We start from the raw sequence: 121,896 nt of genomic DNA, 5'->3' as shown, positions 1-121,896 counted from the left end.
AGGTTTTTGAATATGTGCAAAACTTCAGCTTTTTTTTGTTTTAGAATACAATTACAATCTGAACTAGAACATCTGCAGCTGCATAGCTTTTGTTTTTCTAGTTTATTGTCTAAAGTTTTCCTGTTATTGTAAATTATTTGGTCATTTATGCTTAGAATTCAACCAAAATTTTGTCTAATATTTATAGAAAACTAAAAATTTGCTAAATTTGATAAAAAAATAGTTAGTTTTTTTAAACTTATTGCTTCATTTAAATTACAAGCGAATAAAAAACAAAACGATTTACAATAGTTCAATTCTATATCTTGAGCCTAAATAAAGATTTAGGTCTAAACTTTTTACTAGTGACATGATAGTTTCTGTGCAGAATTTACAAGAGAGATGAAATAAAATAAACTTTTGTACATCACTTTTATTGACTTGTTTTAGTTTTTTAATTTGGTTAGAAGAGAATGACTGTTTGCCGTACGGTTGAGGACTGGATACCCTTTAAATCTCTTTAATGATGAATTTTTTTTTTTTACTTTAGTTATAAAAAATTTTTTTTTTTACTTTTTAGTGCAGCTAATATTTTTTAAAGAATTTTTTTTTGCTTTAACTAAAACTGTACGTACAATGTACGTACGTATATGCAATAAACGAAACAATAGTCTATTAGAAATCGTTTTAAAACAATAACAAAAATATTTGCACATTTTATCTAGGTTTAGCATGCAAAGTCATGCGGCTAATTGTTTGTTGTTTAAAAAAATGATCTGTAACTACGTTTATGACAACAAAATATTTTTTTTTTAATAGTCATTTTTTTAAACTGTAACCGAAATTAAACATATTGTTTTAAAGTAAAACAAATAAACATGCCACTACATTTTTTATAAAAAAGATTAAGTCTTATTTTTGAGCTTTTAAGGTTCACAAACTTAAGATAACTTAACAAATCAGATACTCTAAAAGTATTTGATGGTTAAATTTTTAGTATGAAAAAAACAGTCCAATTCAAAAAATTTACTTACTGAAACTAAACTTTTTTTAGTTTTTAAACTATAATACCAACTAGTATTTAGTTAGTTTAAAAGATAGAACATTTGGTTTTCATAAAATGTGTGTTTTTGAATTGTTTTTTGGTACTAGATAAAGCAATTATAAACATGTTACATTATTCAAAACACTTGCTTACTTTAAGCAATTAAAAAAGGCTAGAAGTGAAAACAAAAAATATAATTTTTAAACGCTATTTCGCTAATGAAGTTAACTTGATATTGTTATATTGCTCAATGTTACAGCTATTAAACTAGCTAAGCTTTGTATTAGTTGAATCATCAGTTAGAAGGAAAAAAATATTTTTTAATTTTTCTAATTGATTTTTAAATGTAAGTTTTTGTTTAGTATTGTTACCATTAATCTTCTAAAAGTCTTTGTTGTAAGATGCTAATCGAAACATTGTAAACTTCGTAGATGGCAATTTATAGTTATCTGGAATTGTTATTAAAGAAAGATACTATGTTATAAATGTTATTTTCTATTTATTTTATAGTTTTAGTACTATGTGCATAAGTTTATAAAAAAAAAGCACTACATTTAAACTTTTTTTAGATTTTCATAGATCAAAACATAATTTGTACATTTATTTTAAATATTTACAACAAAATATTAATGACTATATTTAAACAACTAAAACAAGTATTTTACATCTTAACTATCATACACAGATAAGCAAAAACTTTTAAGGTAAGGCACATAAAAAATATTAACTAATTTTTTACAGTATACATTTTTGATAAAGAAAAACCTTTCAGGACTACTGTTTTCAAGTACAAAAAAATGAACTTTTTTTCAGCTTCAAGTTTATTTACTACTTTTTTTAGATGCTTTTGAATCATCTTCAGTTTTATTTTCAACCGATTTTTTATTTTTGAACGGCTCATCGCCACAACCCACGCGTTTTAGGTACTCAATTAAGTTTACTCTGTCCTGAGACTTTCTGAGACCTTTAAAGCACATCGTTGTTCCAGGTAAAAAGCTTTTAGGGTTTTTCAGAAACTTGTAAAGAGACTTTTCGCTCCAAGTTGAGTGAGGACTGCAACCTAAACAGTATACATTCATTATGCTTAGTTCATTTTCTTCATTATGATAAACAATAATTATGACAAAATATATTCGTTTGATAATATTTTGAATTACTTAAATGTAAAATATGTTGTCCTACAAACTTGATTATAAAAACCAATATTGATTATTAAAAGAACATGTGTTCAAGAAAATAAAGGATAATATAAAATTTTGGAGGTTATCTTTTATGTTAATTTAGACTACAAAAACACAAAAACAGAACTGTTGTGTATGGTTGCTTTTTTAATGAACGTTATGAGTCATAATATATAACTGCAATGAACTAATAAACTATAGTAAAAAGTTATACATTTTTTTTTACAAATACAGTATAGTTTAATTATTTTTCTGTAGAAGTAGAATTATCTTACTTATACTAATTTTATTAGCGTAAAGTTTGTTAAAAAAATAGAAAGGATATATTTATTTTAGTTATATTCAGGCAAAATTAACAGTGACGGTCATCTTACAAAACATTTTTTTTATTATGTAGAAACTTTTGAATATGCAACTTTTATACAATTACTATATACTAAAATTTTACTGATATTTATTAGGAGTAAGATTGAACAAGTTCTGCTTTAAGTGTTCTAAATTTTCCATGCTTAAGTCGTTTTATTTAAATTAATAACTAATTTTATTAAAAAAATTTACCTTCTCCAAGTGATTTGCAAGCATCGCTGTACTCATACCCTTTTTTCGAACCGGCCTTGCTGCCGACAATTCCAAACAAGTTAGGACCGTCTTCATGATGTTTCTCGTTTCTCTGGATTGTATGGCACTCAGCGCATTGCTCCACAAATATTTTCTTTCCCATTGGAGCGCATGGTGGGTCTGTCCAAAATGGCGGATAGTTCATTATGATGGAACCTTCTTAAAGTTGTAGTTTACATAAAACAACAGTTTATAAATGTTATTTTTTGCAAAATTACATCATAATAAGACAAATTTTGAAATGTATTCGCTAAGTGATAAATCAATTCTACTGAAATTTCTACTAATAACTTACTTCTTACTTGGTTATTTTTTATCATCTTTTTGTATGATATAAAATACCAATTTTTGATTTAAACACTACTAAAGTTTTTGTATAATGTTTGGTTTACTACAATAAAAAGCACTTGTTATCGAATTAGCACAAACTTGCGTACAACGTGTTTGTAAAATTAAAAGCTATACAGTTTCAAAAGTTTAAATACATCATTTATGATTAAACTCTTTAAATTGTTTTTTATCGTACATGTCATTAAAAAAAAACTGACAGTTTGTATTTCATATTATTTAGTTCAAAAGCTTTTTTTTGTCTTAAAATTTATCAAAATAAGACAATGTAATGGATAATTCTGATTGTTTTTTTTTAGTCTTTGAATTTAACGCAAGGTCACAACACAATGCAATAATTTTTTGTAAAACGTAGCTTTCACCTTAGAAAACTAGTTTAGTAAATACTCATGCAAGTAACATTTTTCTTTTGTTGTATACTCGGAAGAGTATCACCTTTTTATACTTAAAGGTTAACAATCATAAATTAATGGACGTTTACATGTACAATTAAAACGGAAAACAAAATATATTTATTTCTTTATGGTAGCTAAACTTTTTAATATTTTTTTCATAAATCTCACCATCAAATAGTAGCTATAAATTTTAGAAATTTATGTTTTGTATATGAGTCAATTAAAGTACCATCATCCAAAATTTTCATTATTAGGTCGGTGCGAACTTCTGTAACACTTGAAAGATTAACTTCTATTATTAATTATCATAAATATTAGTTTTGGATTGAATGTTGTCAAGTCTAGATGATTTATCAATCTTTGAATAATTAAAAGATATAGTTTTTTCTTTGAGTTGTTTCTAAACAAAAAAATAGATTTTATACCAAACGGTTAGGAAAAAGTTGCGAAAAAAAGATAAGTTTTTTAATCATGAAACAAACTCGATGTGTTTTTATTTGACTGTAAAGTTGAAGGTATATAGTTTAAAATTTTGAATAGCATTTTCTATACATGCTTATAAATTTAACTAAACTAAAATTTAATTTTTTTCTTAAGTTTTGCAAACCAATTATTAAAAAAGCATTTTAGTATGATATTTTTTAAAACAAATACTCATTTAAGTGGTTTACTATCGTTTCTAACTCGCTATCATTTCTAACCCGATCATTTCTAACTCGATCACTTCTAACCCGATCATTTCTAACCCGATCACTTCTAACCCGATCACTTCTAACCCGATCACTTCTAACACGATCATTTCTAACCCGATCATTTCTAACCCGATCATTTCTAACCCGATCACTTCTAACCCGATCACTTCTAACCCGATCACTTCTAACTCGATCACTTCTAACTCGATCGCTTCTAACCCGATCACTTCTAACCCGATCAATTCTAACCCAATCGTTTCTAACCCGATCACTTCTAACCCAATCTAACCCGATCATTTCTAACCCAATCTAACCCGACAATTTATTAACCCGATCTGTATCAATATATTTATTTGTTATTTTTTTAAAATAAGGGTTTGTTTTAAAAACAAATTAATCTCAACAAAGTTGTTTTTTTAATGAAATTTAGTTAGTTTTGTTTAAAATAGAACTTAATTTTCAGATAGCTTTTGTTAAAATTTTATTTTGATATTCTTTGCTATTGGAAGTTTGTTATCCTACGGTAGACCCAGACATCAAAATCAAGGCCACTTAAACTGAATATCACTTAACAAAGAGACGTAAATTTATACACCTTAAAATCAAAAACTATAGTTTAATGTAATATTTATAGATTAACAGCGAAAGAATTTAACACTTTAATATAATACTAATTGACTTATTTATGATTTGAAGGAGAAGGTTTTTAACAAATTTGGTTTTAACTTCATAATAAGCAAGTTTAACATCAATTCTTTCATCGATCAGTGAGTTCCAATAAAACCAATCACAGTTGCATAATCTTAGAACTAATTTCTGATTTCTTTTCAACAAAAGAAATATTGTATTAAAGTTTTAGCAACACATATTGAGACGATATAGTAAACTATTTCAATGATTTTAGTGCAGCAATCAGCAAAATAGTCTGAATTACGCACTTCTTCATTAAAAGAAGGTTCATGGTTACTTTTATAAAGTTCTTTTAGAACATACTAGAATGTCATAATTCAAACAAACTACAAAAGTTCATGATTATAATTTTTTCTTTTTCAAAAACCAACCGGATATACACATCCTGACTTTTAGATTAAGTTCTATACATTTGTGCAACCGTTTGATATTTCATTTTTTTTTTATCAATTATTTTTGTCGCTTTGCCAAAGCATAATCGATACAATTAAAATAAACATTATTGGAATTAAGGTACAGACAATTGTTAAAAAAAAAATTAAGTGCATTGATTAACCACTAAATTTAAAGTCTAAATCACATTAGCAATACAGGTTAAATAAATATCTATCGAAAATATTTAAAAATCTTATACTATTTACAGAGGAAAGGCACTGCTAATAAAATCAAACTATAGAGTTACCCAAACTCTACATATTATATCAATGGTTTATTTTCGTTAGGTTCACAAATCAATGGTTTATTTTCGTGGTAATTAATTATTTAAATAAAGTTAAAAATGGATTATTTATAAACTGTAGTTAATTAGTTTTAAATAGCATTAGGAAAATTATAAGTTATCTGTACTCTAAAGATTAAGTATTAAGTTTTGATAGTCGTCAATGAAAGAAATATAATGAGCTTTGCAGAGGTTAAAGACTACTTCGTACTTTTTCTTTGAAGAGATTCTGTATGAGATAACAACATTTTTTAAGTATGGAGACCAGATAGGCAAGTTGCGTTCAAATTTAAGGCAAATTTATCGAAAATACGACTTTTTAAGAATATTATTATCAGTATATATGAAACTCGAAATAATACAGTTAATAAAATTCAGTTATCGTAATTAGTATGGTGGTTTCATTTAAAATTATTATTATTAAATTCTAAGTTCTTAAAACGAAAGTGTATACTGTTTAAAAAGTCAAAAGTAGAGGTAGACGTTTTTTCAATTTTTAGAACCCGCAATTACTAGAACTTAAATTTAATTTTCTTTCTTTTAGCCAATGGTAAATTATATTTAAAGATTAGATAACATACATTACATAATAAACTTAACTATAAAAGTTAAGTGTCGAAAACTTATTATTTTGTTTTTTTTATTTTTCAAAATATGATGTTTATAGAGAAAAACAAATTTACATTTATCATGAAAATTTAAAAGATTTAAAAATTTAAAATTGCAAAAACAGTTTCTCACGATTAATAATAGAATCTTATTTAAAAATTTCTTGATATCTTTTAAAAGTTGTTGTTTCACAGGTTTCCAAAAACACAAGAACTTAAGATTATTTAGCGATAATTAAACATGAAGTATAAGTTACTTGATTAATTTATACATTTTGAAAACTTATAATAAAATAATAAAATTTGTTTGTATTGTGAAATTCTAATATAGGTATCTAGAAAATTAGAGGTGCAAAAATCGTTTTTCGAAATTTAAATGTGCAAAAAAACACCGAGAATAAAGTCAATAGACTTAAAGCTGGCTTTACTGTAATGAATAAAAAGTAAATATGTTTCGTGTAATGGTCGTCTGAAAAAATAGTTTATTAAAGGAAACAAAAAACTGGATGTAGTTTTTATAAACTTCTACTTCTAGTAATACTTAATTTAACTATAATTAATTTATTTCTCTATTTCAAAATATTTTTCAGTACTTATTTCGTTTATACTTACGTTATTTCGACTGTTATAATAAAGTAAATTTTAAAGAATTTTTTGTCTATTAAATTACTAGTTTAAGTCGTATTTAAAACATTTTGTATATATGTAGATTTAAGTAAATGTTTAAAGAAGATTACCTGGGCGAGATTTGATTAACCTCGGACTTCTTATACAAATAAACGGGAGCCGATCATTTCTAACCCGCTATCATTTCTAACCCGATCATTTCTAACCCGATCACTTCTAACCCAATCACTTCTAACCCGATCACTTCTAACCCAATCACTTCTAACCCGATCACTTCTAACCCGACACTTCTAACCCGATCACTTCTAACCCGACACTTCTAACCCGACACTTCTAACCCGATCACTTCTAACCCGATCACTTCTAACCCGATCACTTCTAACCTGATCACTTCTAACACGATCATTTCTAACCCGATCATTTCTAACACAATCATTTCTAACACAATCATTTCTAACCCGATCATTTCTAACCCGATCACTTCTAACCCGATCACTTCTAACAAGATCACTTCTAACCCGATCATTTCTAACCCAGCTTAGCCCGATGACTTCTAACCCGATCACTTCTAACCCGATCACTTCTAACTTGATCACTTCTAGCCTGATCACTTCTAGCCTGATCGTTTATAGCCCGATCGTTTCTAACCTATTTTACTTGTTTACTTACGTTTATTTTTTTAAGGATTTTATGCAAAAACCAAACAATCTTAATAAAGTAATTAAAATAATAGGAAAAATTTCAATTTTTAATATTAATAAAACATAATGAGTTACGTAAAAAATATTTTTTGTATGATTTTTTATTTTAGTATCAACTTAACATGATATTATTTTACTATTTTTACCTAATTTTTTGAGTTGTAAAAACTAATGTAGTAACTTATATCTATAATTCATTTATAATGATCGCTAAATAATCTAAAGTTTTTTTGTTCTTAGAAATCTGTAAAATAATAACTTTTTAAAAATATCAAGAAAAATATTTAAAAAGTTTTTACTATTTATCGTGTAAAATTGTTTTTGCAATTTTTAATTTTTTTAACTTTTAAATTTTTATTAAAAATGTAAATTTATTTTGCTCTATATACAACCTATTTTAAAAGAAATATTAAAAAATCAAAATAGTAAGTTTTCGACACTTAACTTTTATATTTAAGTTTAATTTATAATATTTCTTATTTAATCTTATTTAATAATAATTAAGAAAATATAATTTAAGTTCTAGTAAATGACAGGGTCTATTTATAAAAAAAAATAAACGTTTACCTCTACTTTTTACTTTTTGTTAAACAGTATAAACTTTCGTTTTAAGAACTTATAATTTAATGATTATAATTTCAAATGAAATAACCTTACTAATTAAGATTACTAAATTTTATTAACTGTATTACTTTAAATTTTATAAATACTCATACTAATACTCTTGAAAAATGGTATTTCATATAGATTTGCCCTAAATTTGAATGTACTTGCCAATCTGGTCTCCAAACTTAAAGTTTATACTAACCATATAGAATCTCTTTAAAGAAAAGTAAAGAATAGTCTTTAACCGCGGCAATGCTCATTATATTTCTTACATTGACGACTATCAAAACTTAATATTTAATCTTTAGAATACAGAAGACTTATACTTTTCCTAATGCTTTTAAAATTTAAAACTACAGTTAATTCCTAATCAATTTTTGAACCCTATTAAAATAATTAATTATCACGAAAATAAATCGAAAAATGAATGCAGTCATAAATATCTTTCAGTTTAAATGTGGAGTTAGCTTTTAAATAAAACTAATCTTTTCATAAAATTGAACAAGTTTGATTAAAGCTTACTTGATTAAAATAAGATACTTTATATTAGAAACTATCAGTAATTTAACAAATTTTACACTTATGAACCATTGATTTGTTATGTAGGATGTTGTAAATTCTATAGTTTGATTTTATTAGAATTGCCTTTCTTATGTAAATAATAAACCAATTTTAAATGTTTCCGATAAATGTTTATTTGACCTGTATTATTAATAAGCTTTGGACTTAAGGTTTCAAACTTAGTGGTCAGACAATGTATTTAAATTTTTGATTTTTTTTTTCAGCTGTATGTACTTTAATTTTAATAATGTTTATTTTAATTTTTCGATTATGCTTTGGCAAAGCTACAAAAAAGATGATAAAAAAAATATGAAATACCAAACGGTTGCACAAATGTGCAGAACCTAACTCTAAAAGTTAGGATGTGTAAACCTGGTAGATGTATAAACAAGAAGAAGTTTTATTCATAAATTTTTATAGTTTGTTTGAATCCTGACACTGTAGTATATTCTAAATGAATTTTATAAAATAATACTGAACCTTATTTTAATGTAGAAGTGTGTAATTCAGACTATTTTGCTGATTTCTGAACTAAAATCATAGAAAAAATTTACTAAGTTGTCTCAATATGTATTGCTTAATTTTGCAGAGAAGGTTGTTTACTGAAAAGAAATTTGAAGTTATTTCTTAAATGAAAGATTGTGCAGCTGTGTTTTGTTTTATTGGAACTAACTGATCGTTGAAAGAGTTGATATTTGAGTTGCTTATTATTAAATTAAAACCAAGTTTGTTAAAGATTTTCTCCTTCGAATCATAAATAAGTTAATTATTCTTATAATAAGTGTTGATTTTATTTGCTGTTAATCTAAAAATAAGACAAAACAGTAGTTTTTGATTTTAAGATATATAAATTTTTGTCTCTTCGTTATGTGCTATTTAGTTTAAGCGGCCCAGATTTTTATGTGTAGGTCTAGCGTAGGAATAAAAACAACTCCCAACAAAAATAAACATCAAAAATCGAATTTTATTAAAGCTATCTAAACATTAAGTTTTACTTTAAACAAAATAAACTAAATTTCGATAAAAAAAACAACTTTGTTGACATCATTTTGTTTTTAAAACAAATCTTTACTTTAACAAAATAGTACATAAAAATATTAATACAGATCGAATTAATAATAGTCGGGTTAGAAACGATCGAGTTAGAAATGATCGGGTTAGAAATGATAGGGTTAAATTGAGTTAAAACTGATCGGGTTAGAAGTAATCGGGTTGGAAATAATCGGGTTAGAAGTGATCGGGTTAGAAATGATCGGGTTAGAAGTGATCGGGTTAGAAGTTATCGGGTTAGAAGTGATCGGGTTAGAAATGATAGGGATAGAATTGATCAGGTTAGAAGTGATCGGGTTAGAAATGATCGGGTTAGAAGTGATCAGGTTAGAAATGATCGGGTTAGAAATGATCGGGTAAGAAATGATAGCGAGTTAGAAATGATAGTAAACCAAATAAACATGTCTGTTTGATTGTTAGTGACTTTCTTTTGCCTTAGGACTAAGTAGGAATCTATTAATGATGTGAAATCAAGACGCTCAATCGACGTAATATACTTTTTGTAGTTTGTTATACGACATAACTGTTTTAATATCTAGGTTATACCTTTAAATCAGGCTTTTTCACTAAATATAACAAAAGTATATTGAAAGAACAAAAAAAAAAATTATGAAAAAAAACTGAAATTATGTGTAGAATGAAATATCAAAAAATAAGGTGATAAAAATAAATTAAACTTTATTAAGTCAATACTAAAGTTAAAGTTTATACTAACAATGTTTTTGACGTAACACATTAAAACCATAATTTTTTAAATAAACAAAAAAAAAAAAACTTCAATAATTTTATTATGACTAGTTAGTTTATGAATGAAATCTAGATTAAAACTAAGAAAAAAAATGGGTTAGAAATGATCAGGTAAGAAGTGATCGGGTTAGAAGTGATCGGGTTAGAAATGATCGGGTTAGAAATGATCGGGTTAGAAATGATCGGGTTAGAAATGATCGGGTTAAATCGGGTTAGAAATAATCGGGTTAGAAGTGATCGGGTCAGATATGATCGTGTTAGAAATGATCGGGTTAGAAGTGATCGGGTTAGAAGTGATTGGGTTAGAAGTGATCGGGTTAGAAACGATCGGGTTAGAGTTGATCGGGTTAGAAATGATCGGGTTAGAAGTGATCGGGTTAGAAATGATCGGGTTAGAAGTGAACGGGTTAGAAATGATAGCGGGTTAAAAATGATCGGCTCCCCATTTAAGTAAAAACTAAAATTGATAAGAAGAGATTTTAATTATATTATAACAATCATACTTACAAATATAGTTAAAGTTTTTTGTTTTGACAAAATTAAGAAAAGTCATTATGCGTTTTGCGCAAAGTAAGTCTTATATAACTTATTTTAAAATGTTAGTTTTACTTATCAAAAGTATCAAACGTATCTTACCTAATCAAAAAACACAAGTATTTAATTGTTTAACAATTATAAAGAGTATATTTTAAAAAATATAAAGTAGTCTATAAAAAAGTCCTATCTACACTTCAACTTTTATAGCTCGTTAAGGTTTAAAACAAAATATAGACTTAAATCATACTTCCTTTAATTAAGTTTAGTTAGCCTACCTATTTCTAGAAACTTCACTGTAATTAAAAATACAACTAATACCGTTTTTTTAGTTCATATTGATATATTAAATTTAAACAAAAATTATGTATATCTATGACGTTTAATTATATTTTATTAGAGCATTTGTACCAACTATAAGTAAGTAAGTTTTATTGAACACGATAAAGAAATTGAAGCTCAAAAATATGGTCAAATGGTCTGGGTGTAAAAAAAGACCTAAACATCGAGCTACACTACCTTTGTTTGGGTTTATTACACTTAAAATAAATAATATGGGGAAGCATTTTTAGTAAATTGAAGTTGTTAAGAACATAAATGTTAAGAAATCAAAAACTTGATGAAGCACATATTATGTTTAATTTAATCCATCTCAAAATTAACTTGTCAAAATTACATTAATTATTATTTAAGATGCCTGTTATAATTACGTAACAATAAGTACTTAATTTAAATATTGATACAAAAACTGAACAAGGTGCTATTCAGAGTTTTTTAACTTTCATTAACACAAAATGGAATCAAACTGGTTTTTTCCTCGACCTTGGGCAAAGGAAGGGTGTGCAGGAAATGGAAAGAAAATATATAAGCAGCAATGTGCGAATTGCCATACCATTGAAAAGGATGAAGGCCATCACGCTGATGGCCCCAACTTAAACGAACTAATTGGCCGTAAAGCTGGTTCTGTTCCTGGTTACGAATTCAGCACTGCTAATAAAGAACTTGGCGAAGGTTGTGGTAATAAAACAATATGGACCAGCAAAAACTTTTTTGACTACATTAAAAATCCCCGGCATTATGTTCCGGGCACCAAAATGTGCTTTAAAGGCATAAGACCAGCGCAAGATAGAATGGATTTATTGGAGTATTTAAAAACAAAAACAGGTAAAAATTGGGCAACTGAAGAAAAAGCTACTCATAGTAAGTCAGGAAAAACTACAAACGATACAAAATAAGCAATATTAACAATTTAATAAAACTGGAGTAAATTTAAAAATCCGATAAGAGTTTGCAATTTTTTTTTAATAATCTTTAAGTAGGTGCACAAGTCTATAAATATTTTTTAAATGTTTGGTTATAAAAAAAGTTAAATTTATTCACTGCTTTCAAATATAAACATAAAACTTCTCCAAAAAACAAATGAAATGTAAACTTTATTTACTGTAAAGTATCATATACTTGACAGATTTTGTTGTTATATTACTTATTTTATTACTTATTCAATTTATGCTTATCAGCTAGCTTACGTTTGGTTTAGTATTGGAAAAAACTATACTTGAGTACTGTTATATTTAAAAAAAAATCTGGGTATCACCACATAGAAATTAATACAAACTATAATTTCAACTATTATAAAAACATTACTCGTTATAACAATAAAACTAATTTGTCTACAGGACCAAAATTATAGACTTATAAACTATTTCAGAAGATTATGTACACTTACTACACTTTTAATATTAGTATTTTGCAAATAATTTGACCTCAACTATAATGATCCAGACGACAAAGAAACTATATTTAGTATTTTGTACCGACAAAACCTGCATTATTATAATTTGTTGTGTTAGAGTAGGGGTGGAAAACGTTTTCAATCGACGGGCCGGATCCGGAATAATTTAGTCTTTGGCGGGCCGGAGCTTTTCGAATTAGTCATTTACCGGATCTAGTTTCCGGATCCAGCCTGATAATGCCTTTTTAGATTCGGATCCGGCCGGATCCTGTTTCAAAAAAATTATCAGGATCCGACCGGATACTAATTTTAAATCGAGAACCGGATCCAGTAAGATTCTAATAAAATAGAAGTGTTGGATCCGGCCGAAATCTAATTTTATGGATACGTTTGATCACTTTTTGAATCCTTCTAATTCACAAAAGTTTTTTATGTCTGACAACTTGAGTTGTAGATTGAAACATGTCAGATGTTTGTTTTTGTCTATAAATAAAATTGACATGGTAATTGACAAAGGTAGCTATGTAAAACATCAGGCTTGAATAAACACTTTGATTGGGGTAATTTGACAAAAGGATATTCCAACTAAGTTTGAACAACACAAAATATTAGGACAAAATTGTGTATTTATTAGTACATATGAGATTAAAAAGCTATTTTTAAACATGTTTTTCAAGTTATACTCTTACAGTTTTGTTTTGTAAAAATATGATACAAAACTATACAAATATTTTGTACTATTGACCCTTTGCGGGCCGAACACTTCTATCGCAGGCCGGTCATTTTCATCTGCGGGCCGGATTCCATTAAAATTTAAAAAACGGTCGGGGGCTGGTTATTTTAGCTCTGCGGGCCGAATCCGGCCCGCGGGCCGTTTGTTGCCCACCCTTATGTTAAAGTGATTAACTTAGAAGCGCGCATGTTAACTTTTTAATTTAAAGTTTTCAATACCTAAAAACTTAAAATATGAAATGTTTTAAAATCAATGAAGATTATAAGCATGAAACCTGAAATATGTGATACTTTTTATAGCAATAAAAACAAAATTTTTCTAATATATTGGTAAGTTAATTTTTTACTAAAAGAGACAATAAGGTATTCTTCTTATTTATCAACGTTTGAAATACCAAACAACTTGTACTTTTCAATGAGTTTTAATACATATTGAATTGCTCAAATCAAAATTTTATAAAAAGAATTTTAGTAACTACCTTGTACTTACACCATATTCTAGTATACTTTTTTAGTTCAAGCACAAAAATCACCCAAAAAACAAAATAATTGAAATTTAAAGCAATGTAACCGACTGAAAAATTCTAAAGGGAATAAGTAATAAAATACTTAACTTCTAAAACTGGTTAAGTAGTTTTTTAAAATACTTTATTTTTATTACGTTTCATTAAAAAAGAAAACTGATCTACTTAAAACTTGATATAGATTTTTTTACAGTTTTATCGAACTTTTTTGTTTAAGTTAAACATATATGTTTCTATAGCTCGTTTGTAAACTTTAATCGACTAAAAAGATGTCTTGACATATCTAGAAAATGTTTTTAGAAAAAGTTTTGTAATGGGAAAAAAATAATTAAACAAACTAGTATATAACAAAATATGAGAGTACTAAATATATAAAAAATTTTGAGGAAAACTTTTCATAAAAATGTTTATAATAATGTACTTTATTGTTATGTTTTAGGTTTTAGTTTTAGAAAGAACTCACATCAAAAGTTTTATTATCAGCATACTTTTTAGTTTTTTAAATGTTAAAATAAACATCTTTGGAAATCATCCATAGTAAGCAAATAGGAACACGCTAACACACAGCATTAACAAGCAACTTGTATCAACTAGTATAGTTGATTTTGGATCTTCCACAACAGATGTCATCTGCATCTCCATTTCCGGCATATCTTCATGACCTGCTGACTTTTCCTTGAGACCACAAAACAGCAAAAGTGCTTTCTTAAAACATGAGCTTTCGTTTGAGTCAACTACAGAAAAAGTTATTATATATTTACTCGCAAACAAGCAGCTATTTTTAATTTTCAAATACTTAAGAAGTGATTTAACTGAAGTTAGATCTTAAAGTTTTCAGACACAAACATTTTATTAAAAAAAATATAATAAACCTTTTTTTTTTAGATAAAAAGTATACTAAAAGGTAGAAAATATATCTAACTAAGACAAACGCGTTCTTCTTACAAATAACTTTAAATAGTTTTACAAAATTTTAAAGTGTAGTAAATCAACTCAGCCGTTTTATATACAAACGTATTTTAAAGTAAAATATAACGACATAAATGAACGTTATACAATATTCTGTTTTTGACTTTTAAAACTTTTTAGAATCTGTAAAGATACGAGGTTTATTGAGCTGCAAATCAAGTCAGTCACCTTAAGTTTGACATGCCAAAATACGTTTATGACTGATTAAAAAAATCTAAGGATAAAATTTAAGTGTAACTTTTATTATTTAACTTCAAACTAATTATTTCTTCTATTGTGAAAAATAATTTTGGACTAACTGAAAAACTATCAATTTAAAAAACAAAAAACATATATAAAACGGGTAGGTGGCACGATGGGTCTTTTTTGCACGAAGACACTTTTGCACAGCGTCTGTTTTGCACGAGGAGTCACTATTGCATATCACTTTTGCATGAAGGGGAACTTTTGCACAAAGACATTTTTGCACGGTTTGAATAATTTTTTAATTTATTTTATTTTTTTATTAGTTTTAATTTTTTTATAACTACTGTTACCTCTAACCCTTACCCTGGGTCGGTAACTTCTTTTTCTTACTTTTTATGTTATTAATTAATTTAATTTTTATTAATTATTATATAAGTTTATTTTTACTATCACTGTTACCCCTAACCCTCGGTCGGTAACTTTTTTTTCTTACATTATTTTTCTATTATTTTTATTTCCTAATTTTTTATTAATTATCTTATAATTTTTTTTTTATTATCACTGTTACCCCTAACCCTTACCCTCGGTCGGTAACTTATTTTATTTGTTTAGTTTTTTAAAATTTATTTACTCTCGTGTTGCTAAAGAATATTTTTACAAAATTTAATAGCTAAATGATTAAGCTAAAATAAGTTATGTTTTTTTTTGTGAGTTCGGGTTTATTGTGTCGGTGCTATGCTAAAGCCCATAGAAAAAGTGGAATTTATTGGCTTTTTTTTAGTCCTCGCAGATTATCTCAAGATTATTTTTTTTTTACAATTTTTATTGTTTTCATCTTTTTTTAACGAACTTTATTAGTCTTTACTTTTTATATAAACTTAATATTTTTTAAGATGTATGCCTTTTTTTACAGTTTTTGTTTTTAATTTGGGTCTATTGCTTAATCAAAAAAAAAATTTAATCTGGACTTACTGTGTAATAAAAATATTTATGTTTAATATTTCAAATAAAAAAAAGCTTATTTTAACCTCTTTTTTAATTTTGGTGCGACAACTAAGAAATGTTTATAGACCCTTTTGTGGTTTCTTAGTTTACGCACCATATTTAAAAAAAAGTTAGAACAAGCATTTTTTAAATTTAAAAACATTTTTTTACAGAGTAAATTTAGATTTTCTTTAAAAATATTTTTTTACTATGCAAGAAGACCCTAATTAGAGACAAAAACTGCAAATAAAGCAAAATTAACATATAACTATCAAAATAATTAGGTTTATAGAAAAAACAGAGACACTGACTAATAAAGTAACTTCACTAAAAAGTTGAAAATTATGTAAAAAATCAAATTTACTTTTAGAGATGTACTAATGAGGACTTATAATAAAAGTCTTATTTTTCTATGGACTCTAGTCCGCAAAAAAATAACTTAAACTTTCCCTTATTTTAGAATGATTGTCATTCCAAAATTAACATTAAGTTTTCATTTTTTGGCTTATGGTTATTTGAAGCAACGGACATTTTTTGGACATCTTTTTTCCCCACTAATCAAAATTATTTAAAATTTTAAGCAATGTATACGATTCAATAATGTAATATGCTAAAACTAGTTTTATTAAGTCGGTTAGTTTATTATCCATTCTAAATAAAATTTTCGTAATTTTTTTTTAGGTTTATGTGTACTAATTTAAAATATTTTGACTAAAAGTAAATATAAAAATTAGTACTTTTATGATTAAAACATATATGATTTGTCTTCAAGCAAGAAAATTTTTGGTTATCTTTTATTGTTTTGATATTTTCTGTTCAAAGTTACTTAATACAGTCAAAAAAAAAATTTGAGTTCCATTTAGCTTACATAATATAGTCTTTTATGCTAAAATCTAAAAAGTAGTGTTTAAAAAAATTAAAGTAAATGGCAAACAACATTTTCTAAGTGTTTAACAATTTTTTAAACTTATTTTAAGTGAAAACTCAACAAAAAATAAACAAAGATAAATCTTACGAAGTATTTTTATAAAGTACTTACGATTAACTTTAAACTATTTTAATTACTAAAATTTAACAACCTTCACTAAAGACTTTTCCTTCATCGTTTTTTTCAAAAGACCTGATTTCTTTCTGATTGATAAAATTATTAAGATGCAATTGTTGTTTTTTTTGGTTTTTACATAGAATTAACAAATAAAAACAATTTTGTTCAAATTTCATCATACATTAAAATTATTCTTTTTAAATGTTTTTTACATGGTTAGTTTATAAATTATTTTTATGTCGATGAGTAGAGTATAGATGTAATTTTTAGAGATATTATCCAAGACGTTTGATGAAAATAAAAAACTCATACGGTAAAAATCCATACGTTTACAATAAAAAAAAAATAACACTCATAAATTTAAAGGCATGATATTTCAATGTTTTAATTTAATAATATGTGAGGAGTTTTGTTTACTATCCAAGAAAATTAAAATAAAGTTTTTAATTAACACTAATTAACTAGTTAAGTTTTGTACACTATATTTATAAAAAATCATTCAGACTTAATATGTTTTAAGTCATATAATATCTAAGTACGAGTTTTGATATTCAAAAACTTACGAAAACTTTAAAGCTTTTAAACTAATAATTCTTTTTCTACTAACTTTTTTTAAGTATCCGTCAATATCTTCCCGTGGTTTTGTCAAAAACCTTGTATACCAAGTGAGTCTGTACTGCTACAAAAAATCATATTTTAATTAGATTTTTTTTTCTCTAAAGAATACGCTATCTATATAAAATAAAAAGATTTTTTTGTAAAACTCACTGTGTTTTTATTGATTGGTGGAGTTATAAGTGATATAAAGACAGCACTGAATACTGTGATTATAGCTACTAAAATCGCAAAATAAAGATAATGAACCTGAAAATTTATATTTTTTTTTAATTGAGTAAGCAGGGGTAGCACAACTTTTGTTTAAGTTTTAATTAAACATAGATATTTTTAAATACTTTATTTTTACATTTGTTAAGTGTTCTTTTATTATTTCTGTTTTAATCATCTAAAAGCCTATAAAATAATCTAATTTTTAGTTAAGTAAAGTTACTACATATTAGCTTTCTCTACTAACTTCAAAACTACTATAAAAAAAATTCTAACTTTTTGGTACTAGTAATGCACAAAAACTATTTAAAGTTAAACCATAAGATGTATACCTTTAAGTACGACACGTATGAAAAGTGCTTAAGTACTTAGTTTAAATTTATAACAAATTAATATTTTACTCTTTTTCTATTTGAATAAAATAAAATAACTACAAAAAATAGAAAAAAAAAAGACTAAAAAAAACTATAAGTTACAACTTAAAAATATGTAATGATCAAAATCAGATTACAAAAATATAAAATTTTAGTCATATTTATAAAATAAATTCATTTATAGCTGTGAAATTATATTTTTTTTTATAAGTAGACTTTATTAAATTTCAGTAACGTTTAATTAATTTTCTTATATGTTACTAATTTATTTTAACACTTTTACTAGATGATATCTTTACAGTAATCAAAAAAGTTGCATGAAGCTGCATTAAAAACTATATATAATACGTAAATTTATTTTTCTTTTTTTAATGGCATTCAAAACCAAAACTAAGCTTAGGGTTAAAATTCGAGTAAAAATGGTCAAAATTTTTAAAGATACTACTTAAGGCATACACTTTTTTTCGATTAGTAAATTTTAATAAACCATGTATAAAGTAATTAAAAGCGTTTGTTTATAACTATAAACAATATATAATAGATATTAGTAAATTAAACATTAAACAGCGTTTATTACATCTTAAAAAGTTTGAAATTCCAAATAGTTAAACTTTTTCTATACAAATTTAATTGTTATTGAATGGAATATATTGTGTTAGTTATTAGCACTTAATAAATACCTTAAAGTAAAACAAACAAACAAACCTTACTTGTCAAATATGGACGATACTCTGGTTCGGAACAAAGCGGAGAGCCTAGTATAAAGTCAATGACCATCCGTACACATCCAATTACTAAACCGATCATGAGTGACCAAAACGCTCCCTTTGAATTGTTTTTGTTTTACAAAATATCACAATATCGTTTACCACTTTAAAGCTTACCGGCTCATTTAATCTTGGCCAAAACAAAGCCATTGTGAAAATAACTATGATTGGAGGAGATAGGTAACTGGTAATAGATTGGATGTAATCGAAAAGCTGCCCGGAAGCAGATGATTGAACGAGAGGCACCCAAGCGATGCTTACTCCGACCATGAATAGCATGAACACTCTAAAATTAATAAAGTATTGAAATACAACACGTTTATAGCTTTCATTTATTGAAAAAGTGTAAAGATTAAACTGTTAACTTTTTCTTGAAACTTTTTAATAACTCTATAGTATTTTTTTTTCTATTTTATATTCGAACTAGCAATAATATTTCCAAACAAGTTAATTTTTATTTACCGTCCAACAACCATAAGCTCTCTTTCGGTAGCGTCTTTTCGGAATCTTTGCCACAAATCGCAAGTGAAGAGAGTAGATGCAGAATTGAACACCGAAGTCAAAGATGACATGAGAGCCGCGATCATCGCTGCAAGCAATAAACCTGTTCATTTTGTTACTTGATAGAATATACTGTTTTGTATGAGTTTTTATTTGAAAAATTTAACTTATTGAAATTGACCTTAAACATTTATTAATTTATCTAGTTGTTTAAAATAATTGCTGCCAAATTTTTATACATTCGTAATCATCCTCAATATCACTACTAATCTGTAAATTAATGCATACACAAATATAGAAATTTTATAATATACTTTACATACTACTACATATCATAAAACAAAATTACCAAGGTTTGTGTATTCACCTTACTCTTAATAGCCTACAAAGTGCATATTGTGAAGACATTTTTTGCTAATTCTACTGCTACATATATGTAAGTAAATTAATTACAATAACTTTTAAGTGTTTAAAAAAATCTATCAAGGAAGCTAAAAAGGATTTTACCTTTTAAACCGGTCGGCATAATACCGAGAACAAGTGTCGGATAAGCGAGGTTGGAGCAGCCGACTTCACTTCCGCATGCTCTTATGCACTCTTCAGCAGTTGCACAAGCAATGTCGTCTGAAATATAAACACTTTATTTTTTAGTTATTTGTTATTTATTAATTATTTTTTCAGTCATTTTTCATGTAAAATATCAATCATTGAAATTCCGAAGATATGTAAAAGGTCACAACAATTTCTAAATTATATGTATATTATTATATAATATGTATATTATTTTCTAAATAATTTTATTCAATTCTACTGACAAACAACGTATAACTTACTAACTTGTATAAAGCACTCTGCTAATCATACCGACCATGACTGACATGTACATTGGAAGAATTTTCAGAAATCCTGCCATTACGCAACCACCTTTCGCATGGGTCAAGTTTTTTGCTGCTAGTGTTCTTTGAGCAATTACCTTTTTGTAGATATTTAAAACGAAAATAAGATTTAAAAGAATTAAATGTAATAAAATTGTTAAAGCACTAACTTACAAAGTACCTAGTACTAATTAACAAAACAATCTTAGGTTATACCCTTGTAGCAAAATTAAGTATAATAAATAAAAAACTATAATTTTTATTGTTGTTTTTACAAAATTTAAAGCTCAAAGCATCTTTTTTTATTGCTTTTTAGGTTGAATTGTACACACTGTTTAACTTTATGTAAGTAAAGTATTAATTATTTTTATAATAAAAATTTAATGAACCATAATAATTTGTATTAAAACATATATTTGAAAGATATAATTTAAATTAATAATTGGTTAAGTAGTACAAGCGATAAAATGTGGTTTTGTTGTATCTCTTATTTTTTAATTGATTAATGCAACCAGTTTTTCTTCTTTTTAGAAATTTAAGCTTTAGAACTAAAACTATTAAGACACGAGCTTGATAAGGTAACAATGCAAATTAGAACTTTTTATACTTAGTGTTTTGTATAGTAACTTTTCATTTAGTAGTAGTAGGCTTTTAAAAGTTTCTTAAAATATAACAATAAATAACTTGATCAGCACACCAATACCATGTGGCAATTATGGTTATGCCAAAAGTGATACCAGGCCAAGGCAGGTCACCGTCTATTGGGTCTCTAAAAACGTGAAAGGCGTCATCCCTTGGAATTCCACAATCAGTACCGTTCGGCCTAACATCGGGTATTGCTTCGAAATACTTGTCGTACAATCCTGAATAACCTCCTACCTCGATGAACGCTATAAAAGTAAAATATGTTTTCTTGTTAATTTACACGTTTTAATACTTTTTAAAAAATTCTAAACAACTTTCGATGAGCACAATCGCAATTTAAAATTAAGGTGTAAGTTATAGTTAACAAAATCTTAAAAATTATTAGACTACATGTTAAGTAAGTTGTTGTAAGTTCTAGTTTATCATTTAAAATTATTGACTGAAAACCAATTTTGCAGTTTTCTTAGTAGCTTTTTATAGAAAGTTTATGACTAACTTTAATTATCGTTACATATGCAACAGATTCTATAAACTTTATCAACAATGTTTTTCAATACCTCGAATTTCCTTAATAAGTGTATTAATAAGGCTTTTATTTATTTATACTTTTTACGAACTCTTTAGCTGGGTTTATAAACTAGCATGACTAAAATTTCAATTGAACCATTTAACTTAACAGTTTTATTACTGCTTAATGCTCTAGTGAAAAACTTTCAAGTAAGAATTTTTAAGGTTTATACCTACCTAATACCATCATGACAATAGCACCTCCTAACATAACGAATGTTTGGACAGTATCTGTATATATTACAGCGGCTAGTCCTCCAGTGATTGTGTATAATCCAGTAATTACCAGTAATACAACTATTGACAAGTATAAGTTCCATCCTAACGCTGTCTGGATAAATATCGCTCCAGAAAATAAATCGGACTGTTGTTTAAAAAAATTTAGATTTAGCATAAAATTATATACTAGTTAGTCTAAAATTTAACAAGATTTAAAATACCGAAATAATTAATAAAGGTCAACATTCGAGTCTTATAAAAAATATATTTTTATAATTGTAAAGTATATATTTTTATAACCACTAAAAGTCCTTCGATTAAGTAATTTTAAATTTAATTTTAAAACAAAGCCGTTATAAGTCAATTACATGTGAAATAAGTAGTCGTATGCATACAGTAGTGTTATTTTAAGTAAAAGCTTATTAAAACTTTAACAATATTTTATTAAAAATATATTTATGAAATAAAAGGAAAACTAAAATTAGAAAAAGTTTTTGTTTTAAAGTAGCAAATTAGCAAAACTTACGCTAAAAAGTTACAAAAAAAGCTTAAACTTTTCTAACAAGTTTAATAGAATAGAATCGTAAAAACTTTTTATAAGCTTTTTTTTCTAAAGTAGTTTTTTTCATGATTAACTTGAAGATATTCTCAATACTATTTAGTTAAAACGGAAATTTAAATTATTTATGTTTAAGTAGCACCAAAATAAAAAAATGTTAGCTTTCATTATTTAACTTTCATTGTTTAACTTGAAAATGTTTTACAATAATAAAAAAACAAATGAATAAATATGATTTAATTGCACTGTAATCTTTTGATACTTTTAATTAATATGCAACCTTATAGATTTGTATAGCATTACATATAATTTGTAAAACATTAAGAGTGATGAAACAAAAACTCACAGAAACTTTTGTAAATATATATAGGAAAAGGGAAAGTACCGAAATGTACATTTGTATTCTGTCTCCCCCAAACCTCTTTTTTAAATACTGGGGCATTGTGACCACCCCTGATGAAATGTATATGGGTGCAAATATCCATCCCAGAATAAACAAACAGAACATTGCCTATCAATAAAACACATGAACTCTATGTTTTCCAACAAAAACTTATACAATATTCGAAACTTTTAAATCAAATATTTTTAGCGATTTGAACAGCAATAATAACAATAGCTTAATAAAAAAATGTCTAACTTCATCCTTAAAAGTAAAAAAGTAGATCTTTTTTAAATATTTAGTCTAGTGTTCACTTAATTTAAAATGTAATATTTAATAAAAACTACATTCCACTCAAAAGCGCCAACGGCAATTCCTGCAGCAGCCCCGGTTCCTGCCAGCCCGACAAAACTTCCGCTTCCGATGTTGCTGCTGAACAGAGATGCACCGACCGGAAACCAAGTGATGTCCCTACCAGCTAGAAAAAATCCGTTCAAGTTTGATCGGTCCGTTTTGAACATTGCCTTTAAATGTTTAGTAACAATATATAGATGTTGCTAATATATACTTCGCTAAGTAGAAAAAAAGTAAGGTGATAAACGAACCCAGATGCCAACAGCCAGAATAAGTACAAAATAGACACCAATGACGACGAAATCTGCGGTTTCTAAGTTTTGTTGAGGGATCGTTTCTGACATTTCTTCCTCTGTGACTTATAACTTTAAGTATATTTGTGTAGTTCTACTACGAAATTCGTTTATGAATAGTATGTAATGTTTAACAGGTTTATGTATTAAGCAATCATGTAGGCTATGTTTTTAAATATTTATACTGGATAAAAAGTTTTAATAAGTTCTTTTGGGATAATGCTAAATATAACCAAAATTTTATAATTTAAAAGTTCATTATATGTAACATAATAATTTAAACTAAAAGATAAACTGTTATAAAATATAAAAAACAGACAAACAAAATAAATTTAGCTTCTCTTTTATTATTTTTCAAGACATAATTTGATAACATAAAATGTTACTTTCAATTAAGGTATTTGTCTAGACTTATCTTTCTGGCTGTTGAAGGATAATCTACTTCATCTATTGTACAATTTAAAAGTTACTAAAGTATTAAATGATAAATTAATAAAAAAGTTTAGGCCTATATAAACGTAATATCACTTATGTTTTAATAAATACCTATCTTTACAACTTTTTAAAGAAAACAAAACGTAGTACTGCTTTATTAAAAATTAAAGCTCTACTTATACTTATAAATATTAAAACTAAAGTACAATTCAGCTAATAGAGTAATAAAGATTATTTATTAATGTTATTTAAAAATAGAACTATAATATAAATCTGGTATTTTAAATTTAAGAGCATTAGTTTACAAAGTAAAACTTTTTACAGTAAATACTGTAAACATAATTAAACATTAACTTTTGACAGTTACATGATAAACTTTGTAAAATTGTTTACTAACAATAAAAACTAAACAAACATAAGTAAATAACTTCAAACCTTCTATACAAGCTAGTCTTATCTATGCCACAAATACATTATTTTTATTGCTGTCTATTGATTTAAGTTCAATGTAAATTAAAAATACTGACTGATGATGTTTTGACTAAAACTTTAAATTAAGTTAATAATACTAAATTACAAACAACAAACAATATTAGATAACATTTTAAACATTATATTTCAAATCTAAAACTTATAAAAAAATAAGAATCATGATGTAGTTTAGAACAAACCATAGTCTGTATATACTTTGACTTTTTGTCAATTTAATTTTACATAAACTTTTTTGCTAGGACGATTTTTATAATTAAACATATATTTGAGTACTTTATTATCGACAATCGACTATCGCTTTATACCGACTAAAATGATTTTTAGAAATAACTGTTTTTTATAACTTATTGGAAAGTAGACAGGCTCTTATTATCATTAGTTTATTGAACAACAAAAAAAGACGCTCAAAATAGTTGATCCTAGGACCTGGTGCTCAAAGAACCTTTTGGTTATCGAGTTGCACCCTTCTTGGATACCTTTTAACGTTTTGTCCAGGACAACTTAAATTATTTCGCTAATAAAAAAGTTGTAGTGTTTTAAGTTATTGTTTTATCTACTTGAATTTAACCTACTAATTAATTACTTAAAACAAATATCGGTGTAACTAAATAAGTTTTATTATCTCCCAAAAAAGCATCTGAAACGATTATAATCTATCTAACATAAAGTAGTACAGTTACTTACATCATTTTCAAGTTAAGTGCTTTTTTGATGCAAGTTATATATAAAAAGGTTAAGAAAAGTTTTAGCCAACAGTTTCACACACATACTAAAGATATTTTATGTTACAGAAAAGTACAAAAAACATAATAAAAACTTGAATTTAGTTTTTTATTTTTATAGATGGTTCAGATAATGCAGATATGCGCAAAGTTGTGGCTAATGTAGTATTTTTTAAATACGATTTTTAACTACAGTTTTAAATTATAGTATAAACACACTTTTTAATTTATATAGTTTATTGAACGACTAAAAAGTACGCTTAAAATACTTGGTTCTCGGACCTGGTGCATAAAAAAAAACCTTTCGGTTATCGAGTTGCACACCACGGATACCTTTTAACGTCTTGTCCAGGACTAAAAAGCTGCTTAATTTTAAAAATATTGTTGTTTTTGTTATTAACAACATAATGATTAATGTAAAAAATATGCTGAGTTTAGGCAATTTTTATTCTAAAAAAATTATTTATTTTTAAGTAATTTTTCGTTAAAAACTTTTAACTTTATATTTTCGATTAAAATAGTTTTTGTAATAAAAAAAGCATATGATACAAAACATGTTTTTTTAGTATATAGTAGTTTGCTTTTAATGTTTTTAAAAAAGTATATTTTACAAGTGAACTAAAATTATATATTCATTATTTAAATTACTGAAAATCAAACATATAGCATCAAGACACTTTATAGTTTGTCTTCAAGTCTTTTCTAATTCAAAAACTATGTAACTTTGTATACAGAAGTAGTATGTTTACGAATTTTATTCAAAAGAGTCTAATTTAGCATAATAACAAGTTATGTATATTAAATATAATAGTATACAAAAGTTTAGTTTATCTTTAGTTACAGCCATTTTTTGTTTTAGTCCTTAGTTGAAAACTTTTAGTATACTTGAATGCCTTATAAGCTTATATTATTTTCAATTAATCATTTTAAACGATCATTATTGGTTTTAAAGTTTTTGTGAAAATTGAAATTCTTCATCACTATGAAATAAACTTCAAATCAGTTTTAAGTAACCATACTATAAAGTTTGTAAAGCCCTTAGTTCTTACTATTGAACATGAATACTAACATTTTAAACTAATTAATTACATCTGTTGAAATATATTATAACAAGTACTTCAGCATTTGTTTAGCAACCATGTAAAATAATATCTCAAAACGTTCAGATTTGTGCTACACAACTATAATGGTATGTGTAAGCTTAATAAAATTAGTTTTACATATGACATTTTGAATACAATTACAGATGAAGTACTTTTTATAAAAAAACTTAAATCGTGAAAACTTATTTTAATATTTTCAGGCATTGAGTAGTGACCTTTTGTTTAAGGCTTTTGTTTTAGTGCTCTATTCGTTTCCATAAAAAAAATAGTTTGATTTACCATTCAGTGATAAACTGAACAGCCATGGAGTTGAAAAGTGTGTAATATCTAATAATCACAAACAAGGTTAAAAATAAAAGAGGTTTTTTTTTCATGACAAAAATATGATTTTTAGTTAAAAAGAAAAATATTTGGACTAATCTTTATTTTTTTAAGAATTAAGTAAATTCTAATTTATCATAGCTTAAAGATGAAATTGCCCGTTGTTTAACTCCGCACTAAAAAAAGGGTTTTGGGACATACTTGCTATTTTTAAATATTAAAAATTATTTCTGGCATGTTTTCTCACCCCAGCTTAGTTTGAATATCTTTTTTTAGGCAAAAACATTTTTAATGTTTTTTTATCATCAATCGATAATTAAGAGAGCCATCAATATTTCATAAAAGCAAAAGGTAGTACTACTTATAAAGGTTAAATTTAAACAAACATCATTCCTTATAAGACTGTCTGGGTTAAGTATAAAAGAAACTATTTTTGTATACGATAATTTGCATCATCAAGAGAATTAGTTAGATAAAATTTCTAATTTATCAATTTCAAATTAGTAACATTTTTTTGTTTTGCAACTTAAATGATGTATTTTTTCGGTTAATTAGTTCTTAATTAATATGCTTTTTTTCATTATGCTTATACTTAATAATAATATAATTTGCAGTTAGCCGATACTATTTATTCTAGTTCAAACTTTATTAATTAAAGCTTTACAAGTCATCTCACAACAGTCAAAGAGACAAATTTTAACACAGCATAAATTTTTTGCACTCGCCATTAATAATCACAACTCCAAAATACCAAGTTGCTGTAGTTCAACTTGGTCGTTCATTATGAAATAAACATAAGGTTTGATCATACCAATTCGATCATCAGACAACAAGCCTTCGGTAGACTGAGACCGGTTTCGTCTTCTCAGTCTACCCAAAGCTTGTGGTCTGAGGATCGAATTGGTATAGTCAACCCTTATGTTAATTTGAGCTCGTCTCAAGGCTATAAAATTCCAGGCTTAGGATCTGTAGACTTTCGCCAATGTTTTCGTTGACCTTTGTATAAGGGTAACTTTTAACAAAAAATGGCATCTTTACTGAAATTTATTTAGCCGTTGTTCAGTCTAAAGAACATATCTAGCATTGTTAATTTTATTAGCAATGAATGAACTTGTGCTAATTCTTTTAATTAGAACCATAGAAATAACGCTTAAACCTGACAAAATCGCAAATGTATTTTCATCACCAATTCTTGCTGCGTGTCGCTCCTACCAAAATGATTTAACATCAGTAAAATATGCTTATTTCTACGATATAGTTTTTATTTTTCCCTAAAAAACAACGCAAAAAAAGTTACTCTTCGATGCTTTATATTTAAGCAAAAAAAAACAAAAACTTCATACAACTTTTAAGCCTAAAAACCAACTGCTGATCTAATTTCTTACTTTTTTAATAACTAATATTTAGTTAGTGTTATATTTAAGTTCTTTTTGACTATTTCTTTTTAAGTCGTTCTATGTGAAAATTTAATAATTACAGCTATAATTAAAAATTTGAACACTAATACATTAAAAAATTGAACTACATGTTAGTATTGAGTCAATACATTGAAAAAATAAATCAAGGTTTAACTGATTTTTTTGACCTAAAATAAGTTGGAAGAGTAGCTATTGTAATAATTTCAATAAAGCAATGATTAAACAGAGATTCCACGTTTTTATGTGCAAAACGTTTTACTTTATCCCTAATTATTTACATGCAAAAAAATAGTGTTCAACTCAAACTTATATATACACTATACTTTTAGTCGAACAAAAAGTTTTTGTGAAGTAGATATGAATATTTAAAGTTTCCAAAATAATTGCTATCTTTAAAGACTTAACTGAAGACTGGAGAAATAATCATAATTTGTACTTTATTTAATCCGTCAACAAATACAAAATTTACAAGCTACTAAATTATAATCAATACATTAAAGTTACAACAGCTTATAAAAAAAATAAAGTATGTATAACATTTATATAAGGTGAGATAAAATTTAATTTTGTGTGTAAATATAAATTAAAGGGTTTTTTTTAAATCTAGTTGAAAAGAATGTTTTCTTGTGTCAGCCAATTTTAAAAACATTAAGTTATAGTTATTTTTATTTGTTCTAACCATATGTGACATAGTAATTAATATGTAATGTAATAACCACATGAGAATTTAAATTCGACTGAAAAAAAGTTTATTAAAGTATTTTTAATTTAGAAGAAAAAATAACTGTTCAATTTATAAATTTTCAAGATTTATTTAACTTTTAATTAAAAAAGTGTTTTCGCTGTTACACTGCAAATAACTTCATGTAAATTTTTAAAAAAAGATAAATCTAATACAAAAACTACTTTTTTTGAAACATACTCGAATACAATTCGCTGATTGCTTCCAAAGAATAATTTCACACAAATCGAAAATTTATCAAATCTTCAACAAATTTATTTAACATTAATAAAAAAATCAAATTTAAAAGTAAACATGAAGATACGACAAACGTAGAACTTAGAGGAAGTAATCTGGAGTGCGCCTAGTGACATGGGGCTCTCCTCTTCTGGGTGCAGGATCGAACTGAAGAAACGAATATCTCAGTGTGTCATCAAGCTCCATCAATGCAGCCTGGTTTCCACATCTGTAACAATAATTGGGCGCACTGAATATAGTGACTACGTTGCGGTCATGTGACCAATTGTAGCCTTCCATGACTAGCTGATGGGCGCGAGACACTAAAGTCAAGCTGTTGTGCTGATTGAATGTTTCAGATATGTCCTGACCAAACGTGTATCCTGCTCCTCGAGGAGAAATTCCCCAACCGCCTCTATCATCAGGGTCAGACCAAAGAAGATCACACATGGGTCCCTCATGAGGAACTTCTTGCAGCCTGTCCAAAGCGCGGATGTGATCAAGTGTGTCAATAGAAGGTGAAAGTCCCCCATGCAAACAAAATATTTGATTATCAACAAGTGCTGTCAGGGGTAGGTAGTCAAACAAGTCAGTAAAATATTTCCAAACATTTGCATTCCCATACTTGCGAAGGCATTCATCGTAAAATCCGTATACCTGAGTGATCTGTCTAGACTCATGGTTTCCACGCAAAATAGTAATCCTTTGAGGGTACCTGACCTTAAGAGCTACAAGCAAGGATACAGTTTCTACAGAATAATATCCCCTGTCTACATAATCACCCATAAAAAGATAATTGGTGTCTGGTGATTTACCACCTATCCTGAAAAGCTCCATGAGATCATGAAATTGTCCATGAACATCACCACACACAGTGACTGGACAACGAACTTCTTGCACATTAGACTCCCCTTGAAGTATTTCCCTGGCTTTGTCGCACATTTGTTTCACCTGTGCCTCACTCAGCTGCTTGCATGTGAACAGCTGCTCAATCCAAACATCTAGCTCTTTTGAAGATGTAGCTGGAGCTGCGGCTGATACTTCCATTATTTTCTATATAACAAATTCCTGTTTTTATTTTTAATTAGAAAATAAATATATAATCTTTTTAAACTACAGGGTTCCCAATAAAATATCTAAAAAAATTGAGGTTAAACTTTTTAAAATAAATTTTGTTCATTAGAAGGCAAAATAAAGTTTTATTAGAAACCCCGGACTTTTAATTAAAATTCATCAATTTACTTAGTTTTTCTTGGTAAATTTAAATCTTTTTATCAATATTAAGTTACATTAAAATAAAAATTCAGAAATGTATTTATAAAACAATCAAGTGTGAACGGGACTTATCCTTCACTTATCTAGTTGGCAAGTATTTTAAATAGCTGGGGTGATCCACCTTGTTTTGTTTTCAACTAGTTGATCTTTTTTTAAGAGTTTATCTAGGCTATCAAAGATTATTAATGGCTTTAAAAATTCAAAGTAATTTTTGAGCTACAAAAAATTAAAGTTAGTCAGCTCAAAAGGTTCCTGATGAAAGCAAGGTTGCCACTCTGTGAGTCAAAAACTATCCTGAGTCGTCCTGAGTTTTTCAAATCCTTAAAAAAAATAACTTTTCAAAAAAAAATCAAGTTCTTTAACAAAATTGGTATAGAATAACAAAATATTAAAACTAAATCAATTAATTCTCACTAATTTAATATAAGTACTAGACTGTAAGGTGTGACTATCAACAATAGCCCATGTGACAATAAGCAACCTGGTTTTGTCTTTACCAGGACTTATCAAGCAGACATCAAAATAGTTATAGCCATCAAGGTATACAACTAGCAATACTTTTAAAATTTTGTATACTTGAACTATGTTTCATCAACATTTCCTGAAAATAAAATAATATGAAACTTGAACAAATTTATGTGACTAACTTTTTTTGTACAAATTAGCACACTGATCACTCTTTTTTGTTAGTTCAAAAATATTAAAACTACTCTAATTTCTAACATTTAAAAAATTAGACTTTTAAAAGTTAAGAAAACAAAAAAACATTTAAACAGTTTGAAATTATTAAAAACACAAATTTGAATTTTATAAGAAGTTCAAACAGCCCCTACTGTTATATTTGAAGACAAACTGTTGCATATATTACTTCAATGTCTCAGAAATTTAATTATGAGCTTTTCATTAAAAAAAGACCTTAATGCAACTTTAACCAATCTAAATATTTTAAAGAGTAATTAGCTTAGGTAATAAAACTTTAAAATAACTATTTAATGCAGATTAAACAGTGTATTAAGTATTTTTTATGTATAAGTTGCATCAGAAAACTACAATTTAAATCGAGGTAGTTAAAATTAAAGCTTTGATCAAGCTAAGTTACCTAAAAACGACAAAAAAAAAACATAAAAAATTCATAACTACACAAATTCATTGAAAATATATTTATGTCATAAAATTTATCCTGAGATTTAAAAATGTATACAAACCAATCTGAGTTTTTTTCAAAGTTTAGACTGCCTTAGTTGGCTTAAGTTTTTCAAATACTTGTATGTAGCAGGACTTATTCCCAGTAGTCTATGTTTATGGCAACCTTAGTATCTACTGTGCACAGATTTCTAAAGAATTACAACAACAAAAGCCTGTTTATAAAAATCTTTCAATTTTTGATTTTATAGTACTTTTTATCATAGATTTTAAGTTTACATTAAGTATAGTTTACCTTGAAAACATCTATTTATATTCTGTTATATCACAAAGAAAAGCAATTGCTAGGATCCACTAAAACTAAGTGTAGGAGTAGCATTTAGTAGACCATTATATTAAATAAAATTTTATAGACTTATACTGCTTTTAAAGTGCATACTTTTAGTAATTTAAATATTTAATCATCATAAACAATTAGCATGGTGACCACTGGTTTTTGGTTAATTTTCACCAAGTTTTCAAAACTTCTTCCGGGGTTTTTGAAAGTATAGTGCATATTCACTTATCTGGACAGTTTCAGATGAGAAAAAAATCAATATTAAACACAAAAATGTTTGTGTAATACAAATATTTAAATTCATGCTGTAAGAAAATTTAAAGTGAATTATAAATTCTACAATTTAGTTCATTATTATGCATAATAATACTAAAAAGTTTAACATTCAAAACTTGTTCAAAACTAATTTAGTTATCAAAAGCCTTCGATGTAAAGTAAGTCAGTTTTTAAAAAATGTTATTTAATATATGAATTATAGTTTTTTATTTAAACTTTTAAAGTTTTTTTTAATAGTTGATTAAATTTCTAGTTTTTTTTTAGAAAATTAATGTATAATAGTTCATTTATGTTAGATCTTTATTTTAAACTATTTTATAAAAATTATTCATTCAAACACTTTTTGTTTAAAATTAGGTGCATGACAATTATTTTTTTTTTCAAGTTGCATAAGTTTGACAGACTCAACATACCAAGTTTTAAAAATAGACAAGACATCAAAAAAAGAAAACAAGTTGCACTAACCATTGAAAATAAACTAGAAGTTTGTAAAATTGTAAAAAAACAATGTGCCAAAGTCTTATATAATAGAGCAGGTTAGAATAGGCAGGTCAGGTCAACTTTGTGCGACATTTTGAAAAGTGAAGAAAAGTTTAAAGCAGAAAAAGAGGAGCAGAGCTTTTACTATTAATTATGCATTGTATAATATACAGCAGTTATATTATTTTATAAAAAAATATTTTTTGTAAATATCCGAAAATATACATATTTGTACATGTTTACACAAAAATCTTGCCTAACATGTTCAGGTAAGTGAATAAGTACTGTACTTGTTTTTGGTTCTATTTTTAGTTTAAAGTTAAATTTAAGGTAAAAAACTGTAATAAATAGTATAACAACATTGAAAATATACTGGAAAGCTACTCTAAATCTGTTTTTTTTTAATAAATAAATTAATGAAGACAAATATTTATATCTACATGATAAAAACAAAATGTACAGTAATCTTCCTTTATTGTACCAACATATGTTTCTGTGTGTTAACGAATCAACACACTTCAACTGAGTTCTGTAAAAAAATAGTTACTGTAATGAAAGAAAAGAAGCATATAAAAAAGTAGGTGTATACATGTTTTCATTAAAATAAAATATTTTCTACAGATAATAGTTAATAATAGGTAAAATACTTAGTATTAAATCCGACTGTTATAAAACTATATAATATATGTGATTATTAAGTCTAAAATAAGTAAAGTAAACTAAAATACACAACGAAACAACAAGTCATAATATAAACAAACAACTCATGTTAATTTTAAGTTTGTTTATGTTATGTTTTGTTGTGTATTTTAGTTGACTTTACTTATTCTAGACTTAATTATCACAAATATTATATAGTTTTATAACAGTCAGATTTAATATTAAGTATTTTACCTATTATTAACTATTTTCTGTAGAAAATATTTTATTTTAATGAAAACATGTATACACCTACTTTATTCTATGCTTCTATTCTTTCATTACAGTAATTATTTTTTTACAGAACCCAGTTGAAGTGTTTTGATTCGTTAACACACAGAAACATATGTTGGTACAATAAAGGAAGATTACTTTACAACAGGCACGTAGCTTGGTAGGTTTCTGCGAATCTACAGAAACGTAAACAATTGTGCGAAAAAACTTGCTTTTTTCCGATTATTCAGCTTTTTAGTCCTTGTTTGAATAGCTTTAAGTATTCGTTTATACTTAGTTTTGCACTCCTGAGAGATAATTTCTAAAAATTTACGTACTTACTAGCACTTTTAGTGTCATAAATATCTAACAAATTGAATACATCTAAAATTTAAACAAATAGGATAGTGTAGATTCCTGTTATTAAATAGCAAACTATTGTAAATGAATCAATTTGGAAGCTGTAGATTTGTTTTAAATGATTTGGGAAAATAAAAAAAGTAAGTGTGAGAAAGGATATTGTACTATTGAAATGTTTGTGGTGAGTCAAAGAGAACTTAACATTTTTTGAAATTTACATTTTTTTTGTGTTTCAAAAGAGCAAATACAGATAGAAGATATATAACATGATGAATTTTAAAGTAGATGATTCTCAAAATAAACTAACATGAAGAATTAACTTTTGTTTTAAATCAAATTGACTCTTAGAGTTGAATGTTTTAAGATTAAATCTCTGTGGTTGACAAATATACAAAAATTAAAAACTTTCGAATAAGTGATGACAATATCATTTCCTGAAGTTTTATCAAGAAGATTAGAAAGAATCTATTAAATCAGAAAAAATCACACAATAATACAAATAGCTTGCAAAAAGAAGACAAACTGAAAAACTCAATAATATAATATTTTTTAAAGAATATTATAAACAAATTATAGTTTATTTTTGTATTTTAGAACCATATTTTTGAATTAAAACTTGTTTTAAAGATTTTATTAATGCTTAAGTTAGTTTAAGTTTTTATTTCTTCAAGATTAATATAAACAAATTATAGTTTTATTATTGTATTTTAGAACTTTATTTTTTAATTTAAACTTGTTTTAATGATTTTATAAATGCTTAACTTAGTTAAAGTTTTTATTTAACTTTTTAGCAAAGTTGAAAGATTTAAATTGTACATTGTTGCCACACACTCAAAGTATCCTGGATAACTCTAGGATATTTAGAGTTTTTTTTGAACTCAGGCTGACAGTATAGTTTTATTTTATCTATGAAAACCTTAGGACATTTTTAGGTTTGTTAATAATGTCATAACACATGTTTTTCTAGATTTGAATGAGATTTTAGTGGCTAGTTTTAATAAATCTTTATTTTATAACCAATTTTGTAAAAAAAAACATTGATAAATTTGAAAAGTTAGTCTTAGTTCAATGGTATAGAAAAAATTAGGACTTTTCAGTCCGTTAAAGGTCACTCAGGACAGTTTTTTTTAAATTGACATGGTAGCATTGTATGTTTAGATATATCTTAATCTAAGAGCTAATTTTACAGTATCACGTTTGATAGTCAAGTTTCAAACAACACCATAATGAAATATTAAATAAATTATTTTTTTCATATTTTAGACAGATTGTATTGTAGAAAAAAGTAGGGATTTCAGTTTTACAGAACCAATGACAGTTGAAGAATTAAAGGCACTTAATTTTGACAGGTTAAGTAAGCAGGAAAAGTTGAATGTCAAGTTACAAGGGAGGCCAACACCAATGATTCAGTTAAGTAAACCTTTTTCTAGTAATGGGAAATAAATATAAAAAGTTTCAAGGAAAAATATTTTCAGGAGAAAGATTGGCTTTGTTCAAGTAGGGTGGATAATTCTTTATATTGTTTTCCATGTTTACTATTTAATAAAGATGCTAGAAGTAATTTTGTTAGGTCAGGTTTTACTAATATTGGTTGTATTGCTGTAAGGATGAGGGAGCATGAGAGTACTGAGGGCCATATAGATAGTTTGGTTAGTCTTAAGCTTTTATCCAAATCAGGTATTGAGGAAAGTTTAGGATTTGCTCAGAATAAGTCCATTTCTGATTATAATAAAAAAGTAAAGAAAAACTTAGAAGTGTTAAGGTATGTAATAAAAGTTATAGTTTTTTTAGATTCTCATGAGTTGCCATTTAGGGGAGATAACGAAGGGAATTTTTCAGTAAACAAGGGGGTATTCTTAGACATGTTAGATCTCTTGGCAGATGATAGCCCTATACTTAAAGCCCATTTAAGTAGTAGCTTAGGTTCAAATTGTAAGTTAACTTCCCCAGACATCCAAAATGAAGTTTTAGATAGTGTGCTTCAGGTATATAGGAGGAAAGTTATTTTTGAAATAAGTCAGGCTAAATATTTAGCAGTGATAGCAGATGAAAGCACTGATATTAGTGGTCAAACACAGTTAGTTATTGTTTTTAGGTATATTAAGTTATCAGGTTAGGTTGTTGAGCGTTTTTGGGGTTATTTCTGTCCAGAATCAGTAAATTCAGAAGGTATTTCTAAATGCATTTTGGAGCAGCTTAAGATTGTGCTAGAGGAAAATCAGGAAAAACTTATAACTTAGACTTTTGATGGAGCAAAGGTAATGGAAGGAAAGGAAAAAGGAGTTCAGGCTAGAATTAAGAATGTTTATAAGAGGGCCCACTACACACATTGTCATTGCCACCAAATGCAGCTGGTCATTAAGAAAGCATGTCAGCAAAATGAGGAAAGTATTGAGTTTTTTGAAAACATCAGGAAAATTTCATCTTTTTTTAATAAATCAGTTGAAAGTAAAAAAATTGAAAAGAAATTAACAGGAGGAAGTTTACCAACAGGATCTGATACCAGGTGGAGTTATTTTAGTAGAACTTTGAAGAGGTTAGTTACCTACTACAGTCAGTACAAAGCTTGTTTTCAGGAAGTATCTACCAAAAGTAAAGTAAGAAAAACTGTTTTTAAAGCTAAGAAGTTTCAGACTCTTTTTAATAGTGATTTTTTTTTAGTTTGTTAAGTTTTTTTCAACCTATTTTTTCTGAGGTAGAGTTGATTTTTCTTGAATTACAAAGTGTTAGATCTACAGCAAGTTCCGTGAAGAACAGCTTCAGAGAATTTAGAGAGTATATTAAAGATATTAAAGTTACTCAAATTTCTTTTGAAATTCAGGAAACAGCTACTGAGGTTATTAGTAAAATTTTAGTTGAGTTAGAGAAAAGATTTGAAAATGTTGAGACAGGTCATTTGGTGGCACATCAAATATTTAGAAAAGATTTTTATAAAAGTTGTTCTGAAGTGCAGTTAGGTGAGTTTTTTAGTAATATTTTTGAAATTTATCCTTCAATTAATATTAATAAACTTAAGCCACAATTTAAAATTTATTACCAAAGGGATAGCTGGTGTGAAGAATCATTGGAAAAATTATTGAAAAAGTTCAAAGAAGAAGGTCTAGATACTATTTTTAGTGAAATAATGAGTTTAGGAAAGATTATTGTTACAACCCATATGTCAACTTCAGATGCTGAGAGGAAATTTTCTTGTATGAAAAGGATAAAAAACAGGTTAAGAAGCAGGATGAGCAATACGAGGTTAAATGCACTAGGAGTACTTACTATGGAAAAGTCTATGGTTAATGAAAAGGTCCTAGCAGGAAAGGAAAGTTTTCAGGAAAAAGTTTTAGAACATTTTATTAGGCAAAAAAATTGGAAATGAACTTTTTTTACAAAGGAAAAAATACTGTCTTGTAATTTTTTTTTTTTTCTTTTTTTATTTTACTGAGCTAAGTGCTAGTTTTTATTTAAGAAAGAAAAATTCAGCAAAAAAATCCTGGAATTGGTGTTGGTCATAGGGTAGAGCTGTTGTAAATACTTATTTTACTTGTATTTTTATATAATTTGTTTACAATGAGTTTGTTTTCGATTGCATAGTGTTTTATTATATGAAGATTTTTTCAGAGTTTTTGGTTTTATTCCTAACTTTCAAAGGTTTTTCATTACCTCTGTTTTTTTCATCTTTATAAAAACAAGTTTTAAGTAGTTTACAAAATTACAAAAAAATAAATTAGTACATTTGTATTTTTTATTTAGCTTTACATTTTGAAAAATAGTTTTTGAGTTTTACTTGTAGTACTACTGTAAACTTGGTACACTATGTGTGGATTTTAACAAATTTAGTTGTTTTACAGATTTTTAAAACTAAGTTTAAAAGTTAAGTTTTCTAAGGTTAAAATTATGCAAGTATAATTTGAAAGTAAAACCACCTACTTGGTACCGTTGAAACTCAAAGCTATTAACAAAGTGAATCAATCTGAAGTTCAGTTTGTTACAAAAAGTTCCAGATAAGTACTTCAAGAAAAAGCTCTTTGAATGATGTTTTCAGACAACTATGTAAAATATAAAGTTTGTTTCAACTTGTTTTTAAATATTACTATAAATTTTATTTTTCTACAAGCATTGTTGTTTACAATATGAAGACTTTTGTATTTTATATTTTCTTTAAATGTATCAAGAATATGGATTGTACCTGTTGTTTTAAAATAAGTTTAATGTAACTTTTTCAATCTAAGATTAAAAAGAATAAGTTAATAATATTAATTTTAACAAGTGTATGGTTGTTTTATTAATTTGTAACAATTAAAAAAAAATTTTAATATATTTTATGTTTAAAAATCTTTATGTTTGCATTTATATATGTTTTACATTGTATCTGAAAACTATTTATGTTTAATATTCAAAGTTTGTGGTTTATTTTACTAAGTTGTTTTATTTAACAAGTTTGTTTTGTAAAAAAAAGGTTTGACTCTTTTTTACAGCTTTTGTTTAACAATTTTTGTTTATAGTAAGAAAATGTTTTATTCTTTTTTACAGCTTAAATCTTTTTGCTACCAAAGCTAGTAATAACATTTACATAGACGTGTACTCTTCCTTACTTTATGAATTATTTTTGACAAAATAAAGTAATTGTGCATCTGAATTTTATTTAATGTTGTGAACTTTTTAATTTTATATTCTTTTGTTTTTTATTCAACTCCTAAAATTTATGATTTTTATCTAATAAAAGCTACAATTTTTGCAAATGATTTCTGAATTGGGGAAACTGTTTTCAAGTTTATATATTTTAGGACTATTAGTAATACTATTAAAGTTAAATTCTTAATTAATATTTTTATTTTAAGTTAAAGGTTTTATAGGTTCATAAAAGTCTCAACACATAAAGAACTATAGGGGGTCAAGAGCAGTACAAATTGCCTTGTATTCAGTTACTCATTATATATCAACATTCAATTTATTTTTAAATTTTTTTATGAACTGCACACTTTCATATAAAATTAAAGGTAGTTAAAACTACTCTATTTTCGTTATGACGTCATCACACGTTATTCTTGATTTTTTTTTGCAGATTCGTAACTTTTTTGAGCTAGCTACATCCCTGCTGTACAATTTGTTTTTATTCATATTCCAGTGAAGTTATTTCACTAGGATCTTTTGTTAGCAAACGATTAAACTTATATTTTTGAACTGTTATCTACATGATAGATTTTTTGGGACGTATTGAAATTTCACTACTTAACATCTAAAAAATGTTCAAAACTTTAGGTTTTTTTGTTCCTTTTTAGCTTAAGTTTTAGTAAACCTTGAAAAAAAGAATTAAAAAAATGTAATTAGAGTTCTTAAATTTTACTAAATCTCAAAGTTTTAGATAAAAACTTTATGTGTAAAAAATTAAGTTATAGCTTATACTAAATCCTTAAAATAAGAGCAATGCTTCTTTTACTTACCTTACACTATACCTTGAATTACAACATAATTAATTATATTTTTTAAGCAATACAGTACAAATATAAGTATATAAACTAATAACTAAATACTTAAGAAGCTATATAGTTTTTGAAAACAAGTATACAAGTAACTAACTTACAAAAATTTTAGTTATTTACAGAAACTTAACTTAACAAGGAAATTATCAATTATTTGGAATAAATTTTGTTTCATTCAAAAACCTCTTAATTGTAACATAAGGCACAACATACTCTTTTTTTTTTTAATAAAGGCCACTTTAGATTTGACACCTTTTTACAAAAATAAAAATTGACCCTTATATGAAAAATAAAATTCTTTCCTTTTTTGAAATTAAAAAACTATTTTTTGAGTTTTAGTCTATTATGTAAAAAGTTTCTTATACTAACTTATGAAGGTAAAAATTTTAAATTGTACCTTAATTTTTACTAAAATTGCATCTACTCTTTCTATTTAATATTACCTAATCTCAAATTTTAAGAAAACTTTCCTTAAATTAAAATAAAAAATACACAGTAAAAATTTTTAATATTAATAAAATTAAGGAACTATGATCAAAAAAAACTTAAGAAAAAAAAATTTGCAATACAATTTTTTTTTATTAAGTTTATAACAATTTGAGAAAATTTGAGAAAGATTGCTTAGAATCTTTTAAAAAAAAATTTTTAAGGAAATAGCTTTTTTTAGGGTAGCCACTGGTTTTTTGGAAATTTATTTCATGTAGAAGTTTTATCTTATCTTTTTTGTATAAAATTTTATATAAGATTAATTTTATGTTAGATAGTACATAAATAATAAAAACATACTGTAATATTAATTAATGTGTTTAATAACAATTTAAACTGAAATTAGAATATTTTTATAATAGTTCTTTTTTATCTTATCTGAAATTAAATATTTAACATGTAGAAAATGTTCAAAATTTCAGTTTTTTTAAGTGTCAACATCCAGGTTTCTCCTGGTTATTTTTGGCTAAATTTTCAAATTTTAGGTTGTCCCATGATACATGGTAACTCTGCTTTAACTCTGGTCGTTTCATAAGGAGCTTATTGAACGCTTGAACTTAGTATCCTAATATTTGAAAAACTAATTTAAATTTTACAAAAGGGTAAAAATCAACTGCTGGCTATGTCAAAGATTTTTAAACTAAGATAAACATGTACAAAATAGCCTTAAAATTTAAGGAATATATAAAAAATAGTCTTTTTAATTAAAAAATGTTGACCTTTTTTCTTTGACATCATAATATGAAATTGCAACAAGTAAATTAAAATGTTTAAACAAACAATTGCTTTTTATTGATACCATTAAAACTAAAAAGAGGTTTTAAAAAGGCCATCAATACAACTTATACAAAAACTTGTAAAGCAACTTATAAAATATATCTAAGGTTTTGGTTTACAATAAATACCTTTCTTTTAAGGCTCAAGTTTATTCCTTACAAAATCAATTATTGAACTCTTTAACTTTTATATTTCAAAAGTTACTTCAAATTTTTCTAGGTGATAAAACTTTATTTTTAGCTTGCTACAGGTTTTCTAATCTTTGAGGAAAAAAATTCAACCTAAGTTATCAGGGTTGGTTCTCTATCAAAAAATTATCTGGAATGACCAAAAACTATCTGAGTCATAATAATATTTTAAATCCGTAAAAATGCTTTTTCCTCATGTGTAAACTACTAAAACATTTATTTTTCTTCTAAATAATAAAAAGAAAAGCCCTATATATACACTTCTCCAAATTGTGTTTAAATTAACATTTTTACACAGATTAATTAAATTAAAAAAAGAAACATAAACTATGTTTAAATCGATATAATTATATAGAATAAAAAATACTGAAACAGGATCATCTTAATCTTATTCAAGATCTAGAAAAAAAACCGTTCTGAGATTTTTTAAAAATATTATAACTATCCTGATTTCTTTTACAAAAATATAAAACTATAGCAGGAGCTTTAAAAATTTATCATTATGTCCTGGTTCAATAAAATTTTAAATGTTCTGAGCGTGTGGCAACCCTAGTCATTAAAAACTAGCCCAAGGTTATATGAAGTTAGACTGAGTTAGCTTAAATTTGTAAGAAAACTTTTAACAGGGTTGCCACTTAATTTTTTAAACTTTTCTCTAGGTTTTCAAAATTTCCTCCAGGTTTTTAAAAATACACATCTTTGGGTTGTTAATTTTAAGTTAAACTTAAGGTAACAAGCTGTGTTAAATAGCATAAAAACATTGATAAGGTACTGTAAAGCTACTTTAAATGAGTTTTTTGATAAAAATTTTTGATGATGACAAAAATTTTTGTCTACATGATGGATTTTTTATGTCAAATTAAAATTTTACAACTGAACATGTTGAAATTGTTAATTAATAATTCTAGGTTTTTCAAGTGATTTTTGTTAAAAATTTCAGGTTTTTCTAGGTTTTTTTTGGCCTAAGTTGTCAAATTCCAGGTTTTTTTCAGGTTTCCAGGTAAAGTGGCAACCCTGTTTTAAAAAACAAATCACAGCAAAAAGCTGAAAAACTTATTACCAATCAAGCTTAAGTAACTAAAAATACCAAATAAAAAGAAAGTGGATTAATAGCAATTATTTTCAAAAAAAAAATTAAGTCATAAAAACCTGCCTGAGATAACAAAATAAATTACAAAATGAGTTTTACAAAAAGAAGTATCAAACAAACTTGAGTTTGTCAAAATACTTCAAAATATATCCAAGTGATTCAACAATAATAAATATAAATTTAGCCTGAGTTATCCTTAAGGGCATAGAAGGTAGAAGGTAAATCACTTTTTTATACAATTTGATCTTGTTTTTTTGAGCTTTAGCCAAACTACAAGTTGCTTTTTACAGATTTTAAAAACTCAAAATATTTTTTAGATATAGCTGGTCTAAGTCCAAGACTAAAATAGGTACATTTTGGGAGGCACTAACTAAAAATGCAAAAAAACTATTTCACTAAAACATATCTACTCCTCTGTATTTAGAGATAATTAGGTAACCTTCAGGAAATTTTTCTTGCAATATTAAAAAATACTGTAGTCACAAGATATAGAAATATGTAAAACTATATATCTAAAATAAACAAAAATCTGTTTTTTATTAAGTTTTTTAGTCATACTTTTTTTTTTGTGACTAGAGTTTTTTACATAGCAAGGAACACTTTCTGTAAGTTTGTAGTAATTATCTCTGAAAACGTAGAAGAAGATATATTTTTAGTGATTTATAGTTGATTATTGCATTTCAGTGCATTTAAGAACCTATTTTAGTCTTTGACTTTGACCAGCTAAATAATTCTAATTTGAATTTAAAAAATCTGTATAAAGTAACTAGTAGCGTAGTTAAAATTAAACAAAATATGACCAAACCCTGAGAGAACTGATTATCAAACTGATTATTATTCTATTTGAGTAAGAATTGAAGTTTGATAATCTGTTAGCTGTGAAACTGAGTTTGTACCAGATTTTGTAAAAGATTTAGTTTTTAATATTTATTCTTTTTACTTAAACCTTCTTTGATAATTATTCATAGGCTATAAAAATAAGTATACTAATGTTATCATTTAAACAATTAAAGTGTAATATTTTATAAACAAAATGTATTTATTTTATTAACTATTATGAATAACTATTTATTATTTAGCTATCTAATATGGATAACTTTAAGCTTTGAAAACTTAGAGAATAACTGATCCAAGCAAAACAAACAGTAATTTAATTGGGCTGCAATGTTTTTTGCTCTAAAAAGTAAACAAAAACCAAATTTAGAATGAGTAAATGATAATTATAAATTTTCATATCTGATAAATTTTATGTTCTAGTTTATCTTCAAAAGCAACTTATGTATTACAGATGCTTTTCCAGGTCTTGGTTTTGTTATTAAAATTATATTAGAATAAAAGCACTAAATTTTGAATGGGGAATAACCATTTAAAAAGAGAAAAGTACTTTTTGTAACGGCTATCAAGATCCTGAGAAAGATTATTCTGTACAGAAATATTGTTTGTTCAGGTTTTTGTCTGTTCTGAACTAGTGAATACTTCAGATTAATTTTTGGCGACAACATAAGTACTGAAACCTAGTTTTTTAATTTTTTTTTTATATCTCAAAATTCATTTAAAATGGATTTTTATTATGATCGCTAAAAATGTGATTTTTCTTGCTTTCTTCTCTTTCCTTTCAAATTCATTTTACTGAATGAACTATGGTAAGTGAAGTTTTACTGGTGCTAAAATAATCTACTTAGTTTTTTGTTTTTCAAATTTAGTATACAGTTTATTTAGATAAAATAACGCTCAAAATATTTGGTCCTTGGACCTTGTGCACGAAGAACCTTTCGGTTATCGATTCGTACACCACAGATATCTTTTAATGTATTGTCCAGGATGTATTTGTTTATTTTTTAATGACCTCTTGACAATAAAAAATAGATCAAATGTCAGTTTTCTTATTTTAAGTTTTTAATTATCTCAAACAAATATATTGACATGTAAATGTAAACTATGTACAATTAAAGAAAATTACTAAATTTATTTCTTAAAATTTTTTGCGGCAATTTTCTCTGCTAAAATAAATTAATTCACTACTATGTTTTTAGGGTAAGTAAAAGTGTAAAAACGATTATTGCTTAGCGGGTCGACTTCAGTTTTAAGTTTTCGTTTTTTTTTTTCCTAATATTTTGCAAATAAGGTAAATTAATAATACAGCAATACATAAAGTTTAAACCAGGGTCTCCCAAACTTTTTTTATAAAGGCCCTCTTTAAAGAAATAAAAAAAGCTATGGCCCTTTCCAACAAGATTTTTCGAAAAACTACTATTGAAAACGCCTAAAACTTTTTTTTTTGCTTTATGTCATCAACTCAATAAAATCTAGTGCAAGTTTTAAATTAAAGTCTTGTGACTGCCCCTTTTACGGCTTGTGGCCCCTAAATTTCCAAGTTTTTTTCTTCAATAATATTTAGTGTAAGTTTTAAAACTGCCATTAAAATCGCCTATGACCTTTTTTTTTTGCTTTCCACTATCAACTCCAGAGTATCAAGAGTAAGTTTCAATTTATGACCTCATGGCCCCCTTGTGGCCTCTTTACTGCTCTTGGCACTCAGGAGGCCACTAAGCCCCTTTTGGGAAACCCTGGTCTAAACCCTTATTCGTAGCCTACTTAACGTACTTTTTTAATCTTAACACTTACTCCTAATTCTCCTTAAACAGACATATACCAAATAAAATAAAAAAGTTTTTACTAATAAAATTATATAATAGTGTCTAAGCAAAGAAACTACTATTCCTTAAGTTATAAATGTAACTTTCTTACAAATGTAACTTAGCGACACAGATGGATTATACTATTGATTACAGAAGGTAAATTTTCAAGGTTCGAGATTCTAGAAAAATTTGCTCGCGAGCCACACTTTACAAAAAAATTTCGACGGCCCGCAGCATTTCAATAATTGTAATAATTAGCAGAAAATTACTTTTCTGAACTAAGAATGTGATAAAATAAGCATTAGTCGAGTACTAGTAAATAAGTAGTTACTAAATTGTGATACTAATTGTACGCTTTTCTTATAACTTTTTTTCTTTTTACTTTTTTTTAATATATATGTTCTAAGCTGAAAAGTACTTCGCGGGCCGCAGATTTTGACTTTGGGGCCGCATTTTGCCCGAGGGCCGCAGTTTGCTGACTCCTGGTCTAGATCGTCAATTTCTTTATCATTATCTTAAACTATAATAGATCTACATACTTTTTTTATTATTATTACTTTTACTAACTTACAAGGTCCTAATTTAAAAGGCTTAAACAACTACATAAACAAGTTAAATGAAAAATATATTATAGTTAATTTCGTAAAGTGAGTTTTTCAGACTAAACAAACCAGAAAGAGCGAATAAGTACTCATTAATAAAAAAATAATGATTAATACATACGTAATTATATTACTAAAGAAATACAGTGACCTTCCACCTAGGTACACACTTATAGGCACACAGCTAGTGTGGTACGAAATTTTTAGCCTAAAAACGCTGTGCTCAAAAATTAAAACTGTTTAAGTTTGAATTATAAAATAAAACACACCTAAAAATAGTATTAAAAAAGTATTTTGTTTTAAAATAAATCATAATGTATAAATTTAAATAAGTAGAAACTAAAGGAACCAGAACATGGGTTATAAATTTATAAACTGTATATCAAATAAAAAAGTAAAAAAAAAACATAGTAACGTTTATTTATTCAACGAAAATAACGAACAATGCAATTTAAATTTGCATACCGTATGATTTTAACATAGGAATAAAAAATACTTAAAAAGTCATTATAAATTTAGTTAAACGAAAATAATGAACAACACAATTATCATTTACATACCTGAGGATTGAAACATAAATGTAAATAGCGAATATAGATCTAAAAAAAAGTTTAGGTTAACAAAACAAATTAAGGGTGCAATTTACATCTACATACCAGGGGCGTGTTTTGACTAGTTTTCTGTTTTCTGTGAACCCCCTAAAAGAAAAGAAAAAAGAAAAAAAAATCTTAGAATATCACTAAAAACGTTGTTTATTGACTTTGTTTTGGTTATTTGATAAACTTTGAATAATGGCTGTTGAATTTATAACAGTGAAAGATTAAAAAGTTGCAGTAACAAAAAATGCTCGGTTTTGCCCAGCTGAAACAGATTTTAAATAAAATTTTAAATGTGGCGTCATAATAGGTAAAAGTATTAAAGTAACATTTTTTTTTAGAAACTGTTTACTAAGATGCTCTTAGTTCCCATTACAAATTGTTAGTACTGTAAATAACTGTTGATTAAGTATTGTTTTTGAACTAGTAATTACAATTTTACTTAAAAAATATCCAATACAATCACTAAAGTTTTATTTTACTTAGTTTATTATATATAATAATGTTGTGTGAAGCTTTTGTGTTATTTTGTTATATAATAATGTTGTTTTTGTACTTAAACATTTATATTATTTGTTTATGTGTCAACCAACTGGGTTTAAACCTCAAAGAGTTTTCAAAATCATCTTTAGACAACTACACCACCTGGTAATTTATTCATTTATCATTTAATGGTATCTTAATATTTTTATTTAGTTGTTCTATTTTTGTATTTCTGTTGGCCACAAAGTTGATTCTTGATTTTTTGAAATTTTCAACTTAAAGAAATTTCAAAACCATCATTAGTATTCCTGCACCATCAGTCAAACATTTAAATAAAATTTAAAAATATTTTAATTTAATTGTATAAGTGTAAACATGTTTTTAGTAAAATTTAAAATTTTATAGATTAAAGTGCTTGAAAATATGTACTTTCATTATAAATAGATATATAAATGTAAAGAGTTTAAAATTTAAAAGAAAAAATTGTAAGAACTACATGTATACTAGGGGTGGGCAACGTTTTTCAATTAACGGGCCGGATCAAAAAAAAATTAAGTCATTTGCGGGACGGGGTATTTCGAATTAGTAATTTACCGGATCCAGTTTCTGGACCCAGCCGAAACATGACTTTTTAGATCCGAATCCGACTGGATTCTAATTTTAAGTCGAGATCTGGAACCAGTCGGATTTTAATTTTATGGATACAGTTACAGTTGATCACTTTTATGAATCCTTCAAATTCACAAAACTTTCTCAAGTCTGACAACTTAAGATGTAGATTTAGACATGTCAGATGTTTTAACAATGTCTATAAATAGAATTGACATTGTAATTGACAAAAATCGTACTTAAAAAAACAATTTACTTGGGGTAATTTGGCAGAAGAATTTCCAACTAAGTTAGAACAACACAAAATATTAGGACAAAATGGTGTATTTATTAGTACACAATAATTTATAAAGTCATCTTTTAGCATGTTTTTAAAGTCAAATTCTCACAGTTTTGTTTTGTAAAAGTATTATAAAGAGTTTTATGAAATTTTTGTAATATTGACCCTTCGCGGGCCTGTAACTTTGCTCGCGGGCTGGTCATTTTCATTTGAGGGCCGGATCCCATTAAGGTATAAAAAACGGTCGGAGGGTCGGTAATTTTTACTCTGCGAGCCGGATCCGGCCTGCGGGCCGTACGTTGCCCACCCATTATCTATACTAACATTTAAATCAAAATTGAAATTCTGTTTTAATTTTATTTAAGTGTTATGAACTTACAAATTGTGTATCAAAATTCAAATATGTTATTTAAAACAAAAGTATTACAGACATAACTAGCTTACTCTATAAAAAACTTATTTCTTTATCAAGAACAATATTAAAAAATAATTAAAACTAGAACAAATTTTTATAAAGATATTTTAATTTAATTGTATAAGTCTAAACAATCTTATTAGTGAAATTTCAGTTTTAATAGATTAAGTAACTTGAAAAAAAATATTTTTATTATAAATAGATATATAATTGTAAAGAATTTAAAACTTAAAAGAAAAATTTGTAAGAACTCCATCTATACTAACATTTAACTCAAAATTGAAATTCTCTTTATAAAAATTTATTCTAGTTTTAATTATTCTATAATTTTGTTTCCCGATAAAAAATTAATTTTTTATAGAGTAAGTTAGTTATGTCTGTAATATTCTATTTTAAATAACAGGTTTGAATTTTGATATACAATTTGTAAGTTCATAACTTTTTTATGGTTGTTTTATTTTTAATTTATCTAAATTTAAATACATTATATTATATGAAAAATAATAATATTTTTCTATCACTACTTTGATGTTTTTTTATTTATTTCTTAGCAGAAAAAAAGCATTTTAAACACAGAGCTTTTCGGTTAATATTGCATACTTAATAGGCAGTGCATACCTAAGAAATGCGTACTTAAGCGTTAAATTAAGAACAAAAAAAAAGTTGTGAACCCCCTTTGAAAAAAGTCTAGACACTACCCTGCTACATAACCCTTTATTGTAACATAAATGTAAAAAAAACGTATTAAAAAGCGATATTAAGGACAATAAAGAACTATTAAATTGACAATTATATACGTTATAATTGAAACAAAATTTAAAAAGCAATATTATTGAAAATAAAGAAGATTGCAATTAAGATTTATTTAGAACTAGATTCTTTTGAAAACATGTCAATCTGTTAGTGTAGCTTGTCGTTTGGATTTATCAGACACTTTTAATTGCTTGCTCTAGTTTTTTTTATGTTTTTAAAGTTATTAAAAGCTAGTTGTAGCATTTCATAGTTTTTACCAGCAGCTACTTGAGTTTCTGCTGAAAACAGCTCTCCTTCTAGCATGACAGACTTTGTGTAAATATTCTCAAGAATGTTGGTAGCCAGTAAACTTTGGATAATCATTCAAATCAAAAAATGTTCTTTAATAAACCTTTAATTATTAAAATTTATTAATTTGTTATATGTTCTAAGTAAATTTCAAAGGTACAAGGGAATACAAGATAAGTTGAAAAACTCTATTAGCTTAATATAAACATACATACGTAAATAATTTCTCATAAATACATAAATACTCATGACTTATTCTATACTTTCAAGAAGTATATTTTGTTTTTATGGTTAAAGTTTTAGTTTTTGGTATTTTTCTATAGTAATTTTTGAAAAATTTAGTGGCATTTAATTTGTTGGTATTAGGCTTTATGTAGGTAAGTAAATACCAAAATACCCACTGCCGTTTGGGTAGGAACTTTTGTGCTATGTTATATTGGTTGGCAGGTTACTGTATATAAAAGCGGTAATACCGCTTACGTGATTTAGGTACTAACTTCCATTTCTATTATAGTATAAACTTGCAGTTATTATTATCTTTAAATTTTAACTAGTTGGATTCATATTAGACAATCGGTATTTATTAATTTTGTTAAGACAAAAACAAAAACTGCATTATTAAAGAACTTTAGCAAGGTGATAGACATATGTTTTTGAATAAGTAAATTCTAATTCCATAGTTTTTGTTATGCAGACGTTTTTAAAAAGTAAAATTACTTAGAATCTAGATGGATTTTGATCTTAGAAAAATGTCTAATTCAGATTTATGCTAACCCAAACCATTTATAAAAAGTTCAATTATAAAATTTATAAATTACTCTGAGGTACACAAACTAAACCTTTCCTTCCAAAATGTTCCTGAATCCTGACTGTTTCATTAGTTTTTAAGTACACGTTATCTGCATATCATATTACAAACCGAAATCTAAATAAAAACTTTTAGGTTTTATTTAATGAACTAAAAACTTTTTTGTTAAAAAAATTCTATCACTACATGTTCTAATTTTTGCAATCAACAGTACGTTTATAAATCTAATCTCTACAAGTTGATATAAATTTTTTGTCGATTTTTTAATTCTATTTTTCATTTGTTTTACTTTTATTTTTTACGTATGCTTATCTTTCTTAAACTACAAATTAATTCAAAGTTATGAAACTATTAACTGTTAATCTATCTCTAATTATTTTTTGCTTAATTTCTCTCAATTTTTTTAATTGAGTATTTACTGATGAAACCTATAACTGTTTTCTTACTCAACATTTATTTTAAAACTAGTAGCTAAGAAAAGTAGTTGGTAGAGGTTAGCTGAAATATTTATTACTTTTTTCCTCTATAAAAAAATTTTTGAATGAATCTTGTCTCATTTTTTTCAAATATTACTGCACAAGTTTTTAAATATAATTTTTAGGTCACTTTAAGCTGTTACAAACTTGTTTTATATAGACTGTTTTATCTCTTTAAATAAGTATACTGATAACAAAACTGAATAAAAACTAGAGTCAATGTAAACTTTATTTAGAATAGTTAGAATTATATTATCTTAATACTATTAAAACTTTAGAATCATTTAAGTCTGAGTGCTGTACTTCTTTTTTGAAATTTAAAATTAATTTTAATTTTTTTTTGCAGTTTAATTAACGTGTTATTATAATTACTTTAGTAATATAAACAACAATAGTTTATTTGTATTTTAAATTATTTAGAAGAAAAAATTATGAATATGAAGTCATTTATAAAAAGAATAGTTTAGCATATTATTTCTAACGAATATTTTATGTTTGTTCTAGTTATACATAACTTAAAGTTGTTATCATCTTTAAACTAATATTACATGGTAAATAACCTATGGTCTTTAACTGTGGTGTTAACGATGTCCACGAAGCTTTGTTTTTTTGGTGATTAACGCTTTGTTCTGATCATTGTTTTTTAAATTATTTAGTCATTTTTATTGTTTAAATTTTCTTTAACATATATATAGCAAACACTTAACTATAAATCGAAAGAAAACGGCATAAATATTGTTGAAGCAAATACAAATAGGTGTGTTTTGTTTTAAACATTTTTTACGTTTTACTTTGATAAGACAAAATAAAACATTATTGTTTAGTTAAGTTAACTTTAGTCAATTTAGAATAATTTTTATCAAGCGCTAAAATATAACAAGCCTATATTTACAAAAACTTTTTTTTTTCTTGAAATTTTATTAAATTATAATTGTTTTTAGTTTAACCTTTTTTACTTAATTTTATTACTTTTTACTTTTCTGTAGTACTTAAATATATTTCTTCGATCAACGAATAAAAAATAACTTAAGATTTTTTTAAATTAACAAACTAATACAATATTCAAAATAATAAAACAAACATTAAAGAATTAAAGCAAGCTACTAAAAAACACAAATAATTTTAAATCAACTTGTATATCGTTGTTTTCAACTTTACAAATCGAGCTACAAAATAACAAACATTATTTTTGTTTAATATTTGTTGCAATAAATAATTTGCCGATAATTAACTATTTTTCAAGTTGTTAGACTTGAGTATTAAAACAAAATATTTTTTAAATCAAACTAAAAAACAATACATACATCTCTGTTGTATGCAAAGTTTTAAACCAACAGGCATGGTAATTAACTATTATTACTTGTAATTTAAAATTTTCAAAACGTCAAACTTATAAGGTTACTTTTGCACAAAAAGTTAACAAAAAAACTGTACTATATAGTTATAATCCTACCATCTAGACTCTAGATAGCTATTCAGTAACAATTATTCTTAGCATTTTACTCCTTTTTTTATTAGTAATACTTAAAAAATATATAATATCAAAATCCACCCGCGTTCAATTTCCACTCAATTTTTTTTTTCTTTACTTATTAATTATTTTTATTTATTTTTTGCATCTTTTATTTTATTATTCACTATCAGTGTTACCCTAGCCCTTACCCTCGATCGGTGAGCGGTTTTCGAATTTGTTCGGGTGGATTTTGAACGCGGGTGGATTTTGATCGCGGTTAGATTTTGAACGTTTCCCGAAAAAAAAAAGTTCAAAAAAAGACTAGTATATATAAAAATTAAATAGATTTAAACAGCTAGAAAAACTTAATTAAGTTTTTGACAAATAGAACAACATTCTCTGTACTTAGAGACTTATAGATAACTCTAAGCTTACAGCTTTTTATAAATTCGCGATTTTTATACTGTAAATTAATTTATTTATTTTAAACATTTTATTATAAAATAAAAAATTTAAATTGTATTTTGATAGCACAAATAAAAGCGCTAGTAATAAAAAAATTTCTTGAAGTTTAATTACTGAAAAAAAAAATTTTAAATAGGCTAATGAAAAACTAAAACAAGAAAACAAAAGTAAATTTTATTATTAAACATTTTATTGTACTACTTATTCAATATAGTAATATTTATTGAACGAAAAAAAGCGCTTAAGTATTTGGTCCTAGGACCTGGTGTACGAAAAAACCTTTCGGTTATCGGGTCATACACCAGGATACAGTTCAAAGTCATGTCCTGGACAATATAAAAACTTTAGAAACAAGACGTTCAAAAATGATTTGTTCAGGTACAAATTAAAACATATTTCGGATAACTCTTACCAATCATATTTGCTAGCAATCGAATAAAAGTAAGTTGTGACTAAAAATACAGTTGTAATTACCTTATAAATGCACATTTAAAAAGAGATTCACGAGATTTATCAAAAATCAGTTAGATTAGTCAACTAATTTAAATAAACATAAAACACAACTGAGATAAATAAATAAAACAAACAATTTTACAACAGCTTTTACAATATATTTTGTTTCATAAAACTTATGGAATGAACGTTATTTACATAGCTGTAGATTTTCCCAGCAAAACTTGTTTCCACTGATCAAAGTTTAATTCTTCTTCATTAAGAAGTCCTCCATACGCTACAGGCAAGTATTTCTCATCAACTTTTTCATGAAGCAATTTCATATCTTTACCAACTAGCACCATTCGATCCTTTGTTTTTTGATTTAAAAAAGGTTTAATGAGACTAAATACAAAATCTAATATTGTAGACTCATTTATAAAGCAAATATTTTTTAACCTTAATGGCATAGTGTCTTGAACCATACCTGCTATTTTTTTAGCTATTACAGGTCCAAGTTGTTTAACCAAACCCGTTTTGACAAAGTCCATATCTTCAAGCATTGTTACACCGTGAATCTGGTTTTCTTCTTTTTCCAAAACTTTTAGCAAGCTCAGAAAAACTCCACCAAAGACGTTTTCCAGCTTCGGTTCGTCGACCCCGAAACATGGACGTAAGAAGAGTATTGCCGAGTTGTTTTTAGCAACACCTTCAAGACAAGTGATAAATCTGGTGTCGAGAAAGTTCTTGATCAATGTTGGATGGTCGACTACTTCAAAGGCCTCAGGAAGCAACGTTTTTCTGTTGATAAAGTTGTGCATCTGCGAAGAAGCTTTTTCAACATCGAACTTCTTGGCTCTTAAAAACATCAACAAAAAAGAATCGCTGCACTCTTCTGAAGTTAGTTTTTGGTCAGGATACTTTTCTTTGTACAACTTCAACAAACTGTCTATGAACTCTAGCCGCTTTTCGTTTTCAAGAGGTTCGTTCAACTCCTCATGAGCTTTTTTCAGGACTTCGTCAGAAAGTTTGCACACGTATCTGTTACTCATTATTCAAAGGACAAAAGTTCTAAATACACTTGATTACAGTAGTCTTTAAATTTAAATAATTCTATACAGCGCAACACTTTAAGTTGATCATTAACTTTAAAAATTATTAACAAAGTCTATATTTGCGCAGTGTAGCGCTATGTAAACAAATTAAATTGTTGATGGTACATAAAACAGAAAAATAGTAAAACTATTTAAGATAAAAAAGATCAGATTTTTTGGCAATTTTATACTTTAAATCATATAAGTTTATATAATTTTAATGACCGTAGAATTAACTTAATATGAATAAAAAAAATTGATGGTTTTACAACTAAACTTAAAAACAAATATCTTTTTTTTTTAACAACAGTATTTAATCCTATTTTTTATCTTAAAAGTTATTTTAAAACAAAAAAAAAGTGTTTTAGTTTAGAGCATAAATCAATTTTTTTTTACATCGGAAGATACTGACTTATTCCTTGTCAGTTTACAATGACTGAAAAAGTAAAACTAGAATAAATTAAAAAGAAAACTATAAATTAGATAAAAGATAAAAAAAATTATTCTAGTATGTTTTAACCCACATTGTGTTTATAATTGAACGTTTATTTAGTGGAATGCATTTCGTTACTAAATTTAAGCAGTAAACTTGTTAAAGTTTATAAGTATATTAGGTATCGAAGCAACTGAAACAAACAAAATATTCGTTACAAACACATCATAAAAAAATTCTTTGTATCACAATAAACTAATTTGTTAATGAAGAAAAAAGTCAAATATTAGAAAAAAAATTCTTTGCTAAATTTAGTTTAACACACGATTCTCCTGTAGAATAATGATAGTTTTGCAACTTAATTATAACAAATAACTTTTTTAGCTTTTAAATTTTTTAAGATACCTATGAATTGTATTTTAGATAAGTTCACAACAAAAAACAAATTAACTGTCTGTTGGACAGAACTGTATGATAAATTATAAAGTACTTTATATAAATTTAGAAAAATAAAACTAACTTAGTAAAAGTTAATAGTCAGTTACTAAGCTTCAGAAACAAATTTTTAAAGCATTTAAATGTTTGAAAAGTTGTAAAAGGTTTAATATTGACAAAAAAAATTATCAAAAAAACATAGGTATCTAAAATTGTTTTAACAAGTAAATAATATGTGTTTACAACAAATCCAACCGAATTTTATTTTAATTTACGAAAATATTATAAACTTTACTTGAGCTTAAGTTAGGTTTAACTGAAAGTTCTATAAAAATGTTTTTAGAATTTTTAGACATTAATAAGTAAAGGTAAGAGTAATCGAAAAAGTAAAAAAATAATATACATTCTCAAAGCTTTTTTTTCGTACAGAATGTGTTTAGTTTCTGTTGTAAACTTTTTAAGTTATGAAAATGAAGGTAAAAGCGGTGACATACGTCCAGACTTAACATAGTTAAAACTACATATGTTAAGCAGTTGCACTACCTGTTTAGCTAATCATTAGTTACAAGAATAGATTATTGCGTATACAATAATTGAAAGAAACTAATATTTAATTTAAGTCTTCAGTTGTTTCAGTCTTTTACTATGGCTAAGCTTATCAAGGTCATTAAAACTTAGAGTATTAAGTTAATTATTGTTTTTAATTTAACTTTTTTTTTTAAATATCTAACCGTAATTTATAGTAGTTTATAAAGAACCAGTTACACAACTGACCTATTACTTATATAAATTACTTAAAATTAAAGTAAAGAACAAAGTTTAAAAACCTAGTCCACACTTTTGCACGAGGGGACACTTTTGCACACAGGGTCCATCCAGGAATGAATTTTTTGCACGGAACATCACTTTTCCATGCAGGCCGATTAAATGTTTCTAGCTAGTACCAAATCTGTAACAAAAACAAAAACTGTAAACTAAAAATTTATAACAGACTCATATCAAGACAAAAAATCAAAGATTTAAAAACTAAAATAGTATAAATTAATGTTAGAAACAACAAAAAACTAAAAGGTAAAACAAAATTGTTTTTCAAAGATTCATATCAGTGACAAAAAGTTGAAAAGTAAAATATTAATTTAATTAGAAACTAAAACAAAAGTGTTAGTATGCTGTTCTAGTTTATTTTGAATTCTTACTATTAAATTAATTAATAAATATGTTTTTTATTTATTTTTTTATTCTTTTAAACTTTAAAAATCATGATTAAGTCAATAAAAAAATAAAAGAAATCAAGAAACATAAATAGTTATTAATAGTTTAGCTAAAATTAAAACTAGTTGTTAAATTTTATTACGTTAATATTAAAACTAAAAAAGTTTATGAATATTTTTAATAAAATAGTAGTTTTTTATAAAAACATTCATAATTTTTTTAAGTTTTAATATTAACGTAATAAAATTTAAGTTAAGCAAACGCTTTCATTAAATAAGTTGTAGTTTTATTTGTGTATGTAATTATTCTACTATAAATAATATTCAATATACTTAGTCTTTTCCTAGAAACAAAAAATTAGAAGCGTGCAAACATTAGACCGATTGTTTAAAATTATCGCAGTGCATAAATATAAATATAACACCGTGCAAAAGTGACGCTTTGCAAAAATGTCTCCATGCAAATTTAACGTCGTGCAATAGGTGACGCCGTGCAAAAGTTTTGACGTACAAAATTTTGTCGTGCAAAAGTGTCCACTCAGGCAAAAGAGTCGCCGTGCAAAAGGGACGCCGTGCAAAAGTGACGCCCACCCCTTTTGTATAGGCTCTACACCAGAGTTTCCCAATTGAGCCATTACAGAAGTTTAGGGGGTCATGAGCAGTAAAAGGGCCACAGGGGGGCTTACGAGGTAATAATTTGAAACTTACACTAGATTTCCTGCAGTTGATGATGAATTATTTTTTTGAAAAATTTTGTTGAAGGGGCCCTAGCTTTTTTTGAAGAGGGCCTTTTGAAAAAAAAGGTTGGGAAACACAGCTCTACACAATACTCTAAAAATAGCAATACAAAATTTAACAAAAAAATTGTTTTGTTGTTTTCAGTAAAGGTTAGTAAAATCTAGTTAAAAATTTCGTAAGTTTTTTATAAAATACTTTTATAACATTAAGAGAGAATTTAAAAAACATATGTTTAGTTTCATATCGATACAATTTACTTTGATAATTAACTCAAAATACACACATTTTTAATTAATTTTTTTTTGAAAAACTTTTTTGAGTAGAAGTATTGATAATAAAGTATAATACAAGCTATGATTATGTATATTCATTTAAATCAAAAATAAAGCATCAGAAATGTCTTTACCGACAATTTTTTACTAGTATATCTTAAAGTCAATAATTAATAACAAATTAAACTTAAAAATTGAAAATAAACTTAAATTTACCTATTTTTTCTTTGGACTTTTTTTCTGCAAATTATACTGTAAATTTTAATACTTATTGAAAGCTTTGGCTGAGTATGTTGTACATTTTCTTCAAAATTTCAGCTAAGTTATCATTAAACAATTTGGAATATATTTAAATACGGTAGGTAATAGAAATTCACGAAGAGACACTTTTGCACGAATTGAAACTTTTTTTTTCAATACCACTGTTACCCCTAACCCTTGGACAGCAGTTTTTTTTATAACTTATTTTATTTTTTTTTCACTATCACTTTTACCTCTACCCTTGGTAGGTAGTTAATTAGTTAATTAATTTTTATTAATCTCGTGTAAATTGTCAGTCGTGAAATTTTTTTTAGGAATAAGTAACCCTTCATGCAAAAGTGACCCTTCGTACAAAAATGACCCTTCGTGCATGTTTGACGTCCCTGTGACTCAGCAAATGTTAGGGAAAACATCTTAACGATTCAACAAGACTCGTCCCCATTTAAATAAATGTTAAATTTTTATTTGCAAAATTTCTTCTTTTTATTTTTTTGTGGGATGGTACAAGTGTATAAATTTGTCGCCACTTGTTTATAATTTTTATCATTTAATATGGTAACTTTAATTTATGAAACAAATAGATAGGTAGCTAAAAAAATTTACATTTATAAAAATTTAAATTATAACCTTTTTTACAATACCAATTAAAAAAAAATTTTTTTTTTAAATAATATAATATAAATTTAAATAATTTAAATAAGGTTTTTCATTAAAAAAGTGAGGGAATTGCAACTAACTTTGATAAAAATTATAGTAAAATTAGTAAAGCGATAATTTTTTTGTTAAAACTAACTTGTTAAACATTTAGAATAGAAAGATAAACAATTTGATGTTTTTTGTTATCTAAAACTGTATCTAAATTTTACTGGGCGATAATTAGGAAGTACAGTCTATACAAAAAATTATATTAATGACTAAAAAGTATGGTTTTTTAAATCTTATTAAAAACTAATTTACTACTAAATTTTGTAGTGCTTTATTGCTAAAACTAAAATGTAAAAGGAATCAATATCAACAAAAAAAAGTTCCTTTTTGTAATAAAATTAGTGATCTAGCAGAACTATTTATCAAAATTAGGATCCAGATCTTATTTTCAAATCTATAACAAAAAATAATACATAGTAAAAGTAAATACATGATCAAGATTAAGTGTTTGTTTTAATTATTTATCTTATAAGTTGAATTTTTATGTCTACTGAGTTTTGTACTGTTATTTACTTAAACATTGCCTAATTTTTAAAACAGTATGTATTCAAATAAACTCTAACTTGAAAATGTACTTTTGGCTCCTAAAAGTGGAGTTTTCTCTGGACATGACTTATATATAGGTTACTAATTAAACAAAAGTTAGGCGTTCCGCAAAAGGAAATGTCGAAAAAATTCATTCTCTTATGCTACCATATCAGATCACTGTTTAAAGAATTTACTAACCTTGTTATACAACATTTTGTAAGTGTACAGAAACTAATTTAACTATAAATAACAAGTTAAATTATTAATAAAGTAAATAATAAAATAAATAGAAAATAAAATAATAAGTTATCAAAAGTTATTATACACATACAAAACCTAGTGTCTTGTCATGTAAAAAGAACTAAACTACTATAAAATAATTAACCATTATTAACTCGTTGATGCAACTATAGTAAACATATGTCAATAAAGAGCGATAAGAAAGTATACTATAGTTTTTTAATCAAGCATCTTGTTTGATAGCAACGAGAAAACACAAAAAATATTTATAAAGCTACAAAATACATCAACTACAATTTAAAAATAGAATAATAGTGTAAATTTATTTATGCTTAATAGTTTGTCTTTCCAGCGAACGTTCTTTTTTATAAAAACAAAAAAGTTCGTTCCTTAAATAACTAAAGTATTTGCTCATTTTAAATAATTAGATCCCAATATATTTTTGGTTAAGGCATGCAAAATCTAGTAGTTTTACTGATCAAAAAATCTTTAGTTTTTATAACTAGGATCCGGCCGGATGCAGATTTAAAGAAAAAAAACCTGAAAAGTAGTTGTTTTTAAATCACTAAGTTTAAAATTAAAGGACAAACAAGATATGTTGTTAGAATATTTGTTTTTAAATAAATTTCAAAGTCAAACTTCGGCACCAAAGACCTTTTCTTTAAGTTGTCTTGCCTGTATTATTTAAAAGCCATTAAAATTTTTGAATATTTTGGTGTCTAAAAAAAACTTTTTATTATAATAACTAAGTTGTTATCAATAATACTGTTTATCGGGCATGCCATAAGTCAATCTAAAAAAATTTAAAAAAAATCTCAAGAATGTCAATTTTAGTTAAAACAAGCTAACACATGGAAAGCGTTTATTACCAGTTGGCATAACAAGTCATTAACATTCTAGCAACCTTGCAACTTGAAATATGTATACTATACACTCGATAGAACAAAAAAAAAAACTAACTAGTGTCTTTATTTTTTATTCTAAATAAAACTTTAAATTTCAAAACAGTGGATATAGAATAAAAAAAAATAGCTTAAGCTTTTATTTTTAAGGCACTGTTGTAATAAAAGTTTAAGTAAAGCTTCTATAAAAATACTTTAAAGTTTTGATTAAAAAAAATCTATTTGATTTATTCAGAATGCAAAACGGCGGTAACGTTTTTAAAGATTGTAGTAAAGTTTTTTAAAACCTAATATTTAGTTATTGAAATAACTAGTTATAGTTCTAAACTTTTAAATGTATATAATTTTTTTGCTAAAAAAACATAAGTTGCTACACCTACTAATATCAACTATATAAATTTTAATAGTAAAATAAAAAGTATCAATAATTAAACATAAAACGATAATTGTTTACTTATTTATAGTCTGAAAAATGTAATACCTATACAACTCGGTTTTTATTTATATTGATTAGTTTTTAAATTTTTTAATCTAATTTATTTTAGTTTTAACAAACTTTCGTAACATACCAACGCAATTTAGTTTTATTTACAATACCCAAAACATTATTATTGTTTATTGAACGATAAAAAAAACTCTCAAAACGTTTGGTCTAAGGACCTGGTAAACAAAGAAATCTTTCGGTTATTGAATCGTATATCACATATTTTTTATTAATATTTAATAGATATTTTATAAAGGGAAAAATGTGTCATGTTAAAATGCAAAGGTATATCATAAAATACATACTATTTTAAGTAATAATCAAAATTAATTTAACATGCTTACGTTTTAGTAAAAAGCTTTTTTATAAACATGATCGTTTTATGTTTTACTTATTTTTAAACTAATGAATTAAGTTTTAGAAGTTTATTATGGTCTCACTCAAGGCTGAGTTTATATGTCATGCTTGACTGCATTAATACTACTAAAATATAACATAAATTTCCAAAATCTGAAGTTAACATATTTTATTTACAACATGGTGTCTAGTTTAGTTTCTAATACCAGTATAATCTGTAAGATCATAGTATTCATTATTGGATATAAAGGTTTTTTATTTTTATACTTTCATGAAATAACAAGAAATTTTTTTCAATAAATTACTAGTATGCTATTATATTATTGCATTATAAAACATTAAGCAAAAAAAAAACATTCAGGAGCTTCAATTTTGATGAATATTTATGAAATTTTTATCAGTGTCATTAAAGTGAATTAATTTTATATAGTTTTTTGTTGGAACTGTTTAGGTTAATAAGTTTGTCATAGTTTAGTTAATTGTTTTTTAGTCTACCACTGATTGATAATCACATGGTTGTGTTGTTAGTGTGATTTTTGTTGTAGTGTCTGTGAACACTTAATTTGGGTTTTGAGATTCATGATTTCCCATACTTTGTGGTTTTTATTGTTGAGCTTTTAATATTGTGAATGTTCTCCAAGTGGAATGTCACTAAGGGTTTTTACTTTGGTTTTCACTAAAAGTAAAATATTAAAGTACCAGGTAAAAATACATATGACGAAACAAAATAAAGTTTTTCCAGAAAGTCTTTATTGTTGCAAAAAGTCAAGTTTGAAACTGATGCTTTAAAAAAATTATCCTTTTAGAATTTATACATAAAAAAATTGTGAAACACAAGAAAATTTGTCTGTTAACCTTACAAAGCTGACAAATACCACATGCAATAAAAAGTTAAGTTTTGTGGAACAAAGTAAGTTAAAGAAAAGTTGTCAGGCGAGGTTGAGTTATAATTTAACTGAAGGATTTAAGATAGTTATTTGCTGCTAATGTATTCATTATAATACTAGTTTTATGCATTTGCTCAACAGCTGATTGTGAGTTCACTTTGGTGGCGGTGATCACATGATTGGATTGTTGGTGTGATTTTTTTGTTGTAGTGCCGGTGAACACTTACTTGGGGATTTGAGCTTCATGATTTTCCCACACTTTGTGGTTTTTAGTGTTGAGATTTTAGCCTTGTGAGTGTTCTCCAAATGGCGTGTCACCAAGGGCTTTTTATTTCTTTAAAAGATAGTTTTTTGTTTATTTTATTTTTGGATAGTTAAAGTTAAATATTAATGGGGCAGGTAAAATTACATATGATATTACACACTCACTTTTCCCCAGAAAACGTTTATCGTTGCAAGGGGTAGAGTTTGAGACTGATGTTTTTTTACCATAATAAAAAAAAAAAAAAAAAAAAAAAAAAAAGGATTCTCTTATGTTTATGAATAAAGAAGTGGAAGACTTAAAAAAAGATACTATCAAAAAGAATTGATGTTTTAAACTCAAAATGAGGAATATTCATCAAAGATAGCATGGATTATGTAAAAGAAAAAACCTTGTGATATTAAGTTTAACAAATTTAAGGATTGACTATAATGCAATAATGTAAAAAATTATGCGTATATAAAAGTTAAAATGTTTATTTGGTAATATATGCTTGAGACTTGAAAACATTAGAAATTAACCAAAAAAGGTAATGTAGGACAAGTATAATCTATACTAGTTGTGTTTCAATTCAGAGATAGACTTAAACACCTTTTTTTTTTGAAATTTGATCTTATTTTGTATAGTTTTTAAAAAGCTACAAAATGCTTTTTACAGATTTAAAAAATTCTAAATAATTTTTGACATATAGCAGGTCAAAGTCTGAGGCAACAATAGGTTCCTTATGGGAGGCACAAACTAAAACCGCAAATAACTAGAAATAACTATAAATCTATCTCCTCCTACGTTTTTTGAGATAACTACCTCAAACTTTTAGGAAATGTTCCTTGATATATTTAGAAAATTCTGACCGAAAGAATCATAAAAATAAGAATAAAAAATATTTCATATAAAAAATATACAAAAAAAACAGTTTTTTTTTTGTATTTTTGTTATAAAATTTTAATTTTTAAATTTGTTGAATTTTTAAAATCTGTAAAAAGCATCTTGTAGCTTAGTAAAAACTATATAAAATAAGATCAAATTTCAAAAAAAGGTGTTTACCCTCTATGCCCTCAAAGTTGAAATCTGAAATTTCATAATAAAAAGTAAAAAAATTGTATTTTAAATGAATTAAATTGAACTTGAAAGGTAAAGAAGCTACATACTGAGCTCATTTATTGACTTTAATGTACTTAGAGTTGAGGTAAGATTAGTTTTTTTTATATTACTAGTTGTACTATATGCTTAAAATCTCTTACACAATTAAAACACAAACTTATTAATTTTATTTAATACTTAAGTTACACTTTTTGTTGCAATTAATTGTAAATATATTGATAAAATAGGTACCTTATTGAAAGTTGCAGAAAAGTATTATTTAATTAAAAAGTAACTTTCTCTTTAAGTTTATAATTAATCTGTTCTGTCTAATCTAGAAAGAGCACTATTTTTTTATACAGTATAACTTTTTAAAAAAAAATTATTTAAAACATTACTATACTTAACACTTTTAGTAATTCATTTCATATTTTTCTCTGCTGTAAAAAATGTACTATTCAGTTTTTATAATCACTAAAAAAACATTTCTGAATTTTTCAGTCCTTACTCTAAAACATACAAGGATATATATTTCAAATAATACAAGTTTTAGTTGAATTTATTGAAAATAGGTGTTCTTATATTTGTTTTGAAAAATTTTCACTAAACTGACTATATCTCAAAAGATAAAAAATATTGTATGGGTAGATAACTAATTTTGAATCTTGTATAAAGTAGAATAAAAACAGTTACATTTTAAAGTTTTAACCCAAACTATAGGGAAATGTTAAATGCAGTTTATCTTTAAAAAAATATACCAATAAATGGATAATATGAGATATAATTGTATTCAAAATAGGTGAAGTTCCTTTGTACACCCTATGGTGCCATCACACATTTCCTCTGACCAGAACTAAAGTAAATACCTTTTTCTTATCCCTTGTCTAATACAAGAAAGGCTAATATTATAAATTTTGTTATTAATTTAATTTTGAACTGATGCCTTGAATATGATAGAAACACTAAAAAAATTATTTTTCATGTATTTAGTTACTTTTTAAATCTTAGTACACTAAATTAAAAAAAAAAAGATGTTAAAAAAATCATATATGTAGTTACAAATAATTTTGATAAATACAGGCAGGGTTGCAAAAAACCTGGAATCCTGGATTAACCTGGAATTTGAAAATTTAGGCACAAAAATCCTGAAAAAACTTGGAATTTTACAAATTTAAATTAACTGGAATTTAAAACAAATTTCATAAAAAAATCTTGAATTAAAAATATTAATGTTAAACAAAAATTAAATGAGATATAAAAAACTTATCATAAACTAAAATAATTTTGTGTGCAAAATTTATAATTTTATTCGTTATAAAACACATTACAGTATCTTTTCAATATTTTTATGAAATTTAAGATAGTTAATTATCTAGAATTTGATTTAATACTAAAAATAAACAAAATTTACTTAAAGGTTTTTTGTACAACCATCTAAGAAGAAATTAATTCAATATTTTAATAGAGGGTTAAATAGAATAAAACAAAAACAGTAATTTAAATATATCAAAAAGTACCTTTTTTAGTTACTACAAAAAATGATCAAGAAAAGATGTATTTTCAAAAACCTGGAGGAAACTTATAAAACCTGAAAAATAGTTTTACGAAATCTGTGGTAACCCTGTATGTAGTTACTATTGAGTTTTTATCTTAACACTTTAAAACTTGAAAATATTTTTTTGAACAGTTTTAGATTTTATTGTTTTGTATACTTAGATAATTTAAACCTTAATTAGAAATAAAATTTATAATGGAAAGTGTTGCAAAGTTTGACTTTGTAGCAACAGCACCAGATGAGCTTAGCTTTGAAAAAGGTGACGTCTTAAAAGTAAGATTTTTAATATTGTTTATTTTTATATGTATGTAGAATTAAAACCTGTCTATAATATTTTTTTTTCTTGTAATTATAATATAAAATGTTAGCTTGTATACAGTACTTGTTACTACTTATTTAGATTTTTTTAATATACTTTCATCAGTTTAAGTTTTATTATATTTATTTAAGAAATTAACCCTTGAAATTACTGTTTCAAAACTGTTTAATAAATTAAAGTAGTTAATAATTGAAACTGAAATTTTATTTTGTATTTTAGATAATTCCTATACATGTGAAAAGTTTTAGTTTATAAAGAATTTGTTATTGTTTGTAGTTTAAAACGAATTAAATACAACTAACTTATTTTATTCTAAAAGTAAAAAGTACATTGAAAAGTTTTAAAAGTTGTGTTCGACTTAGTTTGTAGTAAAAATAGAAGCGTTAGTGAATAAAAATTAAACATATTTAAAACAAAACATAGGACATACCTTTTACTCATGTTAAATCAAAAAACATCAATCAAAACTCAAATAATTATTTTAAATGATTTTTTTCCAATGTCTAAATTTTTACAGGTTTTAAATGCTGATGATGATAAAAATTGGTGCAGAGCTGAAATCAGAGGAAGGCAAGGCCTTGTTCCCAAAAACTACATTGCTTTAAAGCCTAACGAGTTTTTTTTTTTTTATTTGACAAATAAACAACTTTGAGTATATTATTTAAAATAACAGTATTATTTTTGATTTAAATTTTTAAAATTTATTTAAAAGTTAATTATAATAGGCAATCGTAAATATTATTTGAAATTATGGCCAGTCCATATATTAACAGATTTATATATTAACAAAGTATATTGTTAAACGTATTCTTGATAAATGTTTTAGATGGTACCTTGGAAAAATATCACGTGTGAGAGCTGAGCAAATTCTGATGAAAGGTGACCAACCAGATGGTAGCTTTTTGATTAGAGACAGCGAATCAACCCCAAGAGATTTTTCTCTGAGTGTTAGGTTTATTAAAGTTATTTTTTTGTATTTCACAAGGGTTGCCCCAGTGGTATTAGGTAGTATTTTATTGAAGACATAAGATTAAAAAGTGCTTACATATTAAGACTTAGTTTGTAATGTTATATATGTCAAATTGTCTTGAAGATGTTTACAAGCGTCTTAAAATTCTATAGTGTTTTATTTTATTTTGTCATAAGTGTAAGTAAATTTTTTTAATTAGGAACGTGAAATTACATTTGAAAACAACTTTTAAAAAAAATATTTATTTAGATAGAATAATACGTGTTAAAAACCTAAACATGAAACTAACAAATACTTGACTATAAATGATGTTGACTCATTTGCTTAAAAAATACGGAGATAATAGATAAGTTTTATTATGAAAGTTCTAAATAAATTGTGTAAATAACGTTGTAAATAACTTAACAGATGCAACAATGAAGTTCAGCATTTCAAAGTACTGCGCGATGGAGCTGGGATGTACTTCTTGTGGGTGATGAAGTTCAGCTCACTTAATCAACTCATAAACTACCATCGAACTGCATCTATAAGCAGAACTGCCACTATATTCCTGAAAGATCGACCCCTTGAGGTAATTAAACTATAATAAAAAGTACATGCACTTTTGTATAAATGTGTAAAAAGGTTATACATTACTCTTCTTTTTTCCCTCTAAAGTTAGTAGTAAATTATATTAAAACCGTAGTTCTTTTATCAATTGCTTTATTTTTAAATAAATAAGTTACGTCCTTGACGGATTTGTACATGATTTTGAAATATATTGGCTTAAAGTGAAAACTAATATAATTTTTTGTATTTTTTTCAGACATCAATGTCAGGCTATCCTTTACTTTAGTTTAGGTAGTAAAACACAGTAAAAATGCAGAGGAAATTTTCAAAATACATTAATTCAAACAAAAACTGTAAAATTTGAATTTTTGTTTAGTTGTATCCAGGGGTGTTATGTTGGGTGCATTGCAGCAGATGCTCCACTTAAGAAATAAAAAGCTTGTTATTTTGTTTTAAAACTATTAAAATTATTATTTTTGATTAAATTTTTATTTACAAACAATTTTTTGTAATAGTAGTATTTTTATCTTACTAAATTAGTTTTAAACCATATAAGATGAAGGTTTTTTTTAAAGTGTTTGTAAATTTTCGCGTCCCCTAATAAAAATACCACGGGTGGCCACTGGTTGTATTATAAAACATAGAGTATTTAAAATTTTGTAAATAAAAACCGAGTTGTTGTTTACATAGTTTTAAACTTCTGTATATATACTGCTAAATTAGGTAACACAAATATTTTTTTAAAACTCTTCATTAGTTTTTTTTTTTTGAGATTTGGACTAAAATAGAGTTTAGTATAAGGTGATTTTGTGTATCAATAATACTTGAAAACTACTTAATGTATATACTTTTAGCAAAAGTAGTACAAGTTGTATCAGTATTTTATAAAAAACTAACTATATTAACTCCAAGTTTTCTAGAGTTTCTAGAAGTTTACAAGTTCCATAAATACAAATTATATTTAGATTATGTTTACATTTTGTTTGAAAGTTATTAAGGTTTTTTAAGTTTATGATTAGTTTTTTATTTTTCTTAAATTTTTATTTATTTTTAATTTTAGTTTTACTTACTAAATTTATTGATTTTAAACTATGTATCAAATATTGTATTGTATTTCTCTCATAGTTTTTATGAAGTGAAATAAATTTTAATACATTTTTTGACTTTCAAAAATTTTGTGCTAAATCATATTAATGTCATGCTGTTATTGACAAAACTGTTCATACTTTATATGAACTTTAGCAAATTTTTATTTTAGTTGAACTTTTTTTGTTCATTAATTCTTTTAGGATAGTGTTTTTAAAACTTAAGATTTTTATTATTTTTTACTGTATATTTTATTTTCACTTTTGTCGTTATTTTTTCAAACATTATGTTTTTTAAATTTTTATTATAAATTCTTTGTGTTTGATTACTAAATTTGCTATAGAGTCTTTCTTATCTTGCTTAGAGCCTTTTTTAGTATGTTTTGATCCTAAGCATATTTTAAAATTAATATTTTGCATGTTTTTATGATACATAAGTTCAAGAAACATTCAAAATAATTATAAATACTAGAGTTAAATTATAAATAAGCATCGATTTCACACAAATGATCTCTAAACATAGAAAAATATACTATGGTTTAGATATTAATCAAGTATTCTAAATACTCAAATCCATCAAGTATATTGTTTTCAGATTGTAGTAAATTTTTTGAAATTCTAAAACTGAAAAAATATATTAGTACATTTTTAAGCTAAACGGCTTTCGTTTTTATTTTCAAATTTCAGTAAGAATATTTTAGTTTTAAGTGTCTCAAATCTTCCCTTGGTTGTGTGAAGTTCTTTGTGATTTTTTTGCCTTTATCGATTGTTTTAAATAAAAAAGTTATTTTTATTTATCAAAAAAATCTACAAATTTATTAGTAAACGTTATATTGTCTAAAGTACTTTCAAAATCTTCTTCAGTAGACAATATTTTCAAATTTGTAAGCCAAATTTTTAAAATGAGGTACATAGCTTAGTAATACAAAGCTTTAGCAATTTATATTTATTTGAGTTTAGAAGTTGGTTCTATACTTTGATCTTGAAAATGTATTCAGCGTTTGATCTTTTCGTGCTTATAAAAGTTTCCTTTTATGACAGTGTAAAAAGTATCTAGGTTTATCGGTTGGTTTTAGGCTAACTCAAAGCTGCCTTCATAAAGTAGAATTCTAAGGCTATGATTGAAATAAAAGCTATTTTAATTAAAAATCTTATATAATCATTATTTTAAAGTTTTTAGTTTAACCGTAGCATTTTCTAGTCAAGGTTCTATACTAGTTTTCTTAGCATTTTTGGCACTTTTTAAAGTTGTAATTTTTAAATAATATTTTATAATTTTAATTTTGCTCAAGTTAACTTTTTCAATTAAATAACAAAATAAAATCAAAAGTTAACTTCATTGAAGTAAGAAAATTGTTGTTTAAAAAGTGGTAGACTATGTTTAAAAAAAAACCCTGATTTAATTTATTTGATAAGTTGTTGTGCATTATTTAGTAGGTATGGAAATTGAATTTTTAAGACTAAATATTTTATAATACAAAGTGGTTTTTCTAATGCTATATTAACATTTTACACCTTATACAAACGAATGTGTTGTTTGCCCTATAAATTTAATATAAACGTAGACACTTTTTGTATAATTAGGTATATAAAGAAATATTTTTAACTTTCATTTAAAGATGGTTTATGAATTTATTCAGGTCTGAAATAAATGATTAATGGTTTGAGTTCAACTTTGAATAACTGAAACTTATTATTTAGATTCAGGATTGCCTAAAAACCTGGAATTTGATATTTTAGGCACAAAAACCTGGAATTTGGGAAATAATAAAATAAATTAGTAAAACCTGGAATTTTGAACAAAAATCACTAAAAAACCTGGAATTAAAAAAAAAAATTACATGAAAAAAAATACAAAAGATACAAAAAATCTATCGAATAGAGTGTTTTTTTTGTATTATGCAAAATCTGATTTATTGTAAAACAAATTTAAAGTAGCGTCACCACTATTTATTTAACGATTAATTCTATTTTTTCCAGTTTTAACCTTAAGTTTAATTTTATACAAAAAAATAAAAAACAAAAAATCTGTACTTTTAAAAGCCTGGAAAAAACTTTCAAAGACTCTTTGGTGACCCTGTAATATTATTATTGACATTTGACAAAGCATGGTTAAAATATTGTTATTCAAATAGATTATAACAACTTAATTTTTAAAAAGCTTGCAAGTTTTACGAAGATTTTTTTAAATACTCTTACATTTTTTGATTTATGATCATCTTCTTAATACAAGGTTACTTAAAAATATAAGAGTGAGAACTTAATTAGCAAAGTGTAAAAATAACAACATTATATTTTATTGAAAGTTGTCTTCAAATTACAAAGGTTTATCTATAATATACAATGAAAAAAATGTTTGCTATTTTTGTTTAAATAAATATTCTTTCACTTTGATAAAGTTGTTCTTTCTAAAATTACATAAACTTATACTTTACACTCAAAAAAAAATTGACGTATGTCTATCCAAGCAAAAATCTTTAATTTCATGTGCCACGAGACAAGATCAATTTAACATAGTTTGGAACATACCACTTAGATCATCTTATCACAAGCTTTTGTTAGACCAAAAATATCAAAAAAGTAGTCCTTACGCTCTATTTTAAGCTTTTGATCAGATGATCAAAGTGGTATGATCGAAACCTTATGTTATTTTAAACTCAAAAACGCAGAACTTTTTTATTTAGAATTTGACTAAAAATAAAATGATACTTCGGACATTTTTAAAAAACATTGTACCTACAAACTCCATAATAAAATATATTTGACTTTCAGCAGCTTTTGTTAGACTTGTAAAATATTTTTTATGCAAAAAAAAACTTTTTGCATTGAAAATGTAGGTTTTTCAGAAAAGTTTTTGTAAAACATGCATATGACAAGAGCATAACATCAGTTGTAATATGATCATAGGCCATTCTAAGTTCAATGGAATCGCACTCGCAACCTTCACTACCCCCATCTGTTCACACAACAACTCCGCAACCCCTCAGCGAACTGCTTGCACCCCAACCCAGCCTGCAAAAGAACATTTTCGAGGTATCCAACATGTAGCTTTTTTTCACACAAGGCTCTGTCATGTTGTCGTGTGCTCCGTTTAGTGTTTGTTTTGCTACAAAAGCGAAGCTTAGTAGATTTTGAAGTAATTCATGTTTCATTGTGTGTTTATAAATCATGAACATTTTTTTTTGCTGTCTTTAAGACTTTTAAGATACGATGAAGTATTAATTTTGTTGTGATTTTAAAACTTTTGTTTTAGTAGAATAAATAGTTTTCCTCAAAAAAGATGTTTTTTAAAAATTTACAAATATTTATATTTTACTGACCTTTTAGGAAATCTTGATTAAACCTTAACTTTTAAAGTTTTTAGTTTGTTAATCAGCTAAATAAGCATATTATTACTTAATCACGTTATTTTGTTACCTGAGATGTTAGGTGGCAGAATTTTTAAGCAATGTATATTGATTTGATTGAAGAAGTCTGTTCTACACCTTGATCTTATCAGAGTTTTCAGCGTTTAGATTTTTCATGCTTTTGAATTCATTTTCATAAGTTTTTTTGAAACTTGCATGTTTATCACTTTCTTAATCATGAATTCCATTTGCCAGTTTAGTTGCTCTTTTTTATTTTAGCATGCCTAATTTTATTTATTAAACTAAGATAGGCCAATACAAAATCACAAAATTTTTATCAAGTAAATTAGAGTGTCTAACTTTTTCGCTGAAAAACAGCTTATCAGATAAAAAAAAAGCTGAAAACAAATACAGAGCGATGTAATAAAACTAGAATTAAAGTTAAAAACAAAACATAGATAAGCATTAGTAATTTGTGAAAGTAAATTATTATCTTTAAGTGGGAAAGTATAAATGATCTAAAATAATCTAGATTGAGAGAAAAATGCTAAATTTAGCGTTAAATTGTACAGATTTAAACAAGTATTTAAAAATGACAAGTTTCTATATATTTATATATCTAATACTAGATGCTTTAGAAAATATAAATATTAGTATTTTGAAATGGGATTTATTAAAAAAAAAGGGCTATTAAGAAAACGGTTATAGAGTAATGCAAAAACACAGATATTTTATAAAAAAACCTTTAAATTTTTCGAGTAAGATGTTAATGGTGTATACTAACATTGAGTATTAAAAAAAAGATTACAAGGATCTGTTATGTTACATTTTAATAAAAGTTCAAGTTCCCAAAGTTTATCAACATAATTTATAACTAACTGTTTAAAACTTTAAGAATAGTTTTAAACTCATAAACTATTTTAAGTCTATTAAAATCTCCGAGTTATTACCATTAGTTATAGACAATAGAGTAAGCGCTTTGAAGAGTTAAAACAATCGAATCGAACTCTTTAGGTTTTTATTAAGTATTTTCATTTTACATAGCAGGGTTTCTAAATGCAAGTTGACAAGTATACCTTAAAAATATTAAACATTCATATCATAAGTTTATAGTTAAAAAGCCATTTTTAATCACTGAAAGTTTGCAGGTATCTATGATGAATTAAAAATCTGATTATGTAAAATAGGAGTGTGTTCGAAATTGATAAAAGTTAAATATATCTCATATAATTGTTTGATAACATATCATTATGATTTTCAATACGATTTAGAAAAGAGATAATCTAAATACTACGTAGTGTATTTTTATGACGTTGTATATGTTTATTTATTTTAATTTTAAAATAAATTATATGCATGTCTACTCACTATTGTAATATATTAAACTAGCATAAAGTTATGTTTTTACTTTAGCAGTGTTAAATAAGTTGCATTGATTTATGTAATTATTAACAATATTGTTTTTTGCATTATTTAAACAAACATTATTTTCTAAAAAGTTGGGCAGTTAGTTTTGTTAATATAAGAATTTACTTATTTTTCAGTATTTGTATATAAGTAATTAATTCAAAATATTTTATAAAAATTAAAATGTAACTGTAATATTTAAAAAAATTAAAAAATTATTTAAAAAACTACTAATTTTTTTGAATTCTAATTATGATCAAGATTTTTTATTTGTAATTTTTAAATGTTTAATTTTATTCATTTGTTTAACGATTAATTACAACTTTTTATTTTAATATTTTAGTATTATTTTTAAGATTTAACCTATACCCTAATTTTTGTAGAAAAAATCTGTTAAAAATAAGTTATTTTAAGCACGTTTCCTTTTTAGACCTTTTGACCTTTGGTTTAGTTTAAATGTTTTTGAAACTATTGACAGAAAGATAAGTTTTTATTATAAGTTCTGAAAAAGGTTGTTGTATATTGAAAATGTTGTTCTTTTAGCTCTAATTATTTAAATTATAAGTCATAAATTGTTTATTATTTGAAAATGTTAATAACTAGGAAAAAATGTAATGTACCATAACCTAAGTATTTTAAGAAACATATTTAAAAGTACCGTAACCCTTTTTATTAATACTGCATTAGGTGATAAGAAATTTATTAATTAACTTAATTATTAAGAGCGATTTTAAATAAATAAAATCGACCATTTACCAGTTTAACATTTTTAATTAAAATATTAAAATACAAAAATAAAGCCTTTTGTATTAAAATGATTTTATCCGTTTAAATATTCTATGCTTAAATATGAAATTATTTTTAGCCTTAATTATTAGTTAAGTCGCATGAAGTCATTGATTAAATCTTTAAGTTATATTTTACTAAACTAGAAATCAGTTTCAACAAACAAAAAGTAAGGGTAGCTAAATAACTTGAAGTCTTGGGAAAACCTGGAATTTGACAATTTAGGCTAAAAAACCTGGAACTTGAGAAATTTTGAAAAGAAAAAATACCTGGAATTTTTAACAAAAGTCACTAAAAAACCTTGAGTGTTAAACAATTTTTACATGTAAAGTAATGAAATTTCGATTTGACACAAAAAAACTTATTAATTAATTTGTTATCATTAATTTTTTATTAAAAAACTCATTTTAAGTAGATTTACAGTATGTTTTCAACTTTTTTTACTATTTAAGGTAGTTTTTACCCTTATAGAAATAGAGCCAAAAACTTATACTTTTGAACATCTCAAAGAAATTCAGAAAACCTCGAAAAACTTTCTTAAAAACTTTTGGCAACCCTGATTTTCCTACTTTTTTTGTTAGTATAACACTTTAGGAATATTTTTTTAACTCCGCTGTTTTAATTTGACAATTAAAAAAACATGTGAACACTGAAACCTTTATTTACTAACTTTTAAATGGAATTTATTGTCATTAAAAGTATTTAGTGCTGATTATTGTTTTATTCTACGTACGTTATAAAATAGAAAAGCAATATTTTTCGTTCAAAAAAGTTTGTATACTGCACTTTTAACAAGACAAATTAAATTGCCCACATAAGTGTGTTGGTAAAGTTTATACCTTTTGTGAAGATTAGTATTCACAAGTGCTGAGTTTTAAAACTACAAAAAATTTAAGTAAATATTACATTTATTAATTTTATACTTTGCATTCAAACGGCAGCCAACATCTGAACAAAAATAAAATTTCACAGCAGAGCTTCGAAGTGCGAGCGTTGTACGACTTCCGGCAGCAGGAAGCCGGAGAGTTGGAGTTCAACCGCGATGACGTCATAAAGGTGACGGAGTGGTCCGACAAGAACTGGTGGAGGGGGCAGGTGACCAGGGCAGACGGTAACGTGGAAACGGGAATATTCCCTAGCAACCACGTGCAAGTCCCACCCAGCATAGCTGACAAGTTCAATTACTAGTAAGATTCAAAACTTTGAAATGTTTGAAAGTATTTTTTGGAACTAATTTTAATGGTGATTTAACAATGGTACCGCAACAACAATTGATCTTTTTGACCTTGTTAGAAAACGTTTTTAATTTTGACAATTTGATTTTGTTTTATGTGATCAAAACTTTTAGCCTTGTTTCAATAGTTCGATCAGGAAGGCTTTAAAAATAGTTTTTTCTCTTGATTTAAATAGCATCAGCGAAAATTTTTATATTTATAATTAATTTAATCAGTATATGGAGCTTAATTGTGTAGCACATAATCTTTGTTTTCTTTGTAATGTTTTATTTTGATGTTTGTATTTAAACCATCCATTTTTAATGTTAATAATTTTGTTCAGACAGTAATACTGTTTTCACAGTAAAAAAAAAGGTTAAGGCTTTATTATCGTTTGATTTATAATTCTGCTACATTAATTTTTAAGTTAAATACTGTTAACATATTAGTAGTTTTTTATTCGATTTGGTAACTTTGTATTTGTTGAATAACTTAGTTTTATGGGCCATTTAAATTTTTTGAAAAATTTATGCATCATGAAATTTTTGTTTTTAGTTTAATAGATGTTTAAAGGTGTATATAATTTTAATTTTGTATTTTAAGATTATAAGAGTAATTTGATGGTAATACTATCTAGCTCTTTTACGTTTTAATACCCACCTAATAAAAATATTAAGCATCAAAAAAATGTTATTTTTAATTTAAAATTGTAATTAATATTAAAGTTCGTTATTGTTATTTGAATATAAGACATAATTAATCAAACAAAAGTTTACATTAATGTATGATAGTTTGTTTTTGTAGTTATAAAAATAGCAGTTCACAAATATTTCAGGATTTTTATTTTAAAATTTTTTATGAATATTTCAGCAGTTGTGTTTATTTTGCAATACTTACAAATCTGGAGTTATTTAATTATACAATTATAATGAAGTTTTGATTCATATTTAATTAAGTATTATTTAAAAAAACAGCCAAATATTTGAGTATTTGTTAATCTCAAAATTTTATCCTTCTAATGCCATTTGTGCCGTTTTTTACTTTTCGTTTCGTTTACAATATTTACTAAACTAAAAATTAATTTTTTAAAAGTATAAATTACATGGTAATTAACAGTAGTATCACTTTATTGTTAGTGTTTTTTACATCTTTGTATTTCAATGTAATTGATTAAATTAATGAGCTTCATTTAGTACACCTTAAATATATGTACTTTGAAAATTCTATATTACGTTGTGTATAGAAAATTTCTGTATTTTTACTTGCTATTTTCAAATTGTATTTCCGTTTTAATATACATGTTTTAAATTAAAACTGCGTATATTTAACCTGATTAAATTTGTGGTATTTAAAGAATTAAAAGCTGATAATTTTTTTTTAGCAATGTATTATCACTTAGTTATGTGTAGTTTTAAATTTAAAAGTCTAATTTTGGCTTTAAATTGTAAGGTAATTTCAAATTTATAATCATAAATAATCAGCTTAGTAGTAAAATTTTTAAGGAATATTTTCTAAAGTTTAAACTTCTGCAATTAGAAAAATATTTGGTAATATTCTAAGGATTACTACTGACTTTAAATTAGCTTTAAACTTAAAATATCAGGAAGTTATTAAAAAACGTCACAAAAATTTCAGCACTTTACTTATGAGTAATGTTAAAAACGATTATTTTAATTAGCGTTAAAATACGTCCGTTAAGTTTTGAAGTCAAAAAGAACTTCGTTAATTTTTTAATTTTTAAAAGCTTAAGAATAATATGTAATTTAAACCATCGGTAATAAAAGACCATCATGTGTATAAATTAGGACGATGAACGCTTTTACGCTACCTTCGGGCTAAATTAGTGTCAGCGTGATTTGTGTGAAAATTTTTCGATGACCGCACATGTTTCATTCATTTTTAGTATAGATTTATACTAAACTGTTATAATAAGGTTTTGGAAGAAACTGCAATTTTGTAACATTTTTATTTAGTTTTTACAAGTGCAAAATTAAATCCTAAGCTTATAGAGTAGGTATCAGATTTTGTATATTAGTCACTGACATAAACCTTGATAGTTAGTTATTAAAAAAAATAAACGTTTAATTATTAAGCAGAAATAGCCAAATTAGACTTAAAGTATAATAAACGGAATTTCTATCTAAACTCTTAGCTTACATGTGTCAATCTTAATAGATTAAAATACTTTAGGTTATAAACAGGATTGTAAAACTTCTATAGATTTACATACCAACATGTATTTTGTTTTAATTATTGTAATGTACGTTTTTAAGGCGTAATTACAAATAATTTTACGATGTCTAATGAAAGTGTTTTATGTTATAAACATTTATGGCATTGTAATACCATAACTTTATTGAACTCAAAAAAACTTTCAATTAAAAAAAATTAGATGATAATAAAACTTTAGATATCTAAGTTTAATTATCCATAGCCAAAATGATTGTAAAAAGTATAAAACAATCTTACTTTAAATTTTCTACAAATTTACTTCTCTAAAAATATTATTGCTTCTCAAATTGCTACAATAATAAGCTATCCTGAAAATATTAGTAAAACTTCCTTTAGTGTGTCTACTTGATAAAAAGCTAATTTTTAACTTTTTTTGAGCCAATCGAACTACTATCTAACTAAGCAGTAACCTGTCGAGTATTTTTGCACTTTTTAAACCTAACTTGCTGTATAAATTTGCATTGTGTTTTTTTAATGTAATACATAGTAAACAAGATAATGACTAAAGTTTCTAACAGAACTTACATTAAGTTTTCTATTAAAAGTTATTCAGTAAACGTTTTACCTAGTTGAGTAAACCTTTTTATAACATTTTATAATAGTTCACTGTTGAGATTATACTACTTGGATTGGGAACGTGTCAATATTGCACGAGGGGACTAAATTACTAGAGAACAAAATTCCACGAGTGCACAAAATTGCGCGAAGACAAGTTTGCACGAGGAAACAAAATTGCACGAAGACAATTTTGCATGAGTTACATTTTTGCACGAGAGTAAAAAAACAGATAAAAAAACTAAAAGATAAACTAAAAAAAGAAAAAAAAAGTTACTGACCGAGGGTTAGGGGTAACAGTGATAGTAAAAATAAAACAAAAAAAATTTTTATAAAAAAATATTTAGAAATAAAACGCTACCTCCCGAGGGTAAGGGTTAGGGGTAACAGTGATAGTAAAAAAAAATAATAAAAAGAAAAAAAATAAATAAAGTCAAACTAAAATTAATTGAAAAAAAATTAACTTGTGCAAAAATGTCTCCGTGCAAAGTCGTCTGCTCGCGCAAAAGTGACTTCGTGCAATTTTATCCCCTCGTGCAAAAAGTTCTTCTAGCAAAAGTGTCTTTGTGCAATATTTTACGCTCATGCAAGTTCGACAGCTACTGACTTGGATTATTTATAATTAAGGGCTTAGGGGGGCGAGGAGGGTAAACACTTTTTTTTTAAGTCAAAAATAACATGTAAACGTATCTTTTAGACATTTTCATAATTTATCAGAACTTTAAAACCATCAAGTATTTTTTAATATAAGAAGTTGTATGAAGGGATTTCGGAGACATGTGTTCAGAAGCAACTAAAACACACTGTGTCATATGAAACATAAGTTTAATAACTGAAATCTTTTTTCTAGTAAACTAATGAATTATTTTATTGTGTATTTGTTATCACGTTTTATAAAGGTAGTCAGGGTTCCCTCTATAATGAACACTTCCTTTAAAAATGCTATAAAGTGGTTTATTTTAAGTAAAAAACATTGTATACTATGTAATCAAAAACAACTATTTTTGTGGGCGAATACTTTTTTAACTAACGGCGTTTCTCTACTTGCCTATAAAGCATGAACAGCTGTACGGAGTCTTTTTAGAATGTAAATATAAAGTACATTTAAAAGGCGTTTAAAAAATTTATTTACATGATGTAATATAAGTTTTAAGTATATTTCATTGTAATCGATAAAATTATATTTTTACTTTTGACAATTGTATAGCCTAATAGCAACGGGGTCCAAATGAAGGCATTTAAAACTTTCTAAGTTTAACGTTGCAAAACCGAAACCCAGTGATCGACAAATTAAAAAATAATAATTAAATTATCTAATGCTTTCTACAGTACACTGTACATTATAATATTAGTGACTGAGCTCTGTTTGTTTTATGGATATAGTACGTCGTTAGTCGAATATAGCATATGCGTATAAAAACCGTATTTTTTTCTATTGGGCTTGTTTTGTCAGTTTTTTTAAGTTAATGCCTTATTGGGTTATCTCGGATACTATATAAATTAATTATTAGCTTTATTTAAAGTTATAACTTAAATAAAATTACTCTTTCCTGAGTACCTATTTTACCTATTTATAAAAAAATAAGTTTAAGTAACATTTGCTAACTAATTATGACATTTTATTATTTGCTAATTAATTATGACAAAATACAGCATTAAAACAGTTTCTGACTGTTTTAATGCTGTATTTTGTTTATTTATTGCATTGTGCTGTAAAAATTATATATGTGAAGTATTTAACATCAAAAGCAAACACTCGAAATTATTCGACGCAAATTTCTTCTATAAATACATTTGCTCTATTAATCAGAGCATATCCTATATAGGAGAGACATCAAAACTAGTATTCCGATAGCAGAACATAGTAGAAATGATGAAAACAGCAATATATTTGATCACTGCAAACCCTATTAAAATTCAGGTACTGTAAATAACTTTATAATTTCAAAATGATGCAAGCTGAGTAAACATTACAGCTTTGAATCAATACTAATCGAAGAAAATAACCCATTTTAAAGAATCATATTGAATCAAATAAAAAAGCTACATTTTTTATATCAATTAATTACCATGCTCTTTAAGCAAATTAAGGCTTTAACTATACATGAAGGCTCGAAAAATAAGAATTATGATCGTATACAACACGTCATTATACCTTAAGCACAAAATTAAAATTTCTTTAACTAGTTAGTTAGACTATAACTTTAATATCATTATAAGTTGATATAAGTACAAAGATAGACCAAAAAGTTTTGTAATTAAAAAGAAATAAACAAAAAGAAAACAAATTTTATTTTTTTAGTAATTATAAGTTGTAAATGCTACTTAAACACAATATAATACCTTTGTACAACAATATAAATTATTATTCATTAAATTTACGCTAAAACTAAGTAAAGTGTACGAATTCTTAATTTTCAATGTATCAAACTTGATTATGAAAGATAAACTTCTGCATTCAAACTAGTAAAAAGTTAAATAACAAAATCTTCTTTTTTTAAACTAAGTTTTATTTAAAAAGTTACATAAAAAAGTTTTAAACTTTGCGTCTTTTTACTTTTCTACCATAAACTGAAAATAATTTATGAAAAAGTTGCTTATATGAGTTAACTAAAATAATATTGTAGTATAAAATTAATATAAAATTATATTCTAGTAGTATTAAAGTTTTATTTAAGTGTTATTATTCATTATAAGTTTTAGAAAACTATGTAGAAGAACGACATACAGATTAATTAAAAGTTTGATTTTACAATAAGCTTTACTATATAAAGTTTTAAAACTGTGCTACACTATAACTAAACTGGTTCTTTTGTTAAACAATAAACAAAAATTATACATTGGTAAAGTTATTTCACAATAAACCAAAATTAATAATTTATTTTTTCAACTTTAGCAAGACATCAATTTAATTTTAACTGACTATTTTTTTTATATGGTCTATAAGTCACAAAAAACACTGTACTTTATTGATGAAGAATAATCGTTGAACGAATTTAAAAACTATTATATTTTTGTAGTATTATCTAAGCTGAGTTGATAAATTACTCTTAAAATAAAGTCAATTTGATATCGAACCAACATAAAATTATTTAACTTGATGAAAAATATAAATTAGTATATTAGCTTACTTAGCTAAATAAATTTATATAACAGCTAACATATTGGAGTTTAACTTTATCTATTTTAATACTTTTATAAATTACAATGACCTAGGTCAGTGGTTCCCAACACCTTTTTGATGCTCTGCACCCCTAAAATTTTTTAGTTTGTTCTAGCACCCCTTGCAGTACATACAATGATTTATTTAAGAATAATTTAAAAGAGAATGATGAAACTTGTAAATCTTTTATTTTCAAATTACTTTATTAACAAAAATTAACTATATGGAAATTAAAAGATACAACAAACTGCATTCAAACAATTTTTATTTATTTTGTCTAAAGTAGAAAGCATCAGAATTCACTCTTCCCTTTGCAACGATAAACAAACGTTTTCTGAGGTCAAACAAGTGAGTTTTCAACTCATCACTTTTTATTCTACCTGATTTATCTTTAATTAAAAAAAACCTTTTAATCAAAAGAAATAAAAATAAAACTATTAAAAAAAAAAACTTTTATTTATAGTTTACGAAAACAAAAAACTGATTTTATATATTTAATAAAAAAAAAACCCTAATGAAACACTCACAAGGTACTTTACGAAAATTTAATCTTTTTTATGCAAAGTTTGAATGAAAAGACTAAGAATTTGATTGAATTTCACTTTAAATTTAATGACTATTTTGTTCCTCTGTATTGCACAAGAGTTTCTCAAAACGTGGATCTTTGCTGCTGATATCAGTTCGCGTATCTGCCTGTGCTTTTAAGCGATTTCTAGACTTGATTTTGATTGACAAAAGAGTACTAAAGTCAGACTCGCACAAGTGAGTTGTCGCGAATGGGATGAGCATACTTACAGGGTTGCTAAAATACCTGGAGTTTAAAATTTTAGGCTAAAAAGAAAAATCCAGAATTTGAGAAATTTTGAAAAAAAAACATGGAAAAACCTGGAATTTTAAACAATTTTTAAATGTTATGTAGAAATTTTTTGTTTTGACAAGAAAATTTATCTTAAAAAAAAGCTTTGTATATTTATAGTATATTTTTAATGTTGTTATACTATGTACTTACTACAGTTTTTAACTTTAAACTTAATTTAAAACTAAAACTAAACCCAAAGACGTGTACTTTTAAAATCCTGGAATAAATTCAGAATACCTTGAAGAAATTTCTTAAAAACCAGTGGCAATACTGTACTTAGTGCTTTTTTACAAAGTCTTGGAAACATGTACATTGCACAGCACCAACATTGTTCCAGAGTTTTGCTTTCAAGTTCGTGAACAATTCAGTAAGATTATTTTATAATTTTTTATCAACTGACTTATAATCCAGATTAAAAGAATATGGATTTATTCAACATTCTTTAGGAGTTTCCAGTTCATATACTCCAAAATATCCATCATATGAATTGGACAGTATTTCCAAATGATTCATAATTTCTTTACGCATATTTGGAATTAAAGACTCATCTTCATCAGTTCTTTCTTCGAGGGACGAAAATTTTGCTAAATTGCCTCTTTAATTTGTCGACACCAAAGATATAACTTTTTCTTGAAAGCATTTAAAACTTCACAAAATTTTACTATGTTTATATTTTTCCTCTTGTATAAAAACAATTAATTTATTCATACGGTTTAAAATGTTACTCAAATAAGCTAGTATTTGATTAAATTCTGAAAACTTCATTTTTTGGCATGGTGGTCATAGTCTTGTTGCTTAAGAAAAACTTTGACTTCTTTTTGAAATCCAAAAAAGCGCGTTAAAACTCTTCCATGTAATAGCCAGCGAACTTCCGTATGGAAAAGTAAAACTTACAGTCACTCAAGTTAAAGAGTCTCTTTACTTATAAAAAAAATTAAAAAGAATCCCTGGAATGCTGCTTCGCAGCACTAAGGGGTTCGAGCACCCCTGGTTGGGAAACTCTGACCTAAAGGTTATTCTGTAATGTTTTTTTTGAAAAAGACCATACTTATCTTTCATTAAGTAAGTTAAGGTGTTACAATTTATAAAAAAAATGTATATTACCATTTGTATTTTTTGAAGTGAAACTCTTTAGCAACTAAACCAAAACTACATAAAAAAATTATTTGCTATTGTTGTCAAAAATAGTATAACATAACTTTGGTTTTAATTCCAAAAAATAAATAACTACACTGTCTTGTTTTATTATTATGGTTACTTTTCCAAAAATTACAACTGTCGTGATGAAATTACAAATTAAGAAATACTCGTGCGAATAATTAACTATTGCTAAAAATGCCCTTTATACAGTTATTACCCTTTTTACAAAAACATTGTATATTGAACGACAAAAAAAGCGCTTAAAATATTTTGTTCTAAGACTTGGTGCACGAAAAAACCTTTCGTTTATCGAGTCGCACACCACGGATACCTTTTAATGTCTTGTCCAGGACTTGTCCAAATGACTAGATTTTTATTTCTATGTTGTCTTGACTAGTAAGTATTGAAAAATGATGTCTAGTTGTGCTTTAAAAAAATCAATTGTTGTTTTTTTTGACGTGCAAAAAGTTTTAGTGGTTTAGTAGTTTTTGTGCGCCTGGATTGTTATCAAACCAACTTTATTTAAAAAGGTTTCAATTATAACAATAAGTTGTTATCAGTATAAAATAATGATATGTACTGAAAATTTACGATGTAGTTGAGTTATCTAAATCCAACTAAATACTAGTTTAGACTATTTACAAGAGTACAAATTTAATGTGTCTTACATTTTGATAATAAAAAAATAAGGAAAAATATTTAATTATTATACTAAACATTTTCTTAATAAGCATTTTTACTAAAAAAAAATAAACTTTTTACTAAATTCAACTAGCAACCAATAGTACAGAAAAAATAAAAATCTAAGTACACACCTTATGAGTGAAAATTAAAAATTGTGACACAAAACTTACAACAAAATTTAATATGTTAAACATGCTTACATAAATGGCCATCGTCTTTTTTGCTTTAATCTCTTTACAATACCGGTTGATAGTAATTTATGTATGTATTTATTTCGCATAAGAAGTTGGAGCACCAATTAAAGCAAAAAAACATTTTATTGTTATTAACAAAAAATATAAACTTGTAGAATCACCTTGCGCGAATCTACGCACATTGTGTCTACAGTAAAAGTGCGTAACTTAACGGTAGGTAACAAATATACCTACCTTATTGGCTGTTTTCTTATAATAGATTTGGTTAAATACAGTCTGGGGACTATCCTACTTTTTTATTTACAAAAGTAGTTTTCAATTAAGTTATGCGTATATGTGAAATAATTTTAATAAAAATTGTTTATGTGTATACAATTTCATTGCAACGGATGGCGTAACAACTCTGGAATTTTCAGAAATTATTTTAGAGGAGTTTGAAGTGGCCAACAATGATGTTGAACTCACGAACAAACCTAAAACTTCAAATATTCTTCATTAAATCGATGAAGAAGACGATTTTGATTTCGAGGGTTTGAAACCAGAGTTGATGATGAAAATCGTTAAATGCACATTTGTGTTCTTCCAAAGCTGAAGCTAGTACAGGAGAGCACTACGAAGAATTGGAGGATAAATTTCAACGTTTGCTGAGCAAAGCAAGCGGTACAAAAGAATAATTCAAACAGAATAAAAAAACATCAATGACGGATTATTTAAAAATAAAAAAAAATCACGAATTTAAAAACATTATCTAGCTTAAAAAATAAAATTTATTCTTAACTCAATACATACAATAAATTTACAGTATTAGAAAATTTTCAAGTTATTTTTTTTTTTTGATAATTCTAAAATGCGTAACTAAACGAGAAAGTAATTAGATATAAAACTAAAATCAATTTCAAATGTACACCAAGTAATTAAGTTTGAGTTATAAAAATAAGGACAAAAACTTAAAAAAAATTAAAGAGTGTACGTAAGCAAATTTTTGTTATTTTAAACTGAAATTTTCTATAATCTTTGTAAGTCGAGCCCAGTTTAGCTAATAACCAAAAGAACCGACCGACGTAAGTTATTAGATTAAATATAACTGATTAGCTTACTAGTTTTAGAAAAATTAAGTACTTTTTCAGCGTTGAAATATATAATTAGATGTTTCCTCTTGCAATGTTTCATAAAAAACTTGTTTACAGAATTTGAAATGTTATGTAACTTCTACATACATGTTTGACATTTGATTTTTAGAGCGCTAGCTCACTTACTTTTAGTTTCTAAAACAACTTTAATCACATTAACAATGATACACTTAATTCATGATACTTCCCTCTAATTAAGGGTTTCCCAAACTCATTTACTAAATCGCCCCCTTTTCAGAAATTAAAAAAAAATCGCCCCCTATGATTTTGTAAAGTATTTTTTTTTTCTTGAGTACGAACTTTTGAGCCAAAAAAGTTGTATTCGAAATGTAATTTAGTCTGGAACTTCTAATGCACGCACTTTTGGACTGTGTTCAAAGTAATTTACAGGGCTTGAAAAATAATTTATAGTTATTTTCTTATAAGCCCAATAAAATATATTAAAATTCTTAAATGTTAAAAAGTGTTCTGTTTAAATATAAATTGCTTTGAAACCTAGGTTAGTTGTGGACAGCTTTTTTAGTTAGCAGGTCATATTTACCAAAAAATCCTTTATTGTGTCGACTTGTTAAAAAAATGTACATGCGGGCCGCGTTATTTAAAAAATCAACATATATAAAACTTAAAAATTTCGAGCAAAATTGTAACAAATTGATTTACTTTTACTATGATCTAGGAAGTACTATTGTGAACTGAAAAACAATTTGAAAGTGTATTTCAAAGTATTAAATATCAAAAGGCACATATTTGTTTTGCACAAGTAGTAGTTAACAAGTTATTAAGCGGGCCTAAATTTGACTGCATCTGGACCCGTTACCCATCTAAAATCTTAACTCAAACCTGACATTATAATGATCTCTTATATAACGAATTTCGGACATTTAGAAGTGAATGCTAAGTAACTTATTTAAGTCGCACAATATACTTAAATAATTTTACAAATAGGCATATTCTAAAATTACTTTACCATAGATTAAAAAACTACAAAAGAAGGAACAGCTTGTTTTACACACGATGAAATAAATATTAAACATCATTGCTGATCTAGTTTTAGGAAGTTTGACCGACTGGTTGATTATCTCACATGAAAAGTAGTTTTATCAATAACTTATGTTACTGCAGAAAAAATATTAATTTCAATGCTAAAAGATATTATGAGCAAGTTAGTTGTAAGCTTAAATATTTAATTTTCTAAACTATATGGTTTGTAGTAGAATACCATGAAACAGTATTTCACTTGGAATAAACTTTAAAAAACTAAACCTTAATCCTAACAATATTTTAATTTCTTTATTTGAATTAAAAAAATAAAAATTAAAGGTTTTACAGTTAATTTTGTGAACAGAAAGTAATCAATTATTTTTTTTTTCATTAGAATAAAATTTTATTTTGTAATTGTAGCAGTCTTTTCGATGGCTAATTTAATTCTCTTCAAAAATGAATTTGTTTTCTAGCTATCAACCTATAATAATTTTTCAGAATAGAATAGTGAAAAATTAAAAGCTAGGGTTAAAATATTAAAATAAACAACACGTTTTAATTGTCAAAATATTTTTAATTAAGATAAAACAAAAAACAGTTGTACTAATAGTTTAGAATTCCTTAATATATAGATTTTTTAACAACAATAAATCAAGTTAGAAAATAAAACTGACTTGAAGAATCTTTTTAGTGAAATAGTTAAAGTAATTTTAAATAGAGACCTCAAATCTATACTCTTTCAAAGTCAAAAAATATTTTTTGATATAAAAAAACTATCGGTTTACAAGATTTTTTTTACTCATACAGATTAAACAAGTAATAACAAAAATCTGTCAAATAAATATCTTTTAAACAAATATTATATTCACTATGTTATAAAATCTTTAGTGTAGTGTAAAACGACAAACATAAATTACAAATTAACCAAGTCAAAACATAACTATTAATAACTTTAAAATATAAACCACTCAATAAATACAGTAGACTTCCGCTTGAATTTGCTCTCTGAACAAAATCAAAAATTGCGAACTCAAAAATGCATTACCATTTTCTTTTTACAAAATGGCAAGTTTCAATATATTATAATGCAATAATTATATGAATAAACGTCAAATCCACTAAAACATTCATTAAAAAAGATTGATATATATAAGCTATGAAGTATAATAAAAAAAAGTTTTATTAATACTTAGTTTGTTATATACTTTATCTCAGTTAAATTTGAGCAATTCTAAATTCGCACTTTTTTTTGGGTAAAAAGTGCGAACTCAAGAGGAAGTCTATCGTAATTAATATTCATTAGGCATTAAGCAAACCTGTTGTAGAACAAATAACTTAATAAAAAAAAAAGTTATAAAAAGACTACTTAAATCCAATACAAACCAGCTTAAATGAGAAATCTTTTAAAAAATCTACTAAAATTGAAGACCTTATAGAAAATGATGTCTGCAACTGAAGTCTAATCTAATATGAAGGATGAGCTTTATGTTTGTTTGCAAGTTTTTCTATCACTGGTTCTAAATAAGTCAAATAAAGCCTCAAGTCGCCTCCTTTACAAATATCTAGATTATAACTTTTGCTCAATATGTTGATGACTGTACTGAAAGCTTTCTCAACAACATAGCTAGAAGGAAAAGCTATAAACAACAACTTAACTTCCTCCCAAATGATTGGATACTTTTGCCTTAGTTTTTGTTGAGTCTAAAAGCTTTCATATTGTTCTTTGGAAAAAATTACTTTAAGTTCAAGGTCAGTTTGTAAGTCTAAGAAAGTTTCCTGTAAGTCAACGTATACTTCAACAAAATCTGCTTCGAAGGGATCCATAATCCACTTCGGGACGTTTAATTGAAAAACGTCAGTAAACCGTTTATCAATATCACATTTAAGCTGTTCCAGATAAGATGAAAAAACTTTTACTTCACCTTCATTATTTGAAGTTTTCCAAACTTGCAAACTGTTAAATTGATTATCAATGAAAGTTTTTCCATTCAGTTCAAGTTGGTTTCTGAAACTGGTTATCTTACTTTTAAATTTAATAAGATTCAAGTTTTTACCTTGTAAAATTTTGTTCAGATTGTTGATCTTACCATACAAGTCTGACATGTAAGCAATGTCTATTTTTCTTTTAACAAGATCGTTTGCCAATACCTTATCCTTTTCAGAAAAAAAAAACAATAACTGAATTAGAAACAGCCAAAAAATTTCTAAACAGTTTCCTTTTGATAACCATTTCATTTCTGTATACATTATCAACTTATCAAAACCTCATCATTTTAATTGCATAGCTGTTTAAACAGACGACTTTGTAAAGCATGCCTTTTTATTTTGTTGACAGCTTTTAACAGAAAGTTTAATGAGTCATTTAAACGGACGCTCAGATTTTTTGCAACTAAATGTTAGCCATGTATATCGCAATGAATAGTAAATATATCAGGGTTTAACTCTTTGTAATATGTGATTAATTCACGATACTTTCCTATCATAGACGGAGCACCATTTGTTGCAATTGCTATAAGATGTTTAGAGGTATTTTATTTACTTCAAAATATTTTTTTATCTTCAAACACAGACCTTTTTGTGCTATGCGTTTCAATTAGTTGGGAGAACGCTAGTTCTTCGTAAGTTTTATCATCAACTATTAAACGCACGCAAACCAGAAAAGATATTTATTTTCCGGCAAAGTAGACTCGTCAACCTGCATCGAAAAATAATTACTGCACATCATTCGAACCAACTTTCGTTTAACACATTCTGACATTTCATCTATACGTCTTTTCACAGTGTTGTTGCTTAAAAGAATAGAACGTAAAACATTACTGGTGTTTTTATAATGAATGACTTTTTCCAGAACTGTTTTTAAGACAAGAATTTTTTTTCCCAATGGTGTGAGGTAGTCCTTGTTTAGCAACTATGAGAGACAGTAATAAGAAGCTAATTGTCCATCTTCAATACTGTGTGTAGATTTCTTGAACATGTTTGTGATTTTACACTGTTTTGTTTTCTTATCTCGACGTTTTCTGAAAAACTCTTCTTTCTTATCTACATGTTCGGAACGAAATGTATACTTTACGTAAACAAAATGGACTTTTTTTGTTAAAGTTTTACCTCAGGGTCAAATATTTAATGACAAGCTTTAGTTAGTAAGATAACAAGATATAAAGTAAATATTTTATGACTGAAAAAAATTATGAAATTGCCCCCCATTTGCCCCCTTACTAGTTATCGCCCCCCCCCCCCCCTTACTAGAATTCGCCAACTTTGGAAAACCCTGCTCTAAGTAACAAATATACTCACTTCCTAGCATATAACTTTGAACACATCGTTTGGAAAGTAAACTACTGGTTAAAAAATTAGTATATCTAATAAAAACAAAAAATTTTCTAACTTCTTTTAGAAATTCTGAAATTTTTAAGCATTTATACTTGACATATTGCTTACAAATGGTTATTTAAAAAAATTCTAATTTAATGGTCAACTCAAAAAAATAAAATATTCTTAATTCTTTTTTCAGAAGTTTTGAAAATTTAAAGCATTTGAAATGTAAAAAACAGAAACTCCAAAATGTTTAAGAATTTGAATTGACAAAAACTTTAAATTTTCCCATTAGAAAAAAATTCATTTAGTCTGACGTGTCTAAGCTTTGTTAGATATAAAAAAATACATTGGGTTCTAATATTTTTTTTCAATTTAATATTTGCGATTGTTTACTAGTAATGATAACTGAAAGTTTAAATAAACACTAAGTAAGGTTTTGAATAAATAATCCTAATGTAAGTAATTATGAGGTGATTTATAAATAAAATAAGTCTTTCAAAAACTGTAATAAAAGTCATAAAAACAAAAAATTCTTTAAAAACATGTATAATCTAAAAGGTTAAATCACAGTGAACGAAAAATTACAAAATAAATGGATATGATTAGTTTAAAAATATTAAATTTTAAGTAAATATGTTTTTTAAAACGACGTTTTTACAATTATAAAAAAAACTACTATTGCATTTAAAATAAAATTTCAAATCGCTAAACACAATTTTCAAAACTAGTACAGGAAATCTTTTAACAAAAAACAGACACTTATTTTAACTAACAAAACACATGGAACCGTAACCATTAACCTGTTTTAATTTTTTGTTAAAACAAAAAAAATCTGTTTATTTAAATTAACACCTGCTACTTTAAATTAATAATTTTATAAAACAAAACAACACTTATTTTAAATTTTATATCAGTAAAACAACTAGTTTACTGGCGAAAATGCCGACTGCACGCCAAAAATATTGTTAAATGATGTTCCTCTCTCAAGCCATTTGTTGCGCCTGCTGGTGTTTTTTGTCTTTTCGTCTTTTTGACGCAGCTCGCTTATCATATCACTGGGATTTTTGTAATTATTTGCGCTTCTTAATCTTTCAAACAAGTTTGTGGTTGTCAGTTTGTCCTGACTTTTTATTGATGCGTTGTTTTTTTTTTCCTGAGAGCTTGAATTCTCTAAATGCTGTTTACTCTGAAAGAAATTTTAATACGCTTAAAAATTAGAAAAAACATAGAAAAGGTACTTTTTATTTTATTTTTAGTACTGACAGTTTTTGTAATAAAAAGTATATATATTGTATTACATTTTGTGTTAGTTTGTGTATGAAATAACAAAACTAAACTCAAAATATTTTATATTTTTAAGTTTTAAACCAATGCATACTTTAAAAATAAGAAAAACAAAACAGTTAATAACATTTTATATAGAATATCTATCATTCTACGAATAAGTTGCATATTCCAACGAACCTGATTGATAACATCTGTATTAATAAACTACTAGCTAATAAATTTTTGAATAATAAATTGTGTAAATCTATATTAAAAATTTAGATCATAAAACAAAAACAAAGGGGATATGGGAATGTTTACAAATAAAAATTAACACTGGCTTTTAAAATAATAAAAATATAAATAATTAACTTTAATACACGACCAACAACAACAGCGTACGAGACAAAACACGAGCGGTTTCGTCCTTATTAGAACTCATCAGGCAAGCATAGTCGCTAGAAACCGCTGTGGAGATATTACCAAGCTGGGTTAAGTACAAAGTACTGAAGCGACCGTTTTGTGGGTAAAATTGAAAAAAAATACATATCTAGATCAGTGGTCGGCACGCTATTTCGAATTCGTGAACCCTAAATCACAAAATTAAAATTCTATGCACCCCAATTTGCATTCTTTAGCGCCGCTAGTGTTTAAGAATATGTAAACACTTTTAATTGTTTATTTACTAATAATTCGGTAACACCCAGTCAATTTTTACACGCTAACTTTAAATTTACCAGTTTACCCTATCTATTTTAATAAACTTTTAATATCGATGATCAAATTTTTACAACAACCAGAGTTTTAGTATTTAAAATTTAAAAAGTAAGTTTGACACTATTACATGTTAACCCCTTTTGAGTCAGAAAATAAGCCTGAGTGACTAAAGACTGGACTTAGTACACAAGCTAATCTTAAAGAGTGGTATGTATAAGCAAAAAACTAATTTAAATTACAATGAAAATTAGACATTTATAGATCTTGAATTATTTAAATATTAATAATTAATTACAAGTTAAAAAATTTCAAGTAAAGCAACAGTTGAAGATTTTTAAAAGATATCAAAATAAACCCAAGATTTTTAATAAATTTATAACTAGTCTCAGTCTAGCTGAGTTTTTGTAAATATATTAAAACTAGCCTCAGTTGGTCTAGGTTTTTCATGATTTAAAACTAGACTTAATTATTCTTAGAGAGCTATGTATGTGACAGCCCTGTTATTATTGACCCTTCCTATACTTTAAATTTGTTATAAGTAAAACATAATTGAATTTTTTTGGCCAACTAATTTTTTGTCAAATATCAGTTGATTAAGCTTATAAAATAGTGATTTTTAATGTAGCAAAACGCCTTTAAACAATAAGAGCTAATAAAATTAAACATTAATAGAATACTAAACGTTTTATTTTGTTTTAAGAATCTATGAGATTTGCTCACTTCGGTTTTTCTTTGAACAGTTAAGGGTGGAAGAAAATTACATAAGGTAACAGAATAGAACTAGGAGAGTACAAAAATGGTCGATTTGTTAACAACAAAATGGTCAATTAGATATCAAGGTTGAATATGTATTTAATGTAGAAAGATTAGAAAAAAAATCTAATTAACTTTCTGCGCAAAAAAAAAAATTCATGTACCCCAAAATAAGTTTCATGCACCCCAAAAGTCTCGTGCACCTTAAAGGAAATTTCATGTACACTAGTGTGCACTAGTGTACACCGTGCCGACCACTGATCTAGATCATTCACAGCACAATGTCTCAGACCTTGTCAGCTTATTGTGAGATTATAGTCTGTGCTCGTTTGATCTATTTTAACTAATATTTATCTTTCCTGATGAGTCCTAATAAGGACGAAACCGCTCATAGGTTGTCTCGGATGCTGTTGTTGTTGGTCGTGTGGTAAAGTCCATTATTTGTTGTTGATGGCCGAGATAAATATTGGTTAGTAATAAAAAAAGGTACGGACAGTAATTTTTCATCCTTAGTTTTTATCCGAATTCTAAAAATTCTTCAGATATACTTTTACTTTTTGAGCTAAAGATCTCAAACTTTTAGGAAATATTTCTTGTTTAGTTTAAAAAAATTTCAGAATTAGAACTTCAAAAACTTAAGAAAAAAAAGGTTAATATTTCTATTAATCATTTCTTTTGGTAGAAAGGTTGAAATATTAGCAAAGGTGAAAACTTCAAAGGAAGTCTATTGAACTCAGTTTGGTTTTTGTACCTCAATAGTTACTGGTTTTGTTAAGCAGTTAAACTGTCTAATAGCTAATATAAAACTCAATAAATTAATATCAACTTATAAAAACAAGATGGAACCTGCTATGATGTTAACTTCTCTTCAATGGCAAGGAGTAGAGCATTGCAAACTAATCTAATTACTATTACGTTTGCTTTAAAATGTCTATCTTACTACTCATAAAACTTTAAAACAAAGTTTTTTGAAATTTATACAAAAAAAAACATTTAAGATAGTTTGCTTTCTCCTTAACATCCAACTTAAAGCTTTCTACACCGTTTAAACTCAAGTACAAAAAAATGATGTATGCACGCCAATTTCCACAGATGCGTAATCAATATACTTTCTAACATATTAAATATTCGGATTCATTAAAAAAACATAACCAGTTTTAAAAAATTGCTATAGTAAGTTGATACAAAATTTCGTTTTGGTAAGATGTAGAAACAGACTTTTAAAAGTGTAGTTTTTTTTTTGAACCTTCCATGTACTAATACAAAAAATAATTTAAATTCGGTGACAGTTTAGGTTCACGTTACAAAAAGCATTATTTAATAATAAAATTTTTATTCTACAAATTTTGGTTTACAAAAAAAAAAAAACAAATGATTTTAAATTTTTGTAGTATTACAAAAAAACCTTCTTTTCGTGATAGTTGAAGTTAGTCGCTAGTGTATTTTCAGAATTTCTTTTTACTATTTCTTCACCTGTAACAAACATAACTAAAGTAAGTTTAAAAACCAGAATTTAAATTAGTTTTGCTAAGACTACAGTTTACGACAAAGAACTGAAAATACTTGATAAATGTGTCTTGTTTTCTTTATGATCTACATTGACTTGATATTTTGTTTTAGGAACTTCAGTGTGTAGTTTATCTAACTGTCTATTGTAAGCATACCTGTTTAAAAAGTTATTAAGATTTTAGAAGACTAATATATACTTTAAAATAATTTTAAGTTCTTTAATTGTTTTCCTTTGAAAATTACAAATGAAAAGAAAAAAGTATTTATACCACTATAACCAAAAGAACAATAGTTTTTTCTTACCTTTAGTTCACTTATGTTAGAATAATAACAACTGCTTAAAACTTTTAAATAAAAAAACAAATAATTTCCTACAATTTATTTGAAGCTCAAAACTTTACTGACTTTACTGATTAAAGTAAAAAAAGTTTTTAATGACTCGGATAAATCCTAACATAAATGTCATTGACTCATACGAAACATTATCATCAGGGTTGCTAAATGCTTTTGAGAAATTTCTTCCAGGGTTTATCTTTTGGGTCTAGTTTTAGTATAAAATTGAGTTTAAAGTAAAAATCTATCTTGTTGAGTATACAAATATTGAAAAAATACTGTTTTAAATATGTTTTTTTTAATAAAAAAAACTCATGATGATAAAAAATTATTTATATGATAGATCTTTTGAGTCAAATCGAAATTTCATTAAAACTGTTTGAAGTTCCAGGTTTTTTAGTGAATTTTTTTTTTAATTCCAGGATATTTAAGCCTAAATTGTCTAGTTGCAGGATTCAAAGTTTTTTAGCAACCCTGTAAAAACCTACAGTAAAACGAAATTATATACATTGGTAAGCACAAGAAAAGTATTTCACCAACCTACTATAATTACTTGTAAATTTGTTTGGAGTAGGAATTGTAAAGTTTTGATTTGGTCCTATAAAAAAAGTTTTACTAATCACAACACTTTGTTACTCAGAAAACATTTATATTCAACAAAAAAAGCTATTAATTTTGTTATTTAAAAATTTAATTAAAACTGCAACTAATTACCCTCACACCAACGTTTGCGCCTAGGTTTAAAAGAAGTCAGATTTCGATCTAAATTTATCATTGGTTTGACGTTCTTCATATTACTTAAATTTTTCCACTTAGATCCATATCTAAGAGAAATAAATATCATAAGAATACAATATGGTTAAACAAATAATATAAGGTGAGAAATTGTTTTCAAAACAAAACTAATCAGCCAATAAAATAAAATTTAGTGCTGTCAAAGCACAAGTAAAATTTAAATGTACAAAAGTTTTAAATTTGTTCGTTATTATTATTTAAATATTACTGTAACTAAATTAACGTTTTACTCAAGTTTTACGTACCTTGGGTATCTATAGTCAGTATTGTTTTGGCTTAACTCAATCTTATCTTTTTCATTTTTTCTTCTCTTAGTGAAAAATTCTTCAAATATAACAAAATTGTTAACCTAGTAAATGACAAAAATTTGTTTAAATATTTAACACGCATGATAGTAACAATAAACTTATTTTTATTTGTAGAATAGTACTAAAATAATAAATTATTTATAAGATTTCCTTTTTTAGTGCGACAAAAACTGTTTGTTTGACACTAGCACTATTATGCAACAAATTTTGTAAACAAATTTAAAGAACTAATGAAAAATTACAACAGTAAAACTGTCGCACCAATAAAATTTTAAATACCTTGTAAAAAACAAACGAAGCTAATTATACTTGAAAGAAAACAATAATCTATAGGGAGCCGAACTTGTTTTACAAAGTTAATCTTTTGATTGGATTTCAGTCTTAGCTTCAGAATTTAGTACAGCTCAATGACGTTCTAAGTGACTTTTGACAGTTTAATTTTTAGTGTTTATTTTGTGAAGTGCAAACTAAAAAGGTAACTATATTAAATACCAATCACTTGTTACAATTTATTTCTGCTTTTCTTTAAAATTAAAGTTTAATGAGTAAATTTCAGTTTTTGCTTCTTGTATTATTTATTTTAGTTGTTTAAAACTATTAAATAAACACTTAAATGCTTCAAGTTTTTTTTTCAAAATAGAGAAAACTGACAACGAAAAATTATAAATTAATCTTTTGCAAAGAAGAACTTTTACAAAACTCACTATATCTAAAATTTAAACTAATTTTTATATTGTAAAAACTACAACTACTAATTCATAAATAAAGCTATCTTATAGGAATTAATGTTAGAATAGAAAAACAGTAAAAATATTTTTTTCTGTACATTAGCAGTAGTAGTAATAGTAGGACTCCTTTAATCACAAATGATTTTGGTTCCAAACCATTTGTTACAGTGTTATTATGATTTATAATTAAGTTTGCTGGTTTGCAGTTTATGTTTCTAATTGTTTCTGACAGTGATAAAATATTTTTGACAACTTTTAAAGCGTCTTGCAAATAAATTCCCTATTTAGCGCAGTAAATAAAAAATTATTTCTATATTGATGTAATAATAGTTTAACTCCTTCATGTTTAGTTGGGGAGCCCGAGATATTGGTAACCAGCAATGACATTTTCTGAAAGATATATTCTAATATTCTTCTTTCACTAATTAGACAAAAACTTTTACATAATACATACATGACAAAAGTTTTTTTCTCAATATTCTTAAATTTGCCGAGAAATTTCCAGCTACTATTTTAAGTTTTAAGTAAAAGTTTCTTAAGCATTTATAGAATTATCAGGAGGAAGACCTTTTTTTTAAATATATAACAATACATCAAAAATACCAAGTTTTTAATATGTAGAAACAATTGCAAAACAAAAAAAAAATAAAATTGACTAAAAATTTATTAAAAACTTTAAAGATTGCTTGAAAACTGTAAAATATAAAAAAATTCTATGAAATAGTCCTCTTTTTAGTTTGCATAATCTATGAGCAACTTATATGACTTATTAAGTTTGATCCCTTAATTCTATAAAATTTAAATTTGTTAAGCTAAGTAACCACTAAATGTATCTTTTAGCTAAAAAACAGGGTTGACACTCATTTTTTCAAATTTTTTTCCAGGTTTTCCAAATTTCTTCCAGGTTTTTAAAAGTACACATTTTAGGGTCTATTTTTAGTTTAAAATTAATTTCTATTAAAGAAACTGTGTTAAATAGACTAAAAGCATTGAAAAAATACTGTAAAGTTACTTTAAATGTGTTTTTTATTAAAAAAAAATTTGATGATGACAAAAAATCTCAATTATATGATAGATTTTTTGTGTCAAATCAAAATTTTACAACTGAAAATGTTAAAGTTATTAAAAATTCCAGGATTTTTGATCAAATTTCCAGGTTTTTCCAGGTAAAGTGGCAACCCTGAAAAAATCTTTAGCATAAGATCTAGTTGTAGAAAAAAATTGACCTCTCTATCATGTTAACTTAATTCTTAAAAAAATAGTACCAATATATCACATTTAACTGTAAGTATAGATTTATATTGATCTACTTTTAAAACTAAAGGTAAAAAAGTAACAAAATAAATAAAAATATTTTTTTTTGCCAATTTGATATATAAAAACATTTGTAATATTTATAAATGTACAATAGGTTATGGTAAAAGTTTTATAAAAGACTAACAATTCTGTTTTGTTTAAAATTTTGATAAAATATTAAGAAAAAATTAGCACCAACAAGCAAATATAACTAACTTGAGGTATTGTAGAGTAAAGATTAAAATGTTTTTTCAAAAATGCAATGAACTTGGTTGATGGTCTATCAACGGCTAAATGTTTAGCTTCAATTTTTTCAGCCTAAATTAACTTTAATATAAGCTATTTATTTTTAATTATAAAAGTTATAAAATTCACTCAAAATTTTTGTAGTTAAGACATTAAAACTAAAATTCTTTGTTTCAGCCTAAAATTGATATAACATAGTATAAAAAAATATATTTTATAAGTTTTACTCAAAAAAACTCGTCATTGAGAAATTAAAGACCAAAAAACTAGTTCAATAAGTTTTTATAAGAACTATATACAAATTTTATACTAAAAAATAAATGCTCCAGTGACATCCTGGATAACGCAAAATTACTTAAATGAAACAATTTTAATTTTTTTATTGTATTGTCTATAAAGTTTTTATAATATCTAAAACTATTAACCATAACCACTTTAAGTACTACAGTGCTTATTCACTTATCCGGACAGTTCCAGTTGTGAAAATATTCAAAAAAATTCAATATTAAACACAAATTGTATGATACAAATATTTAAGCTTTCGTGCTGTAAGAAATTAAAATGATATTGTAAGTCCTGCAATTTAGTTTACAATAAAGACGTGATAATACTACTACAGCTAACATTCTAACTTTGTTCAGAACTATTTTAGTTATCAAAGAATTCTTTATGTAAATTAAGTCAGTTAAAAAAAAATTCTAATAATGCCATTTATAATTTGACTTTGAAAAGTTGTATAAGTTTAACACCTTCAACATACCATGTTTTATAAATAGACAAGACATTAAAAAAAAACGAGTTGCACTAACAATTGAAAATAAACTAGTAGTTTGTAAAATGGTACAGAGTTGCTACTGACTTTAGGCAAATTTTTTCCAGGTTTTTAGAAGTTCTTGTTTTTGGGTCTATTTAAGTTTAAACTTAAGTTTAGGGTAAAAAATTGTATTAAATAGTAAAAAAACATAAAAAAGATATTGTAGAGATACTTCAAATGTGTTTTTTAATAAAAACATTTTTAATGATGACAAAAAAAAATTTCTATATGGTAGACTTTTTGTGTCAAATCAAAGTATTTCAACTTAACATGTAAAAATTGTTTAAAATTCCAGGTTTTTTTTTGCCTAAAATGTCAAATTCCAGGTAAAGTGGCAACCCTGAATGGTAACAAAATGTTCCACAATCTTTAGAGCAGTTTAGCACAGGCAGGTCCACTTTGTACAACATTTTGAAATGTGAAAAATTTTAAAGTAGAAAAAAAGGAGCTCAGCTTTTATTATTTATTATGCTATACAGTACACAGCATAAAATTTTTTTTATAAAAAAAAATGTTATTGTACTTATCAGGTAATGTTTAAAGAAAAATCTTGCCCAACATGTCCGGATAAGTGAATAAGCCTTGTACTACCAATATTCAATTTAACAGGTTATTAAACCAAAATACTCTAGGTTCTTTATAGATAGTCTGTTGTTATTTAAATCATATAAATTAGAACTGTATTTAAATAAGATTTTATAAACAAATGACAATCTATAAAAAACCTAGAATTAAGGGCATAGGGGGTAAATCACCTTTTTTGCAATTTAGTCTAAATTTATAGAGTTTTAACTAGGCTACAAGTAATTTTTAAAGATTTTTTAAACTCAAAATTTTTTTGAGATATATTTGGTCAAAGTCAGAGACTACAATAGGTTCCTTATGGGAGGCGCAAACTAAAGCGGCAAATAACTAGAAATCACTAAAAATCTATCTCCTCCTACGTTTTTTGAGATAACTTCCTCAAACTTTTAGGAAATGTTCCTTGCAATATTAAAAAAATTCTGTCAGAACAAAACTAAAAAAATTAAAATATAAAAAATTTATGACAAAAATATTAAAAAAAAACTGTTTTAATAGAACAATAGAATTTTTAGAGAATTTTTTATTAAAAAACATCACATGTTTTCCACCAAATCTGACCATTTTTTATTCAAAACAATAACTTATCACAGTCAACAGATATGATTATTGAAAGTACATCATTGGAAATTTTTTGAAGAAAAAAAAAAGTACAATTATACATATCTTTACTAACAAGTTATTATTTTACAAATAGTATAACTTAAAGTGTTGTATTTTTTAGTGACTACCTATATAAGAAAAGGAGCTTAGAATAATGTCAAAACCTCTAGCATAAAGTTGAACAGCTTCAGTCCGCAACCTTTCCGCTGGAAATCTTCATGAACGTAAAAGTCAAGCACACACAATGGTAACATTTCATGATGATGCCCAGCTCTATCAAACAAGAACAGTTTCTTAACACCAACCTTGATAAATCCTAGGACCTTACTATAAAATATATTTGTTATATTAAGTAAAAGTAAACAATTAACACTGAAACAAAACCCTTAACCATTAAATATAACTAATGAAACATCAAAATATATATTTTCATACATAATAAAAACTATTAAAATACCTTAAAATTTTTAAAACTAATTAAAAATAACAATACTAACTACTCATTTCATTAATAACAGTAGTTCATAAACACAATTCCTTCAAACTATAGTATAGTGCGATTTTTAGATGTACTACAGTTAAAACAAAAGTGTATTTTAATTTACTATATAACTCAAGATGTTTGATCTTAATAAGACTTAAACTACTGCTTACAACAAACCTATCCATTTTTGCAATGCTTTTAAGCAAATAAACTCGATGATTGTTTGATAATGCATTGTACAAGTCTGTGATTGGATGAGGTAGCTTTTGAGAAATTGCTGAGCTTTTACCAAAGCATTCTAAAATTTTCTATAACAAAATAAGTTCAGTAAGAATTTACTATTATAACCACAAACTTATCATTAAAAAAAAAACATTTAATAAGCATAAAGTTACAAATAAATTTGCTACTTGCATTTATTTGGAAACTATACCTGAAAAACATATTTTTTATTAACTTTATAGTACTTTTATTCTAAAAAAAGTATTGAAGTTTTGAAACAAAGTCGAAAAAAATTGTATTAAAATAATATATAAAAGTATTAAAAAAAACAAAGCAACAATTTAAAGAAATCTACAGTAAATTTAGGCAGGATTTAAATGAACTTTTCACAATTTTTAGTTTATTAATACTTAAAAACATTTAAAAAAAAATATAGCTTTACTTGAATTTTTTCTTCTGAAGTAGTTTTATCTTTAGAACAGTTTTCTAGCAAACCATGTACTTCGCATATTTCTTGAGGCAATAATGCATTAATGTTAAAATTAAAGTCCATTTGAAACTATAAGTGCTTAATTCTTTAAAAATCTGCAAAAGATACTTTCTAGGTTATTATCATAAATACAAACAGTTATAATCTGTGTATTAGCTTAATAGTCAGACAGTGAAGAGATATTTTGAAAATATAAATTATAGTGTATAAAATACAAAATTTATTACATAACATCAAAAAAACATACTGTATAGTAATTTTTTACACTATATCTATATTTTACAAATTATAAAATGGAATTACAACAATTTAATTATAAAATAAATTTGTTTGGAATCCTAAATTTGAACAGTTTCACCTTCAATGACAATAACTAAGTTTATTAAGTTAATGAGTGCACTTTGCATAAATATAAGTGGTTATATCTATTTTAAGAGATAAAAATGTTGGGAAAGGTTTGAGAACATCTAGTAGTTTTTGTTTTCTTTAACTTTTTTTTAATGTGACTTTTTTATTTTTTTTTAATTTTTTTAAATGCTTGTTGAGAATATGTTTTGGTTTGTTTGATCATTAAAGTGCATTATTTTTTTAATTTCTATCATATATAAGTTCATATAAATTATTAGTGTGAGGTTTTATTGAACTCAACCATTCATATATCAATAAAAATGTAAGCAAATATTAAACAATATTCATTTTGAGCTAATTACAAGCATATATTGTAAAATCAATATATTCTATATATAAAAAAATAATAAGCTTTTCAGTTTTGTGCTTATATAAAACATTTATTTGTATTCATACTACAACTATTCCCTTCGTGTTAAGTAATTTGTTGCACTTTTAACAATTTTTTGTAGAAAGAACAACAAAAAATGTGCATGAAATCTAAAGTTGGTATGTAATAAAATAAAAAAACTTAGAGAGGATATGGTGTGTTGTCCATGTTAAACTATGATTACTTTGGTCAACCTTGCAGGGTTTTTGCAAAAATTAAGCAATTTTAGCCAGTTATGCTCCCTTACTCTTGTTGGTCAGCGCCAATCAGTGCTTAAAATAGATTAAATGAGGTAGCCTATAAGTTTAACTGTAATTGTATAGCCAAGGTTCCCACTAAAATAAAAAAAAAATTGTAGAAAATCTATAAGATGTAGCAAATTTATAGGGAAATTATCAAATAAAAAAAATTCAAACATTTTGAACATATTTAAAGGTACATAAAGTAAATATGTCATTAACGTTTATAAACATAGTTTTAATAAGAAATTTAGGAAAGTTTGAGGGTTTTTGAGCTCTAAATTTTGTCAAATAAGCAAACTTTAGATATATTGTGTTTAATATAAAAAGGAAAAATTATATCTCCTAGGTGGCACCATAGAGTCAGTTTTGTACAAAGATTGCAAAGATTTCGATTTAAAAAAAAAAATACTTTTAGTGTTTTTTCACCACGCTATGTTGCTTTGTAATTTCAATCACCAAGCAAAAAAACTTATTTATAGTGATTTTCACATATTTTTGAATTTTTTCTAGGGATTTCAAGGGATTTTTCAGAATATTGCAAATTTATAGGGAATTTTAGGGAAGTGGGAACCCTGCTTATAAGTTAAGTTGTAATGGCATAGCCTAACCATAATACAATTCTTAATGTGTTTTTTTTTAAATTTACAAACTATTTTTTAGGATATGGCCAATAAAAAATATCATAAAAACTTTAGCATGTTTAAATTAAATTCTAGAACTTAAATTGAGATCAAAAAGAAACAAATACATTAGAAAATAAGGGAAACAATTCGCAAAGTAGAGTAAATAAGAAGTATACTTGCTTGCTTGACTTTTGCATACACTTAAAATTGACAGGGTTTCCAAAAGTTTTTAGCAAATTTTCTCCAGGTTTTCAAAATTTCCTCCAGGTTTTTTAAAGTACACATTTTGGGTCTATTTTTAGTTTAAAGTTAAGTTTAAGGTAAAAAACTGTATTAAATAGTATAGAAACATTGATAAGATACTGTAAAGCTACTTCAAATGTGTTTTTTAACAAAACAAATCTTTGATGATGACAAAAAAAATACCTGTATGGTATATTTTTTGAGTTAAATCAAAACTTTTCTACTTAACATGTAAAAAATGTTTAAAATTCCAGGTTTTTCCAGGTTATTCCAGGTTTCTGAGTTTTTTGGCAACCCTGAATTGAAAAGGGGAAAGTAAGTTTTTTATCTTTTTTCACTAATGTAAAATGTATCTATACTTAATCATAAAGTTTTGAATATCACTATAAAAGTTGTTTTGTATATGTGTTGACCACAAAATTTTGATCTTGAATGTTTTCAAAGCCTACATTTAGGATGTGTCAGAATATTATCAAAAAGAGATGATTTTAACCAAATTAATACATAATTCTAAAACCTTAAAATACTTTTTTCTTCTAATTGTTTTTTTTAATGATGTTCAAAGACTTTTTTTTTAGAAATCAAGTTAAAACCATTAGAAATACTTTCAAGTTTTTCTGGGAATCATTCTAAAATTAACTGAAACTTGTCTAAAAACCATCAACACACTTAACAATGATTAGCACAACTTTTACAGTGATTTTTAAACATTCAATTTGCATACAACATAGTTGCCATTGGTTTTTGAGAAATTTATTCCAGATTTTCTGAACTTCTTCCAGGTTTTTTGAATATACACATTTTTGGGTTTATTTTTAATTTAAAGTTAGGTTTAGGGTTAAAAACTGTGTTGTAGTATAACAAAATCGAAAAGATACTTTAAATGTGTTTTTTGATAAAGATATTTTTGATGATGACAATTTTTTTTAAATCTATATGATAGATTTTTGAGTCAAACTAAAATCTTACTACTTAGTATGAAAAATAATTTAGAATTCCAGGTTTTTTTTTTCAAAATTTATCAAATTCCAGGTTTTTCTAGGATTTTAGGTTTTGTAGCAACCTGATATAATGCAACCTGATATAATATTTTCTTTGATATAGTTCTTATTTGGCCCCAAAAACTTGTTTTCAAACTAAAAACAAAAAAAAAAAACTAAATAGTTTAGTCTTAAACTGGTGTAAAAAGTATCAACACACTTGACAATAAATAGGTAAATCCTTTTTTTTTTAATGTAGTCAATAATCATCATAGACTTCTTATCAGAGGTTAGTTGTGTTTGAAAACCATAAGACTTGTTTGATGAGTTTACTGTATGTATGGAAATGAATGTTTGTATACTCACTAATGATGAGCTGAATAGAAGCAATTTTCAGTTTTAAAGTGATGCATTGAGTATTTATGTGGGTTCAAATCCTAGAGGTGTACAATTTTTTTTTTCAAAATTTTCTTCCTAAAATGATTTGTAGAAAATTTTAGCTTCAAATATTAAACAATATTCTAAAAAATTTTAAAAAGGTAAAATTGAGTTAACTTGACATATGCCTAAATTTTTCAAATAAAAACCTTTGCCAACTTTATTGTCAAATGTGTTGATGCTTTTTAGAAAATTTTCAGTTAAAATTTTAAAACGATTTCCAAAAAATTTAAAGTTACTCCAAAGACTTTAACACATTTTACCAGAAAAAAAAGTTTACAAAGATCATTATAAAAAACATATTATTTAAGATTTATGTTTAAGTTTGGCAATTAATTAAAATTAATCTCTTTTAGATACACTATTTAAGATACTTTGTTATATTTTCTAACTTGAATGTTTTCATTAAATCAAATAAATATTTACAGTAATAGTAGATACAAATTTTAGTACTGTAATTCTTTCAGTATAAGCATTTTTAGTTACTGTGGTCACAGTTAGAGCATGCTTAATTTTCTCCAGCTCTAAAGGCATATACTACTTTTATTTTATTATCCTACTAGGATATAGGGTAGCTTTACAAGTCGCGAACTAACTTTAGTTGAACTCTGCTCTTAGGCTTTGCCATGCTGTATGAAAAAATAAAAATAAACTACAGGTCGCAGCAATAGTGTAAAAAGAAAGTTATCAAAAAAATAAAACACTACTTTAAAATAAAGTGATATCAGTTAGCACTAATAAAGTACTTGTATTTACTAATTATTAACTTAAAAGCTTAATAATAAGTTTTTACAACAAAAACTTTTTTTTCATTGTTTAAAAAAATTGTGACATTAGCTGAAAATTTTATTTTTTCAAACAGATTTTATTTTTACAGACCGATTTTTTCCGAATCTTTTCTTAGGACTTAGCTTAATATTTAAGCTAAACACATTTTAACTTATATAAAACACATTTTACTTTGTTGACTTTTTACAGTGATGTTTATTGTTGTACGTGTCGAGTCGACTGTCGGTTAATGAGTTTCGATCTTGCAATGTTCAACTTAAAGAATTTTACGATTGTACCTAAACCAACACTATCAGACCAATTTAAATTTAAAAGATTTTATAATATCTTTAAGTATGATAAACAATATATAAAACTATCTATTATTTACTTTTATAGTTTATTGTCAACAAAACAGTGTTTCTCTTATATATTGGCATATAGCAGATCATCAGTTGTTATAAACAAATCTGAATAAAGGTTTTGCACCAAACAAATAGAAGTTATGTAAAAATATTAAATAAAACAAAATGAAAAACAAAGTATTGAACTTATGTTTTCAACTTGTGGTTTAAGAACAACAAAATTTCAAACTTAAGTAAATTTTTTATATTTATGTTACATTTTTAAGAATTTTATAGGTACTATAGACTAAAAAATAACAATAAACAAGAAAATTAATAATTATTAAAAAGTTAAAATAGTAATAAACAGAACTCACATTGAGATTAGTTGCAAAAAAAAAAGAAACATAATAATAAACACAAGGTTTGCAATTGATAAGGTATTACATAGCAGAGGCGTGTTTTGACTGGTTTCCTATTTCCTGTGAACCCCCTGAAAAAAAAGTAAAGAAAAAAGAAAAACATATTCTTAGAATATCACTAAAAACGTTGTTTATTGACTTTGTTTTGGTTATTTGATAAACTTTATATAATGAATGTTAAATTCATAACACTGAAAGGTTATAAGTTTCCGTAACAAAAAATGCTCGTTTTTGCCCAGCTGAAAAAGATTTCAAATAAAGTTTTAATTGTGACGTGATAATAGGTAAAAGTTTTAAAGTAACATTTTTTTTTTCTTGAAAACTTTTTACTAAGATGCTCTTAGTTTTCATTATAAATTGTTACTTAGTGTAAATAACTTTTGATTAAGTATTGTTTTTCAACTAGTAAGCACAATTTTACTTAAAAAATGTTCAATATAATCACTAAAGTTTTATTTTCTTAGTTGATTGTATATAATAATGTTGTGTGAAGATTTTTAACCTTAAAAGTTCAATTCAGAGAGTTTTCTAAATCATATTTAGACCATTACATAACCTGGCAATTTATTCTTCTATCATTTAATGGTGTTTTAATATTTTTAATTAAGTTATTTTATTTTTGTATATCTGTTGGCCACAAAGTTGATTCTTGATTTTTTGAAATTTTCAACTCAGAGAGATTTCAAAACCATCATTAGAACTCCTGCACCATTAGGCAAACATTTAATTATAATTTAAGATGTTTTAATTTAACTTTATAAGTCTAAACATTTTTTAAAAGCGAAATTTAATTTTTTATTTAAGTTGTTTTATTTTTGTATATGTGTTGGCCACAAAGTTGATTCTTGATTTTTTGAAATTTTCAACTCAGAGAGATTTCAAAACCATCATTAAAGTTCCTGCACCATCAAGCAAACATTTAATTATAATATAAATATTTTTTAGTTTAATTGTATAAATCTACACACCTGTTTTAGTGAAATTTCAATTTTTGTAGATTAAATTACTTGAAAAAAATATTTTTATTATAAATAGATATATAAATGTAAAGAATTTAAAAAAAAAATTGTAAGAGCTTTATTTATACTAACATTTAAATCAAAATTTGTAAGTTCATAACTTTTTTCTGGTTGTTTTAGTTTTAATTTATCCAAATTTAATACAGTATAATAAATGAAAAATATAATATCTTTCTATTACTACTTATATATATTTTTTTAAATTTCTAAGCAGAAAAAAGCATTTTAAACACAGAGTTTTTCGGTTAAATATTGCGTACTTAACCGGAAGTGCATACCTAAGAAATGCGTACTTAAGCGGCAAATTAAGAAGAAAAAAGTTGTGATACCCTTTTGAAAAAAGTCTAGACACGCCCCTGTTACATAGACTGTTGAAAATTAAAGCTCAAAATTTTTAACTTAGGTTTATGAAGTAATTATCTTGTTGTTTAAATTAGTGTACAAATTTAAGTAATCTGTTTTTAGTAAAAATTTAGAAAATTTTGCTAAGTTTTCTTGTTGGATAAGTTTTATGTAATCAAAAGTTTTAATTTGGGATCGTATTCTAATGTAAAAAAAATACAAATCTATTATAGAAAAAACTCCTTACAATTACAAATAATTTAACTTACTACTTAACGGGTGCTAGTTTAAGAGGTACGAGCTGTTTGCAATCTGCCTACATTTTCAGAAACTCTGCTTTGAAACTTAAACCAAACAAACAATAATATATTTGACTATAAAAATACAAAAGTATGAACATAAAATAAAAATCTCAATTATAATGAAAAAAACCTAATTTGTAGCTTATTCTATGTCTATTGGTGTTAATTTACTTTGATCAATAAAATTTTGTTTCTATTCACGCTAAAAACAACCATGTATTAACTACCTAGCAAGTTTTTTGTTATAATTCATTTTTAGAATTAAGTGTTTTGATAATTTTAAAGCTATTCATCAACTTAATTTAACGTCGTTTTAAAGTAAGATCTTTGTTAATTAATAAATTGACGACGATAAAAAATCCTAAAAAATGAGTATAATTATTTTTACAAAACTGTTTCTTGTGGTTTTACAAAAGTGTCTCATGTGATTAAGATTTTTAACTTCTACAACAAACATATTTATTTTTCATTAAACAAAACTTTTATTTAAAATTTTGTTTTTGTGAAAAAATTTAAAATTAAAAACAATCATCAAGCAGTGAAACAAAAACTAATAAAAAAAACTTGAACAAAATAAAAAGAAAAAAAAAATGGTTGTGCCATGCCAGCAGAACAGAAAGTAAAAAAAAATATTTTAACTGGTATCCTGATTTAAAACACTTATCAACATCGACTATTATGTATGTGATTTCATTATTTTTAAGAACTCTGCGTGCTAGAATGACTTATTTTATAATTATTCAGATATGTTTTCCTTATTTATAAATAGGTTCTGTTATGTTTAGAACTGAAAACTTCTAATTTCTTACTTTTGTTCGTCAACACTATAAAACTTAGTTTAATAAATTCTATTTATGTGCTTCTGTCGCACTCAGCTAAATACTCTTTTTTTTTTTTAATTTAAAATTATTTTTACTGAAGCTTTTTAATTCGTACAATGTTTAGATTTTAATATTTGGTAGAAGTTTCATATACATAGATTATACAATATATACAATATAAATATAGCACTATTTAAAGATATTTTTATTGACGCAATACATAAATTAAGTAATGTATGACGATCTATATTACAGTAACCTCTCGCATCTTTACGCACTCTCGTTTAGTTACGCTTTTTAGAATTCTAAAAAATTAAAAAAAATTAGTTTTAATTTATTTAATAATGCACAAATCAGGTCTACTGAATATTTTTGATTTAAATAACTTTTTTAAATGCTAACTCACCTCTCTATATCTTTAGACTTTTTAAACTTATGTTCCTTGACTAACTGATAAACATTTAGTAGTAACATAAACAATTTTTGTTAAACATTTTTTTATATTTGTATAATTTTGCTCAAAATCCATTAGAGCACCAAATGCATATTTTTGTAAAAGGCTATAGAAACAAATCTTAATAAGGACACCACACCATTTCTTAATTAATAACTAACAAATGCTTAATTATAAATTGAATTTGCTAAGTAGAATAGAATATAAAATTTAAGTATCAATTAAGTCACATATAAATAAAGATAAAATCTACTTATTATTAAAATTTGTAAAATTTTTCTACAAGTATTATTATTTTATGTAATTTTTTTTTTACAATATATGTGTAGTTTTACCTTTTGTTTTCATATTTATAAATAAAGTAAACAAATTGTTAAAAGTGGGAAAGTCCCAAGTCTGCTTTTAACTAAAAGCAATATCAAAAAATAGCCATTATAGTAGAAGTGAATTTGGTATCTCTCGTATCTTTACGATCTCTCGTATCATTACGCATTTTTTCTGTGAAAACAACGTGCGTAAATAAGCGAGAGGTTACTGTAATCTAATATGAAAGTGTAAACTAATTTTAATAAAAAAACAATGTATTAATTTGCTTGACTAATTGTGTTTTTGTTAATTTAAATTTTAAATCATAAACACAAATTTATTTTAATCTGTAATTTTATTTAAATTATTTAAAAATACTTTAAACTCAAAGCTTGAAAGGAGTTTTTTGCTAGTTTACTACTTTTAGTTTTTTTTTATCTGAATGCCTTTTTTGACTAACTTTTTAACCTTATTTTATTACATTTAGATAGTAGTATTAAGTAATCTAAGCAAAAGCATTTAAGAAATGTGTCGCAGTTCTTTGTTTTGAATTAATTTACGTTAAAAATTTAACACTGTTCTTCGTTTATAAATTTTTGTTAAAAATTCTTAGTATGTGATCAACTAGTAGTTTAATATAAGATACATGTAGTAATTTTGGGTAGATGTCAAATATGCACAAAGGGACACATTTGCACGAAGAAAAATTTTTGTACGAAGACACTTTTGCGCGAAGGAACATTTTCGCAGAGAGACACTTTTGCACGGCGTCAATTTTGCACAAGAGGTCACTTTTGCAAAAAACATTTTTGCACAAAGACACTTTTGTACGGGTTGAAAATATTTTTATATTATTTTACTTTTTTGTTAACTTTATTAAATTTATTTTAATATTAGTGTTAGCCCTAATCCTTACGTTCGGTCGGTAACTTTTTTTATTAATATGTTTTTTACTATATATATAGTTTTATTTTTAATAATTTTCTTTTAGTTATTTTTCATTTTAATTTTTACTATCACTGTTACCCCTAATCCTTATCCTCAGTAAGTTTTCTTTTTTTTTTCTTTTTTGATTTTTGTCCTACTCGTTTTATGACTTACTGTTACTAGTTACTATTAATTTACGTAAGTTATTTTTAAATTTTAAATTCTTCTATGACTGTTACCCTTCCTTACCTAACCTTTACTCTCGGTCGGTAACTAATTTATTCTCCTTTTTTTTATATATCAATTTATGTTTTCGTTTTGCTTTTTTTGGTATTTTATTTCTTTGCATATTTTTTTTTACTCTCGTGGAAAAAATGACCAAGTGACCCTCCGTGCAAAAGTATCTCCTTTGGTCGGGAATTTTTATTTATTTATTTTTATTTTTATTTTATTTCTAATTCTAATTATTTCAAAACTATATCTATTTTTACTCTCATGCAAAAATGACTCTTTGTGCAAAAGTGACCCTCTATGCAAAATTTTGTTCGTGCATATTTGAACCGTCTGTACAGATAGTCTGTTTTTTTTCATGCTTAAAAATTTCTTTAGAGACTAGTTTAACAAGGGTAATATATAAATTTAGTGACTCATTTATAGAGTTTAAAGAGCACCATTGTGCAGTTTAAACAGTCTTTGGTTTGGCATTCTCGTGTTACACAAGTTCAAGCTGTTGTTGTGTTGGTTTAAATTTACTGGCCAATAATTACATGGTCAAATGTGCAAGAGTAATTTTTTGCACGAAGGGTTACTTTTGCACGAGAGTAAAAATAGATATATTTGTATAAAATTAGAATTATTGCACCTGTCACACGATTTTTTAATTATTAGTTCTGTTTATGCGACCTAGCGATTAACTGACTTAACGCGTTATAACAATATAAGTGACGGTTACTTAAATATTTAGAATTAATTTAGCTATATAACTTAGACTATCATTTAAGCTTAGCCTAATTAAGTAGTAAGGTTGTTAGAATGCTTAAACTAATAGTATAAAGAAATTGAGTCTCTGAACAAAAAGGTGTATTTTATGAATAAAAATACGACTAAACAAAATATAGCAAACTGTACAAACAAACTACTTTAATTTAAAAGTTATTATAAAAAACAATCGCCATCGTACAAGTGTACGATGGGAACACAACACTTTGCAAGAAATAGAAGCGTTATCAACTAAGACACTGAAAACTAACTCAAAAAACAAGCGCGTTTACTGAATTTAAGGTAAATAAATTTGAGAGAAAAGAAAGAAAGAAAGCCACTTTCGACTGCGAAAAAAACTGTTAAAGTGTTACATTATAAATAATAACAGTTAAAAAAATAATAAAAATTACTGACCAAAGGTAAGGGTTAACAGTGATAGTAAAAGGAATAATTGTTAAAAAAAAACTACCGAGCAAGGTAGGGTTAGGACTTAGGAGGGGTTACAGTGATAGTATTAACAACTTATATTTGAATAATAAAAAAATGTTTGTAAAGAAAAAAGTAAATGTCATTGTAAAGAGACCGATTGATATTAGACTCGATAACCGAAAGGTTCTTAGTGCACCAGATCCTAGGAACAAATGTTTAAATGTTATTTTTCGTCGTACAATAAGAAAACAAAGTTACGTACTTGAAGACAGGGTTAATTAATACATTTAGTTTAAGCTTAATACGCCTAGTAATATTTTAAACGATAAGGTTTTTTGCACTGCAATACAACATATCTATTTAGTTTATTTTTTTTGTTTCTTTTATAAACTACATATCAGAAACATCTGCTTAGAATCTCATAACAAAAAGAGATTAGTCAAATTTTAAAGAGAGACAATTATATATTGCGAACGTTCATAAAATACTTAAAAAAAGAATTAACACATAATTTAAATTAGTATATAAATTAAAACAGAAGTAAAACATTAACGTCCTGGACAAGACGCTAAAAGGTATCCGTTGTGTGCAACTTGATAACCGAACTTTATTTTTGTGCACTTGGTCCTAGGACCAAATATCCTGAGCGCTTTTTTTGTCGTTCAATAAACAATATTACATTATAAATTGTTTAGTTCTTCAGTTATATCATATAACTTATATGCTTAGCAAAATATTCAAAAAGTTTATTGTAAAAAGAACCCCCAAAACAAGAAATAAGTATAGCTTTGAAAGCATTGTGTATCCTAGCAACTTAAAAACAAAGTATTTAGGATGTAAGGTAATTAAAATAAAATAACTAGTAAATATATAAGTAATCTAATTTTTTTGTAGTCCTGAACTTTCTAAACTTTGAACATTTTATATATTGAAGTTATCAATTCTTTGAAATTAAGAATGTACATTATTAGTTTTAAGTGATTTGATTAAATTTTGTACTTTTAGACTAATTTTCAGTTAGAAGTGTTTTTTAATAAAATATAAGTTAAATTAAGTTTTTGCCAATTAGAAATGCTTTATTGTAATGATAAAAGAATGAATTAACTAATAAATTCAGTGTTTTTCAAATTTTTGCTCGTGTGTTAAATAGTTTCTTTTTTTTTAACTCTCAATACTACTTTAAAACATAGCTGTCCTCTTCTCTCACCACTCAACTTAACTCAAGCTAGTTAGTAAGTTTAAAAAAGTCTAGATCAGGTTTTTTTGATAATTTTTTTTGGAAAATATATTATGTAAAATGGTTCATATTATGATATAAAAAAGTAATTAAGTTTTTATGTTCTGTTATGAAATTTAAGTATAGATTAAGCATGTTTGTAAAATCTGTAACAAATGTTATTCATAAGATGGTTATAAATATTTTTAGTATATGCTGTTAATATGATTTGAGATAAGTGATATGTTACACACTTAAAACAGTATTTTTTATATGTCTGTAAATAAATTCATTAACTTAAAAAGTTCATAATTAAAAATATATTATAAGGGTTTTTTAGATAAAACAGTATTTTTATAGACTAGTTTACAGATATTGTGCTTTAGTTGTTGTTTCAAAATAAAAATAAAAGTAGTTTTTTAAATTTCTTTGTAGATTGTGTGATAATCTAGTCTAAAATAAGTTTTCTAGCTAAAATATTTATTGTCAAATATGTTTTTAACTATGAGTCAGAATAAAAATAATATCTGTCTTGAATCAATTAAACTGCATTTTTACTCTAATTTATACAATAATGATATCACTTTATTTTAGTAGTTTTACCTTTCTTAATAATATTTTTATAAATTACCATACTTAAATAAATATATTTATTTTTGTGTAACTTTTTGTTTAAAGTTTGTCAGGATATATTTCTATTGAAAATTATATAATTTTTAATATAAATTATTAACCCTCCTTAAAAAATTTAAAATACTAGTTTTTAGTCACAAGTAATAGTAAAAAATAATTAAGTTTCCAAAACAAAATTATCACAACTATTAATATGGTGTAATATAATTTAGTAAATATAGTTTACCGTTATAATGGTTTTTTACCTTCTAAATAAATTAAGTTTGATGGTATATATCAGGAGCATTACGTGGGGTTGGGCATTGTAGTTGATGCTCCACTTAAAAAGTCAAAAATTTATTAATAAGGGGTAGATTTTGATACTAACATTTCTTTACCACAAAAAGTGTTTATAGTGCTTTAGAAATTATTCTTTTTTAAATTAACTTTTGTTTACAAACAATTTTTTGTAATTTTACTGTTTTTATCTTACTAACGCTAAGTTGGTTTTAAAAATATTAAACTAAGAGGTTCCTTAAATACTTAAAAAAATTTCACACCCCCATAACAAAAACACCACATAGTTAGTATTATATTTTATATACTACTAAATCTTTTTAAGAACTTATCTTAATACTTAAAATTTCTAAATTTGATGACTTATATTTTTTTAGATTTCTGCAACTAAAATTTCAATGATTTAAACATAATTAGAAAAAAAGCACTGAAACAAAAAAATGTCAGAGGTAAGTTATATTTATTTTGTTTTTAAAATACTAAATATTAAAAATTTTGCCAAGTCAATTATATTTTTACAATGTCAGTATATAGTAATTTTGTACCAATAAATTAATGTTTTACAAAGAGTTTTGGTTATTCTTAGGTGAATGCTAGCAACTTATTTTAATTATTTACAAACCTAGTTTTTTTTAAAGTTTAAACTTTGTAAATAGAATGAGTTTACTTTTGTAGGACTTAAAAATTTTGTAAATAACTTCAAATTAAAAACATACAATGTCTCTATAAAAAATTGACAAGCATTTTGCCTCAGAAATCTACTATAGTGTTACTTGGGCTAAAATAATAGTTATACTTTGCTTAACTAACATTAAAAGGACACACTTAATTAAAAAACAACTTAAATAGAAATAATAGTAAAGTAAGCAAGAAAAAGTTATTATTCGTTAGCTTTACTTTTAGATCATATACCTTTAATTAAGAAATATAGAAAGCTTGAAAAAATATAATTTCAGTCAGTTAAAAATATTATAAACAAGTTTGTTATAGGTAAAAAGTAGTTTTATATGTTTCTTTTTTTGTAATTTTAATTACTTTCATTAAGGCAGTTGCTTCAGCTTGATGATAAATGAGTTGCTTTTGTTTAGAAAACTAGATGGTTGGTGTTGTTTTTTTATGAATTAAAAGATTAGCTAACTTTATTGTTTTTATGTTGCTGACACAAGATTATAAAATAGCTTCTATGTTTTTTTTTTCTATTTTCTCAAGAATTTTTTTTTACAGATAAAAGAATTACCAATAGAAATAACTGAAAAGATGTCCAGTTTCAGACTTGGAAAAAAGAGAGTTTCAATGAAAAGTAACGCAATTTTAGCAAAAGTAATTGTTATATTTAGTTTGTAGTATAAGTAAACATAAGAAAGCTTAGAAAGAAAACAATTAGTTTAAAACACATTACTATATTTTTTTATGTTTGGTTAGACTTAAAAATTTTAATTTTTGTTTGTAAGAGAAGGTAAAGTTGGAGTTAGTCAGTCATTTCTTAATTTAATAACCCTAGTAGTAGTACTCAGATAGTTAGTTTTGATTAAAATTTTACCCAAATATCATTGCACCATATTACAATTGAACATGCTATAATTTTAACACTGCTTTGATAGTAATATTTTAGTATTGTATTTCATTCACATCAAAAACTAGTAAAGCAAAATTAAAAATAAACAACATCTAAAGTTCTATTTATATTATTTTAGTTTTTATTAATTTATATTTTATATAGAAGCTTTAGTTTAGTTATGAATTTAAATTATAAAGTATTATTAAGGTAACTTATATGCAAGTTGTTTTTAGATTAAAAATAAATAATACTAATGCATGTTTTGTATTATAAATGACTTGACCTACTTTATCAATTTAAAGCAAATATGTTTTACTAAAGCATATAAATAATAAGCACACAAATTTGAAGAACAATATTTTTTAGACTTTGTAGTTATTATTTTAAACTTACAATTAGTTTCGTTTTAAGTTTTAACCAGCAAACTACATCTACTAACTCTATCTGCAAACTAAACTAGTATTATAGGTTAAATTTACAAAATATAGTTATAACTTAATAGTACTTAATAGTTTACTTCGTTTTCTTTTCAAGTTTAAAGAATAGTTAATATTTACTAACACTATCTTCTTTAAGATTTTATAATTTCTAATACTTTTTGTATACTAATGAAAATTAATATAAAAGATTAATTATCATTAATTATTATTTACATAATTATCATTAAATATCATTAATTATCATGAAAATAATTAGGTATAATTTAGAATGACATTGTTAAAAAAAATAAAGATATCAAGTGTTATTGAGTAAATTATGTGTTATAAAACTTAATATATCTGCGATAATCATTTATTCAGAATGTTATTGTAGATTGTATAATTATTTAACAACAATATTGACTTTTGCATAACTTAAACATAAAAAGGAAAATAAGAAGTAAAAAAGTATTATTATTCTGTAACATGTTAGATTAAAATTTAGGCACCTCTTGGACAAAGAAAACCAAATGGACAACATTTACCAGATGACCAGTGGCCAAACCACAGATATTTTATTTATGGCAAGCCTAACAAGTTTCGTGATGGTGGCACTCGTGAAGCAATGTGTTGGAATTCTTGGAAGCCTAAGTTATACAATCCTGTTAGAGCTAAAGATTTCATAAAGTTGAACGCTCAAGCTGCAATTTGTGGTTTTGCTAACTCAAAGGTAAAAACTTAATAAATTATTTAGATCATGTTAGTGTGTTATAAACAAATGTTTGTAACTGTATACATTTAGTAAATTTTTACTTTATAAATTAGCCTTGTTATGAAATAAGTCAGTTTTTAATCAAAAATTTCTATGTTACTTAATATGTTTTTTTTGAAGACATTCTATTGTTTTTGCTTTTTTTAACTATCAGTGAATGATATCTAAAATACTAATTTAACTGATGTAAAAAAAAATTGTACATAATTTTTGTTTGGCCTATCAAAGCAGGAATGCTCTCTTCTTCGACATTACTCAAAATTGATCATAGGTAGTGGTATAATAAAATGGTCACCAACTATGTTTAGTGATTTACAATATTCATGACTTATGCTCTTCCCATTTAGACTAAGTTATTAAATAGATTATTTTAGCTATATTTTAAATCATACTGGATTAGATTTGGTTGTCAAACCATAGAAATTTTCTTTTTTATGGGTAAGTCTCTGTAAACCATTAATTCTTATTATAAGATTCTCGTGTGGAGCACCTTCATCACCACGTTGCTCCCATCTCATTTTTGTAGATGAGCCTTTCTCGGTTTTTGCTGTAAAATAATACTGCATGACCAGTAAATTTCCATGCGTCTAGGTTTAGAACTTATAATCTTTTTGCAAATTGTGTTCTAAAATTCTTTTTTTCCTAACTTCTATACTTTTTGCCACACTAGTTTAACATCAGGACTAAAAAATATTTCTAAGTTGTTTAAAAACAAAAAAACTTGTTTTGAAGTTGATGTACAAATAATCTTGACCTGATGCTCATTAATTACTGTCAGGTATATTTCATTCATAAAACACTGCAATCAATAATATTGATAAAGCTTATATTTGTGTCTGATGAACTGCTGTGCAGGGAACGGCGTAACGTAATAAAATTTAATCAACTAATTAGTGTACAACTTATCATTGTTTATGTATTCTTATGCATAAAAGTTTAACCTTAACACTTGTTTGTTTGCCATATTTACTCTGCCATTTGAACTTGGATAACTTTGAGAAGCTAATCTGGGTTCGGTATCCTAAATCTTTAGTGATCTAAAAGCTTTACAGTTGTGAATTTTTATCTGTCATCAATAAACATTAAATTATGTAACCTGAGCTTGAATGCGAATTTCAAAGACACATTAAAAGACACTTAATACAAGAAAACAAACTAACTTTGGAACTAGGTGTTGAAATACTTTTTACTAATCTGACAGCCTTTCACTGAAAGTTGTTCCTAGCAAAACTGTAACAATTGTAAACATGTTCGGGAAAGAGTTTTTAGGTAAATGAGACCCTTTCTGATTACATAAAAATATTTAATTTCAAATTACATATGCAGTGATTCTGCATAAAGAAATAACCCAAACCCTGTAAGATTTAATAAATCATTTTATATAGGTTAACAGTTCTAAATGAATTAAAACAAGAAATTTTTCTTAAGGTTTTAGCAAGGAATAAAAATTTATCATAACTTTAATTATTTTACATATAATTATGTTCAATGTTGATAGTTTTTTCAAACTCTATTTAAAAAATATAACTATAACTTTCTTTGCTTAAGAGATGTGTCTTTCCTTAAACAGTTCTCAAGTTATAAATTTTTTTATTTATTTAAAAACATTAACTTTATCTGACATTTCAAACTAAGATGTTGTTATTTTTTTTAGCTGCTGTAAATCTGAACATAAAAAAGTTGCATTTTTGTTTTAATTTTTTTTTTTATCCAAAGTCCTTACAAAATTTAATTTCCTTAAAGTGAATTTCTTGAAGTTAAGGCTTGAGTTTTATTTTAACAGTCTAACTCATTTCATTCGAAATTTACTTTGTTAGTTATATAAGTTATGAGACTATATCGATGTTTTTTTTTCAAAACTTTATTAGTTTTCTAATGAAGAGTTTAGTTATTATTTGTACTTTATGCATAGAATATAGAACTCTAACTAAACTTGTATTTTTTTAGTTAATGTCAGTCTTTTAGATAAGCCTGCTTAAAACAGGGTGACCACTTAACCTGGAATCCTGAAAAACCTGTAATTTTGAACAAAAACCGGAAAAAACCAGGAGTTTTAAACATTTTTTACATGTTTAATAGTAAAATTTTAATTTGACACAAAAATTTATCACCAAAATAAAATTTTTTTGTCATCATCAATTTTTTTTATCAAAAAACACATATGTAGCTTCACAGTATCTTTTCAATGTTGTTATACTATTTAAAACAGTTTTTTACTTTAAACTTAATTTAAAACTAAAAATAGACCCAAAAACGTGTTCTTTTAAAAACCTGGAAGAAATTTGTCAAAACCAGTGGCCACCCTGTTGAAAGATTCAAACTCGTTTTTACTCTAGTTTTTTAAGTTATATATTCACTAATTATATTTATTTTCTTTAAACTTAAGTGCCTAGATAAATAAAAACTAATAAGTTAAAAGAGATGTTAGTATATATCTTAAAAAAGAAGAAAAGTTTTAACTTTATAACTAAACTTTAAAATAACTATTTAAAAATATAAACTTAAGCGTTTGTTAACTAGAGATCCTAGCGATCTAGTTACGTAACTATTAGAATTTTTTTTTAATGATTAGTAACCAGTAAATATTTAGAATTAGTACTTCCTTAATTTCATGTAAGTAGTTTATATTATGATTTATTATTTATTTTTGTATTTTTACTTTAACTTATTTATTTTAGACTTCATAGTTACAGATATTATATAGTTTTATAATATTACGTATTTTATCTATTATTAAACAATAACCTATTAAAATGTTTAGCAATTATTTTTATTTTTAATAGACACATGTACCTACTTTAGCTTCTACTCTTTCCTTACAGTATTTTTTTTTACAGAACTCCACTAAAGTGTGTTAATCCGTTAAGACACAGAAACATGTGTTAGTGTTATAAAAAATTGATACTGTTTAAGTTGTTATTATTAATCTTTAAAATATAAATTTTTCTACTATTGAACGATTAAAAAAGTTACTGGGATAAAAATTTGAAGAAAAATGTCAAAGTTACTGAGAAAATAGTTATCAGTTGTTCGTGCGGTTAGATTAAGTCGAAAAACTATTGTGTTTTAGTTTTAGTTCCGGACTTTAAAAAACTTTTCAAAATAATTATTTACATAGTCATTAATTTAAGTTCGTAATTTTATTTTGTTAGTGTGTTGACTTTAATTTTTTTTTTGGTTGTTGCATTTTATAGTGACAAAAATAATCTGAAGTATAGTTTTTGGAATGGTAAAGTTTGTTTAATTAAATGTAATCAGAACTTGTATATAGTTCTACTTAGTACTTTATTTTATTTCTTCAAATAATTTTTAGTTATTTTCCTGTTTATTTTAAATGTTTGTATTTTTGTATTATATGCGTAAAGAATTTACAATCATAACGTAATGTATTGCCTTTATCTGTCATACAGTTTCACCTAAGAAGTTTGTTGGTTACAACTTAATGATATTTTTGAGTTTATATTATTTATGTAGTAAATTCAGATATATAAAAACTACTAAAACAGTTAGTTTAACTCACTACATTAATAATGAAAGAACTACTTTAATTCTAAAAAGTCTCAGTAAAGTACGTAAGGTTCATTCTCAATAAAAATAAAAGGAGTTTAATACTCGTTATGTAATTTCAAGCTGGTATCTGATAGCTAGTGAGGTTGATAATAATTTAAAATAGTTTAAACTTGATAACAAGACAGTGTCTGAAATATTCGATTAATATCTCTTACAAAAAAAGGCAGTATAGAATAAACCAGCATTTACTTTTAATGTTTTTCAAAATTTTTATGTGTGTACGTTTATGGCTAGAAATTATATAGCTAAAGTTGGTTAGTTGTCAAATTTTTTTAACTTAACTTAACTTTTTTTAAACTTAGGTAATTAAAAAACTCTTCGTAACAGCTTGTGGTAAAAGCTTCAACATAGTTATTAATTATGTTTGATTCATAAAGCAAAGTTTTAACCAAACAGGAAACTTCCTACTTTCGAGCTGCAAACGACTACCGAATTAAAACAGCAAAACCTTCTAAGCTGTCACCTATTAAAGGGTTAGAGCATCCGTCGGGTAAGGCCTTTGGAAAACCTACTAGACCAAGCACACCGGTGGGAGACATTATAAAAAACAGGTACGGAGCTAGCTGGCTGGCTAACAGAATTGAAGAGGACGCAAAAATCAAGGAGAAAATAGGTTACTATAAGGTAAGTACTATAGTCACTATAGAAGTTTTATTTTGTGTTGATATATTTATTAAGTGTTACATTTTAAAAATTAAAGGCTATGCTTAAGTACTTTGCATATTTTATTAGTTACTTGTTGTCTTTAATAGTTATTTTAAAAGTAAGATTTAACACTTTACGTAACTTTTTATTCAGTGGTTATAAAGTAAAATAAATGTTCACTTATGAGAAACTCCATCTTAATTAGTATATTGTTTTTAATTTTATATAGTAAGCTTAATGAGTTTTCTAGGTAAAATTAAAAAAAAATATAAACTTTACTCAAGATTTTAATAAAACTTTTGACCTAAACTTTACTATTCAATAAAATTATTAACGTTAGTCATAAAATATATGGGAATGTTAAAATTTAAATAAACTTATGCTTCAAGAAACTGTTGACTTTGTAAGTTATCAGAGATTTAGTATTGATCAATGTTTTCAAATGTATTTATAAATATATCCCGTAGAGTACAACTATGAATTGATTTACAGACTTCTGTCACAAAACCTCGGCTGAACAGAGCGGCCCAGCTGGCGTACAAACAACCTCAAGTCGAACCAGCACCTTACTGGCACATGAAAAAGTGGAAAAATGTTAGTCGTTTTTTAGAACTTTTAAAAGGAAGGTAACTTTTAGGAACTTACTAAAGTTCCAAAAAATATCAAATACATTTAGTATATAAATAAAATATTTTGTCAAATAACAAAAGTTGCTTTTTAAACTATTTAAGAAAGACAATATTAAAAATCTGAAAATAATAATTGAATTTTAAACATCAACACAGGTTGGTCCTCATCTTGAAACTTTCAAAAATCCCGAAGTCAGAAGAAGAGCGTTCAAGTTGCACCAATCTGACGCCTGTGGAAGAACTGGCATCTTCGGCCATGGACTGTTTGAGCGCGGTCACGTATGCTGATGTTTGTAATTGTTTTTATAAAACACTGTGAATTTTGTGTCGTCGCCTAGTTTATGCAATCTGCTCGTAGTGTAAACAAGTTTAGTTTGTCTATGACAATTTGTTTTTTATCTAAGCTAAACCTAACTTTTACTGAACCCTAAGTAAAAGATTTTTTTTCCCTAACTTTAAGTAGGACTGACAATGTGATTTCAAAGAAACTGTATAAAAGATGAATTAAAAAAAAATTCTATTGCGAAATATAACCATAAATTAAACTTTCTACAATGTGCTGTAAACTCAAACAACTTCTTTGTATTCTTGAAGAAATTTATCAAGTTTTAAAAAAATATTATTATTTGTTTCTACAGATTTTTGCTTACATTAATCCTATTAAAGAACATTTGTTTTAAATTTAGTTGTTTTAGAAATTGAATCTCATTATTGGAGTTATGACTTAAAAAAAATTAGTCAAAAATGACATTTTGACAAAAGTTTTTCTTTGACTTTTGTGTTTTAATGGACAATAAATACAAATATGAATTGTATATAATATTTTGGATGTACACTATTTGAATATTTTATTTAATTCTTGCTAATTACAAGTCAGTAAAAATATTTTTGTAAAATGACGATAAATAGTTACTCCTTATGTAAAAGTTTAAAACTCTTATTGGTAACATAATTTATAAACTAGTTTTGTCTTAAAGTAAAAAACTTAAATAATTTTTCGATGTTGGTATAGCGTTTGTTAATTAGTTTTTATTATCTAGCCTGATAAAAGTATAAGCTTTGATTGTTAATGTGTTGCTTGGTGGGGTAGGGATCCTAATTAAATCCGTAATAACTGAGAACTTTTTAAATTCGAAATACGATAGTCGACAGATGTTTAGAAAAAGAAATACAACTTAATTTAAAAAAAGTATAATAGTCTAAAATTAAAACTTTAACTTTATAAATTTTAGTTTTGCGGCAAGCACTGAATTTTTTCCGAATGCTTATAATACTTTATTACCAATAAGATCTTACATTCAGGCCTTAATTCATTGAGAACAAGTTTATATTGTTTTATTATTTAGCACTGTGAAGTTTTATAATTGGCTAAAATGTGGGTATGGCAGAGAAAAGACTTTGAAAGTTTTTATTTTTATTTTCATAAGGTTTTGTTAGTAATGGTTTAGTAAATAAATCTTTATCGCAAATCTTTCAGCTATTTTTTTTAAATTTTATTGTTTTTTTTTGTTGTGTTTTTGACTATTCTAAGATGCCATCCTTAACAATTCACTATAAACTAATGATGTTATTCAACTTTTAAATTTTACTATGTATTACGACATTACTACAATAAAATTACAACGTTTTCTTCAAAATTTACATTTAACCTGAAATTAGTCTTGTTTCATTTTTTAAAGATATTTACAAATAATGCTAACAGTAAATTTCTTTAATTTTGCCACAGAAACATATCAAGTTTTACTATTTAAATCAGGGTTTCCCAAACTCATTTACTAAATCGCCCCCTTTTCAGTAGTTTGAAAAAAAATCGCCCCCCACGATTTTACAAAGTAGTTTTTCTTTTTAGTACAAAATTTTGAGATAAAAAAAAATTGTGTTCGAAATGTAATTTAGTCTAGTACTTCTTATGCACGCACTTTTGTGTTCAAAGTAGTTTACAGGGCTTTAGAAAATAATTTACAGTTATTTTCTTAGAAGCCCAGTAAAGTGTATTAAAATACTTAAATATTAAAAAGCCTTGTGTAATCTGTAATCAATCCTGTTTAAATATGAACTGTTTTGAAACTAATGAAACTTTTAGGTCAGTGGTGGACAACTTTTGTAGTGAGCAACTCATATTTACTAAAAAATATTTTCTAGTTTCAACTCGTTAAAAATGTAATTGCGGGCTGCATGATTTAAAAAAATAACAAATAAGAAAATTAAAAAACTCGAGCAAAATTGTAATAAAATTATTTAGTATTATTGTGATCTAGGAAATACTATTGTGAACTGAAAACGAAATGAAAGTGTATTTCAAAATAGTAAGTATCAAAAAACTAAATTTTATTTATTTTGCACAAGTAGTTTTCAATTTACTTAGCGGGTCGAAATTCGACTGGATCTGCGACTGGATCTGAGCAGTACGTTACCTATCTAAAATCTTAAATGAAACCTGACATTATAATAATATCTCATATAACGAATTTTGGACATTTAGAAGTTAATACTAAGTAACTTATTTAAGCCGCACAAAATACTTAAATTACTTTATAAATAGGCATATTCTAAAACAACTATACCAGAGATTAAAAAACCATAAAAAAATGAACAGTTTATTTTACACATGATAAAATAAAAATTGAAAAATAATTTCTGATCTAGTTTGAGGAAGTTTGACCAACTGGTTGATTATCTCACATGAAAAGTGGTTTCATCAACTTAATGCAGTAAATTTATTAATTTCAATGCTAAGATATATTGTAAGCAAGTTAGTTGTAAAGTTAAAACTTTAATTTTAAACTTTTTAAACTATTTGTTTCGTAGTAGAATACCATGAAATAGTATTTGACTGGGAATAATCTCCAGGGAACTAAACCTTAATTCTAATTTTTTTTTTTCTTTATTTAAATTCAAAAAAAAATCCAATGTTTGACAGTTTATTCTGTGAACAGAAAGTAATCAATTAAAAAAAACTTTTAACTAGGTTAAAATTTTGTTTTGTAATTGTAGCAGTCTTTTTGATGGCTTATTTTATTCTGTTTAAAAAGTTTTTTTTTCTAGCTATTAGCCTATGACAGTTTA

At 25.5% G+C, this 121,896-nt stretch overlaps 6 protein-coding genes and 1 pseudogene across 10 annotated transcripts; 3 read left to right on the top strand and 4 right to left on the bottom strand.

Annotated features, from left to right (window-relative positions):
• Positions 1-11,894: 11,894 nt before the first annotated feature.
• On the top strand, positions 11,895-12,335 carry LOC145836638 (cytochrome c, somatic B pseudogene; annotated as a pseudogene).
• A 2,281-nt stretch (positions 12,336-14,616) lies between these two features.
• Positions 14,617-23,669, bottom strand: LOC145836637 (sodium/glucose cotransporter 1-like). Its single transcript, XM_082944424.1, has 13 exons — positions 23,592-23,669; positions 23,334-23,510; positions 22,951-23,115; positions 22,004-22,190; positions 21,299-21,504; positions 20,577-20,712; positions 20,247-20,363; positions 19,701-19,842; positions 19,356-19,524; positions 19,177-19,296; positions 18,041-18,136; positions 17,880-17,951; positions 14,617-14,793 (listed from the first exon to the last, which is right to left on the bottom strand). The coding sequence occupies exons 2-13, from the start codon at positions 23,505-23,507 to the stop codon at positions 14,617-14,619; spliced, it is 1,761 nt and encodes a 586-aa protein (XP_082800550.1). The 5' UTR covers positions 23,508-23,510; positions 23,592-23,669.
• A 4,918-nt stretch (positions 23,670-28,587) lies between these two features.
• On the bottom strand, positions 28,588-37,900 carry LOC145836158 (serine/threonine-protein phosphatase 2A catalytic subunit beta isoform). The gene is made up of 2 exons (XM_082943971.1): positions 37,781-37,900; positions 28,588-30,135 (listed from the first exon to the last, which is right to left on the bottom strand). Exon 2 carries the CDS (start codon positions 30,127-30,129, stop codon positions 29,185-29,187), a length of 945 nt encoding a protein of 314 aa, XP_082800097.1. The 5' UTR covers positions 30,130-30,135; positions 37,781-37,900; the 3' UTR covers positions 28,588-29,184.
• Positions 37,901-52,388: 14,488 nt separating this feature from the next.
• Positions 52,389-53,225, bottom strand: LOC145836636 (alpha-tocopherol transfer protein-like). Its single transcript, XM_082944422.1, has one exon. It carries the CDS (start codon positions 53,223-53,225, stop codon positions 52,389-52,391), a length of 837 nt encoding a protein of 278 aa, XP_082800548.1.
• A 10,530-nt stretch (positions 53,226-63,755) lies between these two features.
• On the top strand, positions 63,756-74,575 carry LOC145837076 (growth factor receptor-bound protein 2-like). Of its 4 annotated transcripts, none has more exons than XM_082944844.1 (6): positions 63,756-63,890; positions 64,454-64,551; positions 64,763-64,888; positions 65,315-65,477; positions 69,448-69,573; positions 73,056-74,575. In XM_082944844.1, the coding sequence occupies exons 1-6, from the start codon at positions 63,813-63,815 to the stop codon at positions 73,266-73,268; spliced, it is 804 nt and encodes a 267-aa protein (XP_082800970.1). In that variant the 5' UTR covers positions 63,756-63,812; the 3' UTR covers positions 73,269-74,575. The 4 variants fall into 4 exon arrangements, with proteins under 4 accessions (XP_082800970.1, XP_082800969.1, XP_082800972.1 ...); XM_082944843.1 differs by having other exon boundaries at positions 73,053-74,575; XM_082944846.1 differs by lacking the exon at positions 69,448-69,573.
• Positions 74,576-88,391: 13,816 nt separating this feature from the next.
• Positions 88,392-98,273, bottom strand: LOC145836000 (uncharacterized). 2 transcript variants are annotated; one of them, XM_082943777.1, is made up of 9 exons: positions 98,159-98,273; positions 97,662-97,824; positions 95,469-95,570; positions 93,166-93,269; positions 92,840-92,949; positions 92,666-92,723; positions 91,847-91,947; positions 91,689-91,771; positions 88,392-88,733 (listed from the first exon to the last, which is right to left on the bottom strand). In XM_082943777.1, the coding sequence occupies exons 1-9, from the start codon at positions 98,164-98,166 to the stop codon at positions 88,470-88,472; spliced, it is 993 nt and encodes a 330-aa protein (XP_082799903.1). In that variant the 5' UTR covers positions 98,167-98,273; the 3' UTR covers positions 88,392-88,469. The 2 variants fall into 2 exon arrangements, with proteins under 2 accessions (XP_082799903.1, XP_082799904.1); XM_082943778.1 differs by having other exon boundaries at positions 91,689-91,756.
• Positions 98,274-111,612: 13,339 nt separating this feature from the next.
• Positions 111,613-119,471, top strand: LOC145836113 (cilia- and flagella-associated protein 77-like). The gene is made up of 5 exons (XM_082943920.1): positions 111,613-111,686; positions 113,720-113,944; positions 117,953-118,180; positions 118,694-118,795; positions 118,987-119,471. The coding sequence occupies exons 1-5, from the start codon at positions 111,678-111,680 to the stop codon at positions 119,116-119,118; spliced, it is 696 nt and encodes a 231-aa protein (XP_082800046.1). The 5' UTR covers positions 111,613-111,677; the 3' UTR covers positions 119,119-119,471.
• The last annotated feature ends 2,425 nt before the right edge of the window (positions 119,472-121,896 follow it).

The sequence above is a fragment of the Thalia democratica genome, chromosome 5, assembly GCF_965202585.1.
Source record: "Thalia democratica chromosome 5, ktThaDemo2.hap1.1, whole genome shotgun sequence".
NCBI lineage: Eukaryota > Metazoa > Chordata > Thaliacea > Salpida > Salpidae > Thalia > Thalia democratica.
The sequence above is the reverse complement of the archived record's forward strand: the minus strand, read 5'-3'. Positions and strand labels throughout refer to the sequence as shown.

Coding starts and splice junctions, on each gene's coding strand:
- LOC145836636 (XM_082944422.1), bottom strand. CDS start 53,225: ATGAGTAACAGATACGTGTGCAAACTTTCTGACGAAGTCCTGAAAAAA.
- LOC145837076 (XM_082944843.1), top strand. CDS start 63,813: ATGGAAAGTGTTGCAAAGTTTGACTTTGTAGCAACAGCACCAGATGAG. Junction 64,889..65,314: donor GATTTTTCTCTGAGTGTTAG/GTTTATTAAAGT, acceptor ATAACTTAACAG/ATGCAACAATGAAGTTCAGC. Junction 65,478..69,447: donor TGAAAGATCGACCCCTTGAG/GTAATTAAACTA, acceptor ATATGATCATAG/GCCATTCTAAGTTCAATGGA.
- LOC145836158 (XM_082943971.1), bottom strand. CDS start 30,129: ATGGAAGTATCAGCCGCAGCTCCAGCTACATCTTCAAAAGAGCTAGAT.
- LOC145836113 (XM_082943920.1), top strand. Junction 118,181..118,693: donor AGAAAATAGGTTACTATAAG/GTAAGTACTATA, acceptor ATTGATTTACAG/ACTTCTGTCACAAAACCTCG. Junction 118,796..118,986: donor ACATGAAAAAGTGGAAAAAT/GTTAGTCGTTTT, acceptor ACATCAACACAG/GTTGGTCCTCATCTTGAAAC.
- LOC145836637 (XM_082944424.1), bottom strand. CDS start 23,507: ATGTTCAAAACGGACCGATCAAACTTGAACGGATTTTTTCTAGCTGGT. Junction 19,843..20,246: donor TATGCCGACCGGTTTAAAAG/GTAAAATCCTTT, acceptor CAAAATGAACAG/GTTTATTGCTTGCAGCGATG. Junction 19,297..19,355: donor GGCCAAGATTAAATGAGCCG/GTAAGCTTTAAA, acceptor AACAATTCAAAG/GGAGCGTTTTGGTCACTCAT.
- LOC145836000 (XM_082943777.1), bottom strand. Junction 92,724..92,839: donor GCGCAAACGTTGGTGTGAGG/GTAATTAGTTGC, acceptor CTTTTTTTATAG/GACCAAATCAAAACTTTACA. Junction 91,948..92,665: donor TTTACAAGTAATTATAGTAG/GTTGGTGAAATA, acceptor CTTTTTAAACAG/GTATGCTTACAATAGACAGT.